The following is a 106,438-nucleotide window of genomic DNA, read 5'->3' as shown; positions in this document are numbered from 1 at the left end:
AAAAGCAGGCACTTACAAACACTGCAATATTATTTTCAAATTCTGTTATTTGCTTCTAATTTCACAGTGCTCAGGTCAAATTAGCCTGGATCTCAAAACTGTTAACTCTCACTAATTAGATATTGACATGAGCTACTCTTTCCTGAAACACTACCAGTTTTCCATGCCTTTACATACCTAACTTGAGAGACCTTGAAGCTTGATTATTTTCAAGGTTTTTGGAAAAGCTAGTTTTTTCAGTCTTTTGACATTGATTCTGTGGCTTTAAAAAACTTCAGTCTTGAATTTCAAGTATAAAATTGTTGCTGTGCAAGACCAGCCCCGGGCAGACACCAGCAGAAGCGTGGGGGAGGAGGGGAGACGCGGGTGCCACTTTCCCCTTTGGCTCTGTGTGGCTCAGCTTCAGCGTGGGAACAGACGAAATAGCAACAAGGGGCTCAGGTGCAGACACGTGTTTATTGTAGGTGCCTGTTCCCCAAGACACCGGGGCACCGGCTGGGTCTCGGTTATAACTTTCAAACTGGGGGGGGGGGGGGGGAGGGGAGGGGAAGCAGAGCCACGGCCAATTAGGATAGGACAGGGGCAGGAAATCTCTGGGACACCGGGAAGGCAGGAGACCCCGGGGGCGGGGGCAGCGATGGGAAAGGCGGGGAGGGGTGGAGTAGGGACCAACTGCGTGGCGAGGGGGAATGGGGGCCGCAACTCCCTCTTTGGGTTTACATAAAGGAAAGGGAGTTCTGAGGTAAAAACAAATTAACAATTACTGAGAAAACGTAAGTTGAGAGACATCGGAAAGTGATACACCAATTATAGTTACAATGCATGGGGTAAAAATCTTTTTCACATTACAATTTAAGATAAAGGGTACAAAATTATTATAAACACATTCTGTATCGAGGATGGAAGCAGGATTCATGATGTAATGCTTGTGGTTTTCGAATTCTAGCAGAGCTGAAGCAGCGAACGGCGACGTGGTTTCTCCAATTTGATTATTTGATTGCTCAGTTGGCATAGTGTTGTGGGCAGTAATTAGAGAGGATGAGCTTTCCTTCTATAAAATATAACTCAATCCAAGAAGTTATTTCCAAATTATCACAAGCAATGGGAAAAACTTGTATTGAAATAATAAGGGAACTTTGAGCAAGGTACATTTAGGAGATGGAATAGAGGGGTGGACCTGGGCACCACCGTTTCAGGGCGAAGAAAACAGTGGAGCCCTGGTCCAGGGTTTCCAGCTCCACTCCCTTCAAAGAGCCCCCCCACACACACACCAAAGGGGAAAAGCTCTCTTACAAAGGAAGGTCCTCTAACCGGAGGGGCCCCTCCGGCAACCCCTCCCATCAGAGGGGGAGCCAGAAGAAGGACTGAGGGATTAATCCAACCTCACCTCCCCCCAATAGAGGCTGGCCTCACTGCAGGATGGTGCAGGGCCATTGGAGGACGGGTGGGGCTGGCAGGAAAACGTGGGCGGAAGAGAAGGATCAAGGCAGGAAAATGGGTTCCAAGTAGCGTGGCCAGCGCCATCTTGGGAGGGGGTGTCAGGTGCACTTGCATCTTACCCGGGGAGGCACGGCCAATGCCACCCCTAAGGGAGGGTGACAGTGTCCAGCAAGGTGCTTGGGGCAGCTTGGCCGCCCGTCCCTGAAATAAATGGGCCACGAGACCCGCTCCTTTTTAAGGCCTTCACTGAGTGACCAGCTCTGGGTTGGGGGCCCGAGGGGTCGCACACACCGCCGCTGCTCCCACTTGACGACGCTGAGGAGCAGGAGATCGGGTCTGCTAGGCAGCAGAGCCGGGGCTTCCGTCCTCGCGAGCGTGCCCAGGAAGGCGATTTTCGGCTCGTTGTCTGGGGTCCTGATTCTGCAGATGTACTGTTTAAGTTATGGCGACATGTTGGCTGCTGTTCCACGGGTCTGGTGATGTCCAGGGACCTCTTGCCGGCTGTCCGATCCGGTCCATGGCCCTGAAGTTGGTGTGGTTCGTTGTCCTTGGGGCTCTTTTCGAGATTTCGTGCACAGTTCTCGATTTGCATATCACCGGAGGTGGATCGGCCGCCATTTTGGGGAGCAGGGGAGGTGAAAACCCGACAGCTACAAAGTGGAGGGCAAGTGGGGCAAGGGGGAAACATAACAAGGGTGCACATAAAGGGGATTTTAACGGGGTTTGAACAGTTAACAACATTTTAATTAACATTTTTAATATAAAACTGAATTTATTCATAACAGTCCCCAAGGGAGAAGGTTTGGGGAAGTCTGTGGGGAAAAGGGAAGGGGGGGCTTCACAGAAGCCGAAGGGGAAATCCATAGGAGAGGGGCCCAACACGGCTGGAAGTCGACGAAATGCGTGGATGTGAAGGGCCTCTCTTAAGAGGTTAACAACTCTCCCAATAGCTGACGTGTTGCCACTATAATTTTGTCCCATTGGTGTCCTTTCAACCTGCCCTGCCCGCATAGCCCAGAATAGGGAGGAGAGGGTAGAAAAGGCAGCTTTCTGAGAAAGAGAAGGAGCTATCAAGCGTGAGTTACCCCAAAAAGACTGAGCGAGGTTGTGTCCTCCTCGGAAAAGAAAAAGCCTCCCGGCCACCAGGGACATGCAAGGATACAGCCCTAGTCTGGGCACGGACGGTGAACGGTGGTTAAAACTCAGAAAAGAAAAAAAGGTAGCTCAGCCGCCCGCCAGGAAACCCAAACCCTGCTCCGACCCACTTACCTCTGGGTTCGGGCAGTGAAATCTCTATCTCTCTCCTCGGTGGTGGAAAATCACGCTGAACTGAGGACATCTTCTTTCGCGGTTTGGCTCCCTAGAAACCAGGGCTCATCCCTGAAACCCTGGGTTCGGCCACTGTCAGCCTCTAGCAGTCTATGCATGTGCAGTCCCATGATGCACCATTCTTGGGGCTCGGCTCAACCGCAAGCCACTGCCAAACCCCCCTCTTCTGTCTTCGGGTAAGCCTACCTGGTTCAAGGCCCCCGCAGCTCGGCTGCCCCCGCAGCACAGCTGCTCCAGGGCGGAATAGAGAGCATCCCGGCGAGGACGGAAGAGGGTCCTAGAGCCTCGGTTTTGTTTTCTGTCTGGTGAGTCAGCTCTTCTTAGCGTGAGCAGAGCTCTTATGGCGGCAGAATTCCTTTCTCTCTCCCCCTTTCACAAGTCGATGGAAATAGACTTCCTCTGCTACCATTTGTTGTCATGCGAGACGGGCGACGCCAGCGGAAGCGCGGGGGAGGAGGAGGAGGAGGGGAGAGGCGGGTGCCGCTTTCCCCTTTGGCTCTGTGTGGCTCAGCTTCAGCGCGGGAACAGACGAAATAGCAACAAGGGGCTCAGGTGCAGACACGTATTTATTGTGGGTGCCTGTTCCCCAAGACACCGGGGCACCAGCTGGATCTCGGTTCTAACTTTCAAACTGGGGGAGTGGAGGGGGGGGGGAAACGGAGCCGCGGCCAATTAGGATAGGACAGGGGGAGGAAACCCCCGGGACCCTGGGAAGACAGGAGACCCCGGGGGCGGGGGCAGCGATGGGAAACGCGGCGGGGGGGGGGGGGGGGATAGAGACCAGCCACGTGGTGAGGGGGAGGGGAAATGGGGGGGAAGAAGAAAAATTACAAACTCTCTGCACGAGATCATTAGTAATTTTGGAAAATCTTAGCTTAAATACTTATTAAAGCGGAACAGTGACAACAACCCATCAAATGCAGACTCATAAAACCATAATTAAACACTTTCACAAAGAGGTTGATTTCCAAGACCATTTTCCACCCAGCAACTGTCCTAATGTCCTTCCTAAACTAAGAGGCAAGACACATAGTCTTTCCCAGTGTGTCTTTGAAGCATCATGTCAGGAAGTGATCAGGGACAACTTGAGTGCTTTAAGAGGGCAAAATCAACAAAACCAGGGCTTTTTCCTTGGTGCATTTGTTCTGCCTCCACCTTAGGTCATGTTTTCTCTTGTTTCCAGCAGTAAGTAATCATCTATAAGATGGGACATGCCTCTTACTTCATGTCTATACAAGTGCCAGGTGCACTGCTAGAAAAAATAATCTGTGTACAGAAGTGCCAGCAAGATTGGCAGTGTTCAGGAGTATGAGAGTGGGGACTTTCTGCTATGCCTGGTGAGGAGATGGACTGATGTTTCATTCCAAATGAAATGTGAGGAGATTAGCTTTACAAACTTCATGGTTCACATCTTCTGTCTTGCGAAGTGGTCAGGGTCTCTGTGGTGTTCTGATTAGTTTGGCCAAGGAGCAGCTCATGAGCACAAAACTCAAACTTGTTTAGTGAGTTTGCTCTCTCTGGAGCCAAAAAATAGCAGACCACAGCAAATATTTCCCCTCCTTCTAAACCTGCTGTGTGGAGTACTGCACTCAGTATTCATTCAAATTTCTACACACAAGAGTGTTTACTATCTCTGGCTCACTGAATTGGTCCTCTCAAGTTCAAATTGCAGTACACTTGGAGATCTTGTTAGATCTTATTATCCATAGTACCTTGTAAGAACTTACAGCATCCAAACCACATTGATGTAAGAGAAGGGTGACCTTTTTGTTCGATGTAGCTGCAGATGTTAATTTGTTTCAAGGATATAATGTAAGGAAATTTGTTTTTACAGCGGTAGTAGGCAATAGGCTGTGAATTGCTGATAACACGCATTCCTAAGTTTTTACAGCGGTAGTAGGCAATAGGCTTTGCATTGCTTAACTGATAACACGCATTCCTAAGATAACACGTATTCTTGAGACTGTGAGAATCCCCAGATCAAAGGACACCTGTGAGGAAGACAACCGGCCTTCCTCCCACGACCATCAGGAGGCAGAAAACGACCACCTAGCAACAGAATGCGACTGCGCAGAAGAAACGAGTGAACTAAGGAGAAAGATAAAAGAGCGAATTAGGGGACCACAAGCGCGGCAGTTTGGCGGAGCGGTGGCTCCCCTCTGTCGCCCAGCGCTGCTTTGCTTTCATATACTCTATTAAATGAATTTAAATAAATTCTGTTAATTGGATCGGATGGCCTCTTGTGCTCACTCATAACATTGAGAATTAGAAAAAACTGTGGAACAAGCTTCTCTACAACTATTTTCATCTTGTATCCATAGGAATAGAGGCTGGATTGGGAAAAACACACTCTGTTATTTTAAATAATCACCATACAGCAATTACTGTAAAGTATGTGCTTTGTTTGAAGTGATCTGACACTCATTTCCATAGAAACAGAACGAGGATAGCAACCCACTTGTTTTAACTGTACCGTAGATTCTGTCTGTGTCAGAATGCAGGAATATAAGACTTTTAAAAATGTGGGAAAACTTGGGGCTTTGTTCTTAATATTTTTTTTGTTTGTTTTAATCCTCAAAATCCAAAAAGAACATTAGGGAACTTATTGGAAACTTTATTCTGAGAGAATAAAATGAAAATGACAAATATCAGCTCTTTAAAAAATATAGGGGAGAAAGCAGGAAGAAAAAACAGTAGGGGGTATAGTGGTGAGAAGTGTACACACAGACGTGTGTGTCTGTGTCTTGTGTGTGAAAAAGTATGTCTGAGATATTTTTCTGACAATTTTTGTTACTGTACAATAGATCTAGTGATTTTATTCACTAATAGAAAATTTTAGGTCATCTAACTCAACTGTCCATTTTCTTTCACATTATTTTTTTCACATTCGCTTTCTTTTATTTCACATTGTTTACTTCTTAACTGACTAATTTTTTGGAATTTCCATACTCATATCAGTCATGATATGAGTTTTGAATTGGCAGTTGGAGTGAAGTTCAGGGAAAATTTAATAATGTGGAGAAAAAGAAGTTAAGTGCTCAGATTTAACAACACAAATCCATGTAACAACACAAGTCCTGCATTTCTGGCACTGTGAAGTGATTTCTTTTCTCGCCAAGTCCAAAAGAGAGAAACTGTCTGAAGCAGATGTGATATCTCTCCTGGATTCTAACTTCTGGACTTTTGTGTGATTTTTTTTCTTTGGGGAAAAAAAAAAAAGAAGCTAATTCCTGTTGCTTGTGAGGAAAGGACAAGGCTGGGATTCTGTAATTCTACATGCTAAACATGTCTGGATTAGTTATATTGTGTTCCAGCAACTGAGTATTGCCAGCTTCTAGGAGCTGCTTTCAAGGCTGTGGCAAAGAGATGCATTCTGCACATCACATCATGATAAACACTTTCTCTCTTCCTGCCTTTGTGTTTTACACAAGTGTCTCCAAGTTTACTATTTAAGCACTACTCATCAGAGAATAGAAGAGATTTGGAAGACTACTTTTTCTATTTCGGGTTACTTGGTTTTAAGTTAATTTTAAATAGCAAAGTAGCCCTCATTCAGAGGGAAAAGAAAAAAAAATGGTGTATATATATATATATATATATATATATACATATATATATATATATATACACCATTTTATATATATATATATGCCATTCAGTTCCGGCAGCAACAGTGTCCATAAGTTTTCCTCCTTCACAGGAAGGCTTCCCTTGAAGGCAGATGTCTACAAGCAGGAGCACCCTCTTGTGCTGTCATTCAACCCTCACTGCTTCACCTTCCTGGTGGTTACCTACCTTTTGAACCTCTCCCAGTACTTGGAAACTACCTTTGCCTTTGGGTTATTCCTGCAGAGTGCCAAAAGCATACCAGGCTCATTCCTGCACTTTGGGATGGTCTTTTTATTACACCACCACCAGGCTAGAAAAAGCTATGTTATCTCACTGGGAAGTGAAGATTTACAAGTGCTCATCAGGCAACAGCCCTGGCAGACCTTCTGATTCAAAGCCTTTTAGCACAAGTATGGGATACTTCCCAGTTATTTTTGATGCTTTATATATTCTTATGCATTGATTGTGTACTTGTCACAGATCTGTTGTTTACTCAGCCACTCACAACAAACTGAGTGGTCATTATTGACATCTGTTCCAGGGAGTAGTGAGCAGATGTGAGAGAAGGAGGTGAAACACTTCCTGTTAGAGCTGTAGCAGGTGGCCTGAACATGAGATATCTCTCCATTGGCTGTATAGGGAGTGGAGTTTAGCATCCTGAAGCCACAGATGGTCTGACTGCACTCACCTGAAGTTATGGCAAATAGGAGGTTATAGCAGCTAGGAAGGTAGGATAGACAGGCAAGCTCACCCTAATTATCTGAACACCTTTCCAGAGGATCCAAGTATAGCCTCCAAATCTTTCTCTGTAAAATCTGTGCTGCTTGTTCCCCAGCATTCATTTCTGCTTTTGGTGGGACTGACCTGAGACAGCAAGTGCAGGAAGTGTCAGATTGAATGATCAGGTAAGGCAGGTCAAGGGGAAAAAGGAGGGGAGTAGGGGGAGACTCCCACAAGTCTCCTTCCAGTTCCCCATCTGGAAGGCAGAGGGTAACTGGCTGAGTTCAGAGGCAAACACTGTCCTTATCTGAAGCAGACAGAAGCAAGGGCTTCACCTGCAGAGCTACTGTTCTCTCTCCCCATCTGTGTTTGCAGTTGCAGATGTTTCAGAGTGATTTTATAACTGTTATTTCAGCATCTTTGATCCCATTTATCTGAGTTCAGTAACACTTGATAGAATGTCTCTGACCTCAGACAGGTTCATGTGAAACCTGTTTTGCTCTTATCTGCCCAAGACTAAGGAAGCATAGGCTAATATATGTGTTACCCAGTTGTTTTTCTATGTGTGAAGAGGGAGAGGGTGAGGAACAAAAGTGGATTCAGATTCAAATATGAAGACCAAGTTGGTTAAAGTTCAGTGTAACTTCTGAAAGGAGGTGCCAAACTTGGTAAATTGAAATCTAACTTCAGTTGGAACAGGAGGAGAGGAATAGATTTAACACAATTAATTTGGTTCCATCGTCTTTCACCAACTTACTCGTGTGGTTTTTTTCAGGAGAAAGATCATGCATGGCAGGATGTAAACAGCTGGATATTCATGTTTACCCACAGCCCCAGGAAAAAAGATGCTTCTGTGCCCCGTTTCCAGTGTTGGTTCTAAGCTCTCTTTCCTAAGGACAGTTCTTACAGGAACTGGGAGCTGTCCTGATTTATTCCCTTGAGTTCCTCATACCTTAAAAGAAGCACCAAAATTACATTGGAAGGTAGTTTAGCAGGTAGTAATGACAATTTATTTGAACTTCTCACTGTTTCACTTTTCTGTATCACAAAAGATTTCAGGGAACAACTTGAAGTCTCTCAAAGTGACTTCAAGATGTTTCCTCACTTTGCAGTGAAAGCTTTAAGCCAAGCCTATACACTTCAAACTCAAGGCACTCTGAACTAGAGTCGTCAAGACCCGGGCCTGCGGTAAGGTGGTGTCACGCACCGTCAGTGTGAGGGAACAGAGGTGGTCCTTTTGCAACATGGAAGAGTCAGTGCTGTTTGCCCACTGAAATCCCTCATCCAGAGTTCCTGCCAGGCATAGGTCCAGCTCAGGGACCCGTGAGCCGAGGTGTAAGGGCAGGAGCGGGGCTGGAGCAGCAGACTTGGCAGGGTCTGGAACGAGAGCCGAGGGCGTCTGGAGTGGGGAAAGCAGGGAAGTTGGGCTGCGGGGGTCAGGGAGCGATGGGGAGCACCTTGCACCTGTCTCGGGAAAAACACAAGCGGGGAAATGTGGTCACGAGTCGCACTGTAAGTCCGTAACAGCCCTCCAAGCACCGCCAAGGAAGACTGAGGGGGGAGACGGTGAAACCGAGCCTCTTGAACGGGAGGGAGGCGCGAACGGCTCGGAGAGGGGTGGGGAGAGCCGGGGAGGGCGGGCGAGGTGCAACCGGCTCTGAGTCAGCCCGGCCGCATGATGAGCGCCGAGGGCAGTGCCCGGCACGGCGCCGCCAGGAGTACGCGTCCCTTCCCCGCCGCCCCCACATCCCGACTGCCCTCTCCGGCTGGACCCGCTCCCGCCGCGACCGCTGGCAGGGCTGCTCCGCCCTCGCCCTCCTTCTCCCACTTCTCCTCCTCTTCCTCCTCCTCCTCCTCCTCCTCCCACGCGGGGCAAGGGCAGCCTCGAGGGCGCCTGGCGGCCCGGGGGGGCCGCACCGCCGGCCGGGACCGGCTGCACCATGTGAAGCGGCAGGGCTGCCCCCCCGCCCCGAACCGCCCTCTCCCGCACCATGAGGGACGGGGATGCGGGGCAGCACCCACGCCGCGCACAGGTAGAACCCAGGCGGCTCCTCCGCCTCCTCTCCTGCCTGGTCCTTGTGTGCGGGGCGGAGGTCGTGGCTCTCGCCGACTTCTCAGGTATGGGGCAGGCACCGAGTGGCGGACACCCGGCTGCGGGGGGCTGCGGAGCTCCCAGGAGCCGGGCGGAGGCGGGCAGGGTCTGGCGGGGTCTGTCAGCCCCCCACTGCCCCGAGGGGACCGGCCACATCCAGGGCAGTGGCCGCGGGCTGCCGGCCGGAGCGCCGCACGGAGCCGCGGGTTCCCCGGGGCGCTCTGTGTGCCGTAACCCCTGTGCGGGGCCGTGTCGCGGGCCTGCAGCGCGGGCGGGCCTGGTGTGCCGTGGAGAAGGCAGGAAAGAGGAGAGGGTTAAGGTCTTCCAGAGGGGCCAGGTGGGAAGGGACGCGAGGAGCTGAGCTGTCACTGCGCGGTGGGAACGCTGGGCGTGGAGCGGCCAGGGCCTGACCAAAAGTGCGTGGAAGTCACTGGAAAGGTTCCCACTTTCTCCTGGAGACTTGGAGTCGGGCCCTGAGGGAGCGAACAAGCTCTGCACTTCTCTCTGCTAGGAGGGAAGACTCGTAGCATGAGTGGATGAGGGGAGTCCCTTCCCAGGGAGCAGAGGCATCAGCTGTCACCCAGGAATCACAAATCTCTGGGAAGGTGCTGCATCACTGCAAAGTGGGATGACTGCAGAAACTGGGAAAGTATCCTTGTTTCCATCAAGATGAGGGAGCAATCTCTATTCTTTTTTGTGAAAACTGCACTCTTCTAATTCTACTGCTCCAGGACATACCACTGCTGTTAGAAAATTATTTAGAGGAACTGTTTCTCTCCTTTCCATGTGTCACAGTGAGCACAGCATACTCCGGGCAGCTGGAAGCTTAAGGAGCTGCCTGTAGGGCAGAAAGCAAACCTTACCCGTATTGAACAGAGCACAACTTCCCAAAAGCCAGTCGAGTGCATGGGAACAAAGTTAATATATAATTAATAGCCAATATGTGTTGTAATGCATTTTAATATAGTTTGTGTTGATACAGTTCAATATGCTGGTCATGGTTCTGTAGAAACTATTTCCTCAGCAATAGAAAAATACAGTTTGCAATTTTTTTAACTGCATTCAGCTCAATCCTGAAAATTTTGAAAATCCAATTTTCAATCCTGAAAATTCCTAAGCAAGCAGCTATGGAATATAAAGATCAGAATTACATACATACATACATAAGCTGTATTTCTCATATTAAATTCCTTTCATATGTAAAAGACTTTTAAATGCTTGCTGTCTCATTCTTTGGTTAGTTTTTTTTGTTTTTTTTTTTTTTTGTTTGTTTGTTTGTTTTGGTTTTTTGTTTTGTTGTTGGTTTTTTGTTTTGTTTGTTTGTTTTTGGGGTTTTTTTGCTTAACTGCTTGTTTGGGATGTTAGTTTTGGAATCACATGATAGTTCTCCACAATAACAAAACAAATGTTCAGATTTTCCTTTTCAACTAGCCACTGAGTTAAAAAGTATCCCTTTATGTAGGAAAGTTCCTCTCATAAAAGTCTGTTCAGTTTTTAATGATGTTATTTAGATAAGGTTATCCAAGATCAATTTCAGAAGCACAACTGTCTTTGGTATTCATTGTGCACTGAGCATTCAAAATAGGTAGAATGACCAGAGAAAAAAGCCATCTCACCCCAGAGATCAGTATTAAACATGACATGCAGCCGTTTTAGTAAATAAAATATAGAAAAGGAAAGCAGATTCCAGAATTCCTACCAGACTGGTAGGTTCCCAGGCCTGAACAAATTCTGTTCACATTTTAATTTTAACATGGAGATGTAATCCAGAATGACAGAAAAGACCAAAATGTTACTGTAACCTTTAAAAAAAAAAGTATACAGAGCATAGGGAGAAGTTTATAGATGCTTCAAAAGCAGGTGCTGTGGACCAGGATTTGGCAGATGTGAGATGACACCCTGCAGTGCCATCCTCAGGCTGTTTAATACTGTTAAAGAATTACAAGCTCTATAACAGCAGCTTCAAGATGAGTTTGTTCTGAAATAAGACACCAGCAGCAGTTCAAAATTCAACTCTGTGAGAACAACTCAATAGTTTATCTTATTGGAAGTGATGTTGACACAATAAAGATCTGCATAATCTATGTTTCTCTAACAGCTTGAAGCAACAAACAAGAAATTTAAAGGTTGGACTTGATGATCTTGCAGGTCTTTTCAAACCTTAATGATTCCATTAATCTATATTTATTAGTTCCATTAGTTACTGAAAGTGGAGATGTGCTCTGAGGTCTGCAGTCCTCAGTGTGATTAATTTTTCGAAGTGGAATCCAAGTATTCATGCCCAAATTTAAACTGAAAGCCAAAGGTTTGGAAGAAGAGACATTTCATCCACAGTTCTTACCTTAGACCTTCATGAATATGAGGGTCATCCTACAACTATAGAATTTTCTTTCCCTTCTGCCTGTTCTTCCAAACACACCTTTTAACTAAAATATTTCTTTATTTTCTCAGTGATCACTAGTAGCTTTCACATTTTGGATCAGGTCCCATTCTAGGGAGCTGCTGTGAATTTTGCTAGTTCTCCAATCTCTGAACACTCTGGGCTCTCAGGACACTATCAGAAGATCCATTTTTCAGGACATCCATCAGGCCTTCATGACAGCCATTTCCTCATAACTCCTTTATGTTCAAGGATTGGTTCCCAAAACAGGCCAGTGTCCCGGTGCTATAGAAAGCCCAGCTTAAGAGAGAGAGCTAGCTTGGAGGGGATGGTGGCATTTTATGGGTATCTTCCCAACAGCAGGGATCACTGCTCCTCAGCTGCCCTCATCCCCTTGCTCTCCATGCTGGCAGTGGGAAAAGGCCTCAGCTCTCCATTCTATTCCCATTCTCCTCCCACCTTTTCCCTGTCTGCTGACAAAGTGAACTTACTCCTTATCCATCTGGGAACAAACTCTCTCTGGCAATGCTGAGGAACATCCATTCCCCCCTTTTTTATGCTCCTTCCTCCTTTTTATGTTCTCCTTGCTGCTCTGAGCTCAGGCTTGACCTCGCCTCCTTGGCTCATTCAGCAGTCAGTCTCCCTTTCTTTACCTGAGTCCCAGCCAGGTTTTCTGGGCAGGTTTCAAGAAATGTGGCTGTAACTGAAGATGAAATAATTGTGATTGCATAACTGGGGTGAGGAATGACTTTCTGGATGTTAACAGAAAACAGCCACTGCTTAGGGGTAGAAGCTTTTAATCTCTGTCCACTGGTGTCAAGTTTTCTGTCTTTTCTTCCAAAACAGTTCAGACAGAACTGAGCATCACTTTAACTCCATAAATGTGGTTGGTCTCCTGACCGAACCACAGAAACAAGTATATCTAAAGAAAAAGCAAACCAGTTCACCCAAGAAATGTAATATGCTTCTGTGACCTTTCTACATTAAAAGTTTCCATTAATTTCTGTGGTATTCACCCATCCTAGATTCCCCCACATAAAGGAAAGTAAACAAATGCTTTGAGTAAATGCTTTGTTTGAAGTAACATGGCAGATCAATCACTACCAGCCACAATGATGCAGAGGTTTTTTTGTTGGCTTTGTTTGGTCAGATAAAATCCTATACAAATTTTCTTGAGTCACTTCTGTTGACTCACGGTGGCAATTGTAGCATGTCCCTCAAGCAGGATGTTTAAAGAAGTGCTAGAAGGAATGATGCAATGATGCATCTTCTCGATACTGCCTTGTAAAAGTCAAGTGTTCATTGCTTTATTTAAAGAAAAGCATTTCATTTTAGAAATTACAGCATTCCATTTCAGTGATGTGTGAGTTAAACCTCAAAGTCTGGTTTAAAGTTTCTCTGAGTGAAGTGGGCTTTGGTCTGGGATTTGTTCTGTGGGATAAAGAGGTGTGTGTCAGAACAGAGATTTTAGTTTAGATCATGGTGCTGAGACCCAAGGTTTTGTTTCAGGCTTTTTCCTGCAGTTCTTTTTGCCTTTCTGAGGAAGTGTAACTTATGAAACCACATTTCAGATGTGCTAATATTTTTTTGTTAAATTCACTGATGAGATTTAGTTATCCTTGTTAGAGAAGTAAAAGCTTTGGTCCTGTCAAGTTCTTACACAATTTATGAGGCCTTTACAGTAAGCTAGGTCTTCATCCCCAAGAAGGGCTGTTGTCCCCAAGCTCTTCCAAAATGAATTAAGGGATAGTGTGATGCCTTTGCCCCTACAGATGTTAGGGAATTCAGAAATGAGACACAAAACTTAAGTTTCTGAGCTCCACTACTCAGAGACTGACACATTTGAGTCTATCAGATTCTCATAACTTTGGGGCAGGAAGTTGGGGGCAGAACTCTCTCTGTTCTCCCTGGGCAAATTGCTGGCACCTGACACACCATATGCTAGTTTAATTCAAAATAAATAGCAGGGATTAGCTCCCCTGTGCCTTCCTGTCCCACCTGCTGCTGATATCCTTCCCAGTAAGGCAGAGGTTCCAGTCTCACCTTTATTAGAGAAAGGGGCTACAGACTTGTTCCAGATAAATACTCAGCTTTTGTTGGAAGTGTCCCGAGACAGAGAAGGCACTGTCTGACCAGTCAACACTTAGCAGAATTCTGTCATCTGCCAGCCATAATCTACAATTAAAATGGAAATATTTTGATATATTACCCAACACTGAGAAAATAGTGTCTTAAGGGAGCTGAAAAGCAGAAGGAGGCGTGGTTGTGCCTTATTTGTTCAGCACTGGTGAGTCATTTAATCTGAATTTCTAGGCATTTCAGGAGTTTTGCCTCAAAGGACTTTTGTGTGGCTTCTGGCAACAAATTAAATAGCAGTAAGGTTTGGCTCTTAATTTAGAATTAATTTTAAAACATCACTCACTATATAAGACCTAATTGAAAGCCTATGGTCTCTGGAAGGATTCCCAAAGATTTCACCGGGCTTTGGATGAGGGTCTCAAACCCACAAATATCTGTTTATTTTTCTTCATTGTATTTAATCTTGGATGAGAAGACAAGAATTATTCTTTCAGAATAGTTTTGCAGTTTTTAAACTTTTCATTTATTTGGGATAGAACTGAGTAAAGGACAAAGAAATGTTGGTATAAAAAAAATCATCATGCACTGAGAGTGAAGTGTGGAGTGTATTTTTGCTTTTCTAGCTTGGACTTACTGTACTGTAAACCATCATAGCACTGCAAATCTGTGAGCTGCCAGATTTCTGTTTTTTCTAATCTTTTCAGATTTTTTTTTCTGAATGTCAAATATAAGTGGGGATACAAAAAAAAAAATGCAAAGCATGAGTCAAAGATCCCTTTGCAAAATAAAATCTGTGTTTTGTTTTCTGAGGTGGCAATGAACAGCTCCCTGGCTCTCTTGGGGAACATGAACATGAAGGTTCATGATCATAAGTCTGAGTTTTCAGACAAACATTTTCCTCTAGCCCCTGAGGTTCTCCTACTTGCAGTCTTTGGGAATATTAGAAGTTTTTTGCCTTTGGGCATAAAGAATCTCTCATTCTGTCTCCAGAAACAGTTGCTGCCCACAGAGTCTTTCTCTTGTTACTTCTTGTGAATGGCACTAGAAGAGGCTACTCTGTCTCCAATTAAAAGGAGGATTTTTGGCAAGGGAAGAAAAGAGTCTTAAAGTCTCCCTAACCCATGCCTCTTGTCAGTTTCTTTAGATGGGATGGAGAAAATCTTCCTTTTCTACTGGAGTAGTTCCATATTAGGTCCCAGGACAAGTGTTTGCCCTTCTGGCTTCATGGAACAGCTGAGAGAAATATAACTGACTACAGGCTGGAGTTTACTACAGACCCAAGATTTTGGGGATCAAGAACAGTTTGCCTCTTCCTGACACAAGAAGGAAATAAAAACAGAAAGCAAGAGAGAAGACAGAAGTGCATAGGGATCTTGCCAATTTCCTCAGAAAGCCATTGGGATACAATAAACTCCTAGGAGACAACACAAGGGAATAGGAAAGTGTAGATATGAGGGACAGAGAACACCTGTGGGAGGATGTGAGAAACAGAACAGGCATGCCATGTGTAAGTGCAGGATTTATGGACTTTCCCACTCTGCAAAAATGTAACTCACTTAACTGCAAGTCTGAGCTGAGTGGCACAGAGAAGAAGAGGTTGTGTGGTTCCTGGAGCAACTGGGTCCAAAAAGTTACAGGTCTGTTCTTTATTCATGATGGCTTGGCTTTGTTTTTCTAGGAAGAGCTCACAGCTTGGCTTCTTGGCTGCTCTCTGAATAAACCCTGTTTAAACTGGAGTGAGAATGAGGTTTTGCACTTAATTATCTGCTGGTTGCCTGGTCTTTTCTCTGGCTTAAGTAGAATCAAGCTCTTGCTTAATTTGACCCTCAGATTTAACACACGGTGGGAATTAGGTTCAGTAAGATGGTTATGATTCATGTCATGATCCATGAGGGGGGAAAATGAAGACAACCTCCATAGGAAAGCATACATGTGGATAAAACAGTTCATGGAAAATGTGGCTGATATCTCAACCATGTTTTGATTGCCATACTACCCTAGAAGCATCCTCACTACCAACTTAAGCACTTTCCTCTAGCAGACTTAACACTTCATCTGTCAGTAAGGCCAGTGGAAACAAATTGCTCCACTGATCATCAAGCTGATGGCTCTCCAGGATAACCATCCCATCTCTCCAGCTGTCAATCCACTTGCAGCCTTAGTCATTGACACTGAATTGAAAGTGGCAGCTCAGGCTTCAATTTCCATGAAACTTGTAGGAACTTTATTTCTTTGAGCCCTGCACCCCTCAGGTTTGAAAGTGGCCATTAAGCTTAAAAGGTGTTGAGTTGAGTGAAGGAATGGCAGATGTACAGAGGTCAGGATCTCATAAGTTTCATCTCCTTTAGAAATGGGCACCTGAAAAGTCTCAAGGACTGATTCTAAAAAAAGCAACAACTTTGAGTGCTCTAGAGCCAAAGCAGGCATTTGGAAATGGAATGGGGTTTTGTGGTCACTATCTTATTATTGAAACTAGATTATGCCTAGTTTTTCCAAGTAAACATCTATTCTTGCTTAAAAAAATATTTAGATAATACAAAAAATAGAGTGATTATATGAAAAACATTTTCCTTGCACAGAAAACAAACTTTTCATGCTATCTCTGCAGTACAAGTGAAAGTTTGAAGCTGGTAGGATGGTAGTCACTAGCACAGAGAGCAAGGGGTTGAGAGGAACAGTGGAAAAAGGCACACTGAAAAAATAAGGCATGGAGGGAAATTAAATCAGATTGGTGACATGCAAGAAGGAATATATTAAGGAATTACAGATTTTTATGTGCATGTGCTGAGTAAAGCTAATTGTGCTAATTTCTGAACAGCAAGAAGCATAAACAATGCTTCTGTCTAAGTGTATTTCTTACTGATTAAAGATTGTGACATGGAGTGTGGCTAGAATGAGTCAAACAGAATGTTCACAAGGCATTTGGAGAAAAACAAATAAAATTATGAAGCAAGAAACATAGTGTAATGAATTTTAGAAACAGTCTCTTTCCTGGGTAACATTTTGCTTCCTCAATTACTAATCCTAAAAAAGAGCTGCCACAGGCAGAATTTGCAGACAGCCACGTGAAAGGGAATGCCAAGAGATACTTGTCCCTGTGGACAGAGTAACCCTGGCACAGCATGATCTGTGGCATAGCTGCCTCGAGACCAGCAGGTGGTATGGCAGATGGGATTGGGGCTGAAACTCAGGAGTTAATTTCTCCTCAGTGCTTCTTTCACCAATCAACAGAGAAAATATTGCTGGAGAAGTACTGCTGCTGGATCCCAAACACCAAGCAATATCAGAGTCGTGCTTCTAATGGTGTTTCTAGTAGAGTTTATTAACTGTTCTGCTATCACTGCATGAAATAGCTTCCTTCACATTCACCAAGCTGGCTTTTTAATACCAAGCTGTGTATTTTTAATGAGTGTTGGCACAATTCACAGAACTGTGGGAGCTGATGGAGATTTACCAGATGGATTAGCCTTCTGGGACTCCCACAACAAGACATGTGCTATTTCTATCTATTTTGATCTGAAATAGATTGGTATGTCTTTAAAATGAGCTAGCAAATTTCTGTGCTAATTAAACTAAACGGAATGATACAAAATACTGCATTGCAAAGCTGCTCTCCTACCCAAAAGACATTACCTGAGCCAATGCTGAGATTGCTTTTACTGTGTGCTGGGCACTGGGGTCACAGCCTGAAATGCTCTTCTCCCTGATCCTTGCATCTGGGGAGCTCAAACATACGCAGAACTTTCTAAGTTCCCAGATTTTCAGTGTTTTTAAGCAGAAAAAGAAAATTAAAATTTGGATTTCCATACCTTCAGGTCCACTGCTACTCTTCTCATTGCTATTCAAAGTGATTATGCTAGGAGCAAGTGGTTAAGTATCAGAAGCTATAACCCCTTAAGAATTCTTTTTCATACAAAGAAGTATCTATTTATTCTCCTATGTCAGTTTTTCTTTGTCAGTAATTTTAAAAATAATTTATCAGTTCTCCTTTTCAGTAAAACGTGATCAGTAAGGCTTTGTTCAGCTGCTCAGCCTCAGGGTTTTGTGTGGTTCTCTGGTGCTATGTTGTTTTAGTTGAAGTTCTTTGTCAAGAGAGTGGATGCTGTGACTAATTTGGCTAATTGTGGAAGAAAGGATTATGCTTGGACTCTGTACTTGTGTTTTGAGTCTCAGTAAAAGATTACAATGAATGAGTAGTCTGGGTTAGACAGACAGTTGGATGGGATGATACCTTCTGGCCTCCAAATAATGGGATTTTTTGTGCCTGTGTGCTTTAGGCTTAACTTCTGAGCCAGTCTCTAACATCTCGTGCATGATTCCAGATGCAGAGCACTCCATACATTGCTTACGAATGTGTGTCCTGGATAAATGGGAAAGTGCCTAGTGGGGCTTTCACACAGAGGTGTAGAGATGTTATTAGGACACTGCAGCATTGCCAAGGTTTTCTAATTTATACAATTCTCATGGTAGTTAACTTTTTTGGTAAAATTTCATATTGTTTTAAAGAGTGACATTTATTATTTCTGAAAAAGAGGAACTTTATTGTCCTCCTCATTACAGGACACTTGGAAAAGTAACTGGTGCAGGTGAACCACATTTCCCCCTCCATTACCTTACCCAGAAAACAAGGAAAAGAAACCAATATTAGGTTTAAAACATTAAGTAATCTAAGGTTTTTTATAGGGACTGGTTACAATTCTCAAAGTAAAAAACCCCAAAACTCACAAGTCTTCTGATTGCCCAAGCGAACACAGAGCCATAACCTCACTCCATCCATGCTGGTTGTGCTCCAGCCCTCCCTCTGCACTGTTTTTCAGGAAAAGGGTATCTCCTTGGCCATCTAGGAGATAGTGAAGACTTCTCTGACATGCAGAGGACCAGGACTTGGAGGTCTGCTGTAGTCCAGGAACAGCCTCCAGCTCCCATATTTAGATAATAAAAGAAAGTTTTTCCCAAATTCACAGCTGATATTGATGAAGTAAATGAAACAGGAGAGGGCAGGAAGCTGCCCCAGGAGGAGTTCAACCCTCACAATGCCCTCACTCCTGATCACTAGGGCTATTATTAATGGTAGAGATCACACCCAGTTCTCCCCCAACTTTACATTGTTGTTTGACTGAATTTGCTCCCTCTGGGAAAATCTGTTTCTGAACAGAAGTCAGTACACAATATAGGGATATGCATGGTCTCAAGAAGGTGAAGCTTCTACCAGGGTGACTACAAGCCACACTACCCAGGAAAGGAGGAGAAGCAGCAGCTGCTGAGGAAGCTGATGAGTGCAGGGCAGGCAGTGTCCCACTGTGAGGAGAGGGCCAGGATGAGGACAGGAAAGAACCTGGAGTTTTTCAGAGAAGGGTAAGAGGAAATTGTAACTTTTGGAGTGGGAGTCCTTCCTCAGCATGGACTGTGAGCTGCAAAGTACTGATTGTTCCATGTGTGTCTGTGTGTGCAGTAATGAAAAATGCAGGTTTATGTGGCCTGTTTTGTGAGACAAGCCATTTAGATACTATGTCACCACTCCTCATATCAGAGAACATTAGGTTTCAGTAATTTGCATTACTATTTTTATCCCTTATTGTGTGCAAATACACAAAGATTTTAGTAACAGCAGTCATGTTTAAGGTTGGAGAGCCAGATATCTTATTTTCACCTGTCCATCTAATGTAATTTTTACAACTGAACCATACTGCTCCTACAGAATCAGAGAAAGTTTTTTATAAAGACATTTTCTTAAAGGATTGAATAATTACAATTGTTGGAGAAAGGTGCTTAGATGCTGGATTAAGAATTTACAAAATCAAAGTAGCAGTTAGGATGCTAGGGAACTCATCCAAATCACAGCATATCTGATATTCTTTAGGGAATACTGGACTGTTTTGTATACAGCACTCTTGGTCCCAAGTAACTTAAAACCTGAAGAATTGAAATTATTAAAAATATTGGGTGGTATCTGTGAGGGTGTTGAGTGCCTGCAACTCATGTAGGGCAGAATACCCTGACACCATCCATGGCCCTTTGTGCCACAATGGTGGTGCCAAAGGTGTTCAGCAAATGCCACAGGAGGCCCCTCTGAGCACTAGCCATAGTGAAGTCACTTGAGTGCAGTTGGGCATTAGGCCCATTTTCCTGGCAGCACTTGGCATCTCTCAGGAGCAGGCTGACAGAGGAGGGTCTCTGGCAAGGAATTTCAATTATTTGTGATCTCAATTACACAGAAAATGTAGGGGATGGGTTTGGTTGTAGGCTTGGTTATTCTTTTTAACCTGTTAAGCTGTGGGGATTGCTGCTGGATTGGTCTCTTTGAGGTCCAGAGTGCAAATGCAGGGCATGAATTTTTTTCTGTCCCAGTTCCAGTGGCAGTGCTCAGACTGAGGAACTCAAGTACAGCTCTGCTGCACTGGAAGATGCATCTGCGTGACTCCTGTCCTCCTCGGGCTCCAGATGGCAACAGTAAAGATAACAATGGAGCAGGCTTCTCCTTCCTCCAGACTTAATAACTGATAGGGAAGCTGGTTTTCATCATCCAGATGCACAGCTGGAGCTGGAAAAGATGCCAGAGAACTGACATGTTTGACCCATCCCTGGAAGTGTTCAAGGCCAGACTGGATGGAGCTCTGAGCAACCTGCTCTAATGGAATGTAGCAGGGGGGTTGGAATTAGATCTTTAAGGAACTTTCCAACCCAAACCATTCTATGATTACATGATTTTCCTATGTTTTGCTTGGAGTACTAAAGTTCCTATTTAAAAACATTTTTGAAAATCGCTTGTCTTTGGGGAAAGTTTATGAAGGACAAAAATGTGAAAATTAAATGGCACATTTTACTTTAAGGGCAAATTTTAATTAATTAAAAGGAGTGAACTTTTTTCAGTATTTTCTTTGAGAAAACAAATTTTTGTTTTGACAATACAAAAAGCCCCTGATTTGGCCACAACGAGAAAATGTTCTCACAAGAAAATGTGACAGGTTTTTTTTCCTCCATTATACTTAAGAGTGTGAAACACAACTGCCCAGGAGCCCAAAAGTGCAGCACATCCTTTTAACAAGACATATAAGGACTACCTTAGGTGGCTGGAATGCAAGAACCTGGTGCAGAAAACTCAGCAATACCCTTCTGAGTGCTGCAGACACGTCCTGGGATCGTGAGCAGCCACGACTGGCAAGGGCCTGAGCCCATGTATTGTCCCTACAGTACATCCTGCTGCTGCTGGAGCGCTGGGAGGGCTTGTACTCCCTGCCACGAGACCTTGTGTTTTCCAGCCCACAGTGCTATGAGCTCATAAGGAGTTACCCATTCAGAGAACTGGGTGGCTGGAGGCCAGACGTACAACCTTGATTACAATGCCCTTTCCGGAGACTGATTTTGGTTTTCTTGTTATCTAACGAGCTTGTCATTTCCTTTGCTAGTTGTAAAAGAGCTGAATATTTTCTAGGTTACCTAACGAAGCTCCTGCAGAATCACACCGCTTATGCCTGCGACGGGCAGCACCTCAGCCTGCACTGCCCTCGGCACTCAACCATCAGCATTCAGTCAGCAGTTTACGGGCAGGACCCTCACATGTGCAGTGCCTGGGAGCCTGAACCTAGGATGATAGAACCTAGGAACTGCATGGCACCCACCTCTTTGCAGGTATCACATGTTGTAAATGTTCTTAAAGGTACAGAATGGTTTTGATGGTTTCCCTGCTGTTTCTGTGAAAGTGTTCTCGACCTTGAACGAGACTACTGCAGTTTACCACCAAAAGTGTTACAGCTGGAAGGGTTTACCATAGGATTGTGAGAGCTTTGAAGATTGCCTTCCGTTGTGATGAACCTTGCTTTGGAAAACCCCATTCTTAAAGTTCCCACTCCTTTCCATTCAAGGGCTGGTCATGGCTGAGTTGACAAGTCTTCATCTATCACACAGGCCCTCCTTGACCCCAGGGGAGGACACAAGCATTGGACAGACCAGGGTTACAAATCCAGTGAGTAAGATGACATGCTGAGTGGCATTTGGCTTGTTGAATGCCTGCCTGTCTTCCCTCACTGAAAAGGTATAGCAACAGCTAAACAGCAAATCCCAAGAATTTCTGCAGATACCTGTATTTCTATGACTACCTGATTTGTTTCAGCAACAACCTATGGTTTGTTTGCTGGGCCTGCTTCAGTATAGCTTAAAATGATTTATACTTCATCAATTATTACTTTCTGCTGTGGAGACTTTTGTATTAAGGTCTGACTTACACTGCTGTCAAAGGCTTCTTTCATCTTAGTGAAAAATACCCAGTGTTGCTCCAAATTCAGTAAATCCTTGCAAAAATGAGTAGTCAGTGGAATCTGAATATGTTCTGTTTGTTAAACTTGTAAATGCTTTACAGAAGTTTTGATGGAGTTTGCAACATTTCAGTCTCTAGGCCACACATTTCTTCTTGACATCAAGGAATGCCTGCTCCCACCACTGAGTTGAAGGGTGTTATGAAGTGGTTTGGCAGTGATATCCTCTCTCTAGAAACAGTATTAGGGCAATTTTGTAAGTGTGGCTCAACTATGATATACTGCAATTTTTGAGGACATCCCAGACATGACCTATGAGCCACGTGAAAGTACATCTCTCCACCAAAAACAGCAGGCCAGATGCATCCTTAATGTTGTATTACTGGCTGCAGTAAAGTAGCACCAATTATTATTTTGGGCTTGTGAGTACCTTTGTGAGGTCCCCATGGGCAGTTTTTCCCCTTGAATATAATAAACACAGCATGGGGTAACCGTTATATAAACTACCATCATCATTTGGGCTCTGTGGTTGATCAAGACATGATAGCATTTTCTCAAGGCCATGAATTTGTGTCAGACAAAAATGCTTTGCATCTCAGGGAGTTCCAGTTCTGTTAAGTAGAAGGAACACATCTTGTAAAGTGATTTCTTAGAAAAGAGCACCAGTGACCTCATCCCTCCTTCCCTTCCCTTTGGAAGTGTATCTGCAGTCTGCACAGACAGCTGAGATGATGCCCTGTAGCTGGGAGGAAGCATTACAGGCATGTATTACAGAAACCTCTTGTCACAGGGATTACTGCAAAGCTGGATCTGGCTAGAGACAGTAACTGCCCAGTGCTATTTTGAGTATCATTGTTTGCTTTTGTGGCTGCGTGCTTTTTCACAGTATCATGACAGAAAATGTGACTGCTGTTTACATTAGGCAGGAGAAAATACAAGCAGATGCACAGGAGATGATTCAGCTCAGGTGCAAACAGAAGGTGACTCAGCAGGGGGCAGCTATCTCAATTAACTAAAAATGTAACTTTATTTCACTGGCCCCTTCCAGAACTATCTCAATTAAGGAGCTATTTTTTTTTACTTGCAACTCTGTAAAAGGAAAATTGAGTGATAAAATTAAGTCTGCTATGCTTTCATTCCTTTTTAAACCCTTTAGAATGAATTTACTGCTGAAAAAGTGTTGGATGCATGTCCTCTTCCTCTGCCAATGGGAGCTGTAGGATCACTGCAATGTGCTGCCAATGTGTGTCATTGCTGCTTGGGAGGGAAGGTTTCCAGTGATGACAACAGAGATCCAACCACTGCCAACTCTCTCAGCCTGGAAATAGCAATGCACCTTGTGCCACCACAGTGGTAAATTTGTGATTTGGTCTCTTGGTATGATTGAGACCTTCTGTAGAGAAAAAAAGCAAAAATTCCCATAGATTTTGAGCGACTACATAAAACTATCAGAATGGTTTATTATAGTTACTCCTGTTAAGAGTGGGGGTGACCTGGAGATAACACCCTTCTTTGTCACAGCCTGCTGTGATTTTAAACATCATGAATACTGTGTACAACCACACACACTATCCAAAAACAGTGTCAGAAAAGCCCTCTCTTAACTGCATTTTGGAGGTGAATACGAACTTCCTAAATACACTGCTGCATTTAAACTGGGTGTTTTTAGGTGTTTTGACTGTGTTAAAAACTGGATAGACTGGTCCTGGCAATGTCTCATATTTTCTGCAGCTACAGTTCCAAGAGCACAGCTGGAGTGGGAGCACCAGTGTTATCAGTATGAGTACTCAGTCCTTTGCCAGACTGGGAAAGAGTCCACATAACACTTTGTGTAACACTGCTGACCTGTCTGTGGTCTTCCTCTGCTGCCACTCCCAGGGAAGCAGCACCAGGATATATTGCTGGGCCAAAAAATTTGGAGTAGATATGGCCTTAGAACAGCATTAAAAACACCCCACAAAACAAGGCAAGGAGGCTGAGGATAGACTTGCACATCTGTGTTATCCAATCAAACCAATTCTGAAATTTGCTTGTGGCAAGTCAATGAGTGAAAATGTGTGTAACTGCAAGTGAGAAGGAAGTGTCCCTTAAGCAGGAGGTCCTACACAGGGCTTAAAGCTTGAGTTGTACTTGTCATTAGTCAGAACTCTTTAAACTGAAGATTATTTACAGAACTTGTTCAGGTACATGTAAGCAGATCAAGAAGTGGTTAAGAAGACACCTTTTTTGTTGCCATGCTTTCCCTGGACATTGCACTCTCATAAATGTTCTCAGGAGTGTATGAGTGCCTCAAATATGTCAGTAAGACAGCTGGGGGCTTAGTTTGTTTCCATGTGCTCTAGGCTCTGCACCGAGGCTGTGGTGGCACTCGGGAACTTGGCCAGCCTCCCCAGGGGCAGAGGGAAAAGTGACAAACAACAACAAGTTGGCAACATCCTAATTTGCTGTGAGTGTGACTGTTATGAATGTGTTCCCATAAAGTTGGCCATCGACTTTTTTTAGACTTGGCCATGACTCCAAGTCCATAGAGCTATGGCCTAGATCCAATGATGCAGATGTTTCTTGCATATTCATAGCCAAAAAACTTGTGATTTCTCTCCTGTGTAGAACAAAGTACAAGTGTTTTCATTGCTGTATTGCTTCATACCTTGTTATCAAGACTATCCTTTTTGCCCATTGTTCTAGAAAGTACTGGATGAATGCCAAAACCTGAGATCCTGCCAACTCCTTGTCAATAGTCGGGTTTTTGGGCCTGATCTGTGTCCAGGAACCACTAAATTCCTCCTTGTCTCCTTTAAATGCAAACCTAGTAAGTAATCTTTATCAGGCAAATGTGTTTTTCTGCATGTTTTGTTGCTTGTTTTGGTTTAAATACCACTGCACAAGGCTTTGCATAAATCCATGTGAGGTTTTGGGGCTCCTGGATTGATAACAAATTGTTCTTTTCTACTTTATCTTAGCTCTCCATTGTGTTTGCAGCTTCAGCGTGCTTGCTGCCAGTGTAGTTTGGCAGAGGCAGATGTCAGACATCAGACTAGATAGGAAAAATGTTATGGAAATTATTTTTAGTGAGATAGCAAAGATCTGAACAGCAAAACCAGATGCCTGGGCTAAGGATCCAAATGAAGAAGGTATCCTAGGAAGGAATATGCCAAAAATACTTAAGGAGCTGAGCCCAAAGCTTTCAAAGATTCAAAAATACCTCCTGTTTATGGCATAATGGCCAGAAGATATATATGCTGACTTGGTTAGAGGCTTTTATTGTATAACCACCTGTGCTCTGTGCAGGTATTCAATGATGGTATGTGAAGGGACAAATCCTGCCTCAAAGAGAATCCACTTTGTGAACATGGGAAAGAGGAAGAACGATCAAAATAATCCTCATGAGGCTTTTAATTGTTCTCCTTGTTGCTATGGTATGTGAGAATTAGCTCTAGCAGCTTGGGAGTTCATCTCCTTCAGCAGTGAATTCCCCATGTGGCTGAAATGGGTCCCAAAGAAAACAGCTGAATGATGACTTATGGGTGGGTTCACCAGCCAACACAGAAGTACCAACCTGCAAGCAAAGGAGAAAGCACTAAGGGGCTTTTCTTTGACCAGAGCACTAAGATAGATATCAGTGGTAGAACAGGAGGAGGTGGCAAGCAAACTGAAGGGCCAGCTCACAATGGAAAGTGGAAGTCAGAGCAGAGAAATGGAGTGGAGTAGGTAGATGTTACCTTTGGAAAAGTACTGACTCAAGAACTCCCAGGGAGATACAGTGGGAGACTCATTGGGGGAAAAAATGCCTCAAATTTAAGATTTTCATTCTTTTATTGTATCAATAGTTTAATTATTTTTGTATATTGCAATTATCAGTAGTAGATTAATAGTCCATTATTAATAGTAGATGGATTTGAATATCATAGCAGTGTCTGTGTCATTAGAAATCTCTTTTTGCTAATCAAAAGTGAATTGGGAGGGATCTTGTTTATTACTTTCAGAAGCTGCTTAATATTTTTTTCCCATGGGAGATGAACTTCTTTGAGTATACAGTATTTTCTGTGATCTGAATTTTTAAAAAGCTGGTCAAAAGCATATTCAACAGCAGCTGCTGCCTTCAGAACTGAGAAATAGTACAATTCCAGGGCAAATTACATGATTTCTAGTGACAGGAAATTTATATTTGTAGGTAAGATATCAATATTGTTAGTCCTGGCAGTGGAAAACATCCTTACTCATGAAATCACTTCAGGATAACTTCAAGTATATTTTGCAGTTTCTTGCCTTCAAGTGGGTACTTAAGCAGTTGCCTAAATCCCTTGCTTTTTCACATATTTAGAATTATTGTTACTGTATGTTTTATCTTCTCCTTGTCTGATACCACTTGGGGTTATGCATACTTCCACAGCCTCTCCAACAGACCCAGGCAAACTCAGAGTCCAGCTGCAGGCTGTCAGTCCTTGGGCACAGACCCCAGGTTTTTGGCCTATTTATGTGTGCACAGCATGGCAGGTGCTTCTGCAGAAGTCACAACCTGCAGTAGGTCAAGTATTTTTCAAAATGTTTTCAAAAATGTTTTCAAAATATTTTTCAAAAAATGTTTTCAAAAATGTTTTCAAAATCTTTTTCAAAATCACTCCTTTTTGCACTTAAGCTTGTGGCTGTTGCTTGACTGGGAAAAAACTGGACTATTACAAGAACATTAACCCATTGTTTTATCTGTTCTGTTTTGAATGAAACAGTGATGTTTTCATTCATGAGTAGATAGGAGGTTTTTCTCTCTCCAGTTCCCGAAGAACCAGCATCCAACCTCCACTCACAGGAGCACCACTGACTAACAATAAGGTTTCCCCTTTCTTCTGCTCAGCTTAGGAATCCCCTTTTCCTGTTTTCACATTTTTGAGGACAAAAAATCAGAGGAGAAAAAACTTCTCCTTGACCTTATCTGCCATAAAAATGTTTGGCACCACAGCTCAACCAGAAAGATGTAAGAAGGTAAAGTGCCACGAACAGAGTGGCTGCTTAAGCCAGGAAGAGCCTTGTTGGCCAGGTAGCAAATTTAAAGGGGTACCCTAGGAGGGATAAGCCATGAAGATGAGCTCAGTGCCTTCACCACCTCTGCTGATGGTGTTGCCAGGGTGCCTGTGCCAGCTGAGCAAGGGAGCGGGGGATTTTTTTCTGGCTCCTAATTCACATCACTTTGCCAGCCAAACTTTCAAATGAGCCCTTGCTGGACAGTGCTGCCCAGGGAAACCCGGTGACCTTGGTGGAACAGTGCAAATACAGCTGAGAGCACTGTCTGGCTTGGGATGGGGACCCTGTCCTGGCCTTCTCTCCTGTCATTGTCCGAGCCTCGCCCAGCGCTGTTACTGAGCAGTACCAGCCCTGCCCTGCTGATGAGTGTGCAGAGGCAGCTGAGGCACGTGTAGAATGCAACAGTGTCCCGAGGAGAGACAAAAGGCAAGGATGAAGCTTCTCTTGCTGAGCAGGAGTGGAAAGAAAGCCAGGAAAGCAGGGAGGCTGTTTCACTGGGAAAGGAGATTTGCAAGATTAGAATTTTCTATTCTGTTTGAGATGGAGCCACAGGCTCTAGGCAGTCACCTGGACACAATCCATTTGGAAAAAACACTCTGCTCTTGACTTTGTGTCTAGCTGTACAGGTGCCACGTGTCACTTGCAACTTGCAGGAAAGCTGGTTTCTGTCCTGCTGTTATTTGCTATTAACAGTCCAGGTATTTAAATTGCCTCACACTATCATATTGCTCTTTGCTTCTACTTTAGCTGAATACAAAACCAAATCAGCATGTGAAAACCAGGAACTGAAGCTCCACTGTCAGGAATCCAAGTTCCTTATCATCTACTCAGCCACCTATGGCAGATGGGCACATGAGGAGAGCATCTGCTCAACAAAGGCGGAGCACACACCCCCCTTTGGTATGTTTGGGCACCATTGAGGGACCTTCTCTAGGCAGTAACACAGGGAAGAGAGAACACAGGTGGGCAGAAACTTCAGGTGCAAGAGCAATGCTGTTTTGAAAGCATCTGTGATGGAAATTGAAAGATACTATTTCTGAAATTCAAACTAATTGCCCAATATGACGGAGGCACATAGAGCAAAGCAAATGAAGCAAAATAATGAACTTTCATTTGGTTAATCAGTTCATAGTATAATTAGCTTCAAAAACTAGTTCCCTTGCCTGTCTTGAATTTAGGTGACATATACTAAATATCAGATCTTTGTCTCCCTTCTTCCTCCAGCTTCTGACAATGACCAAGTGACCTGCGTGTCATGATACTGTGTCTTACTGCTCCTTCTTCTCTGATACCTGTTTCTGCCAGATAATCCCTGCATTAGCTGCAGCCTGCACAGAGAGGCTCCACGGGGCAGGGCCATTGCTTTAGATGCTGTTGTGTGACCAGATCCCAAGGCTGTGGAGGCACACTAGAAAGTTAAATGTGCCTGTGTGACAGCAGTGAGAAACAGCAGCTCTGTGCTGCACAGATGTGCTGATCTCAAGCATTGCTTTTCTGTGAACCACCTGTCAAATCAGCTGACAGATTTTTAGAGCTTTGCTTCAAAGGGGACCCAGGAAAACATAACATTTCTTTGGCATAAAGGCTCTTCTCCATATAGAAAATAAATTATATAAATCCATCTCTGCTGTGGGAGGTATCTTAAGCACTTGTAGGATCCTGAGCCTCACCCTCCACATTTAGCATGAGTATCTACTCAAACAACTGGTTTTCTTAGCCAGTTTAATGGTAAAAACCAGCTTCTGCAGCTGTCCAAATGCCTGGCACTGTTAAGCCTGTACAGAATTTCCAGCAAGCAACTTTCCTGTTTTACTAAAACTATCAAAAATTTCACAAGAAAATTCTGGGTGTGGTTATGCAGCAGATGGTTCTGCCTAGAGGAATCCACTGTGCCCAGCACCAAAGCAGGAAACCACAGCAGTCTGTTCCTGTGAGAATTGCTGCCTTTTCTGACCCATTATCTCTTTTATATTTGTACTAACATGTGCATGAGGAAACAGAAGATTTATTGGTCAGAAAATGTTAAAGAATTGTGCCAGAACAGGTTACCATAGAAAGCACCAGGAAGATTCAGGTCAACAAATACCTCTCAAATAATACATTACTCTTGTTAATACATGAAAATACTTGAAAGAAGGCTTGCTAGTGGGCTGTCTCTAGGTTCAACTTGCAAGCTAGAACACTGCAATATCCTTCCCAGAGATTCCTCTGGATGCACATTGGCTGGTCAGATGTATGTTCCCTCAAGCACCAGCAGCCAGCAGAGCCCTGAATTCCACCCCTGTCACAGTTCTCATTGCTGGAAGGTGGCATTCTTTTCAGTACAGCCCTCTCTTTTACCAGGTCCCACTTTTGGAGGGTTGAGAGGAGGGGTGGAGAATTCACAAACTCTCATCACAGCTTACACTGTGCTAAGACTGGGCTTTGTCCTAGTTTCCTCTTTATTCCCAGTGGAATTCAGGCAAGAAGGAGGGGTGAGAAAGTCAAGCAAGGGGGACTTTCAAAATCCTCTAGGTTCCTTCCAGTCCATCTAGGTGTCATGATGTTTTTAATGTAACAGGACTATATGATGCTGTGATTCTTTTTGTTTGTTTGTTTGCTTGGATATTGGAGCCAATTCAAAGAGCCTCTTATTCACTGACTGAAAAGCTTTTGGCTTCTGTCTCTTACTAAAAGATGTATTCTTTGCCTGGTGTGAGCCTGTCCCCTGGGAAGGTCTCTTGAGAGCAGAAGTAACAGCAGAAGTGAAGGTACAAGCAGCTTTAGGCAGGTCTGGACGTGTTTCCACACTGCCTTGGCACGTTGGGCATGGGAAACAGGAATCAATTTTTGTGGATGCAAAAGTAAAGATAAAATAGTTCAATTTTGCTTCCACCACAAAACCACTTAAGTCAGCTCTCTCTATGTGCACACATCAGATATTAAAAGGTCCTTGCCTGTGTCAGCCTGAGCAAACTGAGAAGCTAAATAGGTGCTTCATGCCCCAAGAGGCACCAGTAGGAGCCATTGCACCCCTATGAATGTTGTCAAGACAACCCTTTGAATGTTGTCAAGCCAAAACTTCCTTAAAATAAGGGGTTTTCAGTGCAGCAGCAGGATGAGGAGTGATTATTTGAAGGCAGGAAGAGACCAGCCACCATTTTTAGAGTCCAAACAACTTTCCTCTGAGATGAACATGGAAGATCAGATTTCGCTAGTGGAAGTTGCTTGGAGCATACAGAGACACACATCACTTCAACCAGTAATGTTTTCTTTACCAGCAGTTCAGGGGTTTCTTCGGTCTATTTTTTTCATGGCTCACATTTGTGAAAGATTTGGAAAAGTACACTTGGCCCTCAAGTCTAAAAGGAGCCAAGGAACTCCTGCCTGTGCACATGCAGAAGCAGGGAGTCTGGCTCCTGCTGTCAGGAAATGGAGAGCCACACTTGTCTCTTACCCTTGGTGTTTGGTGGGGTGGGTCCCCCACTCTGCACGTGCATGCACAAGGAGGACACACCATGTTTGGAGTTTTTTTGCACAAAAGTGCTGCCGATCTCATTGTGTATTTCTGCTGGAATCAGCAGTTCCAGTGGCCTTTTTCTGATGCACAGGCAGGACCCTGTGTGCCATGCTCTTGCATAAATTACCATATTATTTCAGCAACTTTCTTTAGGAGTCTGCAGCCTTAGCTTGTTCCAAACTCCACAGTTTCCCCTTGTCAGTTCTTGTCCCCACAGCTGGTATCTGGGCTCTACAAAGCACAAGCCATCCTGATTTGGAAGTGTGAAATCTTTGCTTTCAGTTGATTTTAAAAGAGAGCTCCTTATTCTTCTGTGTATGGGCACAGCCCAGAAGTCATAAAGCAGCATAAGGAGTAGCTGGGGATGAAAGCAGTTGGAAGCATCTGAAGAGGGTGAGACAGGACGCTGTTGCCAAAGCCTGGCACAAGATGCTCCATCACCTGCAGGTTTTGTGTGGTGAAAAGGAAGGGAGGGAAAGCTCCTCCTGTCTGAATTGAGAGCAGCTTTAAGAAACCAGAAGATAAATTACTTCTCATTAAAGCCTGTGTGATTTATGGCATGTCATTTGCATGCCAAAACTTTCCAAAACAAAGCTAATTAGGGAGCTGAAAGAGCCTTTCCTCCAGAAACAAGGCTTTTTGCTCCAACTATTAAATAGCTGCAGTCAGATTGGATAGTTTATTACTGCATTAAGAACCTTGTCTTGACACCCATGTCCCCGTGCCATCCATAGCAGTGTCTGGTACAAAAGATCCACCGACAGTCTTGGTGTGTAACAAGCAACTTTGGGAGAAAGGCATGGAGAATGGAGTGTTTTCCCAGCCACATACTGCTGCCTTGCCTGCCACTGCTGGATGCCACCAGCCTTTTAGCACTCTGGGAATGTGCCTTTCCAGAGGCAGGATATTGAAAATGGTTCCAGTCTAACAAGCCTCAGGGATATCTGTGTAGATCAAAAGCACTTTTCTAGTCAGAAAGAAGCCACATTGCTTATTTATGTTCATCTCCCAATTTATGGTTTCTTTGGGGCCATTCCATGGGGATTCTTTTACTCAAAACACAGTGCTGACCTCTCCTCATTCAGTCACTGGAATACGGTGTTTGACCAGGAGGAGGGTAAGTTATTCAAGTTAATCCCATCATAGCTGCTGGGAGAACTACTGGGAAGGTAGCAAGGCCACATGTAAACCAGACAGGATTTTTTGTTACATCACTGGAACACAAAATCTTTTCAGAATGCAAGAAGTTTCAAATAGGTTTATTTATGTTATAATGCTTTCCAGGTAACGTCTGTCCTTGGCCTGCAGAAGAAACAGGCCACAGTTTGCATTGACTCACCTGTGACACCAGGCAAGCTGTGGGAGGTTCTCCAAAAACTGGCCTGCCAAGAACCTGCAGGCATATACTAACTGGCTCCTCAGGCAGAAGAGCCAAATCCAACATGGATAGAGATGATAAGAAGCTATTAAGTCCCACAGAAACATGAGCAAAGGCAAAATGAAACATACACTTGCCATACCACTGAATATGTAGAAAACCATCAGCACAGCATCCTCTTGGTTTTATAAGGCACCCAGAGTAGCTCCCAGGACAGGAAATTCTATAGAAAACATAATCCATTTTGCTTTTGTGCTCCCAATCTATCTCCTCCTGATACTCCCCACCTGATTTTGTACTTGCCAAAGTAAGCTACTGGCTGCCTAAAAAGTCCATCAAAATATATCCTTACTCACCTGGAATTGCCAGGGAGGAAAACTAAAACTGCTGAGTTACTTAATCAGAACCACTCAATGCTTTAGGCCAGCCCTTCCCTTCCTTCCAGCACTCTCTTGGGACACACAGGTATTGGGATTTTAGGTCTCTGAAAAGTCAAAGAGCTCTGTCCTAAAATCCATGTCCAAAGCAATCCACAAGCCCTTTGCCAGGCACATCAGCCCAACATTTCCTGATGGCTCTGCCCAGGTATATGACTTATTTAGTACTGGTGTCAGGGAGTTAACTCTAAAAATCACAAATCTGCCCCACTTGCAAACATTAAATGTCAAGAACTCAGTCTCAAACCTTCTCTTCTTTTCAAACAGATTTGGGGAACCTTTGGAGTATCTTTGCAAACAGTGTTTGTCCTTCCTCAAAAGAGGCACAAATGAGCTTCTGCAGTTGGCAGGTGTCTGGAGGCCATCCTTTATTGCAGGAAGAGGGACTATTTTAATGCCCAGAGAATGACATTTTAGACCTTGAGAGCACCCTTGCCTCAGAGGCTTGGAATGAAACATATCTGTCATACACAGAAAGCCACAGTGTGTGGGGTGATGTAAAAAGATTATGAGAAGTATTATTTTCTCCAAACTTGTCCTTTCTGCATCCTTTCTGTTTAGAAACCAAAACTACAGGGTGTTTTGTGCTTTGTAGCTTGGAGTTCAGCACGTGTGGATACAGAGTACTTGATTACATTTAGAGACATTCTTTTTTTTTTAAAGCAGAGTGTGACTCACACACTTTCCCACTCAAATAATTCCAGCTCCAGTGCAAAACTCATTATTGGAAGCCACATGTTTCCCTGGTTAAATATTGAGCCCATTTTGACCTCTTCATACTAAACCAAAAGCTACTTTTTAATACCCTGAACTTCCCTGTAACCTGAGCTGTTGCAACACATAAAAATTGATCTCACCTGACTTGAACTGAACTTGGATATCCAGTTGACTCATCTCAGTAACCCAAGGCCAAGAAATAGACTTGGAAACAGCATTTAATCTTTCTTGATTTGAGATGGCATAGATGGAGAGCTATTTGGATGTGCTTACTTTTTCCAACACATCCTGAATGTAACATTGAGACCTTATATTGGGCACCTGTTTGGAGCTTGATGAGTCTCTTTCTGCACCCTTAGTATGCACCTGTAAGGCAACATGGGAGAGTTACCTTGCTGCAAGTTTACATATTTATTGCACCTGACTTCCTTGCATTGACAAATCTTAATATTTAACCCTGAAATCCTGTTAAGATGAAGTTACACCTGAGATCAGGTGCAGATTTGTATCTCTAGTCATGCATCCAGCAGCTCTCGTTTCAGATAACACCAGGGTGTTGTATATTTATTATATGTATTTTTTCTTTCAGACTGTTTGTCTTACACAGCGCTGGAAGTGTTATCAAAAAGATGTTATGGGAAACAGAGATGCAAAATCATTGTCACTAGCCAGGATTTTGGAAGTCCGTGCCTACCTGGAGTGACAAAATACCTAAATGTCAGCTATGCATGTGGTAAGAGCAAATGCACAATCATTTTCAAGCCCTCATTTCTGCTTGCAGAAATGTCCACATATGGGCACTGACCCTTCCTAAATATCCATTTCCCTTTAACACAGGAAGTTTGTGACACAGCTATACAAAACACATGAACAACCCTGTGGGCTCAGCGGCACCTAACAAAGACTGGCATTAAGGGTTTTTTTGCTATAAAAAATGCAACTGACCATAAAATATCAACTATGTAGCTCAGTATTTTTGAGAACTATCAAGATAAGAGTTTTTTCCACAGAGCTCACCTGCAACAGAGCAAGGAAAAATAAACTGGCATTGCCTGGCATCCGTGTAGGTAAAACAGTCCAGCATAATTGAAGCACTGTGTACAAGCCCCAGTCCTGAAACCTGATATATGCGAGTACATCTATAGCTTCTCCCTCACAGAGGGGTTTCCTTTCTCATGGAAAGGCAAGTGAAGGTTTTTGAAAAATAAAGGTTTGAGGTTATACATCCCTTGTAGGACTGCAAAGTACTTCAGCTCATTCCTCAGACAAGAGGGAACAGTTTTCCATATTGTTTGCTATAGATTAATATAATTTCATAAGAGGCAAGCAGAATTCCCTAAAATACTTCAATAGGAGCAGCTCCACGGGTACATACTGCAGAGTCCTTTGGCTGCATCCCTTTTGAGTAGTAATCAAACGGCACAGGTTACCTGAGACATGCTTTTAAGAACAACAGTGTAAGATTGATGGCCAGATCACCTCTAGCGGAAGATCAGAGGAAAATAAGACCCAACAGATTTTCAGTCTCCCCAGGAATTGGTTTGTCAGCTGTGAAAGGTGGTGCAGTAATTCAGTTTCCTATTATTAGAGAGATCTGGGAATCTGCCATTGGACCAATACATTATATTATAGTGCAGCTGCCTTTATGAATGAGTAAATGTAATTCTCTCTAATTAGCATAAGCATAATTACAACAAATCATTCCTCTTTGCACATCTGAAAAGCAGAGTGAGTTTGTTTGCACTGGAATTATGTGTTCTGTTATTCAGGGATGTGGTTTTGCAAAAACGTGGGTAAGAAATGGTGTTCTTTTGTGTTGCTGGCACATTTGGAAGAGTTTTTCTTCTGCCAAATCTTACTGAGCTGTGAAGTCTGAAGCATAAACCAATGATTTGCAGATCCAATTATTTTACAGACCATCTAATGAACATGGGAAGAATTTGGCATATTCCAGAATGACAGTTTAGATTCATTCTTCTCACTAGAGGATGCCTGCTAATCTGATGCTTCCCAAGACAATGCAAATAGATCTCCCCCTGTAGTGACAGGAACTCAGCAGAGTAGAGCAGTTTTGTTCTCAGGGCTGTAACACACTGCAAAGTATCTCTGTCATGGTCAGGAGTGTGAAGAAACCCCATACTCCCCACCCAGTGGTCAGCAGCTGTTTAAGGGTAGCATGTCTAGCTGCATTCTTACACTTGCAGTTAATTCCTGAGAGTAAAAACATGACAGGAGCTAGGAGGTGCTGGTTTCTTGAAGTCTCAGTGCCCCCAGTGATCTGCTCAGCATCATCTCCTGTCTACATGAGGTGGGACCTCCTGGCTCTTGCTGAGCCTGCACTTCAGGATCAGGGAACACTCTCTCAGGAAACATGGCTCCTGCAGCCCCACAGTGTATTGCACTCCCTGGATGCCAGAGTCCCTTTGTGGGCTGCCCTTGGCAGCCTGCAGGAGGTGGCTGACTCCTACTTGCCAAAGTAATGCTGGCAAAAGTTGTAATAACAGATGTGATTATCTTAATAAAAATTCCTATCCTGGTACCAGCTGTTTCGTTCAGTGACCTGATATAGCCTATACCAAAGTCCTTGCATCTGAAAGGCACCATAATAAAAACCAGCAATGCAAGCAGCCAGGGGCTCTTTCTGTCCATGCCATTTTGAAACAAACATTCCCCTGCAATAAATAATTGAATGGCATAAGGGAAAAGAGCTAGCAAAGCCCTGGGAAGATCCCCCTAGGAGGGGAGCTAGAGGAACATCAGCACAGGTGAAGGAGTCCCATACCATGCACTGAAGAAGCCATGTCCTCCCAGGATGGTTTTCACCACACAGGCATGTTGTTCAGAACAGCCAGGCCTGCAAATGCAGACTGCAGGCTGGAAACAATCCTGCTCCCTGTCTGCCCTACACACCAAGGAAAGTATTCTGCCACTGGAAAACAGCTACAAACTACCACAAGGTACAAGACAAAAGAGAAATTAGATTATTTATGCCTCTATCTGTTGGCCTTCCATTGCAAAAAGGAGTTAAGACTCCCAGAAGGATTCCTTCATCATGAAAGGAAACAGTTCTGACTTTGAACCCACACAGAAAGGAAAGTTCTGCTCAGAAAGAAGTGCTAATTTCAGTTGTTTTCCAAGAGAAATTTATGCTAAGCTACAAACCTCAGTCTCCTCTGTTCCATTTAACTCTCTCAACACTATTTCTTGGCAAATGTTTTTATGTGGGATAGAGGTGAGTATCATACTTGAAACTTCTTCTTTTTTTACCGCCCCATCAGTCTGAAAATCAATCTGCCTTCATGTAGTATACAAACAGGTGCCAAGATCTGGGTGGCTGAAGGGCCCAGTCATCTATCACAAAATATGAGAACTCTCCTGCCTGTACAATGCACCTGTTTGTAGTTCTTTTAATTATTTGAAGAAGACTGTGAACACTTATCAAGGGATTAAAATCATGAAATGAGAAAGATGCAGCTCACTTATTCCCATTCTCCCCACCTTCCTCAGCAACTGTCCATCTCAGAAGCTTTGCAAATGACATCACACAAAACTTCAACATTTATTTTAGAATGAAAGTAAATTATCCTCATCCAAACCCAGTATCTAGATGCAACTTATCATCTGGCTGTAGCCCAGTTTATGCCAAATTTGGAGGCCAATTTTGTCTCCATCCACTGGCTGGCACACCCTTGAGGGGCTGAGAACAAGGGGCAGGTTGCCAGGCTGTATGGAGATGCACTGATGTTCCTGGAGCAGGCTGGGGTGTGAATCCAGTCACAGGCTGTCATGGTTTGACACTGGCACAATGCCAGTGCCCCCATGAAAATGTAATCTCTCTATTGAATGCTGTGAAATGCAATCAAGAACAGAGCAAAGCAGGCCCAAGCTTAATAACAGAAAAAAACTTTATTAAGCTACTACTATAAAAGAAAAAAAAAAGAAAGGAAAAAAAACAACACAAAGATCAAAATGAAAACTTTGCAAAGCATTCCTCCTTCCACCACCCAACTCCAACAATCCACAGTGAGACACAATCTGGACCCCAATCAGGTTTCCACCCTCCAGAGAATCGATACCCAGTCCATCAAGGGAGAGAGGAGTCTCTTCTGTGCCACAGACCCCCCAAGAAACACAGATGCCACATCATGTGTTTCCATGTCACACATGGCACCGCCCAGAGAAAAAGTTTGCCATGCACAGTGCTCTCACCACCAATGCATGGATGGACAGACTGCTTTTAGGATTTTTCCTTTCAAGAATGCCGTGCCAAGAGGGGAAAAAACAGCAGTTCCATTTTTAAATTTTTGGGACCACAGTCCCCCCCCCCCCATTTTCCCCTGGGGCCAAGGGTCCAAGAACAGAGATCTTCTTCTCTTCTTCTTCTTGGAGGACAGGGGACACCACCACAAACCCCCTAACTTTCCTCTGTTTGCTCCACTTCTGTCTTTTCCCCAGCTGAAACAGGTCTCTTTGGCTCACTGGCATCCTCCTAAAATACAGTCTCTCTTGGAGGAGAAGATTGGTTCCGCCTATGGCTACCAAGGAAAAAGTCCAGCCAAAAGCCACTCCATCATCCCCCCCATCTAGAATTCCTCCTTCTAACATCCCAGGGTCCCAGCTGTCTCTCTTCCTCTCTTTCAAACCAAGGAGGAGAAAAATTTCACAAAGCTTTCATTTCTCAGGAAGGGTTAAAAGTCCCAACTCCCAGGGATGGCTCAATGCCCAGATTCTCCGACTCCCACAGGCAGCTGGGCACCTTGTGGCCCCCCCCAGCTCTTCTTCCCCACAGTGAACTGCTGATAAAACTGCCGCTGTCTCTTTCTCTCTTTTTCTCGACTCTGCTGGGGGGAACGGAGACATCCCAGATATCTCCACCCTTCCATCTACGGGGGGCCAGCCCGGTTCCAGTCCCTCCACCCTTGGGCCTACCTCAGTCAGGCCATGGGCCTTCCCATCCCCCACCCAGCTTGTTGTTGGGCAGGAGAGAGTCCTGCACTGCACGCTGACCAAAACCAAAGAGAGTGAGTTCTCCTGGGAATTCTGCTTTTAACCGCTCTGTGTTCTCAGAGGCGTGTCCACCTTCAATTGGTCAATATCCAAATTGACCTCTTCCTTCCAAGAAAATTCTTTTTCCGTGTCAAACCACGACACAGGTCCAGAGCTGCCCTGACTTCACACGAACCACACAATCATTATCATTGGAAAAGTACTCCAAAATTGTGTGCAGCCTTCAATATCACTGTCAGAAATCCAGGGTTAGCAGTGGGATTCGTAATTAACTGAGGAGAGGGTTCTTAAGACTAACAGAACATGATTTATCTTTTGTCTTTGCAGTTCCTAAATTTATCCTCATGGCAGTCAACCCCCTGGTCCCTGCTAACAAGTCTTCTGTCAAACAGAAAGACGGTATGTACCACCACAGACACAGGGTTTGGGATGAAGTAGTAGGAAGTAGCAAATAGAAAAGATGAAGTGATGAAGTAGGAAACCCTGCTGAAAGAGCTGCTCTTCATGTTGGAGAGCAGAGGACAGGCTGGGAGTGGGATGTGAACACAGTCCTGCAGTCAGGGCAAAGCTGCTGGAAGGGTGACCTGCCCAGCCTGCCTAGAGCCAGCATGCTGGGAAGAGTAAAAGTGAAATTGTAGTTGTTTCAGGGTGAAGAATCCTGAAGTTATGCCAACATCAGCTCTTCTTGTAGGCCACAAAGTTAAGGACAAGGCTGATGCATGTCCCCAGTAACAGGAGCACATGTTGTGGTTGGGCTGGGAAGGCCATTGGAAAACTGTGAAGCTTCAGGAAGTAAAATTATTTCAGAAACCCCAATGGGAATAAGCACAAAGGGTTTCACTTGGTAATAGACTCTGTTAAATGAATTTGCCATTTTCTAGATGTTTGATATTTTCCATAATTTATTAATTATACTTTATTTAACTTATCAGCTATTGTTTGGTCTAGTGTTCTGTAGTTCCTTCCGCACAGCACTGGCCTGCCTGTGTTATGGGTGGACTTGTTAGCTGGAAAGTTACTGGGTAAATATCAATTTAGTAGCTTCATTGAATTTGCTTTACCTCCTCCTGTCACAGGTGTCAACCTTGATCCAAGGGAATCAAGACTTCCAAAGGAAGATAGAACTATTGTTAGCTCTAACTATTTGGCTACGTTCGCATACATTAGAGGTAGGAAAATGAGGCTGAGATTGTTTGGCTTACTAGATCATGGCATTGTGGGAAAAGGAGATATCAACTCCAAAGGTTACAACAAGTAACCCCATGTTTATGGTAATGATATTATTACAATATAATCACAATCTTGTGGATGAGACAATCCCAGCATAATTGATATTTAGGGAATATCCCTTGCCTTGAAGGATTCAAACTCTTTTTCAATGGGGACTGTTGGTTGTTCCATAGTTTTGAAAACCTGGCCCAGACCTGTGAGAGCACTGGAGACATCATCTTTGGAAATGTTGGGTTGCATACATACATGGATCATCAAGGAGTAACAAAACAAAGCAAAAAAACATCCCAAACCCAGCCGCCTCTGCTGAGAGATGAAGCAGGTTCTGTGATTTAGTAACACTAAGTGCTCCCTACTCAGCCTGGTCTAGAGATGCTGCAGAGCCCAGAGTCACTCTTCTCATGTCCCCTGCTTGTGAGGGCAAGGCCCATTTTGGCAGGATGGCTGGAAAGACCAAACAAGGCGTGCAGAGCTCTGGTAGCTGGTTGACAACAGCATTGAGCTGCTCATAAAGGGTTGGGGTCATGTTGTTACTTTACAGTGTCATAACCAGAATAGACTTTTGCCCAGCAGTTTGGAGAGGCAGAGCTGGCAGGATTGGGCTGTGAGTGTCAGGAGGTTTGGGTGCCTATGGCTACAGAACACTGTGGGAATGGCTGCTGAGGGTCTGTAACCAGCCTTGGCAGTTTGTACAATGATTAAGCCCTGGCTTTCTTGCCTGCAGATCACCTTGAAAGAGTCGCTCTCCTGTTTGTGTCCAGCGTTTGTGTGGGATTAATCGTCACACTGTGTGCCTTTGTGATCTGCAAGTTGTGTCCTAGTGACATCCAGAAACTGCACAGGAAGAGGGATGAGCTGGTGCCAGAGAGCGCCAGAGCCTACAAGAGCAGTGAACATGAGGAAGAAGAGGAGGGGGAGGATTCCTCCCTTTCAAACACCCAGGATGAGACAGATGGACTTTACAGACCTTCTTACTCAGGTTGTAACTCAGCAGAGGCAGCGGAACTGGCTGAAAGGATTGAGCGCAGGGAGCAGATCATACAGGAAATTTGGATGAACAGTGGTTTAGATATGACACCCCCTAGAAATATGAATACGTTTTATATTAATGAACAATAAATGGCTTATTTTGGATGACACTCTACCCCTTTTATTAAAAAAAAAATGTACCTTCTGTGAAGGAACATTTGTATCAGTGAATATAATTATTTGTAAAATAAAAAGAAATATATACAATAAAAAGAGGGTTTCACATCCTTGACTGTCTATAAATCCTTCTGTGAAAAACACTCTACAGTTTTAACTCATGGTACAGATTACTTTTCGCTGTAATTTACAGTTTCACTGTAACTGCCAAATGTATGTTTAGGAATATTAAAAAAGGTGGAAAATATTTAATCAGACATATTCAACCATGAGAACAGACCTGCCCAAGATTGCACTCCTACTGCTACCTGTGCTGGCAAATCTGCGAAGAACAAGCTTCAAAATGGCTACTGCTTTCATAAAAGACTCTTGAAGTTGCCACACACTAAGAATACTTAAAGGAAACACTGGGTTCATTTTTCTGATCCTAAAGCAGGGTTTGAGCCAGCACTAGAATGCAGGTCATATTCTCAGGATTTTTTATCAGTTTGCAATCTTCACTTGAAAATTGTTAGACTAGTCAGATTTGGTTTCAGTTGGAGAGAAAATTAAATCAGTAATGTATCTAAGCTGAAACCAGACCTACCTTCCTGTCTTAAAAATGTCTCCAATATTTTTGCTGCAGCCCACAGGGAATTTACTGAACAAAAGGAGGAAAAATGTCACTTCCTACTCGTAATACTTCATGGGTTCACTGTGCTTCCCCACTTAGATGCCATATGCCCAGGTAGAGCGTAGTATGAAACACTTGGAAAGAAAACAGTGTCATGACTTGTCATTTCCTGCTGATACAAAGTCAAATTAAGCCTGGAAAAATTTTTAAGGGAGGAAAGGAGCTTGCTCAACTGGAAAAATCTCACCAGCAGGTAGCATCCTACAGAGGACGGAAGAGAGGCTAAGGAGATGGACAGAGGTTTGAGGTCATCCAAAGCACTGGGAAACTGCAGGAGATGTTGGGCACAGCCCAAGAGCCTGGCTGCAATCCCGCTGGTCTACTACTCTCCTCTTTTCAGTAGGAAGTTGTCATAGCCTGTGCTGTGCACAATATTGATTAATAGGTTTAGGTCTGGAGAAGCTCATGCCTTCGTCCTGAGAGTGGAAGAAGGCAAGTTTTGCCTTTGGGGAGGCTCTGGGTCAGATCTGGCTCCTTCCTCCTGACTCATGGGGCAGGTACCACCCATTTTCCAGTTAGATACAAAGGGACTGATCTACATCCCAACAATTCCTCCTTCTGACAAACCATACTAGTTAAAAAAAACTGATCCACTTCTTTTTACTGCTGGGCTCTGGCTTGCAGTGCTGAGGTCAGGGGCTCCAGGGGCCCCTGCTCTCATGGGCTCCCCAAAACTCTGAGTCCTGGTGAAACCCCCTTCTGGAGAGCCTGGGGCCCACAGGACAGCTGATCTTTTCTGGATGTTATCTGACTGGCAGTTAATGTTTATAGTCACTAAAATCTGTGCGTTTTCTTCCCTCATTTTTTATTGGGAAGCTTCAGTGGGGTTTCAGCCCATAAGCAGACATCCTATCAAAAGCTGGGAGTTACCTTTCCTTCTCACTTCACTTTACTCAAGACAAGGTAAAGTTAGCATGCTCTAGGGGTGGCCACCTGGAGAACACCTGGTCCAGCCAAAGATCGGACTCCACAACCTTTCTGGGCAACCTGTGCCAGAGCTTGGCCACCCCCACAGAGCCAAAGTGTTCTGTGACATTCAGAGGGACCTCTTGTGTTTCACTTTGTGTCCAATGCCTTTGCTCCTGCCACTGGGCACACAGGTCCTTTCCCCACTTTGTTCACTTCATCCACACATCCATCCATCTGATAACCCTCATTGGGATTCCCAGCTGAAACCAGGGTCTTCACTCCTTGTAAGAAAACTGCAGTGGCAGCAGATCAGCAGAAACCAGTCTGCAGCTTAGAAGTTAGTCCTTTCCTTGGGGCAAAATGTTTTGCTTTTCCCAACTCCCAATCCTCTCCTTGCTTTTACAACCTTGGAGGAAAACAACATTTTACACTGAAATAATTATTTAACTGATGACCTGATCCCCTCCTGACTTTCCTCCCTGCCTGCCACCACTCACCAGCAGGCAGTAGAAAATTCCTGCAGGAGCCAGAAAAGTGGCTGCTTCCCAAGATGGAGCACTTCACAGACACTGGGAATGTGTTTTGAGGGAAAAAAAAAAAAAAAGTGCAGTGCTAATGCCTGCCTGTTTAAATGGATCCTCAAACATAGTGATAGACCCTGTTCAAATCCCAGCACCAGGAGCTACTCAACAGGGCAGGGGAAGCAGCTTTTGCTACAGGCTGGGAGGTCAAGTTTCACTCAGGATCTGTTCCTTTGACTGAATTATTTATAATTCTGCATTTGAGTTGCTATTTTATTCTTCTTGCATAAACTTTCCAAGGGAGGAAGGAGCTTGGGGAAATTGGGGAAAGGTGTCAATTAGTGGTTCACCTCACTTCCAAATATTCACTGTTCACAGCAGTCTGAGAGTCAGAATGAAGATAAACATATAAAAACCTGATAAACAGACAATGAATTATTTAGATCTTTCTGAAACAACACTCAAAGTATCCAGTAGAAAAAACATAAAATTAATGAGGTATGCACTTCTCTGTCCCCAGCCCTACAAAACCAGCAGCTGCCATAGCTGGACTCTCTCCAGGCTGAGGGCTGAGGTATCCACAGGGAGGGTGCCATGAGGTAGCAGCAGCAATGCTATGGGAAGGACACTCAGGGCTGGGTGTGGGATGGAGTTTCAGCAGGAATATCCCTGCAATTTCTCAGAAGAGTAGCCTAAGGAGAAAATACTGCAAAGGAGAGCTAGCACGTTGTTCAGACTAGCTGCTTTGTGCCCCACACACAGCTCTGGGCATGATACACATCTGGAAATTATATGAACCAGCATTAAGATCTGAACTTGATGGAAGGCAACATGCAGTGCTCGTGTGGCTGTTTGAACTCCCCACTCCTGCCTTGAAATTAGCCTCAAGTTTGTCACCAGGAACGCTGGGTGAGGTTGCAGGAAGCAATAAATAACTCCTTCCAAATCCTGGGTGAGGCACAGAATGGAGTAATGTGGGAAAGCAAAACCATGAAAAGGAGAAAAGGAAAGAGAGCAGGTGTGGAAACCATTTCCATTCATCAGGATGGTGATATGTCCACAAAACAAAAATCTTAGTAATGTTCTGCTGTCTCCTTTGAGAGAGAATGGATTTTCTCCTTGGAAAAGCACAACTACTCTCAAACTTCCAAAAATAAGTGGTTTACAAGAAAGACAAAATGCTTTTGCAAAGTTGCAAACCTATGAGTGGTATTTCTATCTCATTAATCTTCTTGGACAGTTAAATACCCATAGGCTTTCCTGGGTTCTGGTACTCTTTAATCATTTTCCAGTGAGTTCATTCCATTTCAGCCGCAATAAATAAATCCAGCAGATCCACAAACACTGTTGTGAGAACTCCAAAAAGGATCAATGCTATGGAAAGTTTGCTCAGCTAAAGAGAAAACCAGCCCTAATTACAGCAGAGAACAGCAGTCAAAGGGGTGCAGAATCTGTGTTAAATATTTCCTATGCCTGCTCTTCCCTGGCTTTCAGAGAGGAAATGAGAATATTATATGCTCCAGGACACTGATTTTCCTCTTAGGAAGTGGAAGAACAAAGTGTTTTTTCAAAAAGCTTTTTTTGCCATGTGAAATAATTCTAAATAATTTAAATTTAAAATATCTGAAGTTTTTCAACTCAGAAATACTGATTTTTCTTTCTGCAAAAAGTCATGTTACTGTAAAGTTGAGATTCAAGAAAAATTACCAGACACAAAACTTCCGTGAAAGTAAAAAAAAATCAGTGAATGAAGTAAAACCACCATTAATAGTTCATGAATGGCATTCATTATCTTCTCCGCATCCAATCTTCAAGCTGTGAGTTCAGCAAACACTTGACTTTTAACTTGATCAATGTCTCTTCAACCATGCATAATACAGAAGATTATGATTTTTTTACTTCCCTCCTAAAAGATCTGGTCCTATTAAACTTGGGTTTACCCAGTCTATCTGCAAATGATACTTATTTTTTATATAAATTACTGTCAACCTCTATATATCAGCAAGAAAAACTAAACCCAAAGAACGAAAATGAAGCATTCCACAAAGATGTTACTAATGTTTATATAAAAACACTTCTTTTAAACAATTATTAAGAGGTTAACTCATTTCAAAACGTTTGGAAATAACAATGTTGAATGTGAACAAGCGCATAAAAAACCTTAATTCTCCCTGGATTAGTCAGGCGAAACTGATTTCCTATAAAATAAATTACCTTCTCCAGAGCACACCATCTAATAGTAATACAAGACTGAGAAGAGAGTACAAAGACCACTCTGAACAACATCAAACATTCCAGTGCGTATTTACTACATCTCTTATCTATGAAACAGATTTACATTTCCATATCCAAATTACAAGTTTCTAATAAAATACCAAATGTCAAGAGAATTTGTTCATTTCTTTGCAGAGGAAAGTGCTGCTGCAGTCACAGAGAAATATGAACATTTATTGAACACCTAAGGTCACAGAAGTGACAATTTCAGCTGCTGTCAGAAGAATCTACCACAAATAACACAACTCCTTCCTTCAAACAAGAGCATCAACCGAGCAGCTTAAGAAGGGGTTTGCAGAGCTTCACCTTGGACCCCATTTGATGTCTTTTACACCATGAAATTGCCTTTTCAGAGCATGGTTGTCTGCCCACTCAGCATTTAGAAACGAGTCGTCGTCCTCTTCCTCCAGTTTCTGTGGCAGAGATGGGGGGAGGCAGTGAGGGACTCAGCCTGAGCTCTGTCAGAGCAGCCCAGCTCTCGGGCACCAAAGGAACACTTACCTTCAGCTCCTCCTGCTTCCTGTAGTAGTACAGCATCATCTCTTTGTGCTCTTCATGGCTGATCACAGGCTCCCGCCCTGGAGCTCCTTGTCCTTTCTGGAATGGAAATTGTAAATGTTGCTGATGGCATTTGTGATACAAAGGAGAAGCTGCTCACATAAATACATCCAAAACCCTTCTTCAGACAACTGGATTGCTCAGATTTAACAAGGTCCCTCTGGACAGGAAACTAAATGCTGAGAAACTGTGGCTGCTTTCATAAAATCATAGAATGTTGAGGTTGGAAGGGACCTTGAAGATCATTTAATTCCCATCCCCTGCCATGGGTAGGGACACTTTTCACTAGACCAGGTTACTCCAAGCCCCATCCAAGCTGGCCTTGGACACTTCCAGGGACCGGACAGCCACAGCTTCTCTGGGCAACCTGTGCCAGGGCCTCACCACCCTCACAGGGAAGTGAGGGCTATTTTTTCAAGTGAGCTTTTTTTTTTCATCTCTGTATCTGAATCATGCTGTCAATTCTGTGGACATCAATGGAAGATGCAAACAGGATTAAGTCTATTTCACATAAATTTCTACTTTAAAATATATAATAAATCCGTTTTAAGGTCACTCTAGATATCTCAGGATGGGCCCATATCTTTAGCTCCCCTACTAATACAGATACAAGATGGCATAGGAGTCAGTAAAGCAGGGAAGTAAGGGAGCTACAAACCACTACAAATAAAAGGAAATTTCTTATCCAGGCAACTGTGCCCCTGGAAGAAATTATGGAAAAAGCAGAAAACACGTGCTGTCAACAACTGCAAACATAGCATCTTGCAGGGAAATGGTGGATGCTCTCGAGAACAAACAGGGCCTGAGTCAGTTTAGACAGAGAGGAACCCCTGTACTGCTCTTGCTCTTTGAGTAAGTCCTTCAACTAATTAAACAGACAGCATTCCTGGGAGCCTACACTTCAGTGGCTATTGAGATGCTACACCATATCCCAGTGACCCTGAGAGCAAAGAGAAAGCAAATTTGATCTTCTAAGTGACAAACACATAAATCACCTGACTTATCTCTCTCAGGGATGCACCACAGAACCCACTGCAGGTGACAAGATTTGCCATAAAACTTCACAGTTTGTATTTCCTCTATTCTTTAAACACCTCTTTGTTGTACTTCACAAAAATAATATGGAGCAAGAAACAGCAACTACAGTATGTAACTGATAGGCTAAGGAATTACTGAAGAAAAACTCAGAGTACAATCCATTCAAACCTTAAAATAGATGCACAATTTTAAGATGCTCAAGCTGGAACTAATCTAATCCATTTTATACTCCTGTGGATAGTTCTCTTCCACAGAAAACAGACAACCAAGGGTGTGGAACTTGTAGAGAAATTTCCTAGCAATACTCACTTTCTGGATCTTGACAATGATGGTTGTTTTCTCATTTTTGCCTACATAGTCAGAGAGCAACTTTGTTTCTTCTAACTGCTTTCCTGCCCACCACAACTGTGCTTCTGATTCTTTTATAACTTCAGTTCCAGCCTGTGACAAAATAAACAAGGTGAAGATTTGGAGGGTGTTGTTTCTTGCTTTTTTTTTCAAAACTAGGTTTTTTTTCAGGGAAAAAAAAAAATCTTTCTGGAATTCCTATATGAAGTGCAATTTTACACTCTACTTCTATGTCTTTCTCCTCATACTCATCTATGCTATTTTTATTTATATTGCATTCAAACTTGATCTAATATAAACACCTTGGGCAACAAATTCTCCCTCTTGGAGGTGAAAACAACTTTCACCGATAAGACAAAGAACAGCATATCCCATGTTTAACCCAGGACTACATATAATGGGGATACATTACTGCATACATGAGTTCCCGACAAGTCTTCTTTATCTTCGAACTCCATCCTAATTGGATCATGTGGAGGCAATCCCATTGGATACACAATCATGACAGCCCCTCGGAGCTGCTCCAAGGCATCTTTCACTGTCTCCATATTAACGTACACATTGGCCTGAACCTGTTTCTGAAATACAGACGGGGATTGTTGACAATACAAATTTGCAGAAAGGCAGCTTTGCGGCCAATTCAAAGGTTAAGTGATGAGATAGCTGAGCAGAGCTAACGGGCTGTACAAAGATTGAGTGCAAATTTTCTTATTGGAATATTGACTTGGGAGTACATCTCTCACGTTTGGCCCCTCTGTTTAGCCTGCTTACATGGGGTGGGGGAGAGAACAAAAAAGGGAGACCTTTAGTAAACTGTGCAGGAGACAGCTGCCTGTGGAACACAGGACTCAAAACAGGACACATACGGCCACAAATACCAGACAGGGGTGCTTTGGCTCCAAGCACATGTGATTCATGAACATGATTCAAGCCAGCAAAATTCAACTGAGGGATGGAGAAGGGGCTTAAAACTTGAGAAAAAAAATAGAGCACATGCAAACAGAAGTGCAAAGCTTGGCAAACTGAACAGCTCATGCAGAGAACTGTAAGACCAAGTACTTGAGATCATTCCAAACCCTACTGTAAGGATAAAGGAGAAGCATGACACATCTGGAAGAAAAGAAATAAAGATCTTCCCTGCAGATTTAAGTTTCTTAAATACTAAGGTAAGGGAATGTTGCCTCCTTGTGGACGTTCTTGATCTGGTTAACTGGCCAGTACAACCTCGAATACACGGGCATTTTTCTTCTTTTTTTGTCATTATAAAGTGGCAAACCAAACAAACCACTTTCCAAACCATCCTTAACTCCATTCATAAATATTACTAAATTTGTGTTTCAAAGTCACACAAAAGCTGAAACACAACACAGAGTACCTACATATTTGACAATGTGAATCTGAATGCCTGAGAGCACCGTCCCATCAGGGAAAACCTGTGCTTATCTTTGAACCCACACACTCAGCAGGCCTAAGCATGAGTACAAGTGCTTGTCAAACCAAGGCCTAACCCCTGTCCCATCCCTGGAAGTGTTCAAGACCAGGCTGGATCTAGTGGAAGGTACCCCTGCCCATAGCAGTGGGGTGGTACTGGATGAACTTTAAGGTCCTTCCAAACCAAACCATCTGTGATTCTGTGATAATCTAAGAGATTAGAACACATTTTTCAATTAATTACACAAAAAATACAAATTACTTCATTAACTCCAAGAATAGCACAGAATGCAGTTAATTTTTCACCAGAAAGCACAACAAGGATTCACCCAAAGAACACATCAATAGCAAACTGCAAGGATAAAACGGAATGTGATTTAATCATTCCACATTGCTGGCTCGGCTGCCAGCATTCCCTTGGGAGTTTAGTATCTGATTCCTTAACCTGTTGAACCACTTGCCAAAAACCTTAAAGAGAAACATTAACCAAAATGTCAGGTTTTATTGGACTATTTACATCACTTCATGGCATTTCTCAAGAACTCTCAGCCCTTAAACCAGAAAAAGTCTGATTTTATTTAAGATGTCCAACTCCACAGCACTTATTAGAAAAGCCCTCACACATCACTTGAGGAAACTTACCTTAGAGATTAATGCCTTGGCTTCTTCTATTGTCTTCTTTATAACTTGCTGCATTTTTTTATTTGGAGCTAAAAATAAGAAATATATTTCATAGTCTATGTTTACTGTAAAGAAACCAAGTACATATCCTGACCAGACTCCACTGTGAGCAATGAAACAGTATTATATCATAAAGCAGGAGTTATATAGTACATTCCTGTATTTCTTACTAACTTAAGAAATAAGCAGTATTTTTCATGGGACAAACAAACTTACTTTTCCCTTGTGACATGTGACTGGTATTTGCCCCATCCCTGGAAGTGTTCCAGGCAAGGCTGGACAGGGCTTGGAGCAATGTGGTCCAGTGGAAGGTGTCCTTGCCCATGGCAGGGGAGTGGAAGTGCATGAGCTTTAACATCCTTTCCAACCCAAACTATTCTGTGATTCCATGATTCTATGATCTGGAACTTCATTTGGGACAAAGGTCCTCAGCAGAAAACAACAACCATAATCCCACACCCTCCACAACAAACCAAGTCTCCTTCTCTAATGGACTCTTGTGGGATGTACTGGCAGACATGCTTTAACTAGCCATAACAGCTTGCAGCTTTCTGACTTGTCTTTTCTAATTAAAATCTCAATCTAACAACAAAGACAGTTTGACAAATACACTGTACATTTCTTATCACAGTTATCTATTACAGTTGCTCTAAAAAGCCTGTCCTCAAAAACAAAAATCCAGCTAAAGCACACTCATTCCCATCTTATGTCCCATTTGGGTGCATCATTTGATGGCACTTGGTTTGGCTTACATATACACACTGTTCAATTTTCTAACTTTGTCAATATCAGAAGGCTGTCCTTCCACTTACAAAAACATGCTCAGTGAATCTGAATCTGAGTCAATGAGAAAAAAGGAGAAATATTAGAAAAATAACCTGTTAATGTATCTTGGAGTCCCCAGGGAAAGCCAGTTCTCAAGTGTACATTTACAAACAGGGTGAGTAAACTAAACTGGAACAGTCAAACTTGCTCCTGGTGATTGTTTATGTGCTGAAGAGAAATACTGCTCTTCAGGCTTGTTAATCATCATTACCCCAGATTCTAACCCAAGACAGAATTCCTGTGTGTGGGACTTATAGTTTGACTACCTCATTCCAGAACTAGGGATTTGTTGCTCCTTGGATTGGCTGTGTCTGAAGGGAAAGAAGCAAGCATAGACATATGACTTACCAAATCCATTTCTTCGGCCCATTTCATCCTTCCTGAAGATGCTTCCACCACTTGGGACACACTTCTCTGCCCACTCATCCTTTAACTTCAGCTCTTCAATCTGCTCATCTGTCAGTCCTTGCATATTGTAAGGTAAGGAAATACCATGCTCTGCCAATTCCTCCATCTCTTCAGAGTGTTTAGAGAACAAGATTAAAAGTCTCTGTTATTATAGTCCATTTACAAAAGCCTTTCACATGATGTACATGCAACCAAAAGTTGCCCCTAGCTTTTTGTTTATAAGCAGGTAAACATAGGGAATAAAGAATAAGGGATATAAAAACACATATATAGATACGGATGGTGTAATTATGTTGAAATTTATACACCTTACATAGCCATAAAACAATGTAACAAATTACACGTGCAGGAATACAAACCCTCATGATACTTAGTGGCCATAAACCTTTTATTTTTTGGTATTTCCCTGGTCAGATTTTTTAAATTTCAGAGCAGTGTCAGTATGGCCTCAGACACCCCACAAACACCGTGGCTGTTGCACAGCAGGTGTGGGTGGGCTGCACCCTCAGGTCAGGCTTACCTGACAGGAATCTCTGCTCTGACACCCTATGGTAGGACAGGACATGTTATTTAAAGCAGCCTCAGAAGTGGACTCGGCACTAATTCAGACATGTCACTGACGTCATTGCATGGCAGGAGATGCTGGTGGTGGCCAGTATAATCTCACACACACGCTGGGGCACTGCTGGTCCCGAGGGAGCACTTCACAGTGCCCTCCACAGAAGGAGGACTTTGGAAAGGGCCTAGAGTAACAGGACAATGGAGAACGTCTTCCAACTGCCACAGGGCAGGGTTAGATGGGACACTGAGGGTAAATCCTTCCCTGTGAGGGTGCTGAGGCCCTGGCAGAGGTTGCCTAGAGAAGCTGTGGCTGATCCTAGAACTCCGGAAGTGTCAAAAGACAAGGCTGGACAGGGCTTGGAGCAACCTGGTCTAGCGGAAGGTGTCCAAAGCCCACGGCAGGGGCTGGGACTGCGAAAGCTATGAGGTCCCTCCCAAACCAAACCATTCCACGACTCCCTGATTTAAGCAGCCACCACCGGCACACGCAGCCGGAGAGTTTCCAGCACTTTGCGGTGCCCTCACTAAACACCAAAGGCGTGAATTCGCACACGACCCCGTGAAGAGCGGAGGCGGCGCGTTCCCGCTGCCCGGGCGGTCGCCGGGAGCCGTTCCCACCCCCCGTGGCCCCGAGCGGTACCTGAGCACAGGCGCTGCACCTTCAGCCGCCCATTGTGGATGCGGGCGGCGAGCGGCGTCAGCTCGGCCAGGCGGGCGCTGCCCGGCGCCTCCAGCAGAAACTGGCTCTCGCCGCCGCGCTTGACGTGCAGCCGCACCATGGCCGGGCCGGGGCGGCCCCTCAGCAACGGAGCCGAGTCCCTGGATACCGACGGCAGGGAGGGAACGCGGGGACTGGCCGCGCCCGCCGCTTCGGGTGGCCCAGGGATTGCGGGGCCGCTGCCGCCCCCGCCGGTAGCACCGGGATCCTTCGGGAGCCGCCGGGACGCTCCGGTCCCGCTGCAACGGCGCCTCCGCCGGTGCCGCCACCGCTTCCACTTCCGGGCACCCGTGAGGGCACGGAGCCGCTTAAAGGGCCCGCGCGCCCTGCCCGGTGTCGGAAACCACAGAACGTCTTGCTAATTGCAGGTAAGGAGTTTAATTACCTTTTAAATTGATTGTTCTAATTAATAATCGCCTATATGTCTATTAGCTATAAACACTGGACTATTCTTAAATTACTCTCAGCCAGTATTTAGCAAAGTTGTTACAAGCTACTTCTGTGGGGACAACTTGTGAAAAGTCCTGAAACATTCAGTTTTGATAAACTAACTCTGATATGTCCCATAAACAAAGCCCGGAAGAGAAAGAGGGAGTGGGGAGGTTGGACATGTAGAATGGAAAATTTATGGATCAAAAGGACTATGCAGAAAATACCAGATAAAAACTCAATATATGCACTGGAAATTCCCTACTAAAGGGAAAGATTTAACAAGACTAGAAATATGGACTAATTAGCCTAAGAAGTGAGAAATCAATAACCAATAAATGACAGAATACTAATTAATTAAAGGTAATTATGTAATCTAGAACCAATTAATGTTAATATCTTTGTTTCCTAAAAATGTATAAGTAAGTGAAAAATTTGGGTATCAGTGTCTGTGTGGAGGCTGGAATTTTGTCAGCCATACAGCCCCTAGCTAAGAATAAAGGAACACCTAACTGACAGTAAAAAGATGGTTGTAGAGGGTTTTATTTATCCTGACGATTTAGGAGGATTTGGTAACACAGGGGCACAGAGAGAGAATGACCATCCAGCAGGAATATTTCAGACATACCTGGATGTCCCAGGGGGATACAACCATGGGCAGGTGAGCGGGAACACCGGGACAGGGAACATGGAGAGTCCAGGGACACGTGAGGAGTGGGTCTCACCTCCATCCTCAGTGTTTTCAGAGCCTCTGCTGTTGCTCATTGCTCCTGTCAACACACGGCAGGGCCTTACAACTCACATATATACATATGTATATAGACCCTGAAATTTTGGAGCATTCCCTGTGGTCCCCACAGTCCTGTGAAGTGCAGAGGAGCCGCACGCTAGGTATAGTTCAGACAGACAGTTTTTAATCACTGCAATTAAATATTCGACAATATACTTATGTGACTCCCACTAGCAAAAGTTCCCCCCTGAATTTGGTTTGCTGATGTAAGAATATACCAAAACATCAACCACACAGAGGTTTGCAGCAACAGCGTAAAAAGAGGTAACACACACTAAAGCACAAGTAGTACCACTGCTGTCCAAATGTACAACTTGAATGACCTGAACAGAAAAAAGCACAATAGAAAACTCACTATCACTCCTCTAGGCAGCTGCAGCTCGTGGCTAACCAGGGGCTGTCCGAAGGAATAGTGGATTATTTCATGGAGCATGTTGTGAGAGCATGTGATGATTTAAAAAGCATGCTGCCCTGGGATATTTCACTACTCTAAATATAATCCAAGTGTGTTGTTTTACCCTCTGGCTGGCAGACTGCATGGTCTAAAACTGGTAAATACTGCTTTGTATCTCAAAAGCCAAGGGGACTTTTTTCCAGAGGTTGAGGAAAAGCTTGCTGTATCAACTGTTTCCAATTTGTGGAAAAAAAAAAAGTATAGTTAAAATCGTAATGAATAAATGGATGACATGGAACAATTATTCTGAATTAGTGCTAGTGAGTGTATGTCACAATCGGATTTAATAACTGAAATATACTGACACAGGAGATTAATTGAATGTATTAATATGCAAAATTTTGTTTCTATTTTGAAAGTAAACTATTTTTGTTGTGCCTTGAATTCAAATGTAGGCCTTACAAATACCCATAGCCTCTGTTATGAATGAAACAGCTTCTAAACAATACTTGTCAACATTCAAATCTCCATAAACTTTGGCAGCTCTTTGGTAAATACTTACAAATATCAACTAACAAAACAGTCAAAAGGGAGGGGGGAGGCTACCAGCAGGGAGCCTCTTCTTGTGAAATTCCACAAAGGGGAACAGAAATGAAAGAGCTCCCTAAGTAAAATCTGTGTCCAGGATTGATAAATTTTCGTGAGACAGTAGCTCACCCTTCTTCTCTTTTTGTCTATTCAAATACTATTACATTGAGATTTTAATAAACTTCAGACCATTTTTGTGCTCTACCATATATACACATTCAAAATTTATACACAAGTTCAAGTGGCTGTTTATGAGCAGAGTTACGTTTCAGTGCATTTAACAATTATTGCATACAGAATAATCTCAAATGCCCAATTATTCTACTGGATAAATGTAGCAACAAATATAACCTTCTGTATCTCTGACCATCTATCTTTCTGTAAAATCATGAGTTGGTGACACCTTGGGCGCTGGGGAGGGAAAGGGATCTGCAGGGGACCTGTTGCTGGTTGCTCTGGATGGCACAGGGAGTGCAGGTGGCTTTCTTGCTGGCATTGTACAGAAGCAATCAGTAGAACTTTTATTCCAGTCACTGTCAAATTTAAAGTCTAAACAAAGGAAAGTCTTTTGTTCAGCTCCCAGCAAACCTGGGCATCCAGCTGATTTCCCGGAGCCGAGCTGGTTAAAATCCAAAACACCGGCAGATGGCTTTAGCTTCGTGTTAAAGTTCTCATCCGCATCAAACGTCACCCACCCTTTGAGCTGTACGTTTTCTACCTCGAGAGATCTATTTCGCGAGCAAAATGTATTTTCAGCTGCATCCACAGGAAATAGAGGCTTGCTTGTTTTACAGCTGGGTGGGGGCAGAGGAAGGAATGGCTGGGAAGCAGCAGGTCCTACCAGTACCTGTGAGGTTATCCTGGCCTCCCGGGTTTCCGTCCTAAATGGATTCCCAGCATTAGGAGTTCTTTCAGTGAATGGATTTGAGCAATTCAGCCCAGTAATAAATGGATTTGGAGAGCTGTGCTGATGTTCCTGGGATGAGTGAAAGGTTGGAATAGGAGGCATTGCTGGCATGCAATTGACAGTATTCAAATTATCCACATTTCTTTGCCTTGCTGAAGGCAACTGTATCAACTCCTTTTGGTTTAAGGTTGGAGCGGGTGATGTTCGGACAGATGTCTGCAACTTGGACACGAGCAGCTGAAATGACAGGTCTTCAAAAGGATCACTGCTGAGCTGGGGTTCAGGGTTAGTGCCGTATGTCCCGTTGGGATTCAGCTGCAAAGAGAACAACATGCTCAGGAATCATGCAGCTGGTTCCAGGTTACTCCTACTGCCCTCCTTCTCACTCCTCAGCTGAAACTTCAACCCAGTTTTGTTTCAACTAGAATGGAAACAACAGCCTGAACTCCCGGTCTAAAGAAAAGCCTGTAAGTTGTTAAACACCACTCCCCCCTTCTTGGTGGTTAATGCTGCTGGAACCTATTTCCTGCAGATCCCAGTCCCAGCAAAAAACACTAAATGAACTTTGGATAAGAAAATGTTTGAGAAATACGACTGTATTCTAAGCAAGGGATCACCCCGCACAACTGTGAAGTGAAAAGCTCCAGGTTACACTGTTTGGGAGTTTGTGGTACTGATGTTACAAGCAACATTAAAGCACCACAATGAAAGAAAACATTAGTGTTATTACTATATGCAGTCAGACGTTTCTGTGCAGACAAGCATCTGTAAGCATCTCCAGTACTTCCGGGCATGAAAAGGGACAATCACCATTTCATAATTAAAATAACAAGTTATCCTTGGAGAAGACTGTTCTGGTTTTATACACTGCTTCAAATAACAGTGCAAGGTATTTTTTACCTTGTACAAGCTGTGCAGAAAGGTGGAATATCTACTTTGTTCAGTATGCACACTGACAGAACAGAGTTTGGAGCTTCCCCTTATCAAATGAGTTAAGCTTAAGTTAAAACCGCTTCTAAGAGTTCAAATGTCACAAAAATATTTTATTATTTTAACAGATAAATGTAATATACCAATTGAATTGACTGTCTATAATTGAAGTTTCTTGCAGAATAATATTAAAACAAAGGCATTCAGTAACTTAGGAAAAAATGTGAAAAATTGAACTGTAGAAGGAATAGAAATCAAATGCAGCCTGGCAACAGCTGGTTAAATCCTGTGGTCATTTGAAAGTACAAGATCCCAAAGAAACTATGAATCCAAATTGCTCCTTATTCTAAGTAAAAACTTGCTTTGAGTAATTCTGGAACCAAACATTTTTAAAATTGTAACGGTTTGTTTTACTTTGGGTCACAGTAAGTTCTCTATTCCTTGAGAAATGTGATATGTGGTGCTTATTTTGAAAAAGAATTTGTCAGTGCAATAGCATCAGGATTTATTTGCATCAAAGAGAACATTTACTGCCAACACTGATCTTTTTTCCCCAAACAGACTGAGAGCAGGTGGCTCACCAGTGACTAAGCAATATAGATGAGCGCCCAATTGTTTCAAAAGATGATGGTGCAAAATAGTTGCTCTGGGCCTAATAAAATCAGTCTAATTTTAAAATGCACTATGAAAGGAAAAAGCAAACTGTGATATGACAGTCAATCCATGAATGCAGACAGGTGGTTTTTAACAGGGATGGAACTGCAAATTTATGAAAACAACATTCATACATCTCTTCTGCTCAGAAAGATGGAGACCACATACAAGATTGGTAAATAGATACCTGTTACCCTGATGGTTGCTCCTGCTTGTGAAAGAGAAAAAGATATCAGAGGAAGGAAAATTAGGAAGAAAATCCAAGTAACAAAGCAACCTCCTGTTAAAAATATTTTCAGAAGTTTTCACAAAGCCGTTTTTTTTTGAGCTGTGAATACAAGTATTTACTACACACTACACTAAATTTTCAATTTCTGTTGTCTTCTACTGTAAGCGTGACCATTAAGAGTCATAAAAAAGACAACTCAAGTCCATTCTAATGATATTTCCACACAGATACCCATTGTGCAGCTGATTGTGCTACTTTTTGGAGACAAATTATAACAATCTGAGCGTGGATGGTCTAATTCTAGTCATCTATTAACATGAAAAGCCCCATAAGCTCTCATTCTGGGAACTATGTTGGTATTATCCCTCACCTATAGTAATAGTTTTGCAAGCTGAAAAAAACCATAACGCTTCTCATTCTGTGGAACTCTAGAAATCTCCCTTCTTTACAATAAAGAAGATCTATTTACAATAACTAATTCTCTTTTTAAATGTATGGATTGCATAGAGTCCTGAATATTCACATTGTACTGTGTGAATGATTATTTTTATAAGAACAAATTTAGTTTCTTCAATATCATAATCAAGATTTGCATAGAAGGATGGGCTTGGAATTCACTACCTCTCAAAAGACCTTGTACTTCTTTAAAGACTGTTCCTCAGAAAACTGTACTTTTTGGTCTAAGTTTCCAAGATGAAAAGCAGTTCACAGGCAAAGAAAGAAGTTCAGGAGAAAGAAAGGAAAAGCATTTCAAGATTTTTTCAGTTTGAATTCAGAAATCAGCTCACTGAAGACTGAATTTGGCTGCTTCACTGTGGTACAAAATAAGTATTAACTATTGTAGCAAAAAAGGGCTTCAGATACAGGCATAAGAAAAAAACCTGAGCAGCACTGAAAACCTGCTTCTGCATTTTTAAGCAGTAGTAAGGAACTGTGGCTTTTCCTAGAAAAGGTTGGTATTTTTTTATCGTAACAATCTAAAAGATCCCAGAGAACAGAATGTTAATGTTACTGTATGAAAACTCCAAATTACATGGATAGGTTTCTGTATTTTAACTGACACTGGGAAATGAGGAGAATTCTATTTCTCTTAAGTATTTATTAATATATTGATTTAATCTATTAACTTATTTACCAATATCATCTCCTTTCAATGAATGATCACCAACATAAAGCACCACATCATGCAACAACTATTTAAAACCTGTGCTAGCTACTTACTATACAGCTTGTCATGCACGTATCATCATCAAATCTGATTTCTTACACTGAGTGGCTTTCCATACAAAGTTGCCAAATGGCAACAGATTTTAAGACTGAGCTGTCCATTAACTATAAGGACATTATAATAAATGCTAAATTCAATGTTTAGTATTTAAGATGTTAGTTATTCATGGACAATACAAAAGCAATTATTATTCCCCTAGAGCCCTGTGACCATTGAATCCAATCTTTGAAGCCTTATTTTTGTTTCTGTGCTTGCTTTAAGGGTTTCTCAAAAGCCTGCAGCATCCATTACAAGCTGTGTTAATTTACATAGTGAAAGAAGGTACCTAGAGGGTTTTTTTACTTACTTGCTGCTGGGAGGGAGCAGGTTCAGAAGGCAAACTGTGAGATGAGCGGCTACGAGGTGGTGGCTGGGGGGGCTCCAGGCTTTCTGGGGCACTTGCCTGAGATGGATGAGATGCCACAGGGATCAGGGACTCTTGCATCCTTAGCACAGGAGTGCTGGGCTGAGCAGGTCCAGCAGCCTGAGGCTTCAGTGGTTCAGGAAGCAACAGTGAGCCTGGAAGTACATTTGCCATGATTTTCATGGTAAAGAATTGTAACAAATCTTAGGGATGGCAGTATGGGGAAGCACCAGAGAGAACTACAGAGAAGGGGCTGTAAGAACAGCAGGTGTTCATGGCAATGGGATGGAAATCATCAAAAGCTCAGCAGATCTCCATTAAAAATTGTTACTTAAGTTTAAGCTGACAGAGGGCAGGGTTAGATGGGATATCAGGAATTCTTTCCTGTGAGGGTGGGGAGGCCCTGGCACAAGATTCCCAGAGAAGCTGTGCCTGCCTCTGAATCCCTGGAAGTGTCCAAGGCCAGGCTGGATGGGGCCTGGTGGAAGGTGGCCTTACCCATAGGCAGGGCTTGGAATGAAATAATCTCCAAGGTCCCTTCCAACACAAACCGTACTGTGATTTTACACAAAACACAAACCAGGTCACTCTAAAATGTACTTCAGTTATATTGACAAGTATTTTGGAAGTCACTATTATAAAATGTATATTATATGTACAAAGATAAAGGGATTTTTTAAACTGTACATTTAGGAAGTTTCTTTGAGGGTCAGACATAAATGCTATTCCAAATCTCACGATTACAGAAGTACCAATGCATAGAGTTCCGGTGATCAATAGCCAGAATGGGACACACCAGCGTGCTCAGACCAAACACTGCAATCTTTGCACAGTTTATCTGATACCATGAAATCTATGGGTCAAGAGTTCATGTGATCTTGTGATTAGCACCTAAAAACGCAATACTTGTGGATGCTTAACACAAACTGCCAAATGCTATTAGATCCAAGAATCTTAATTCCTAGTGAAAAGTGGAGACATTGGTTGAAAACAAAGCACTCATACCATGGTATGCTTGACTGAATAGTGACATTCCTGTTTAACTTGTAAGGGAAACTTACCCCTTGGTGGTTCAGTTGGCTTGGTCTGAGTCTCAGGTGCTGGTCTTGCCCCCGAGGGACGGACATGGCTTTGTGGGGCACTGATAACTCCAGCTCGAGGAGGAACAGTCTGACAGGAAAGTTGGTAAAAAGGAAGTATTTTAGTTCAACTTTGGATCTGCAGTCATCTACTGCTAAATGATTCAGAATAATTAGGATTCTGTGAAAAATAAATTCTTTGGTAACAGCTGCTCAACTGATTTTTTATGCACATGCAAGAACAAAGAATATATTTTGAAAACATGATGATGGTTTGATTCAAATCAAAGGGTTTTCACAATGCTTTTCAACCTTATATAAATATTTACCTGGGCAACAATGCTAGAAACAGTTATTGTTTTGCTAGTATTAATAAGATAATTTACCTAAGTCCATGAACTGTAAGCAACAAAACCAACAAGAGCAACTACTTTATTTGGAGGTCTCCTGTTTCTCAACAAATAGTATTAAAGAAACACACATTCTGTGTCATCTGAAGGCTGAAGTCTTCCTGAAGTTGATGGAACAGAAGTTAATATTCTGGGAATGCGAATTCAAAAGTCTACATCAGTATTTAAAGGCACATAGGAAGCTATTCCAGATTACATCTGAAGCAGAGTAAATTACAAACAACACAGTGAAAGCTGAATAAAAGGCCCTGGGATAAAAATGCCAGATATCAGGGTAAAAAGGACTATGAGACAGGAAGGATTGTGAGACAAGTCTGTAAAATTTGTTTCCTGCAAAATGTTGTGTACCAGAGGACATTCTAGAAATGGTTTTCAGAGCAAAATCCATGACACAACTGTACTCAAAAATTAATTAGAAACAAACAAAGAAACCTCACCACTATAAAAAAATAGTGTAATTCTTGATCTTAGTTTTACTAGGTATGTCCCTGGCTTTGTATATCATGGGATTCCTTATGCTTGGCTGGGTCCATTTACCAATGTTCTGAACTCTTTCAGCCACCTGACCCCATAAATTCCTGTCTCAATTTCTGAATTCCCAATCTGATCTGAGATTGCCAAGATGCATTTTGTTATTTCTTTGAATATTCTGATAGTAGGCAGGAGGATGATTGGGTTATACACCAAAATGTATTTTTAAAAAATAAAAATATACCAAAAGGGAGCAGAAAAGAAAGTGTAAACCAGCTCTCAGGATCCCTCAGTGGGAAGCAGCACCCACTGTAGCTACTGTCCCTGGTCCTGAAATATTTGAAATTAAATCAAAAAATGACCCGAGACAAAGGCAAGCACACAGTGAAAAATGAATACATTCTTTCCTATATGTACCAGTTTTTCTTTATCCAAATTTTAGAAGAGGCCATTTTACATTTCCATAATAATTTAAAAAAAGAGCTAAGATCATGAATTGTTCACTGTGAGAATCAATCTCTTTGAGAAAAATGTATTGGTAAAATTTATTTCAATGGAGACTTTCAACAGCAGTTCTCAGCAGTTCCAATAGCAGAATATGCTGCAAAGTCAAAGAATAATCAACAGACAATGCCATTACTCAGTAATTCTTTAAGAAGACCTGTAGCTATTAAAACACTTTCCTCTTCCTTCACGCAAGGCTCCTACTTGCTACTGTTAAGAAAAAAACATAGGGAGATATAGTTTGGAGTGAAGCATTTGAATGCCCATAAATCCCTTCATTCCCTTCCTTCAGTTCAGTTCCACAAATAAAGGAATGAAACACAGTACTAATATTTGCTGGAACAGTTGACCCTTATGAAGACCCTTATGAAAATTAGTCTTTAAAAGGTACAAAACTCCATAACATATCAAGTAATCATAAGCTGTCAATTGCACATGTAATCCATTAATGCTCTGTAAGCAATTAACTGCTGTCACAATTTATGTTCCAGTAGAGAAGACAATGCATTTTATCACATCAGATAAGTAAGGACATATAATAAAAAGAGTAACTTTGCAGTTATTTGAAAGGAGATGTAAAATGTGTATTTGGGAGCCTATTATGTGATTGCAGAGTGCAAAACAATCAAGTCATATCCAATCTGAACATATATGGTGGCTCCCCCCACCCTCCATCCCCTAGTATTTTTAGTCAACAGACAAAATTTGTTGAGATAATTGACTCGCAGAAACTGTAAACTGGCCAGTCAACTATGCATATTTCTTAAATCTGTTATGACTAACAGAAATCTTGATGTAATAAAGAGCAGACACTTAGCAGGAAAATTATCTTAAAACAATACCTACCGGTCTGGTTGTACCCGCTGAATGTGGAGGCTGGTTACGAACTGTAACAGATATTAGAGATTTCTGACTTAGCACTTATTTAAAAATCAACTTCTGGCTGTATTATAATTAGTACAAAGCATGTATCTATTACCTATGTTATCTTTTCTTTGTGTTCCAGGGCTTTTTTGTGCTTTGAAGCATAGAAAAGAAATAGATTATCTGTGTTAGATAAGCCACAAATGGGTAGTAGATGGCGATGTTACATTACTACTTCTGAAAATGGAAGCAAGGAGATCCCAGTGATTTTTTCAAAATTTATTACATATCCACCTGCTGTCACTAACACACTCCTATCCCACAGCACACATGAAGTAATTTGAACCTTTTATTACAGATTATTTAAATCACATCCTATTTGTTGCAAGCTAAAGACACCCACTTGTACCTTGTGTTCTCAATTGTGTTGGAAGCTGTTTTGTTTTGTGCTATATTCTGTAGATGTTCTACCAGCAGTGGTTAAAACAAGAAAGCTGATGTAAAAGTTCCTGACCTCACTTTCTGTGTTTATGGGATACATGTGTTAGAGCACCAGCTTCACCACAGCCACGCTGATGGTAACCTGTAGATGCAACATTCAAACTGGGTAGTGGAAGAGATGAAAAAAATACCTTTAGTTCAGATAAGCACACAATTTCTAGGCAGGGAGGTTTAGGCTTCTGGCTTGAGTTTCTGCTGCTTATTTCCCAGGAAGGCAAAGTCACCATGTCAGTCACAATAAGTGGAGGGAACTCTGCGGTGCATCACACAGTTTATCAAATCACTTGCAGCTATCAGACTACCCTGGAGCCAGTCAGAATGGGTTTCTATGTATGCTCTCAGTGAAGCAGCTCCCACCCTGAACAACCTGGTGCCAATTTACCCTCCTTGCAGCAGGAAACTGGTGTGGATAACCACCAAAGGTGCCTCCTGACCTCAAATACTCTGTGCATAGAGTGATTTTACCACTTTAGAAAAATGAATCAGCAATGCAGCCAAAATTAATTGTAGCATACAGGAGGAAACCCTGCCAGTGACTCTACTAGGACTTGTATTGCTATTTGCTGTGAAGGACACATTCCTGAGAGACAAGGAAGGGACCCAAGCCCATGACTCTGCTGGCATAACTAAAGGAGGACCCATCCAGCAGTAATCCCATGTACTCCAACCAGAATGGTGCAAGAAAAATGCTCCTCATAACTGTGTGTTACACACAGCTGGCTATCAGAACCAAAATACCTACACTGTGTTCTTTAGAAAGAGGCAAAATATTAAATTATAGACCAAATTGTTTAAATGGAAGTTTCTCTCCCCAGAATATATGAACATACATAGTCCTTTATGAAAAGTCAGGCTCCCTAAATTCCTAATTTAGTTAAAGGTATAATGGTCACTCTGAAGCATTTTTGATTAGAGCTCTCTAAGTTTTCACTTAGCTTTTCATAAATGCCTTCTGTAACAATTCCCACCAGCATTGAAAACCAGGAAGCAACCTGGCTGGGTGAAAGCTATGCTAAATAAAAGAAGAAAGATCCTACATGATAAACACATTAATGAAATCATCCTTAGTATCACAAGAGCAGTAATATTACTCAGATGTTAAATTAGAAATCCAGTTCTAGAATACAAAAATTGTTATGTTACCTTCTACTTCTCTCCTAGCTACCCCAGGACTGGGAGGAGCTCCAAGACCTTTTCAGAGAAAGAAGAGAAGCTGTACATAGCATGAGAAAAGCAGTAGATTGAGAAAGAAAAACCAGGAAGAACACTGCCTCAGGACAGCTTTACACAATTCAACTCTGGTCTAAATAGATTTACAGTCACCTGTAGGAAATAACTGTTCGTAGCAGCATGGAGAACCAGACTGGTGTGAATTACAAATCATCAAGTACATTCATGTTTAATATAATCTGTTATTTTAATTTTACATTACAGTTGAAAGTGAATTTAATTCCTTCAAAATGTTCGCTCTCCACAAACATTTGGCTATCCAGTGTGATCTGACATGCTGGTCTTGAACCTCTCATGAGCAGAGCACAGACCTGTGCTCAAACACTGGGGAATAAATGTTACACCCTGCAACAATAAGCCTGATCCCTGTCATTCAGAACACTGAGTAGTCTGTTTCTGGTACATCTGAATAAGAAATGTGATGAAAGCAATACTTCCCACTTCATATAATGTATTGTTGTATCCTGAAGAACTGTATTACTAAGTTGCCTCTATACACCACTGTGCACTTGGGACAGCTGTACCAATTGGTTTAACAGTTCAGATTGAGAGAAAGAAGATTTTCAATCATGCATCACCATGCTGAATTACTTAATTTCTGCAATATCATCAAGCATGTACTGGGTTCCTAAAACTGCATGGCAAAAACACGACAGGACATAGATGTGATGGAAATACTGAAGGCATCCCTTAGCTATGACACAGCCTCTTGTGCTTTCTCACCATGTGCCCATGTGTGAGATCTGCCCAGGCACTCTCTGTGGTGTGTGAGTTCTGTCACAGGGTGGGCAGAGTGAAGGCTGCACATGAGGCTGAAATGGGACTGTCTTCAGCGTTGGCTGAACATCTGTTCCAAAGATGCTAAACCCTAGCATGTGGTATCTGTTCTAGCTGAGACCCAGGCTCTGCCAATTTCCATCACAAGCTTCTGACTGAGAATGACTCTGTAAGAGGAGAAGCAGTGAAACTGCACAGGAGTAGGGCACTGCCTGACAACATTCCATTGCTCTTGTTTTATGCAGGAGGAGGACTAAAGCCAGCTCCTTCCAGCAGAAGGGAGACACAGGCACACATTCCTACATCGGGGCACCAGACAGGGGGAGCAAGATCTCTGGGCACGATGATTTGGAAAGTTAACAAACGTTCACTACAAGGGAGAGAAACACAGAGGGTAAACACCTGAGATTTCACTTACTCATAATACTCTTCAATAGTGAGAAAGCAAAATTATCCTGCTGTGATAATGCTGTCTCAAAGGGCAGCATGGGAATATTTTCATCTTAGGGGCAATGAAAAACAGTTTAAACCAATGATAAAAGCCTTGGCTGCAACAATCAGGAAAACTCTAACTACTAGTATTAAAGGAAAAATCCCCACAAGTATTGTTTATTAACTTAAATTGACAATTAGAAGCATTTACAGTTTTTAATGTTCTCTGAAAATTTAATCTGTAATGTATTAAAAAATATTGGGTAAACAGAGTGCAACATTTTAATTTTTAACTATAAACAACTGGGGCTTATTTTTTTGTATTAGCATACAGAAGGTCTACACTTTGTAAAGCCCTGCAATGAGTGCAGAGCCTTGTTCGCCTGAATTCTGAGTTACTTCTGATATAAAATATGACCAAACTAAAACACTTAGATGCCCAAATTCTTCTCTCATCTTCAAAGCATACTGAGCCATTCGAAAAAATGCCATGGGGATTGAATGGACTGAAGCACTGGCGGGAAAAAAGGTCAAAACGTGTGAGGAAAAAAGTAACATTTAAAAGGCACAGCATTTTAAAGACTTGATTAATGTCCCTTTGTATGTGCTATGGAACTCTAAACCCAAAGTTTGATCCACTTACACACTATACAGGGATATTTCCACAGAGCTTTAAGAGCCTTCCTCCTAGGGAAGAGAAACAGGTGCCCTTTCCCCACAGAAGTAACCCATAAGGACATTTATTTTGGTTCCAACCCTGTGCTAACTTGCTTGGAGCTGAGCTCAGATGCTCGTGAAAAGCAGTCTTTATGCTTACACATGTACACCATGAGTACAAAATGGAGAGCAGCAAAAAGTGAAGATCTTTTGGTTGGAATAATACATGAAAAAATATACTACAGTCTCAAATGTTTGCATAAAAAGCAAGTTTTATGCAAGTTACAACTCTATGGAAAGCTATGCTGGGAAAGATGATAAAAGAAGACAACTGACTAGTCTTTGCACAATTGAGACGAACTAGGCAAACAGGATCGTGTCAGTGCACAGAAAACTACACAGGACTGAAGAACAATGAATTAAATCTCACCTATGTTGAATGTGTTCTATCAACTGTTTCCTAAAGCTTCTGCATTTTAACTCATCTGAAATATTACACGTTGGGCATAAAAACTTCCTTATCTCACCAGTATCTAAGAGCCAAGTACATTTTTGCCTGACACCAAAGTTAGCTGATAGTTACAGACTATTTAAAATAGTTTATGTATTTTCTGAGATTACTCAAAACTTTCAAAGCATTTTGTCAAAAATCCCCCTTTCCTACCAACTGAGGGGGAGCTAGTGGCCTGGAAGTGCCACTAGCAATTCTCACTCTCTCTCAGGTATTGATGAGCTGATTTAAGTCCAAGCAGGACAGCAAAATGTGGGCCAGAGAAGGAGAAAGACTACTTTGAAGAAGCACTTCACAGAAAAGTTAGCTGAATGTATTCACCCAGGACAAAGTAATAAAAATCTGGAACAACCTTCATCTCTGACTTTAAAATACCAACTTCCTGGAGAAATACTATTTCACAAAAAAGTCAAACATAGTTCAGAGGGGGAAGAAAGAAATGACAGTAACATTCATGAATTATCCAGTTATATAACTTTGAGAATTGCCCATTTTTACACCTTCGGAAATCATCATGTTAAGTATTGTCACAACAGATCCCACGGCAATTTTGCTATGCAGTCATATTCAAAAACAATTAAAATCATTACCTCCAAATTCTTTTCTAGCAGGTGCAGGACTCTTACCGCCTGACAGTATTTAAGAAATGAATGCAGCAATAATGAAAAATATCAGTGCAATAGGAGGGAAGAAAAAGAATGAGAAAGTTAAAAATCACAAGGGTCAGTTTGTTATTAACTATGTTGCCCAAATGCTTCTGAACATCCAGTTTCTCTTAGTGCTCAATTGTTCACATTGTTAGATGATCAAAATGAAGTCTACATTAAAAACTTGGACATGATAAAACACATATATACTGATGCCAAAATTAAAGCAATAGCAATGAACCAATGAATGCACAACTTTATTTCTATTTTATTTTAAAATAGATGCTATAAAAAATGAAAACGTTGAGTAAACATTGCTGTAAAATGTCACATTTTTAAAAATGTGAAAATAAGTTTTTATAAAATCATGCATTAATAATATTTAAACGGTAAAAATGCTGTTATTGCTTTTAAATATGCCAATTACACATTTCAATTAAAAGCCAGTGAGCCCAAAGTGTAATATGCAGTTTGTGTTTGCACTTTCAAGTCCATCTCACAGACTTGAAAACAAATATTCCCAAGCACCTGGAAAGGCCCCCCACATTACCTGAGGGCGGAGGTGGCCGCTGTGGAGGAGCGGGACGCGCAGGAGGAGCGATGGGCCGAGGGGGTGGAGGACGCTTTGGCTCCAAGCTCTGGGGAGGCTCCTTCTGCTGGGCACCAGGCTGGAATTCAGCTGAAGGGTATGACAGAAAGCAGTATAAAAATTAATATCTTCGACATTCTAAACCCAGCAAAGCTTTTCTAATAGCAAGGTTTTCTCACAGAGAGGACAGTCGAAACCCAGGCCTGGAAATAACGATCCGGAATTTTTTGAGAGAGGAAAGACAAGAGGAATGAACCAATGATGAAAAGAAGCAGATTTCCTAAATCAAAACTTTTGCCTCATATGTTTTAATAAATTTATGTTTTTCATTAAATCCTGAACAATCTTACCAATTGCAGCATTCCAAATTTCGATTTTGACTCTTACCTGTGAACTAAGTTCTCTGGAAAAAATGCTACCAAGGGAATTTTCAAGGCATTTGAGCGGTTAAAATAAACTCAATAAAAAGCTGTTCCAAGCACCATCATTGTGTTCACATGTTCACTTCATAATTTAAAAAAAGGCTGTGTTTAAACAGAAGTTTTCATATTGTGCTCCCAATTTACCAGTGCGTTGATTACAACTTATATCTTGGAGTTGACAGGCGTAGGGATTGCCAGGGGCTGTATTCTGAGAGTATGACTGAGGTGAACCAGGATTCCACAGACACCTTACAATAGAATTTGGGTGTGGCAGTTCTTGAGGCAGTGGAGCCGTGCAATACACACCCTGGGTGGAAACAGGTGGCCCAGGAGCTTTTCCTGAGGCTCGGCTGGGTCTCACCAGGAGCGTGGGTCCGTCCGACAGCGTTGGGGACTGGCAAGGACTGGAGCGCGGGGAAGAGCCTGGCGAGGTTCCCAGCCCCGAGCTCGATGTTGGATGTAGGTGCTGAGGAAGGATTTCTTCTACTTCAGCACTGTAGTCATCTATGTCTCCTAAAGAGCAACCCCCAGAGAAGAAAAGCACATAAAAGCTGACTCTGGGCATGAGATTTTGCGCAAGAAAAGCCCAAAGTTCCAACAAATTAGCTCAGCAACCAAAGCATGATTCTTGCATCCCAAAATTACACACGAAGAATATGTATGTATTTAAACCAGCTGAAAATATTTCAAATGCTAATATATACTATAGATATATATTAAAGGTAATTATAACAGTGTGGCAATTGTTCTTAATTTAAGAAACAATTAGCTTTATAGGTTATTTCCTTGGTTTGCAATATGGCAAGCTTCACTTGCTCTTCAGAAGGCTGGGCAGGGGATTTCAAGGTATTTGTTATTTGTAATACCTTCTACTTGCTGAAGGTGGAGTGTTCCAAAAAAAGGCTCAACATGGATGTGCTTTTGAAGAGTAAATTATCAATTTAGAATATATTTAAATGTAGACAAGAGTAAAGCAGATTGTCAAGATACTGTTGGAAATAATATGATTTCTAATCTGTTTTAGATGGGCATAAACATATTTATACATGCCTTAAATTAACCACATTATTTAGGACTGTAAGCATTTCAAAGTAAGGAACGCTTTATCTTAACAAACCTTCCATATCATAGTCTGCAGTAACCTCAGCATCTTCACAAAGCAAAGTGGAGCTTGTTGATGAAGGCAGCCCAATATTAATCTTCTCTAGATTCATTTCATCTTCCAAACTTCTGATCCAATCTGGATTTTTCAAGTTGATATTTATAATCCTTCCTTGTAGCTGAATTGCCAAAAAAGGTATGCACAAAACAGAAGTTCTTAAGAGTAGGAATATTTAAACTCACCATTTTAGATTTAAAAAGAAAAAAATAATTCCTGAAAATATCACAAATAAGGTTATAGGAATTTCTGTTACTAAACAAAAATAATTCTGATTTTCACTTCATTATGGTAACTACATTTATGTAACTTTAGCTGTTCATTACAACCATTTTTTTTTTTTTTTTGGTAGAAAAATTAGCAACTCATCTCCTATGGTTCTCCTTTTCATTTAATCAGGAAGCTTCTGGTTTTTTACTCTGAGAGAAACACTATTATTTTTGTAAAGACAAACAGACTTGCTTATAAACTACATGAACAAAGTAATTTTTAGAGGCTGGCACAGAGCAGGTCTCCATTCTGTAAACTGACATTCTACCCAGAGCCCCTTTCCTGCCAGTGACATCTCAGCAGATCCAAGGATCCATTAGTAAACATCACACACTCAATCTTCACAGCCACAGATTAGTGAACGTCCGAAGTTCAATTTTCACTAAGATAATGACCCCACAGAAGTCAATGCAAGCTGAAATTTTGACATTTTTCAGAGTTTGTAGTACAGAAGTGCTAAATTTTTAATAACTGCAGGCTATAAAGATTTTTAACTGGTTAATTCAAGAAACTAAACTCTGCTTTTTAAATCATGAAAGACCCCAAACCCCTCATTTGATGAAGATGCCTCTCAGCAGATCTTAATTTATTTTTAGGAGGAGTATTGTTAGAGAAATTAAGTTTAATAGTTCTTTTATATGGCTTTTGAAACTCAACATACAGTATGTGGCTATCAAAAGGAAGAAAAAAAAAAGATGCAACAGTCTAGTACAGAACAGAAAAAACTTCTAAGAATCAAAACCAAACAATAAATCCAACCCACTCAAGAAGACTTAAAAAAAGCTGGATTTTCTCTTGCTATACAGAGGTTCAGTCATTTTTATATTACCTCAATACCATTCAAATTCATAACATTCAGAGCAGAGCTTCCTTCCAAAAATGTTACCCACATCTTGTCTTCCACAAACCTGCAAAGTTCATTGGAAACAATAACCAGCAAAATACCACAATACTTAATAATACAATTGCTAGCCTAGTGCAAATGCAACATTCTTATTTTCAGTTCATTTAAAACCACTAACCTAATTCTAGAGTACAAAATTTGTCTAAAATTCCCAAAAATAAGAGTATCTGGAAAAATCGTATCTGAAAACTGAGACACACACACATATTTAAAATGAATTCTAAAGACATTTAAGTTGAAATTCAAGTGTTAAAAATTAAACAGATCATAAGTGAAAAGTTATTTCCTACCTAATGAAAATAACTTTACTCAGAAAATTGGTGGGGAACCATGTAGATGGATTTTGGACTCGCTCTAGCAAGTCCAAATCCAGACAGAACAAGGGGGGAAATGGCTTCCCATTGCCAGAAGGTAAGATAGGATAAGATGGGATACTGGGGAGAAATTCTTTCCTGTGAGGGTGGGGAGGCCCTGGCACAGGGTGCCCAGAAAAGCTGTGGCTGCCCATGGATCCCTGGAAGTGCCCAAGGACAGGCTGAAGGCAACATGGTCTTGTGGGAGGTGTCCTCATGGCAGCAAGTGGGACTGCATGATCCCTTTCAACCCAAACAATTCCATGATTCTATAAGCACAGATTAAAAGTAAGAAGTTTTTTTTTTCACCTTATAAGTATAACTTCGCCGTAGCTTGCAAATTTTTGAAGAAGATCATCAATCAAGTTATCATCAACATAGTTTTCTTCAGCTGAAGAACTTCTGATGGAGACCATCACAGTACCATCAGGTGGTCCTTGCATTGCAATCACCTCCTTATACACTTTTTGTCTCTCTTCTGCTTCAATTTCAAATATGTCAATGTCAATCAGTGCAACCACAGGCCTTGGAAAAAACAGACCAGAAAATCCTGTCAGCAGAGTATCTGAGCAACAAAATACACAACACGAGTATTAAATCTAAAATACACTGCACGAGTATTAAATCTTAGAAAGTAATGTATAAAATTAAACTGGAACCTATGATCAGATGTTTTCAGCTCTGCTCTTCCGTAGTGCAACAAAGTGCCAGGATTCCAGGTATAAGGGACACTACTGTCACTGTGAAAACTTGCATTCAGGAGATCCAGGTCTTCAGCTACAATCAGCAATGAAAACAAAAGGGGAAAAATACAGTGATTGCAAGGATGTGCTCTTTGTAAAAAGAAAAAACACAGGAAGTAAATACAAATCGAGTGTCTTACAGAAACCCCCCTCATCAAAGTTCCTTTTACACCCCTCAAATGTCAGTAAGTGGGATCTGATTCATGGCCCTTTCTTCAGCTTCACTGTGTTTACTGAAACTCTGTTACAAGCGTTCTGTGGCCTACCAAGCCAAGAACAGCTAAGCATCACTGGCACTGTGAACATCACTAAATGGATCCTCTAAGTCACTTGAAGAACATTTTAAACAACTGCAGGAAACCCTCAAACCTGATCGGTCAAATGGCCATTTCCTTCTCCTCCAGAGGATCCGATCTGTCCATGCCGGTGTGCGGCACTTTTCACTGGTGTCATAGTCATCAGAGAACAGATCATATTTGTATGTAGGGGCAAAATTTATTTTCCCTTCCAGAAACCCCCTAAAAATCTGTAAAAACAGAAGACAGAAGCAGATGGGGAACAGCTTGAAACTAAGCAGAATTCTCTATTTCAACACTGACAACCTGTATAAACTCCTCAAAATAAAACAAAAAAACCCTGCTATTTGTTAACATGGATTCCTCTCCACATTTTTTCTGCTGAAAACATTTGACACTGTGATTAAATAGTGACCCTGACAATCAGTGAATAGAAGTATGCCAGGAGTTATATCTTTAAGCCCAGGCTTACCAACAACCTACTGTTCCTTCAATGTCATATGCAACTGGAGGTCACCCAGACACTGATGCTGTAACACAGCATTTTGATCTGGTGCCTATTTGTTCCTGTGTCAGCAAAAGTGGGGAATTAAGGCTTACATTTTTATCTATCTGAACATGCCAAATTTTCCCACAAATTCAGACACATGCAGGTTTGGGTTGGAAGGGACCCTAAAGATCATCCAGTTCCAACCCCTTGCCACAAGCAAGGATGCTGTACACAGATCAGGTTGCTCAGGGTGCCATCCAAACTGGTCTTGAACACTTCCAGGAAAAAGTTGACACAAGATACCCTCTCAAATAAATAGGCTTAAAAAAAAAAAAAAAAGAGTCCTTAATACATTCAATCTATTCAAAGTGAGCTTCTCACTCATTAAGTGTTTAAACTGGATACAAGATAAAACCCTTAGCTAACTCAGTCACCTCCATTCTTTTCTTGAGTTCAGCCTTCTATGGGCATCTTTCCTTCACTTCAGAAATCTGTAAAATAGAAATCTAACTTGGATCTTAAAGTCAAATCTGCATCAAGTGACAGGCTGACCTCTCTCTCTTTCTGGAAATACAATTTGAAATCCAGTCAATTTAAAAGTCAATGTCAGAAGATGAATGTCAGAATGCTAGAAGTTCCACAGCTTCTGAGACCATTAATTTGTTTGGCTTCAGTAATTATTTCCTAACCTACTTTTTATGGAGCACATTGCTATGTAAGCACCTCTCCTGAGCAGCAGCTAAAAATGTGAGCCTGCCACAGCCATAGAGCACCCCCAGGGACACAGCTGGTACCCAGCCAGCAGCTTCTAAATCATGGAATATCACCCCAACAGTACAATACTACTCCTGCTCCCCAGCCAGGAGTCCTTTTCATATTCTGGCAGTTTCCATAGACTTCTCCAGCTTTATAACTGCTAGAGGTGTCTCCAAAACCTCTACACATCATGTTTTGATCCACTTAACAGACAATCTGACAGACAATGCTGTCTGGCCATGTGAATGTATACCTTGCTTACTCTAGGAAACAGCTGTAAATTAAGTGAGTAAAAATATCCAGTGTTTTGCCTCCTGTTCTGGTGCACAAGACACCAGCACAAATGGAAGGGAATTCTAAACCAGCAAAAGCACTGCTTGTGATCAAAGTACTGGCAAGCAGACAGAACCAACAGTAGAGGATTGTCTCTCATTTTACCATATCCAGCCTTCCCATCCAGAGCTGCAAAGAGAGAACAAGAAACCCTACAAATCTAAAAAATGTAGCTTTCTTCAGACTTTGTTATTCTGTGTTTTCTCTGCAAATAAAAAAGCTACCATTTGGACTACTCCTTTTCCCAACAGTAACAGCATTAGACCTATTACAATTTAACTAAAGAGTAACATTAGCCAACATTATAAATATACTTTTTAAATAGTTACATCTGACAAAAAGAAAAATATTACAATTAGAAAGCTCCATGCTGAAGATACAGACTTAGAGGAGCATCATAGCAATTGCTAAAACCAGTAAAAAAAATGAAGTATTCTCAAGTATGGTGACATTTGAACACACCTGTCCAGAGTTTTTTTGGTTGATAAGCTGGTCTCCTGCTATGAGGGTATCCCAGTTCTGTTGTCGTATTAGGTCCTTCACCTCCTCATTGGGCAAATCTATTCGATAATTGAAGTCCCCACACCAAAAAATATAGTCATGGGAAAAGAGCATCCTTCCCTGCAAAAGAGCAGCACACACTGGAGTTAAAAGCAACTGAGTGACAAATTTACTGTTTCTAGGTTCAGAACTTCAGTTTTTAGTTGTGAAACATGTACAATTTCTGGGTGATGAAGACAACTGAAATACATCCTCATATTTAGTGTCCATATGATTAGAACAAAACAATCAATAGTGTGGCATTTACATATGGAACACAAGAGAAGTAACATTTCCTGTGGAGTCTCCATTTCTGAAGAAACACTAATCAAGTGAATTGGATTCTAAAATTCTTTGTCCTCCTCCTCCTGTTTTAGAAGTCTTCTCAAAGGCGATGGCTGCTGCCTTTAACAAAGGAGAACAAAACACCTCCCCCCCTCCCCGGGACTTTGTGACACAGTCTCCTGACAGACTGCAAATCCAGAGCTTTATCATTCTGATTTAATTGAAGACTTTTTGGTTACATCTGATTCTCATCACTAGAAAGAGACATAAGGGCTTTATTAAAACAAAATAAAGTTTAAACAAAGCCCAGGTTTTAGACTGAGAACTTTTACTTCCCCCTTTGTTTTGATTTTTCCACTGCCATAAGTAAAACTAAGCAGATACACTGGCAGATTGAAACAGCAGCATTTAGGAAACTGTAGGATACAGCACTTGCTAGGAAAACTGAAACATGACAGTAGGGACAAATTTAGAAAATAAAAAAACCCTGTAAAATAAGATGTAAGACTCCTGCACAGTGCCACAGAAATTAACAAATTACAGTTTGATGACAAAATTTAAAACAGCTTTAAGTCTCAAGAAAGCATTTCGTTGCACAGATAACGTTTTCAACTTGGTGATTTGATAATGAGAACATGGTGTTTGTTTATGAGAACATGGCATAGAATCATTCCTGTGTACTGAGAACAGTGCTGTTCTGCAGTGATTTTTTTTTTTTTTTCTTTTTCTCATAGGTGATTGTCTCCTGTGCTTACAGAAGTTCTATTGCATGTCAGGGGTCTGTAAGTTCTCTTTCCTATGCAAAGTCTTTGATTCTGAATGCAAGTGAACTCATGTTTCATCATCTATAACATTGCACTGGCAAGGTCTATTCTTTCTGCAGTCTTCTATTTTAATAAACATTGTGGGAACTCGATTATCTTTGAGTTCTCTAACCCAATGGAATCTGATGTCCACAGGAAACTGTGGAAAGGGAAAAATACACATGGAGCTTTAGGATGGCACTGCTGGAGCTCCAAGGGTTTCACTTTTCATTTGTTATGGAACTTGAACACCGTGCTTACCATCGGAAAGCCAAGTTTGCGAGAAATTTCTACAAAGTCTTCATTTCTCTCCTTGACTTGGGATTGCCCTGCAGCAAAATGACTGCACACAAAGCAAAGGCTGGAGGTATGGAACAACATCCGAATGGCCACTGCACCTTTGTTCCCAGTGGCTCCTCCCATGCCAGTCTTGACAGTATCGACAGCAACATCCCTGAAATAGTGAAATAACTATTAAACCTTCCAGGAACCTGGCACACATGGCTCCAAGTGTGACACTGGGCTGGGAGGAACACATTGTTCTCCCAGCCACAGGGCTAGTTTTAAAAAGTTCCAACAGTCACTGAACATTAACAAGATAAAACCTCAGCTTTTCAAGCTCTCTGGGTGGCCAGTTAGGCATTTAAAAACTAAGAAAAGAACTTAAACAACTCTTCCACCAGGAGGTGAAATGGCTCTCTCAGAGCCCCACATGGCTCCGAGGATGTCTGTGTGTTATCTTCCAACACAAGGCAAGCTGAAGGTGACCCAAGCTGGAGCCAGCTGTCCTCACTGACCTGATAAAGGGAGCATGCTGAGGCCTGATGAACACAAAGAGGCAGACGCCCACCAGCTGCTCTGAAGCCAGCAGCACGTACTTGTAATCTCTGGAGATGGTCTTCTGCAGCTCAGCAGCCCAGAGCTTCTGATTTGTAGTGCTGGCAGTGAGATTAAAAACACCAGGTTGGAAATAAACCAAACTGAGTAGGTTTCTAGCTGGTGATTGAGCTGACTAAGCTACATCCAAGAACCTGAAGTAAACCTTGAGGCAGTAAACCAAAGCCAAGTTGGGAATGGTGCTCAAATGCCTCCCAGCAGAGACACAGGCTCTAGACTGCCATGCCATCACTGTTTCAAATTCAGCCTCTACAAATGCTGCCTCACTTTTCCCAACACCACAGATAACTTTATGAACCATGGCTATCTTTGCTGTATTTACAAGCCTAGACTAGAGGAGGAAAACCTAATAATTGTTTTAGAGAGCTACTTCCTAGCCTAGAACTCAGTCAATATTGGAAAATAGGTGTCCACAGTCTTAGATCAAGAACATCCTTAGAGAGTCAACAGATGATGGTTTTCAGAGTCAGCACCAGATGGGAATTAAAAATATCAGGCCTGGAAACAGCACTGACTACACAAAGGGTGAAATCAGGGGTTGACAGGCTGACACTTGGTACCCAATAGACAAAAATGTGCAAAAAAGGTTATAGGTTTTATGTGCTCTTCTCAATGAGTTAAATCTTCCCTATCACCAGGAAACAGGCAAAGCAGGCAGAGAAAACAATGGATAAAGGGAATATGGTCCTAGGACTACACACACATTTATCTTTGGTATCACCCACCACTGGGAAAAATGCATTTCCATAACCCAGTCTGCTACGAGCGGAAAATCCCAACTCCACAGTAATATAGTCATACAATACATGGAATGGCAGTGAAAACTATCGGTATGGAAGGAAGCCTTCCTTTATACAGATCACAATCTGATACATAACGGTATACCAACAACACATGCTTTTGGAAAGATTTTCACAGGATTTGCTGTTCCCAGGAACTGAAGAACTGAAGAACACTGCAAGCACCAAAATTTTAAATAACATACGACTTGAAAAAGTAATTATCAGCCAAACAAGTAGATCGTGTGGATTGGATCACCCACCTGGCGTTCACAATGTTTCCTGCATTTAACTCCACCATTTCTTCAAATCCAATGGCAAATATGTCCACAGGTTTGTTTTTGCGATCTTGAGGTAAATAGGGAAAAAGTTATTCATTGTTTCTAACTAACTTAAGAATCAAGACCTCATACACACACACATACACGTATATTTATTTATTTATTTAAAAAAAAAAAATCTGTCCTTGGAAAGAAACTCCTCCCTGTGAGGGTGCTGAGGCCTTGGCACAGGGTGCCCAGAGAAGCTGTGGCTGCCCCATCCCTGGAAGTGTCCAAGGCCAGGTTGGACAGAGCTTGGAGCAGCCTGGAATGGTGGAAGACATCCCTGACGATGGCAGGGGTGGCACTGGATCTTTATGGTCTCTTCCTACAGTTCTATCTACTGTGCTGTGCTTCTGTGATACCTGTCTCAATGTTTGTGATCTACTTAGAAAAATCAGAGTTTCAAGTAAAAGCAATGACAGACCACAAATCCTACCTTGGAATTCATGGATTCCAGCTAACTTTGGTGCATCCAGAAGCCAATCAGTGAGGGTTTGATTTCTGAAGGCAATACTTCGAAACTGCTTCCCGCCATTGACGTTCCACGTCCCAACGCAGACTCTGATTTTTTTTGGTTTTGCATACTTATAGAAGTTCTCACACATGCTCTTCAGTACTTTTACAGATGCTGCAAAAACATTTGAAAAGACATTACTTTTATAGAAGACACTTGAGAAAGCTCAGCAGTGAGATCTTTCCAATGTACATGTACAAAGTTAAACTGTGAAAGCACAAAGATTGCAGCTTTCCCAGGGGAAAGTACCCTTAGAAAAGTACCCTTTTTCAGTCAGTGTCTTACCCACACACATTACTTGTGTGGGTAAGACACTGACTGAAAAACAACAGCAATTTTGTCAGAATTATATAGAGAGATAATGAGGGAAGCAATTCCCATGTTTTATAAATATCTGTTTTTCTTTCATCTCATCCATGATTTTCTATGGAAACCATCATTTTTTGTACATATCAACAAGGATATCTGCCCGATTTTCACAGATTAAATTAATTAAATCCCCTCTCTGTTACAGAATGTATGTGCAGATAGATTAATTTCTGCAAGTATAAAAGTTGCTGATACAGTGCAAGTACTAAAATAGAGAAGGTACATTATTTCATTGTATCAGAGTAGGTCTATTTAAGCCACAAACATTAATCATTTTTAGATCAGGTGAATTCCTAAAGAGCTGCTTTAGCGAGAACAGTAGGCTAGGATTCAAAATAATTAAACTTATTTCTCTGTCCCATCAGCCTTTCCCTGTGCCTTGTTTTTATCTGCCAGATGAAGAGAGAGGAATGACACATATGTAAAGGACATTGTGAGAAACACAGAAAGAAAAAAGCTAATTTAATGCTCAAGTATTTTACCTAAGTTATATTATTTTACCTATTTTGAATGTTCTCATGGTTATCAGACTCCAAAAGAACAATATAAACAATATTAGGTGGAATTCTTCCTTCATTTGTTGCTGCCTTGAAAAATAGTCAGTTATTGGGAACACTATTTCCATTTAAATTCCCCAAGTAAGATGATTAGTTAGCTGCTGCTGTCTTTTCAGTTATTCTTGGCTACCTGGTTAAAACAAAAATCAGGTACTCTTTATCCCTTTCGGGTTTGAAAAAAAAACTGGAAGCAAGAGAAGAAAATAGATTGTGTTTGTTGGCTGTGAATGCTTTCCCTACTGAACAAATCACACAACTATAAATGGGCCAACCACATAGGAAAGACAATGAATGAACTAGTTGGTGTCTCCTTGGGGTGCTCCAAGCAGATCATGCTTGGGATCATACTCTCTTCATCAAAATCCAGGGAAATGAAGTCTAGAAAACAGCAAGGAGCCAACAGGATGCAAGAGCCAAATATGGGGTCTGCTTCTGACCCACACTCCAGCTGACCCCAGCCAGGAAGTCCAGCACATGCCCAAAAGGCCACAGAGGGTGGAGGACAGGAGCCACCTCAGCACCCAGCCTCTGAAGGGACACAACACATCCAAGAACCCAAATCACCCGAAGGGCTGGCTGAAGCCCAGGAGCCCGGGCCAGCACCGCAGGCAGCTGTGCAGCCCTGCAGGGATAAGCCTCTGCAGCACTCTGAGCGAGTTTAAGAGCAGTGTTTGCACATTTCTCATCTGGGGTTCCATCTTTTTCTTTTGAAATTTTACTGGAATTCAGCTTGATTTTAGTTACTCCAAATCATTCAGCTGCTACTGAGCAGCTTTTAAGAAAAGCTTCAAAATTTCATTCTTGCCTATTTAACTCCTGATGTTGTTATGAGACCCTAATGTGAAAAGCCTTACTAGGTTAGACTCTTAACTTTAGAAGTGAACTGACAACAAGCTTATTACAAAAAAAAAATATATCTTTAAACTAGCAGTCTTTCTAAATTGTAGAATTACTCTTTTTATAAATTTGAATAATTAAAAATAAAGATTTCTACTGCTTTCCAAAATACTGAGTGGACCAAGTGCTTTTCAGAGCACCTGAGACTATGATTTTCCTACATGTTTCTCATTATTTATCTTTTCAGCAAAATTGTGCCTCACTACAACATCAGAACTCTAATCAGTTCCATTTTCTGTTATTTGCAGAAAAAACACTTTGACTGCTGCTCTTACTAGGCAAGCAGAAATTTGGAAATCAGTTCTACAAAGGGAGTGTTAATTTAAAATTCTGTTTGGAATATTCTGTGCAACTGATGGAACTGCTAGAACTGTTTTACTGAAACATCCAAATTTCTGTAGGAATATTTCAATACAAGCTGAAACCCTGAAATGCCAAAAAATAGTTGATTTATAACTCTTAAAAAAATAGGCAGTCTAATAAATAACAAAAATTAGACATAAATAATAATGCCAACAGTAATTGATAAATATATAAAAAATAGTTGGCTCTTCTTCAGAGTTATAAGATAGAAAGTGATACCATCAGTGAGTGTCCAGTCATTCCCATAAGCACTTGGTTACACTGACAAAAGGACAGTGAATCCCTTAATATCAGACATACATTACTTGTGACTCAGATTTCCTTCTTTTGATACTCACTAAGAGTTAAGTAGGTAGAGTAAAACACATATAGGAAAAGCAAAACTGGCAAATGAAAAGCCCATTTTAATTTGCTCAACACATAGTAAAATCTGAATAGAAGAGCATTAGGAATATTTTATTTTAAATAATGGTTTCTCAGAACAAGAACATGAAGTGCTGCACAGCTGAGAAGTTTCCTGCATGACCACAAACATGTGGAACCATCTAGCAGCAAATAAGAAGAAATTACAAATTGTACTGAAGAATTTCACCTCTTTTCCTAAACAAAGCAAAAATACTGAAGCCTCAGAATCAGATAGAAAGGAAAATTCCTTTGCAGCCAGAGCATGTACAAAAAATAAACCCCTAAAAATTGGTTACCTCATTTCCTAACTCAAACCCAAGCTCAAATGCAACATTTTTCACCTCTTATAGTCTCACTTTTATTGGATTAAAGGATGTTAGGGCACAGGAATGGCAGACTCAAACACCACCAGGAAAATTTGAGCCCATAGCCAAATATGACATAAACAGACACAAGAAAAGCCAGAGAACAACAACAGCTGGTCAGGTAACTAGTTTATTTTACTGTACTATACTATACCTGATTGTAATGATTGCTCTGAAACTATGGATGCAGTAAGAGGGAAACAAGAAAAGATTAGTTAAATAAGTTATTGCTTTTTAGGATTTTCCAGTAACATGTGAGAAAACATGCTGTTAATATACAATTTATTACACATAACCATTGGCATCAGTTAAAGCATATGTTTATGTTTTGTGCCGCAAAATCTACCAAGCTTCACAATAGGATTAGCAAATTCTCTTTTCCTCCTTTATTAATAATGGATTCACATATGTTGAAGTACCCCACTGGTTAACTTGCTATCTAGCACAGAATGCAGAGAGATTGCAGGGAAGAGGGATTAATGCTCCTCAGCTGTCAGGAGCTGCAAATATGGAAAGGATAGCTTGCATCCCCAGAAAAAGAGAGAGGAAATAAATTTTAACTAATTTTGAGGTGAGGCCCATTTACCAGGTTTCAGATATAAGAAAAAAACACAGTAACATGAAACCTTGTGCTAAACAAATGGGACAAAACACTCCCTCAGCCTCCACATTGGATGAAGATGTGGACCCTCGACATGAAGACTACAACTGGGCAACTATTTTCTTCTTGAGCCAGAGATTTGCACTGGAGCTTTGACATATTTTTCCTCATTCTAGGCCAAGATGTGTTTTGGAGAAGGAAAAAAATGAAAAGGTTATATTTAAGAATGTTTCCCTAAAAGTTACAGTAACCCAGAACATTATTACCTGGGAGCTTGAAAAGAAGACTCAAAATTAAGTTCCTTCTTTGCCCAAATATGAACTCCTGTAGTTTTGATGTCCCAGGAGAGGATTGAACACAGCCCTGTGACTGACCCACTATTTTCTCACCCACCAGACTTGCAGAAGATGGGATTGGTTGCAGTTCTGGGGACCACAGAGGCTACACCTCTTTGGGGATGCAGGATGCTGGTTCAGCACCTGTTCTCATGAGGGGAACCATGTTTCTGGTACAAAACCCCTGAGACTCACATGGCTGCTCTGCACAAGCAGAGTTTCTTATTGAAATCTCTCTGGTTTTGATGTAGAACTTCACCCAAAAATCATAAAGCAATTTCTGCAGCACGTTAGTTTGGCACTATTAGTAAAGCAGAAGTAAATTCCAATTTTAATAAGCCAAGAGAACATAAAATAGCATTTATACTTCCCAAAAGTGCTTTGAAAACAAACTTGATACAGCTTTCTTACACCAAATAGTTATCAGAGATTAAAATCCTAAAAGACACATACCGCGTAAACTGCTGGTGGTTAAGAGAGCCCGTGCTTTATCTGCTAAATCACTATTTAGGGTATTTCCCAATAACAAAACATCAATGGCCTCCTGCTTGGAGCTATCAAAAAAGTTATTTTGGATCGTTCTGGTCACAGAACGAGCACCATCCTTCAGCTTTCCAGCCTGTTAGGGAGGAACATGTATAGAATATTTTATGTCGGACACTGCTCACAATACATTGGCAATATTCAGTAGATACATGTAAACTGCATAAAGGATTTCAAGGTCTAAGGCAATTTTCTTCTTTAAGCGTTAAATCAAGTCGTCTGAGCCTACTGTGCTACATGTGCTTTCCCCCCACCCCCAGATGCTAAACAACACAGTAATACCTACAAGGCATATCTAACAAGCAGATTTAAATTAAACAAAATAAAATTAAATACTGCAGCGAGGGATTTTTTTTTTTTTCCCTAAACCCTAGGTCTTTAAAAATTAATTTGATATAGTGCCATGTTTAGACCATGACAGGGATTTGGGCTTTTCCCCAAATAGTGAGAGATGAGCAAGTACTCAAGTCCAAATGCCATGACACACAAATGTATATGTTTATGCACTTAGGAGTTCAGAATTCACATTCTGGAATATCCACGTTAAAAGCAGAGAGAGCTTCAACTTAAGACCACCCTTAATAGTTGAAATAACATGCAAGTCTCATGCAGCATCCCAGAAGGAACACAGACACTAATCCATGGCTACAGATACATCCAGACACTGTGTTTGCACGCTCCGGCCTGACTGAACCACAGTCCAGAGGAACAGTGACCAACTGGGCTAAACAAGGGTCTCCAGAAAAATGTGCTGCTGATGCAGATGACCTGAGGGACACACACACCTGAAGGATAATGTAGCAAACATATAATGCAGTCTTGTACTCCATTCCAAACCTGGCAGTGTTGACTTGGGCACACAAAAACAACTGTTGTTGCATGTGCTTTGCCTGTGAGGTGTGTGTGAACACACACTGCTGCTGGTACATGAAAACCAGACTGTGATCCATCTGGGATGCTGCAAGGGATCGTGTTATTATAAAAAAATATTCCCATGTTTACAGCTTGCATTGTCCATGAAAGCCTCTTAAATGCATATGAAAAGAAGGCAAAAGCTTAAAAAAACTACCCTAGGATTTAGTTCTGGAAATCATACTAGTCAGCAAGACAGAAGCTACTCTTTTAGCAAGGCTTTGGCAGACAATGGGGATGAGCTGTAGGGACCACTCTATTGCAATAGGATTTTGATAGGATGCACTCCCTTCATAGCAGACAACGCACAACTGGTGATCCAAAAAGCCACACTCACCATTCACATATCAGGCAATTAATTGAAAGGAACCCCAAGAAAGCAAAAGAAAGAGCAGGTAAGGAATTAGATGCAACGAGTATTACAATATTTTTAAAATAACTGGTTTTCAGTATAGAAAGGTATATTAACACACTTAAGGTTAAAAGAATTTTCTCTTATGTGAAATTTCTGTATTTTTACTTCTAAGTATTCTTGGGCTTTGAAGAATCCAACTGACAAGTAGAAAATGGAACAATTTCAGGCATCAAACTTTTCATTTGAGAAATGAGAATGCAACTTAAAAACTACATTTTAAAATACATACTCAGAGTACTCAAAAACACACTGAGTCAGGTTTAATTGAAACGAGCAAAAATTGTATGGTTTTGCAAACATTAAAGATCCTCTTTGAATAGACTGGACTGGTGTCAGAGATGTTTGATTTGATTTATGAGATGTGGTACTAATTAAGAATTGTCCCAGGGCAGGGATCCAGAATTATGCCAAAGACAGCAGAGTAACTGTACTGTCGTGGTTTAATAAACCAGGACATCAGCTCTGTGTTTTAAACATTAAAAATGGAAAAGTATACATTAAATGCATTTTTTAAAGTTAAAAAAAAAAATAGTTCCATGAACTAGATTAAGTAGATATTTATTAATTTAGGAAAAGGAACAAAGAAGGATGAATGACAAAGTCAAGACAAGGGGAGGCACTCCATAAAATACTTACTGCAGTTTTCCTGGCAGTCTAAGTGACATTTTTGTAAGAAAATAAAACTAAATATCTTGATCCAAATTCTATTCCATAATAAAATACAAGAAATTCCCAAATGAAGAAGTCTTGTGTCCACCAGTCAAGGGGCAGAACAAGCAACAAGTTGATTTGATTCTTTTGTTTTTATGTATTTTGCTGTGACACCTCCTGCATGAGCAGAGAAGGACCCTGGCACAGTGTGAATGAACAAATGATGGAAAATCCAAAACAGCTGGCTATGGGGATGTAGGCTAGAACATGGAATGAGAAGCAGCACATTCTTTAGCAGAAAGAAGAGTGTGAAAAGACATTCTTAAGGAACTAAGGGCAAAAATTGCTAGGGGTCAACATTTGTCTTGACAGGTATCACCTGGCAAGGGACAGGATTAGGGAAACAAAAAAGCAACACTGTGAGAAAAAAAAACCAAAAGGCAGCATTAGCAAATAGGAGCAACTCAGGCATCAACTCAGACAAAACGAGCTGAAGAGAAACTTTACGCTGCCGTGGAGCATGAAACTGTTTCTACAGTGTTAAAAAGCAAGGTAGAAACAAAATTTGGGTTTTTTTCAGTGACTGCAAAATGAAAAAGAAAAAGCTGGACAAACATGCAAACAAAACCCACCAGGTTACAACTAAATTAGTTTTAACACTATAAAACATTAAAAACATGAACAACACCCCATCTAACACACTTGAAAAGGAGATACAGTGAATGGAACTGAAATAATAGCAGGAGAGGTATGGAGAGAAAAGTAAAAATAGTCAGAGAAACTAAAGCTGATTTGAATATGTATTTTTCTGAACTATGTTCTAAGGAAATGGAAGATTTCAGACTTATCTGTTCGTACAGAATAGTGTTATGTGGGAGGCAGAAGCATGGCTAGGAAGGAATGTAGAGGAACATAGCCTGGTTATCCACAGAACCAACCATTTCAAGTTAATTTTTTTGGTTGGTTGGGTTTTGTTTGGGATTGTTTTAGAATTACAAAGAACATGGTTTTTAAAGAGAAAAACTCATCATTACTATATTAATGGCAGAATTTATTAAAACCCATACTGAACACTGCTAAAGCATTTGAGAAGATGTACTTTACCTTTGCTTTTCCTTCAAGGGCTCCAGTTCCAGCATAAATTTTACTAACAGAATCACCATTCACAGACCACATGGATCGGAAAACTTCCTGAAAGCGAGTAACTAATTGAGGCTTTTCAGTTAATCCTAACACCTCCAGCTGTTTTGTTAGCATCTGTAACAGGGGAAGACAACATTAGCAAAAAAGCCCAACAAACCAAACCAGAAACAAACAAACAAAAAAAACCCCAAAAAACCACTTTAAATATTTCTCAAAAGGCATATGGTACTTTTCAGCATATATGCATAAAAGCCCACAAATCTTGGGTTTATATGTATCATTCTGAGCAAACTGTCAGCATAACATGCTTGAAAAGCTGCATCATACATGTAATTTAGCACCAACACTGCATTTTCCTTTGAAGATAGGCAGTAATACAGGAAAAAAATTATGCAGCTGATTTGTAGATGTTTTTATCTTGAAGTTCACCAAACTAAACACAAAAGCTATTTTCAAGAGCTTTTAAAAATCTTTAAAACCTTAGGGTGTCTTGACAGCAAGAAGGAGGAGCCTCAAATAATAGATGGAAAAGAATGGCAAAGGCAAAATTCTGACGGCTGGGCAGGAATCAACAAAAGATACAAATGGAAACTTGCGTAATAAAATTAAGAAGAAATATACAAGAAGTTTTAGAAATTAGGTGCTTGCTCTTATAATTTTAGGGGGTCACCTAGAGTTCAGTACCTGTTATTTTAAGTATCTATTGTGCTGAATAAAGTAAGACTTCATACATCTAATTTAATAGAATTTTAAAATTAAGTAAGTAGTTCTTCAGGATTAACCATTTCCCTTCTTATTAATTAGTTTTATGCTTTTAGCTCTCATATTTTAGCTGAAATCATAATTTAATTCTCATTGCTGAAAAATCTGGCACAGGTGGTCTAAAAAAAATTGTATTTATGCAGTTCTTAAAAGGATATGAAAGGAAAAAACAGAGCTAGATAGCTACGTTTGACATGCAAGTACTCTACACATCAACAATGTAAAAACAGAGTCTTATGCCATAGAAAACTTGTGTAAATGCAGCAGCCAAGCACTACATATTCCAGAATCAGATATGTCTCTTAAAATCTTGTTTTAAATTTTTAAATTAAAAAAAGATATAATTTTAATTTTAAATTTTCAAATGCCTCGTACGTTGTCAGAGAAATTCCTCTTAAGAGGACAATTTTAACTCAATAAAATTCAGAAAACAGAAGGATAATGATTTTCCTAGGTTTGCCCTTGCAGCATCCATAGTTTTGCATTTTCAAGCATGCTGAAGGTCTTCCATCTGGCAGTCAAAACAAGAAACAGCTGACACTGTTATGAACAAAACAGCCTGGCTGGGACACTTTGGCTTAAGCCAAGTACTGACATTGAAATGTTAATTAGCCAATTGCTCCTAAGAATCACCTACACCCCACCCAAAGTAGGACTGGGATTCAAAATAATCCAGTGGAATCATGGGAGGGGGTTTTGGGGATGAAAAACACCCCAAAATGATAAAGAGGGGCACAGTGGAGGGGGCTGGATGGATGTGCTGGTTGCGGAAAAGGGAACTCCATCCCCAGTCTGTGTTTGACCTGTCACCATAACCTGCAGAGGACCAGACTGGACTGGGCTGTGGGAAGCCGGCACAAGGAAAGCAGACACTTTACCTGGTGTTACCAGGAGGTAAGGAGAGGGATAGCTGCTGCTGGACCTCGGCAGCAGGCTCTGCACATCCCCTCACCCTTCGGCTACCAGTGTGCCAGGAGGAAAGGAGAGAGGATGGTCTGCTGATCGGGACTACAGATACAGACTGGACACCTCTGTGCCTGCGGCTACCAGCGTGCCACGGAGACCCCAGGGACAGACAATACCCCACTGCTGAGCTGACTTTTTAATAAAGAGCTGAACACTAATAAAGGCATAGACCCTGTACATTTCAACACTAGAAACACACCTCCGAAAAGTCCATTTACCCTTCTCAGGGAAGGTGACACTACTTTTACAGTCGAGTGCCCCAGCAGCAGCAGCTGGACATGGGTTTCCTACCTCCAAGCCGAAGAAGGCCTGCACACTGTTTGTTCTGTCCAGACAGTCCAAGCAGTTGGTCCTGACAGTGCCGCTCTGGGATCTGTGCCAAGAACAATAGGAAAGAGAGAACAACTGAAATAACTCATCTAACACACATCTCAACGGGGCAGGGACAGGGAGATCTGAACCAGAGCAGTAAATCGGCATTGTCAGCACCACATTCCTGCCCCACAAGGACATTTATAAACGTGCCAGCAACAGGGGGTGAGCTTGCTCCAAGTGTTCACTGAGCACAGCTCAGGCATTTTTTGCAAATAACATCAGTCCTTCTGCTTCAGTTTCTCCCAGCCCTCCTTGCTTGCTTGGTTAAGTGTCATGCAAGATTGAGGTTTCTTTTCAAACAATTCAACTAACACACTTCCAAAAAACCTCAGAGAGAAATAACTCATAGTTACAACAAAAATGAAAAAAAAAGTACTGAGACAGTTCTTGAATTCTATTTTATTTAACAAGAAGTAACAAGAATTTATGACATAACTAAAGCCAATTCCAATGCCTCACTATTTGCTCATAAAAATAAAAAACAAGCCTCTCCCCTTTAGCTCAAGGGATGTTTGAGGCCCATAAGCACTCAGAACTGCTCCGCTTCCTTTGGGAAAAGCCCATTAACTCGTGCTAGAAAGCTCTCAAAAGGATCATGTTAAGCAACATCCATGTGCTGCTTGCTCAGCTAGGACTTCAAAATTCTAATAGCTCTCCCTAGGACACACACTTATCCATTCCTTTTGTCATTCCCTCTACACACTTTGTCCGCCAAAGTCAGTATGGTTGCAGCACCTGTATTTTGAGACCTAACCACAAACTGCAGCAAATTCTTAAAAACTTTCTTCAAGGTTTTTTTTTCCTTTTGGTATTACTATCTCTGCATTTGATTTGAAATACAAGGCCTGACATTTGCCAAAGGAGGCGGTCCATTAACTCACAAGCATTATAACTACTTTTTATTAACACCAGTCTTTGAGCTGTCACAAGTCACAACTTTTTTCTGCTTTCAGACCGTTGAATTTTGATTTGTGATGGCATTATTTGAATCCCCCAATTTAAAAAAAAAATTACACTTTTAAAAATTTTTGGAGCTCATCCCCTCATCATTTAGCAGCTCTTTCTCAGGGAGAACCTCACTCAGCACTTTGCTCTGCATTAGTTAAAAGGCGTAAGGGTGTGGAAGGGAGAAGAGAATGAATGTTGCCTGTTTCTGTCTCTGTTTCTCTTTTCCTGCTGAGATAAGCATAGCTTTTGCTCTAGGAATCAGGAATAAGTACAGAGCAGAGCAGAAAACATGCACCTCAATCATCCTTTGAGAAAATGGAATCTCTCAAATGGGGGATCCAGACACAGACAAAAACACTGTCCTGAACACAAACATTTACAACACACAGAAAATTGTATGTTCCATCACTGAGGGAAATCCTGAGCCTGTTACACAGGAAGATGGAAAAACAGACATTAATTCCATGTGGCTGCTCGCTAGAAAAAAGACTATCGAGCATTTTCACAAAATCCTGAGGTCAAAGGCCTGAACTTAATTCTTGCCCCTTGAATGTCTCACAGAGATCTTCTTTAGAGATTTTTTAGAGCATGCACAGAATGAGACAAGATTTTACTAGGGTAAAATAAGTGACTCATATTTCAGCTGTTAAGGATCACCCAGGATACGCTAAAACCACGATAACAGAGGCAACATCCTTTCTCTTGTCTTCTTGCTGAGGGGTGAAACACATCCCAGCACCACAATTTAATCTGAGGAAAGTTATACACACAAACCTTTTCACTTCCTTTCCATCAAAATAAAAAAATCCACACTCTAAGAATTTCTGGACTTGAGGTTTAAGCACACTGTGTAGTTTTTCTGCCTTTCCACCTTTAACCATATGATGATAGTCGAAGTTCACCATTTTGATATCAGCTGAATGTTCAGATGCTTTCAAATGGCTCTGGCATCATAAACAGAAAAAAAAAAAAAAAAAGTATAAATATACCAGTACCTGAACATACAGAAGTAGGAACTAAACAAGAGATTACAAATATTTTAAAAGTTGTTTTATTAGCTTTCTTTTAGGTAAAATGAAACAACTTTTATTACACTTGAAATGAATCACTCAGAACTGATTAATATTTCATGTGTATTTTTGTTTTCCTTGTCACAAAGTCAGGTTTTTCCCTTACTACCCCAGGGATCACCAAGGCAACCCATGGCTTCTTCTGCTGTTCAAATGTTTTCACTTGGAAAAGGTTATTTCAGTGAAACCCCTTTTCACCAACAGCCACTGACATGCTGGTCAGCAAAGGGGATTGAGTAACACTTCACCAACTACTGCTGGCAAAAACCCACCCAAATTATTTAGGTTGCTGTGGAGAGTGGCTTGAGCCCAACTTTACCTAATATTCCCTGAAAAAGCCTTAAGTGCCAACACAATGTCTGTTGGAAAAAACCTGTGTATGGATGCACACCTGGGAACGCTCCCATCTCCTACCACGAGAGCTGGATACAACAAATATCCCAGTGAATGCCCCAAGATATTCAATCACTATAGTACAGAGGAAAAAGGGAGAGAGAAATAACAGATGGCTACTGACATGTTCTCTGCCTTCAGACAGAGCTCCTCAAATGGTCAGTATTTGTGAACTGCAACATGAGGTTTTCTTTTAAACTAGTCAGTGGAAATTAATGAGAGCAGCCACTTAAAGTTACCATCTTCTGAACAAATATTTCCTGCTAATCATGAAGCAGCTCCATATTTAAATTGATAAACTGTATTTAAAGAAAATAATAAGAGATATATCCATTAATTTCAAAAGAAATATCTTTAAAAGAAACATCACAGCATTAAATATCATAAAGTAAAATGTATTTATTTAGCAATTTTATAGTATAAAAAAGTTTTATGTTTTCAATAAGGCAATAGTAAGCATGAAATATCAAAGTAAAAATTAAGAATCCCTCAATATTGTCACATTGCTGTTGTAATTTTCCAGTACGGTAAACAATCTGAACAGAATCAAACAGGAATTACGTAGAGAGCTTATAACAATTAATTTCACACCATGCATCATAAGCAGTGCGGTTATGATAAAATCCAATTCTAGCTCCCAGAGCACAGCGTACCTGGAGGTTTGGCTTCCAAAGGCTATGTAAAAGCTTCATTGCAAACAAACAAGTTCCAAGGACATGCACAGTGGAAGAGCTGTCATACTCACCTGGAAGGCTTTGCTGAGCATGTGCTCCCCTTCTTTTGCCCCAAGTAAATTTACAATAATTTGCTTGCCATATAAATTTTTAAGAGTTTGGAAATGCCTGTTAACAGAATAAAAATTCCACAGTCATTTTCTGGCACACAAAAAATTAACAGCCAACATCTGCAACACTGAGAAATTGCAAAGTATTGAACATCGATTTTATTCACACTTTCCAACAAAGCATTGAAAGGCATAAGTGATCCCCAGGAAGTTCCCAGCTTAGCTGAATTCCACATTTGTATAGACAAAGCCTCCCCATTTGGAATAATATATCCCATCTCTGTGATGCAATAGAACTTATCAGAGGTTTTTAGTGCATTAGCAAAATCTTTAGATGTTTTTTACCTGTCAAAAGCTGGTGCATTTGCCTCGAAACCCCGTGACATCCTGACACGATGGGATCCCACCTACAACACAAGAGTACATTAAATTGTCTTGTTTTGAGTCAAATGCACGTGAATGTTTCAGCAGTTCTACTGTAAAATTCTGGTATGTCTAAAGAACCTAGAGTCCCTGTAAGGCACAATTGTTTTTTAACCTCTCCTGTAAAAAATGTGTCGCAGTAGTGGGAGCCAAACAAGTACCTCTTTCAAGAAAATTGTGATGAAATTCCATTACAGTAACTCTTGATCCTTCTTGACTTCTTGAAAAGACTTCTTCTCAAGAACAATTCATAAGAAAACAGCCTCTTTGGATGCCCTTAGATAACCCATTTAAAAGAGGAAATAGAACTTCAAAGAGGAAACATGGAAAAAAGAATGGACATTCAAGTGGTGTGCAAAGCAACTTTTAGACTTGGAGAGAAGCAGGCTTGGCAAGTCACAATAGCACCAACATGCTCCCAAAGGATCACCTCATCCTCACAGGCAACTGTGAAGAGGAGCCCAAAGGCTAGTATAAATAAGAATTATCTGTACAATTAAATCTATCTCGTGCTTACCTGCAGTCCTGGCTGTTCCCAAAATAAGGGAACAGATCCTCGAATCTGTATGAAAGATGACACAGAGTCATCCAAATATATCACCTGTTAAGGAAAGTAAAGCATAGTATTAATAATTATCACAGTGCAAGATTTTAGAATTCTTAGCCTTAACTAAACATGGAGCAAATAAAATATATTTACATATTACCTACTCCACACTACAAGCCAAAATATAGTTTCTGAGACTCTGAACAATTCTCACAAAAAGTTCTGTCACTCTCATGCTCCCTTGCAGAATCACAATTCACAACATGTAAGGAAATACAGCTTTTATTATTTGGACTTGAGTAACTTCTGCACTAGGAGTAAGATGTTTTAAGCAACTTGCTAAGACTTTTCTGCAGGAACAGTTAAAATGAATACCAGTGCACAGAAAATCACCATGCAGCCTACTCAGAATACTTGCACATATTTTCTGCATCAGAAACCAACACAACATGATACAGGAAAGGAAAACTAAAGTGGAATAACACACCACAGCCATTCAGTGATGCTGGCACACTAGGAAACTTGGACAGAGAAAGTGTAACAAGAGTGTTCTGACTACTCTTGAAACTGGAGGTGTACAAGTAGAGTCCCCCTGCATGGAGTCCTCCTTCAGTCACCTGGGTTCTGGAAGGAGTCAGTGAGTCAGCCAAAAAAAAACCTAGGAGCACAAACACAGCCCCAGGAACAATCCCTCGGGAACAGGTTACAAAGAAGGATTTAGCAGGTTCTCACATTTCTGTGTAATGAGGGCAGAGCTATGAAAACCCAAGGCATCAGAATGACAGTGGCTTTACAAGCTGCCTTTCAGAGTAGCTCTGCTTAGTGGAATGCTTTATCTTTCCTGAGCCACAAAGTACCGGTGTTATTGATATTTGCCAAAAATCTCTTCTGCCTGTGTCTTTTACTTAGATTAGCTCAGGCCAGAAGTGGCACATGCTACCATGCAGCTCAAGGGGCTCAGGGGAAGTATAGCCACCCACAGGAGTTCAGCACCTTAAGCTACTGCAACTCAGACCCAGCCATGCCCTGACCATAAGCCACACTAAAAACCAAGATCATCAAATTACATAACCTACTTAGCTTCCTAATTTAGTATCAAAGAAACTATTCCAATATCTGCTGGTGCCAGACTTGACTTGTGATTCATTGATTTAGAGCAAAAATCTCATCACATGGGGACTTACATTGGCTAGTCAGCCAAGCTATGGGCACTGGAGCATAACATACCTGCTCTGTTTCAACAAAATTGGCAACGTGGCCATCATCATTTGTTCCCCGGACGTTGAACCGGGTGCCAGCCCGTTCACAGCTTAGTCGTGAAATGAGACAAGCCTTCGCCTGCTTGTGAGCTGCATAAATTGTCCTGATCTCCACTCCTCCACACATGAGGCGTAACAGCCAGTCGTCACAGTTCACACCATAGTGCTTCAGATGTAAATGCAGTGACTGGTTCCTAGCAGGGAGAAAACAACCATCAAAGAACAAGAAGGATTTACAATTCAGTTTACAGTTCAGCTCAAACTCTTAAGCCAACTGCTAACGCCTTACATTTTACACCTTCTATGGCAAAGAAGACCAGGAAAAATAGGCATGCTAAGAGTTTTGTGATATAACTCACTTAAATCTTCCTGAAATAGCAAATAGCACAGTAAGAAGATGGAGTGAAGCTATGAATTTCCATGACCTTAAAATAGTAACCCTTATACCCCTTGCTTGTCACCCACCAAAGAAAACAACATTCCAAAAGCTTGTTTATACTTCTCTGCCCAGCCTTATTTTGAGAAGCCAGAGATTACAGACTCGAGGAAAGCATGGCAGAATTCCAATGACAGGGTTACCTTTTACCTTTTTTGTAGCGTGTAAAGCACCACTCAATCTCATACCACCACAAAATAAAGCTAGAATAGAAATTCTTATTAATATACATTGAATACTCTCATTATATGTCCCCTAACCCTAGACAGGCTTCCAGGAATACATTCCCAGCCAGCAGGTTCTCATATGTCTTTAAACACCAATTTCAGGGCTGAGTGCTGGTACATTATATACTGCATACATGATTCTCTAATAGCAGTTACTGTTCACATGAAAGGAGGATACACAGTTTGAATGTACCCATGCAATGCTGTATTAAGTAAGACTAAAGTTCAGGTTTTGTGAATTTTTTTGTTTCCTCACTATAGTGCGGCTTGGCTTTTGATCTTCTTCAGAAACATTCACTTGCAAAAAGAAGGGAGCAAAGTTTTCTGCACAGCAAAGGAAAGCTAACTCTAGGAAGATGTCTGGTTGTGTCTCTGCCCAGAAAATTCTACTGGAATTGCAAACAGCATGTTCATTGTAACAGTGGAAGCTCTTTAATTTTAGCCTTTTCATCCTAAACCTAAGTATACAGATGCATTATAACAGGCCACTGAAAGCAAACAATATTCTTTCCCTGGGCACTCTGAGCCTAGATGTTTGGCACAGAAAAATCCCCAGGAAGTTCACTCAAGTGCATCTGCAGAATACTTCCTGTTCTTGGCTTTTAGTGGTTACATTTGTAGATCTTGGAATCTGGACATTCCACCTACCTCCTGGGAGGACTGGTCCTTACTAAAAAAACACAGAACCGGTAACTGCCAAAGTTCTACAACATGGGTCAGAATCAGCCCAGCTTATTTAGACATGGTCACCAGGCATCACTTCTCAAACCTTGATATACTGACTGATTAGTGGAGAGCAAAGAATTTTTCCAGATGCACAAACAGCAAGGTTTCTACAACCCATATACACCTACATCAAGGAAATAATGTTTCTGAAGTCCTGAGCTTATTTCCTACCTTAGTAATTTTTTCTTATATTTCACTCTGATCAGATTCCTCTACCTGACTGAAATAGCAGCTAAGACTAGGGAAGCATTGGCTCATATGCTAGAGCTGGTTTGGTGCATTTTGGCCAGAAGAGGGGGACAGATGTAGCTTTTCACCTGTTCTAACAGTGTAAAGCTAAGTCTTCAGAACCTTTCCAAGACTCCTGGACACACAGAGCATTTTTAAAACAGGCTGAAGGGAACAGAATTTCTGACATGTCGATGTGCATTACTGGCATTACTTAAAGCTGCTGATCGACAGACAGCAGTACTCCTCTCACCGAAAATTCTTTGTGTGAAAACAATACTTTATTCAAAAATATCCAGTAAAAGAATAGTGAGTGCAGCAGCCAAGCAAAGTGCACTTTGTAGCAGAGCCTACCTGCTGTCTCAACAAAACCTTCAATGTCATAATTTTTTGAGTAACAAAACTTTTGAAGTGCTTTCATGTGTTGGAAACCCCCTTGGAATCTATCTATAAACACCACATTATTTTAGAATCCAGAACATTCTAAAAACCAGTAATTTTTTTTCTTTGAAGTTTCATAACCACACCCATTTAAAAAATGACACAATTGATGAATAATTAAGAGGCATCAAAACTGAAACACAACATCACAGGAGATACTCAGATGAAAATACAACATAAGCTGTGAAAAATCTGTGCCTTCCAATTAAAAAACTTCCAAGTGGTCACAAAACCATCCTATCATTAGTAATATACTTCTGCCCTTAGAAAACGTTTGAGTAATGCTATTCCATCTCAAGATTTGTGGGAGAAAGGTGTACACGTAAGAGCTGGGAAAGACAAGGATAAAAACTTGCTAGGCATTAGTTTGTAGAAGAGTTCATTATGTAACACCTGCTGAAGCCATTCTGAACTCACCAGAAGAACCTATTGTCAGTGGTGTGCTCCTGCATGCTGCGGTGAGCGCTGAGACTCAGGTCTAAGCTGACACCAGTGGCAGACCACGCAAAATAAAAGTTTCCAGAGTTCAGCACTTTGCGCACTTCTGAAATACGATCCTCATCTGTTGGGTCAACCCGCAGTGACACAAACTCAGTGGAAGTAACTCGGAAAACTTCAGAGTCCTGAATCTTTCCTACAGACATGCATCCTGTTACCAGAACCAGATAATGTAACAGTGTGTCCCCTGCAAAACAAGAGAGGGCAGGAAAGAGAACAGATCTTAGCAGAGCAGATATTGATTCATTCATGTGCTGAAGGCACACAAACCCACCCCAGTTTGCCTGAAAAATGCACAGAGAACCAACACCAAGAACACATTCGCAAGCTCTACAGATGGAAAGGAGAAACTACTCTGCAAAGAACAAGGATTGCAAAAACAGAAGTTATTTTTGTCCACCCCCTCATTTCTGGGAGTGGTCCAAATTTGTAAGCTATTCTGCAAAGAAAAAAAAAAATCAAACCAAGAAAACAAATAGAAAGAAAGAAGCCCTGTTCCTGGTGAAAAGATCCAGTCTTACAGGAGCAGCACAGTATTCTGCCCCAAATGAAAAATTCAGGTTTTATACATTTGACTCACCGAGGTTTAATCTCAACACACCCAGGAGCCCATATGCATCCATGACTTTGGAGTACGTATTCTTGATTGTGTCTTTTTCTGCAGAAGCTGTGGAGAAAAAATTGAAGATTTGCTGATGTAAAAGCCCCAATGCTATGGCAATGAGAACAAGCCACTCCAAACTGAAAACCTGAGGGATTACAAAAGCAGCCACTTACGTGATGCTTCAGGAAAGAAATCAAAATGTATGAGCATATGGCACTTTATAATGGAAAATGAGGGTTTGATTCTGTGACAAAGTATGATCGTGCTATGTTTTTAAGCAATAAAAAAGCAAAACTCCAAGTGATATTGAAGGAGAATACAGGCATTTTTAACAACATAATCTCTTACTATAAAAAGCGCATACAACAGACAAGACACCTGAGAATGCTCTCCTGTAATTAAAATTAGTGCTTAATGTTGCTTTTTTTCATGGAAAAAAAAAAATTACTCCTTTTCTCCAAGAATAAAAGCATCATGTGGCAGTATTATCTCTGAACAAGACTATCACAAGTCCATTTTAACTATCTTAGATAGATTCCAAGCAGATCAAAACTCTTGTAGGTACACAAAAACTGGTATTTAAAACCCATGTCTTAGACTAATTAGGAAGACAAAATTTTCACAGACAGTTTTGGAAATAAAACACAAAACAGCCCTATCATATTTTAGAAGAAATAGAAGTACATCTGCCATTGCTCTCCTGGGAGTTAAGTGTATATTTTGTCCCTTTCATCAGCACTATAACAGCCAGGCCCACCAGCCTGGCTGCAGAGCAGCAGGATCTCACCTGTCCTGACCAAGACTGTGCCAGAAGGGCAACAACAACAATTCCAGCTTTGCCACTGGATCTACAGAGATCAAGATTCCATGGTTACCAGCAATCAGCACCATTTTGCTTTGACACTAAAAACCTCAGGACATGACATGAAGAAGAGTAAATTGAAAAGCCTATCTGCCCTGGCATTCTGTTGTGCTCTCTCTCACATTAGCTACATCATTTAGAATAGAATCTCTATTTTATTCAGAATAATAATAAAAAACCCCTCTATTTTACATGGAATTGCTCTTTCTAACAAGTTTCCCTTAAGATTAGTATAGCCCAGCCTGTGCACAAGCCTACCACTTGTTCAAATATCTGCCAGCTCTTTTATTAGAATGGATCAGACAATTTACAATAGATTAAACAATTATTTAACCACAGCTTGAAATCCAACCCCATTCAATGTTTTATTCAGTGATTTTTAAAAAGGTTCTTTACCTTATGGCACTAATATTCCTGTAATATAGATATAATAAAAATAGGGGGTTTTATTATTTTTTTATAGCAGCATCAAGATGTATTTCTAAAGTCCTCACCCAGGGTGAGTGTTAAGAACCTGAAGCTAATCTAAAAACATTTTGTTAGCATCACCAAACTGTGTTTTTCTTAACCAGAAAACCACTGGGCTGGAACGAACTTCTAAACTTCAGACCCTGGGTCCTTCAATCTGTTTTTGATAAAGGATTTAATGATACCAATTTACTCTTCTAAACTCAGTTTTCCATAACCAGAAAGCTGCCGTGTTCTTCCTCCACACTTGAAATTATTATGGAAAGGTCAGGTTTTGTTTCAAACTTCTTGCAGGATTTTTCTTAAAGGTGCCTGCTGGAATTTAATGACATGTCAGAACAATGCCTTTTCTGTCTTTTTTGGATTTATTCTCTTTTTCCATTGCAGAGAATGCTGGATTATCCTTGTTAAGCCTTAATAAGTAAATGCCCGAAGAAAATTAAGTAACATGGGCTTTGCAAATTCAGACCAACAAAAAAGGCCAATAAAGGCTAATAGAGCAGCAAAGGGTTGCAAAACCAACCAACTAACCGAATAAAAATAGAGAAATTACTGTAGCTAGTCAATTATTATTTTCTTAAAGTGTCCAAGAACCAACCAAAAGCATTTCATGCCATGTTTTTCATTTACATCGGGCCTAATTCAGTGTGAACTCAAAGCTTTTCCACAGTGACCATCTAAGTGTTTCTCTCTCACACTACCTGCACTTTTCCCACCTCAATTTGTTTTCTAAGGCCAAAAGTCACATGGGAAAATGTCAAATATGGCATCATTTCCTCCATCCTGCCCTTACCCACCCCAGGCTTCTGCTTTTGAGGCAGTGCCCAATAAGGAATGTCCTGTGGTCAGGAGTCTAACAACATCAATGAAAAGCACTTGAAGCTTCTGAAAAGCAAGATGAAATCAGGAAGACACAGCTTCACCACACCCCTTCCCATTCTCTTCCCAAGAGACTCTTACCCAGGCCAAAGTCTGCTCTCTAGAAGCCCAAGGCACCAATCCTGCTAACACTATCTTCAGCCCTCCAAAAATGGAAAAATTTTATCCTTTCATGATCACTATTAAGCAGTATCAAGAAACCCAAACCAAACTAACAAAAAACTCCACAAAATCACAACACTTAAAAAGTGATTTTCGAATCAATTTATAATGTACCTCTGGAGAAAGCCAGAAAAGCCTCATTTGCAGTGTCAAGAGAAAAACAACAAAATTTCATGTCACTATTTATTAAGGATTAACAGGCAACAGCATTTTAAAATGCCATCTGAAACAAGTACCTTATCAATCACGGACTGTCATAAAAAAGGTGAAAAATTATTTTGAAGGGAATATGTCAGCCCTCCCAGTGTTACAGAAATGGAACCCCATCAACAATCCTGTTTTTAGGATAATCTGGTTCAACATGTATTATGCTTCATTCCAGATCTAGAAATTAGATTCCCAGTTTTAACAATTAAAAGGTACAAATCACATTGAAAGTCACCATGTAGGCTCTCTATGATTGGGTTCTCGGTGTGCTCACAGGGGGCCATGAGACAACACATTTCAAGTTAGTGGCTACAGTTTCCAGGTAGAATATGGGACTCTGAGCTGGGAACAAAACCACAGTCCTGAAATTATGTGCATTTCCTTTAGACCCAAGACTCCTAACTTACATTACACACAACAAAGTCCACACAACTGTCATTTTAAAAGGTTTAGAATCTGAAAAATCTGGAAAAAAAAAGTGAAAAATTTATGAACACAATTTGGTTTTTATCTTTTAAGACCAAGGTTTTCAAGGGTTTTGCCAAATTAGGACAGTTAGATTTTTGGTATTTAAATTAAAGCTAACACCTGAATATTACCACAGAGGTGACATTAAAATCAGAATAGAGTCACCACTTTCATCTATTAAATTAGCCAACTAAAGAACTATTTTTTTACTTTTGCTACCTCTTTTTTTGACACAGCCCTAGTACTGGCTCAGCTCAGGATGCTGGGGATGAGAAAACCCTGCCAGATTGCTTTTCAAGGCCTGCTGAGACCACCTTGGTTTAACCGCGTGGAAGAATTTTCTTCCAAAGAAGTGGTGTGAGCAGCACTGCTAACCATGGCAGTGAACAGCTGTCAGGGTGCCTGCTGCACATGGGGTTACTACTACGGCTCTGTTTTCCCAGACAGAATGTTCTCCATGGCAGGTGACAGGAGCAAAGACAGTTTACCACTCATTTGGGATGACTCACCAGCAGGGAGATGGAGACAGAACACACTCCTGCCCAGCCAGGGAAACCTCTCCAGCTAAGACATCTCAGAGAATCCTATTTCAAAATACAGATATACTGCCCATTTCATATGGAAAGTAAGAAAAACAGATCTGTGACACCCTCCCACTAAATTCCAAAAACATCAGCAGTGAAGCTGCTGACATACCCAGGTGCTCTCACCAGGCTTTGAGAAGGATCCCCCACACTCCAGTGTCTCGGGCTAACCCAATTTCAGGACCATGCTGACCAAAGAGGTGTTAAATGCACAAAGGAAAGCAAAGTACTGCTCAGGTGTTTCAGTCACAGCAACAACAATTAATTCACACAGAACACCTCCAGGAGAAGTATGGCCTGGGCAGCTCCCACTGAGTGGTTACACAACCACCACCTCTGAACTATCCCCTCAGCCCTCCTCCTTGGTTCCCTCTGACTAGGCTGCCTGGAGCAGCACATGGCACACACGCTGAAAATCACCCAGCATCTGAGCTGCACAGTATTTCCTGCCAAGGCTCAACTAAATCCTATGAATCATCTTGCAGTGCCTCACGGAGGGCACAAGGGAGGAAGGTTAACGCAGTTATCCTTCCCTCAGCAAAATGACAGATGTGCTTCCTTTAAGATGACACTGAAGTGATCAGTAAGCTTCCATCCCATTCTCTTAGCCCATTTCAAAGCCAAATTTCTGTACATAGATATTCCAAGGGGTGCAGTTCACTTAGGCACTCAGAACTGAACCACATAAATCAGTTTTAATGCTAAAATGTATTTCACTAGGCTGTGCATATATTAGCCACTCTACATACAGGTAAGAACTATGATCAGGTATAAGGCTAAACATGTTACTTCTTCTCCAGTATTTATTAAAATATTTGGAAAAATGTCTAACAACTTTTAAGTCAGTATTGTCAATTTTTGTAGTCTAAAAAGTGATAGGACCATCACGAACACCCAAAAGTTTTTGACAGTTTAAAGTGATGCTGTTCTGGATTTAAATTGATATATACTTGATCTGACCATTTATCTGTCTATTCACAGGGATTTTAAAAACATGGGAAATCTTCCCCAAGGGACAGTAGTATTGCATTAACTTTGTTTATTATTTGTACAAATACCTGTTAAGTTTGTACAGCTACAGACTGGAATCTTCTGGCTGGATTCTGTGACATGACCAGCGAGACAGAGAAGTAACATTTCACAAATCTTCCCAAAGTACTAATAATTGTACTCCTTTAAACATGCATTAAAAAGAACAGATACCAGATGGGAACAGAAGGCAGAAAAAGAGAAGAAAGAAACCTGAGCTAGGGGACTCCTGGGCTTTTTCTGCTGTCAGTTTAAGATTGTGATCTTCCAGCCCTTAAGAAAAGTGTCAGTACCTAAAGAATTTAGGGAATTATATGGAAATAAAACATTAAGGAAAAATGCCACTGCTCAATATTCAGTGGAAAACTATGCCCGTGTACCAGACAGAAAAAGAGAAACCAGTTTCCTGGTTAAGCTTACTGAAAACAATACTCAGTAACTACTTCCAGCTGAGTGTGAACATTTGCTATGACGTAACCTACCAATCAGAATTCCAAGGACAGCGCTTTGCAGATTAATAGTGAGCTATCACTAAGAATAGAATGCAAGAGGAGAGAGGCTTCCAAACTTCTTCAGGTCTGGCTTCCTCTGCTTGGTAAAAGAAGGCCAGGAAGTGGGCAAGAACTTTGACATGGGTTTTAATTTTTAGGAAAGGACATTTATCCAGGTGCCTGCAGTATATCCCGGCAAGAAAAGTGACTTACTGCCCTTTTTGAACATAACCTTCAGGAATAAAAAAATTTTCATCTGTTAGACCTTAAGTAGCTCAAGCATAATAATTACTAAACACAGGCTAAAACAATCTGTTCCACAAATCTTGAAAACATTTTATAGCTTGCATGAAACCTGCTTGCTACCTTTATGACTGGACACTTATTCCCAATCCACACTACAGTGCCTTATGGATACTGCTACCAAAGTTGGGGAGATTACTTAAGTACATAGTAAGAAGAAACTGTTACAGGAAAAAAAAGCAGAATTTTAAAAAGAGGAGAAAAACACCCACTGTTCACCTGGGTAATCATACAGCTGTAGCAACTATGCCAGTCATTGCCTGGCTTGTAACAGCTGTTGGCTAAAGAGAAAACTACTTCCATGGAATGAAAGCTTTCTATAGAGGAGCCAAAATTGAGCTCAGAAATGCTGTGCAACCAGGTGCTTTGGCTTCCTAAAGAACACAAACATATAATTTTAAGTATTTTAAAAGTCTATGTATAGGCCTTATAGTTCTCTTCTGCACTTTAGTGTTCTCCAGCAAAAAAAAAAAAAAAAAAAAAAAGGGGAGGGGGAGAAAATTTAGGAGGGGGAAATCTCACGCACTTTTCACTTAAAACACGTAAAAATAACTTTGCAATGCAAGGCATCTTGCTCCAAGTATTACTCATTTTATTACAAGACAAAGCAATACCAAGTCTTGAGGGAGGTTAAAGATACAGGGACAAAATAAAGCTAAAAATCACACAAAATGAAATAAAACCAAATTATGATATAACATTTAAGAATATAGCATTTATTGCTGTGAAATGCAACATCAGAATTAGCTCATCAATGACTTATCACATGTTCAAAACAGGGTTTTTCAGAACCCAAGAAACAAGGTGATATGGGAGGCAATTATAAGAAAATTTAGTAGACATGAAAATATAGATGTATAAAGAACTGTAATGAAATGCGCAAAATTCTCTCTCAACAGATGAAGATAAGAAAATGCCTCTTTTCTCATTTAAATCAGAAGCCTCTCCATTACCAAACAGAAAAACAGAACAGTTGCTTCTTTACATTCCACAAATAAAATGGCTCACACAATGTCAAGTCTGCCACCCTTCTAACACAGTAGTTATTAAAATAGATCAACTTACAGAGGACAGCCACAGCTCCAGACTCAAACATGAGACATTCTTCTCTGTTCCTGGTTTCCACAATCACGCTGAAGGGAAGTGGATCCAACTTGTGATAGACACGGTATCCTTTACTGAAAGCCATTTTGCCTCAAACACACGGCCCTGGCCAACACAAGATGATGTTAATGAAACCTCCCTGTGCTTCCAGACACCTCCTGCAAAGTTGGTTTGACCCACGGCCTTTCCTAGGGATTTAACATGTTCAACAAAAACAAACAACAAAATCCCCTGCTCCCTCATTCTACCTCATGAGACTTAGTTTATCTACGTCCAAAAAAAAAAAAAAATTACAGGGATTACCTAAAGATGGCATAAGAGTGTTTCAAAACCAGAACTACCCAGAGAAACACCATTCAAAATCTGGATTTATTTAAAAGCTTCTTTGAGACAACTAGAGTTTTACAGAAACCCTGGCTTGTGTTGGAAAGGACCTTAAAGTTCATCCAGTTCCACCCCTTGCCATGGGTAGGGATGTGTTCCACTATCCCAGGCTGCCCCAAGCCCTGTCCAACCTGGCCTTGGATACTTAAAGGGATGGAGCAGCCACAGCTTCTCTGGGCACCCTGTCCCAGGGCCTTCCCACTTTCTCACAGAACATACCTAAATTTAGTCCTACTTTATTTTAGTTTAAAGCAATTTTTTTCCCAAAAGTTAATAAACAGGATTTCTTCTTAGGGAAATAAAAAAATAAAAGGTTTTCCAGCTACCAGCAATATGGAAGAGTAGCAACCACCTTAATGGCAAACCAATGCCAAAAGCAGAGAGGGAGCCTTCAACTTTTAGATCTATTCCACTAATTCTGCCCTTGTACAAAAAGACAGTATATTTTAAACACTGAAGCGGTCAAGGCATTTTAAAGGACTGTACAAAAACGTCAACGTATTTTTGGCTTTCCCTCCCCCCATTTTTTTTTAAATGAAGGCACGGTTTGATTTGGATTTAAACCCTGCCCTGCGGCGGCTGAAATATCGCAGTGTTATACTGGTGACGCTGCCCGCCAGCCACACACGAGTGAGACCTTAAAAAAAAACTCATAAAACCCTCACACTGCAGCAAACCATAAACAAATGCGAGAGCAGCCCAGTTTTCCGTGCTAAGGTTCGGGAAAACGCAGCGAAGGAGGATTGCGCCGGAGCGGGTCCTTGCGCCCTCCCTTCCCGGCAGTTCCCCGACCTCCGGAGCGGACACGCATGGCCTGCTTCGGCCTCTCCCGGGTCCCGCCGCGCCCGAGCGGGCTCAGGGCACGGCCGAGCCGTGGGCCTCCCAGGGCCGGGCTGCCGCATTCCCGCAGAGCGCAGAGGGACGCGCTGGGCAGCACCCGCCCCTGCGCAAGCCTGCCTGCCGCCCGAGCGCGTACGAGACCCCCAAGCCCCAGGCCGGCCCCGCGGTACCGCCACGCTCACCGTGCGCCCGCTGCCGCGGAGCCGGCGGAATCCGCTTCCTCCCGGCCCCGCGTCCTTCCGCACTGCGCCGCCCGCCCCGGGGGGAGGTGCCGGAGGGCGGGCACTGGGCCAAGGTGGGACGGAGCTGCGGTTTTAACGAACCGAGCCGTATACTGAGCACAGCCACGCCCCGGTCCCACTGTGGCGTTATTACGAGGAGCAGAAGCCAAGGAACGGGCTCAGGAGCAGCCCTGCGGATTGAGCCGCCACTGAACCACCTCGCTGGGTAAAGGGCTGTGAAACTCACAGCCCTCGGGTCGAGGGGGAGTCCTCTGAAGCCGGCGTCTTGCTAACTGCAGTCATGGAATAGAGCCGTGGAATATCCCGAGTTGGAAGGGATCCACAAAGATCATCGCGTCCAACCCCTGTCCCTGCACTGCAACAATCCCACCCCGTGCATCCCTGACATCGCTCTCCAAACGTTCCTGGAGCTCTGGCAGCCTCAGAGCCATTGCCCTGAGGAGCCTGGTCAGTGTCCAGCACCCTCTGGGGGAATAACGTTTCCTGACACTCAGCCTAACTCTCCCTTAACAGAGCTCCAGCCGTTCCCTGGGTCCTATCACTGTTCACAGAGAGCAGAATTACAGCTGGCCCTAATCTGCAGACCCCTAAAGAGTTCTCAGCTCAATCTCTTCTCCAGCTGAGTAAGCGCACTACTTTCAGCCGCCCGTGTGGCTCAACAGGGTCTTAGCGAAGAGTGCGCAGTTTCGGAGGCAGACTCCACAGCTGCCCGAGCCAAGGGGATTTTCCCCACTCCTGGCGCAGCTGCCGCTGGCACGGCAGGAGCAGGGCGGCCGAAGAGAGCGACCCCCGCGTTCTGTGCTGCTGGCCGCGCTCCGGCGGACACTGGGGTAGGCAGGGGCGGAACTGCAGCCCGCGGTGTCGCAGCTGTCCCGCGGCCCGGCCGGTGGGTACTGCCTGCAGCCCCCGCGCTCACAGGCAATGTTCATCACCGAGGTCTGGCTGCAGACCGTGCTGGGGCCAGGTTTTGTCAGGCAGGAGGATGATTTTTTTTTTTTTTTTTTTTGAGGCTCCTGGGAGTTATGCTCCCGCCGCTCCCTCCGCCGGCGCAGCAGCACCTGTCACTCACGCTAAGTCCCAGGCCACACACCAACCCTTTCACCGACACCACCCCCCGTTGCGTCATGTCGTCGTCCCATTGCCCAGCCCCCCGTTGCGTCATCGATCCGCCCCTCCATCGTCCCACCCCCGCGTTTTGTGCCGGACGTCGCCCGGTCACGCCCCTCCCGGCGAGATGGAGATGACTGCTTCCAGACACGTTTGTGACCAGAACAGCGACAGCAAACATTTGTCGCTATAGCGCTCAGAGGAACGCAGCACCAACAGAAAAGAGGCGGGGATAACGTCTGGGGCTGGCAGGGTAGCACTGAGCAGGTGGATTCGAGGGTGTCACGTTACAGGCTGAGGAACAGAGAGAGCCCACAGCGAAATTATGGGGTACAGATTGGGGTATACGGTAGAGGAGAGGTACACCAGTCCTCACCTCTCCCCCAGCCCTTACTGTTATAAACGAGCACAATAGGCTGTTAAATCCAATTAAAAGGATTTATTAATAGCGGAAAGCGAAAGCAAACCAGCGCGCGCTGGGCGGCAGTCGGTTCAACTACCGCGCCTAGCTCCCCGTTTCCCCCCCACTTATTGGGTTGTCTCTTCCGGGTGTGTGACGCTCTGGTGACGCTCCAGTGTCTCTTCTGCGCAGGCGCACCCTGTTGTTAGGTGGTTGTTCTCTGCCTCTTGATGGCGCCAGTGGTCTTCTTTAAGGTTGTCTCTGCGACCTGGAAATTCCCTCAAAAATAAGAAATGTTATCTCGAGGCACGTTTACATGTTTTGCCAAGTCTGTAACGGAACTATCCTTGAAACATATCTAGTTGCTTAGGTGTTTGGGTGCCTAGTAGCAGCCTTTTCAAAACAGTTCTAACTCCCTAAAAACTTCGTAACGAAGTCAACCTTGAAAGATAGTCACTGGAATGCATGAGATAGACACTGGAATGCCTGACAAGATGAGAACATGTTCAGACAAGTACAAGCTCTAATTAAAACTCTATTCTGTGAATATGAGAGACTCTATATGAACAAAAAGGCCTTATTTTCCTAACAATATCCCCCCTTTTTATTTTAACCTCCTTTTTGTTCATTAAAGCGTTCTAACTCTTTCTTGCTTAACTCTAAATACTCTTCAGTCTCTACTTCGCTAAGTGGCTCATACTTTGGCTTTACTATCATTAAATGTGCAGCTTCTAACCTATTTTTCACTAGGGTAATAAGTTTGCTAAGGATACATGGTCCAAAAGTAAGTATTAGAATTAGTAAAATTACTGGTCCCGCAAGGGTGGATAATAGAGTGGTCAGCCAGGGAGAATATGTAAACCAGGATTCATACCAACTTTGCTGGGATTCTCTTTCTCTTTTTCGTTGTTCTATTTGTTTGCGTAACTCAGCCATCGTGTCTTTTACAATACCTGTGTGATCTACATAAGCGCAACATTCTTCTTGTAAAGCAACACATAGTCCCCCTTGCTGTAAGAACAACAAATCTAATCCCCTTCGGTTTTGGAGGACTACCTCAGAAAGGGATTTTACTGATTTAACTAGTTCACTTATGGCTTTATCTATTCTACTTAGATCTTCATCTACAGATGTGCGCAGAGCTTTCATACCTTGGGTTTGACTTACTAGGGAAGCGACCCCTGTTCCGACTCCCGCTCCCCCTATGCTGAGCAAGATTGCTACCGTTAGTGCTGTAAGTGGTTCTCTCTTAACCAAGTAGTGTTCAGGGGTTTGTTGATGTTCTAGCACGTATTCTTTTGGGTGGTATACGATTCTGGGGATTATTAGAACTTGAATGCAGAAGTCTGAATTATTAAAGGCTTTTACCGATAGGCAGGGTGTAACTCCAAGTTGTTGACATACCCATTTAGTATTGACTGCTGGCATAAGCCAATCAAAAGGCTTGTCTGTTCTGTTAATGCTTATTGTTGTGTTGCAGAGGTGTCGTATATCTGCAGGAATTTTTCCTACGCACCTTCCTTGCCCACTAACTTGGGACAAGGTAATGCCTGGAACATTATCTCCTTCTTTTTTCCAGAGACACTCCTTTGGATTTGTACCATTTATTTCCCTTGCTTCGGATGTAATCCCAATAGCTTCATAAAAGGGTGGATTTATCATATAGCAAAGCCAACATCCTTTAGTTAGGTTAGGATGGGTATGATTTAGAACCCCAAAAGTAGCTTGCATGATTTTCCATAAAGTTGTATACCTCTGCACTAATAACTGAGGTTCTTGATTACCTTTGTCTATAACATTATCTCTGGCTTTATTACTTTCTTTTAAGTCATTGCTTATTATTGGATTTGGGCCTATAGGGCTAGGGTCGTGCGGTGCTACTTCTTTTTTTATTTGAATCAGATTTCCCGGATCATGTCCTTCTATCCAATGCCTAACCCCCCATGTTTTGCCTATTAACCACCCAGAATCGCTTGGTTGAGTGATATTTAGGTAAAGAAAGGTGCAGTTCCCAAGTAAGTTTTTCCCAGTCCAAGGCCACTCTCGTGGTCGTTTACATCCTACTGGTCCATGTCCTACCTTTAAATATTTATCTAATCCCCCACCCGGAGCCCACGCTGATGCTATTGTTTCACAGCCCCAATAGGCACAGTAATAATGTTTGGGGTAATTACAGTATTGCTTCCCTGGGTTTGAAGCGGGGCACATATAGAAGCTTGTTAAGTTTAACAGTCGCCCGCATTTTAAATTCCGAGTTAAATCACAGATTCCAACTTTGAAGCTCGGTGCTCCAGGTCC

General features: G+C 41.8%; 3 protein-coding genes and 2 long non-coding RNA genes across 14 annotated transcripts; 2 read left to right on the top strand and 3 right to left on the bottom strand.

Moving 5' to 3' along the window:
* Positions 1–437: 437 nt before the first annotated feature.
* Positions 438–3,089, bottom strand: LOC110480542 (uncharacterized). The gene is made up of 2 exons (XR_002467124.3): positions 2,710–3,089; positions 438–2,090 (listed from the first exon to the last, which is right to left on the bottom strand). It is a non-coding gene; the product is annotated as an uncharacterized LOC110480542 (long non-coding RNA).
* Positions 3,090–3,259: 170 nt separating this feature from the next.
* LOC144245879 (uncharacterized) lies at positions 3,260–4,997 on the top strand. Its single transcript, XR_013339447.1, has 2 exons — positions 3,260–3,321; positions 4,714–4,997. It is a non-coding gene; the product is annotated as an uncharacterized LOC144245879 (long non-coding RNA).
* A 3,775-nt stretch (positions 4,998–8,772) lies between these two features.
* On the top strand, positions 8,773–40,439 carry EVA1C (eva-1 homolog C). Of its 3 annotated transcripts, none has more exons than XM_021548571.2 (8): positions 8,773–9,216; positions 21,082–21,278; positions 24,587–24,710; positions 27,665–27,817; positions 33,538–33,681; positions 38,283–38,354; positions 39,032–39,124; positions 39,910–40,439. In XM_021548571.2, exons 1-8 carry the CDS (start codon positions 9,090–9,092, stop codon positions 40,302–40,304), a joined length of 1,305 nt encoding a protein of 434 aa, XP_021404246.1. In that variant the 5' UTR covers positions 8,773–9,089; the 3' UTR covers positions 40,305–40,439. The 3 variants fall into 3 exon arrangements, with proteins under 3 accessions (XP_021404246.1, XP_077637340.1, XP_021404247.1); XM_077781214.1 differs by having other exon boundaries at positions 21,082–21,306; positions 24,591–24,710; XM_021548572.2 differs by lacking the exon at positions 27,665–27,817.
* A 4,033-nt stretch (positions 40,440–44,472) lies between these two features.
* On the bottom strand, positions 44,473–51,553 carry CFAP298 (cilia and flagella associated protein 298). 2 transcript variants are annotated; one of them, XM_021548576.3, is made up of 7 exons: positions 51,199–51,553; positions 49,938–50,105; positions 48,726–48,793; positions 47,072–47,230; positions 46,614–46,745; positions 45,210–45,305; positions 44,473–45,121 (listed from the first exon to the last, which is right to left on the bottom strand). In XM_021548576.3, exons 1-7 carry the CDS (start codon positions 51,335–51,337, stop codon positions 45,011–45,013), a joined length of 873 nt encoding a protein of 290 aa, XP_021404251.1. In that variant the 5' UTR covers positions 51,338–51,553; the 3' UTR covers positions 44,473–45,010. The 2 variants fall into 2 exon arrangements, with proteins under 2 accessions (XP_021404251.1, XP_021404252.1); XM_021548577.3 differs by lacking the exon at positions 47,072–47,230.
* A 1,044-nt stretch (positions 51,554–52,597) lies between these two features.
* SYNJ1 (synaptojanin 1) lies at positions 52,598–102,665 on the bottom strand. Of its 7 annotated transcripts, none has more exons than XM_021548567.2 (33): positions 102,574–102,665; positions 101,129–101,272; positions 94,587–94,673; positions 93,926–94,193; positions 91,419–91,644; positions 90,162–90,245; positions 89,567–89,628; positions 89,183–89,279; positions 87,749–87,918; positions 85,943–86,024; positions 83,885–84,037; positions 80,713–80,878; positions 79,478–79,501; positions 76,290–76,481; positions 75,794–75,878; positions 74,652–74,792; positions 74,116–74,308; positions 72,689–72,847; positions 70,721–70,877; positions 70,268–70,385; positions 69,918–70,133; positions 69,181–69,259; positions 68,040–68,202; positions 67,229–67,435; positions 66,462–66,590; positions 65,855–65,893; positions 62,801–62,848; positions 61,272–61,310; positions 61,139–61,179; positions 58,890–58,998; positions 57,772–57,983; positions 56,156–56,179; positions 54,588–54,699 (listed from the first exon to the last, which is right to left on the bottom strand). In XM_021548567.2, exons 2-32 carry the CDS (start codon positions 101,250–101,252, stop codon positions 56,159–56,161), a joined length of 3,891 nt encoding a protein of 1,296 aa, XP_021404242.1. In that variant the 5' UTR covers positions 101,253–101,272; positions 102,574–102,665; the 3' UTR covers positions 54,588–54,699; positions 56,156–56,158. The 7 variants fall into 7 exon arrangements, with proteins under 7 accessions (XP_021404238.1, XP_021404239.1, XP_021404241.1 ...); XM_021548569.2 differs by having other exon boundaries at positions 56,156–56,176; XM_021548570.2 differs by having other exon boundaries at positions 80,713–80,869.
* Positions 102,666–106,438: the final 3,773 nt, after the last annotated feature.

Source organism: Lonchura striata, chromosome 2 (assembly GCF_046129695.1).
Source record: "Lonchura striata isolate bLonStr1 chromosome 2, bLonStr1.mat, whole genome shotgun sequence".
NCBI classification, from domain to species: Eukaryota; Metazoa; Chordata; class Aves; order Passeriformes; family Estrildidae; genus Lonchura; species Lonchura striata.
The sequence above is the reverse complement of the archived record's forward strand: the minus strand, read 5'-3'. Positions and strand labels throughout refer to the sequence as shown.

Coding starts and splice junctions, on each gene's coding strand:
- CFAP298 (XM_021548576.3), bottom strand. CDS start 51,337: ATGGTGCGGCTGCACGTCAAGCGCGGCGGCGAGAGCCAGTTTCTGCTG. Junction 46,746..47,071: donor AAGACTTGTCGGGAACTCAT/GTATGCAGTAAT, acceptor ATTTTGTCACAG/GCTGGAACTGAAGTTATAAA. Junction 45,122..45,209: donor GGAAGCAGGAGGAGCTGAAG/GTAAGTGTTCCT, acceptor TCTCTGCCACAG/AAACTGGAGGAAGAGGACGA.
- SYNJ1 (XM_021548563.3), bottom strand. CDS start 101,252: ATGGCTTTCAGTAAAGGATACCGTGTCTATCACAAGTTGGATCCACTT. Junction 94,194..94,586: donor TGTGTTGAGATTAAACCTCG/GTGAGTCAAATG, acceptor CTTGTTTTGCAG/GGGACACACTGTTACATTAT. Junction 65,894..66,461: donor GCGGCCACCTCCGCCCTCAG/GTAATGTGGGGG, acceptor AAATACTGTCAG/GCGGTAAGAGTCCTGCACCT.
- EVA1C (XM_077781214.1), top strand. CDS start 9,090: ATGAGGGACGGGGATGCGGGGCAGCACCCACGCCGCGCACAGGTAGAA. Junction 24,711..27,664: donor CTCCTTTAAATGCAAACCTA/GTAAGTAATCTT, acceptor CTTCTACTTTAG/CTGAATACAAAACCAAATCA. Junction 38,355..39,031: donor TTCTGTCAAACAGAAAGACG/GTATGTACCACC, acceptor CTCCTGTCACAG/GTGTCAACCTTGATCCAAGG.